Source organism: Prionailurus bengalensis, chromosome B1 (assembly GCF_016509475.1).
Source record: "Prionailurus bengalensis isolate Pbe53 chromosome B1, Fcat_Pben_1.1_paternal_pri, whole genome shotgun sequence".
NCBI classification, from domain to species: domain Eukaryota; kingdom Metazoa; phylum Chordata; class Mammalia; order Carnivora; family Felidae; genus Prionailurus; species Prionailurus bengalensis.
In genome coordinates this window covers 26,205,715-26,349,893 of record NC_057344.1, presented here as the reverse complement: position 1 = coordinate 26,349,893, position 144,179 = coordinate 26,205,715, and the positions used below count along the sequence as shown (strand labels likewise).

At 44.1% G+C, this 144,179-nt stretch overlaps 2 protein-coding genes, 2 non-coding genes and 1 pseudogene across 4 annotated transcripts; 3 read left to right on the top strand and 2 right to left on the bottom strand.

Moving 5' to 3' along the window:
* Window positions 1-17,653: 17,653 nt before the first annotated feature.
* On the bottom strand, window positions 17,654-17,760 carry LOC122479201. Its single transcript, XR_006296268.1, has one exon. It is a non-coding gene; the product is annotated as a U6 spliceosomal RNA (small nuclear RNA).
* Window positions 17,761-28,112: 10,352 nt separating this feature from the next.
* On the top strand, window positions 28,113-72,095 carry LOC122471657 (low-density lipoprotein receptor-related protein 2-like). Its single transcript, XM_043560518.1, has 33 exons — window positions 28,113-28,277; window positions 31,033-31,146; window positions 32,804-32,923; window positions 33,368-33,607; window positions 34,477-34,590; window positions 35,830-35,949; window positions 37,079-37,204; window positions 37,782-37,985; window positions 38,679-38,847; window positions 39,149-39,317; window positions 40,481-40,706; window positions 41,512-41,637; window positions 43,510-43,734; window positions 49,154-49,465; window positions 50,086-50,298; window positions 51,526-51,720; window positions 52,507-52,722; window positions 54,484-54,722; window positions 56,283-56,412; window positions 56,629-56,813; window positions 58,063-58,249; window positions 58,826-59,044; window positions 59,439-59,622; window positions 61,054-61,255; window positions 61,342-61,506; window positions 61,683-61,883; window positions 63,331-63,880; window positions 64,303-64,428; window positions 65,532-65,642; window positions 66,935-67,171; window positions 69,028-69,505; window positions 71,112-71,220; window positions 71,934-72,095. The coding sequence occupies exons 1-33, from the start codon at window positions 28,202-28,204 to the stop codon at window positions 71,958-71,960; spliced, it is 6,315 nt and encodes a 2,104-aa protein (XP_043416453.1). The 5' UTR covers window positions 28,113-28,201; the 3' UTR covers window positions 71,961-72,095.
* Window positions 72,096-79,277: 7,182 nt separating this feature from the next.
* Window positions 79,278-81,130, bottom strand: CLDN23 (claudin 23). The gene has a single exon (XM_043560506.1). The coding sequence runs from the start codon at window positions 80,997-80,999 to the stop codon at window positions 80,124-80,126; it is 876 nt and encodes a 291-aa protein (XP_043416441.1). The 5' UTR covers window positions 81,000-81,130; the 3' UTR covers window positions 79,278-80,123.
* A 17,071-nt stretch (window positions 81,131-98,201) lies between these two features.
* On the top strand, window positions 98,202-100,581 carry LOC122467592 (annotated as a pseudogene).
* A 16,322-nt stretch (window positions 100,582-116,903) lies between these two features.
* Window positions 116,904-116,976, top strand: TRNAM-CAU. The gene has a single exon. It is a non-coding gene; the product is annotated as a tRNA-Met (tRNA).
* The last annotated feature ends 27,203 nt before the right edge of the window (window positions 116,977-144,179 follow it).

Here is a 144,179-nt window from a genome sequence, read left to right as displayed (position 1 = left end):
GGTGGGGTCAGGACTCTTGTTTAGCTGGGCTCCTCTGAGGAGTAGACACCAAAATAGGATTCTGTGAGCAAGGGATTTACTGGGGGTACACTGTGAGGGGCAGACCAGGAGCATGGGGACCAGGCCGGGAGCCTGCAGACCAGAGGCCCTGACTCTGGGACCAGAGTCAAGGTGGCAGTGCTGGTGTCCACATTAGCACCTTCTGCTGAGTCTCACTGCGACTGGGCTCTGAACTTCTGTGCTTCCCAGCGCCTGGAACATAGCCATATCCATCTGGTTTCCCATGGAAAGATCTGCAGCTGATCTTACTTCAGCCTTTCTCTGCCTCAAGGCCTCTCTGGGCCACTGTGATGCCCATCAGTGCCACCATGGGGCAGGGGGACCCCAGGGGAGCTGTCTCAGCTGCCCTCACGGTGACTGCATGCTGGCTGCAGCCTCTCCTCATCTGGGGGAAGGAATCCCGGGGTCCTGCTGTTTCCCAGGATCCATCCAGGAGGAAAGATACAGGCAACTTCTGCTGTTAGCTCCTCTGGAGGTTTTGTTATCCCATGCCCCACAGGTCAGGTGGGGATGTGGGAGGCGGACCTAGAACCTCATTCTCTGGGTCACTGTGCAACATTTTCATGTTTGCCTCCATTCTGCTTCTCTCTGTCTAGCTAAGGGGATCATCTCTTCTGGGGTAGAAAATTGGGTCAGCAGTATTCTTCTAAAATCTATCACTACAGAATGGGACAAGATATTTGCAAATGGCATAAAGGGTTACTATCCAAGATCTATAAAAAACTTATCAAACTCCACACCCAAAAAACCAATAATTCAGTGAAGAAGTGGGCAAAAGACATGAACAGACACTTCTCCAAAGAAGGCATCCAGATGGCCAACCGACACATGAAAAATTGCTCCACATCACTCATCATCAGGGAAATACAAATCAAAACCACAATGAGATACCACCTCACACCCGTCAGAATGGCTAACATGAACAACTCAGGCGACAACAGATGTTGGCGAGGATACGGAGAAAGGGGGACCCTTTTTCACTTCTGGTGGGAAAGCAAACTGGTGCAGCCGCTCTGGAAAACAGTATGGAGGTTCCTCAAAAAATTAAAAATAGAACTACCCTATGACTCAGAAATTGCACTACTAGGTATTTATCCAAAGGGTACAGGCATGCTGATTCAAAGGGGCACATGCACCCCCATGTTTATAGCAGCACTACTGACAACAGCCCAAGTATGGAAAGAGCCCAAATGTCCATTGATGAATGGATAAAGAAGATGTGGTGTGTATATACAATGGAGTATTACTCGGCGATCAAAAAGAATGAAATCTTGCCATTTGCAACAACATGCATGGAACTAGAGGGTGTTCTCAGCGAAATCAGTCAGAGAAAGACAAATATCATGTGATTTCACTCATATGTGAATTTGAGAAACTCAACAGATGAATATAGGGAAGGGAAGGAAAAATAAGATAAAATCAGAGAGGGAGGCAAACCATAAGAGACTCTTAAGTACAAGAGAACAAACTGAGGGCTGCTGGAGGGGTGTTGGGTGGGGGAGAAGGGCTAAAGGGGTGCTGGGCATTAAGGAGGGCGCTTTGTAGAATGAGCACTGGGTGTTATATGTAATAGATGCATCACTAAATTTTATTCCTGAAATTATTATTACACCATATGTTAACTGACTTGGATTTAAATTTTAAAAAAATTAAAAACTAAAAAAGTAAAGAAAATAAAGTATTCCATATTTAGGAAAAAATGAAAATAAAAATAAACCTATAGACACACCTACAAAACCAATTGGAGGATTAACACAACAATCTGCACAACCTGAACCACAAAATTTAGCAGGTATGCGGCGCAGGGGGGTGAACTTGGGGAGAGAGAAGGAGCAGGAAGGGAGGTGCTTTTGCAAGCAGAGAGAGGACAGAGACTTGGGGAGGGAATACGGGAAAAGCACCCCTTCCCAAAAGCAGCTGGAGAAAATGTAGAAAATTAGAAACAGCCACAGGTGCTAAACTAAAAAGGGAGAAAGGAGAAAGGAGAGGGTTTAAATTCCATTAAGACTGTAAACAAGGGGAGGGCAAAGGCTGCAACTCCGAAGCTCCATACCTGGCGGTGCTCTGATGGGAAGGGCAAATCCCCAGGAACAGAGTAGGGTCCGGGAGGTTCTCGGGCCACACAAGGAAAAGCAGTTCCACTGCTGGAAGGACACTTGGTAAAGACCGTTGAAGCCACCGGTCCCAGCAGACCCCGGAAGGCGGCCACATTCGCTGGTGCTGGAACAAGGTCTTTAAGGGTGAAGCCTGGTGCCAGGTGTGTGTTGTGATTTTCCATCATCCCTGAAACGCTGCAGCTACACTGTCTCACGAACTTTTTCTGGGACGGGCTGGCACCTGGCCAGTCTCGGGGCACCGGCAGCAGCAGGGTCCAGCAAGCGTTCCTGGGTGCAGCCGATATTGGGCCATTGCTCATTCGGCCATTGCTCGGTGAGACCCTCCCGCAGAGGGGCGGAACAGGTCAAAGCCGCAGTCCTTCGGAAGTAAGGGGCCGGGGAAAACAGCCGCATCTGAGGCAAAACTCGGGAGAGAGGTACTGCCTGGGGCCTGGTCACGGAGAGTGGAAAAGCAGGGAGTGGACGAGAGCCGAAGACGGAGGACCTGTGCGCGACTGCTGATCCGGGAGAATAGACTGAGTGGCTGGGTGGTGCCATTTTCCACCGCTCCCGCCCATGTGCGTAGGCGCATACGCACCTTTGAGCGCTGAAACACTCCACCCCAGTAGGCTAGCAGCGCCATCTAGTGGAGAGCAGAGCCATTACACCGAGCCCCGCCCAACTGGGCCACCTTCGCTCTTCAAGAACACAAGTCTCCCCACCTGCTTCTAGGGGAAAACCAAGCAATTTCAGTCCTACTTCAATCTGTTAGCAGGTCCATCTATTCAATTTTCTTTCTTTTTTTTCTTTTTCTCTTTTACACTTTTCTTTTTCTTAAATACAGAAAGAAAAAATTCATTTTTATTTTCAATTTTTATTAAAAATAGTTTTCTTTAATTTTTATCACTATATTTTTTACTTTTGTGTAAATTTTTTCAAATTCTATTTTACTTCCATCATTTTATTTTAGTCTACTACAGTGTATTCACTTTTTCAAATTTTCAAACGATTTCTTTTTTTTCTTTTTCATTTCTTTTCTTTTTCCTTAAATACAGAAAAAGAAAAAAATCATATTTGTTTTTACTTTTCATTCAAAATATTTGTCTTTAATTTTTCTCTACTATATTCTTTACTTTTGTGTATATTTTTTCAAATTCTATTTTACCCATCATCTCATTTTAGTCTACTTCAGTGTATTCATTTTTTCAAATTCTCAAACAATATCCTTTTTTTTCTCCCCCCCCCCTTTTCCCCTCTAATCTGTCAAACCACTTTCAACACCAAGACCAAAACATACCTAAATTCTAGCATCATCTATTGAGTTTTTGTGTGGGGGTGTGTTTTTAATTCTTAATTTTAATATTTTTTAACTTCAATGTTTTTAATTTCAATTTTTTTTATTTCAATTTTTCGGGTCACCTGGGTGGCTCAGTTGGTTAGGCGACAAGCTTCAGCTCAGGTCATGATCTCACAGTTTGTGAGTTCAAGCCCCATGTCGGGCTCTGTGCTGACAGCTCAGAGCCTGGAGCCTGCTTCCAATTATGTCTCCTCCTCTCTCTGCCCCCTGCCCTGCTCACACTGTGTGTCTCTCTGTCTCTCAATAATAAATAAACGTTAAAAAATTAATTTCAATTTTTCTACCTCATTAATTCCTTTCTCCCTTCAAAATGACAAAACAAAGCAATTCACCCCAAAAGAAAGAGCATGAAGAAACGACAGCCAGGGATTTAACCAACACAGATACAAGCAAGATGTCTGAACCAGAATTTAAAATCACAACAATAATACTAGCTGGAGTCAAAAATAGATTAGAATCCCTTTCTGCAGAGACAAAAGAAGTAAAAAAAATAGCCATAATGAAATAAAAAATGCTATACCTGAGCTGCAATCACAGATATATGCTGCGGCAGCACGGATGGATGAGGCAGAACAAAGAATCAGTGAAATAGAGGACAAACTTATAGAGAATAATGAAGCAGAAAAAAAGAGGGAGATTAATACAAAAAAGCACGATTTAAGACTAAGAGAAATCAGTGACTCTAAAAAGGAACAACATCAGAATCATAGAGGTCCCAGAAGAGGAAGAGAGAGAAATAGGGATAGAAGGGTTATATGAGCAAATCATAGCAGAAAACTTTCCTAACATGGGGAAAGACACAGACATCAAAATCCAGGAAGCACAGAGGACCCCCATTAGATTCAACAAAAACCGACCATCAACAAGGCATATATATCATAGTCAAATTCACAAAATACTCAGGCAAGGAGAGAATCATGAAAGCAGCAGGGGAAAAAAAGTCCTTAACCTACAAGGGAAGACAGATCAGGTTTGCAGCAAGACCTATCCACAGAAACTTGGCAGGCCAGAAAGGAGTGGCAGGATATATTCAATGTGCTGAATCAGAAAAATATGCAGCCAAGAATTCTTTATCCAGCAAGCCTGTCATTCAAAATAGGAGAGATAAAAAGTTTCCCAGAAAAACAAAAATTAAAGGAGGTTGTGACTACTAAACCAGCCCTGCAAGAAATTTTAAGGGGGACTCTCTGAGGGGAGAAAAGATGAATATACGTATATAAATACCAAAAACAACAAAGATTAGAAAGGACCAGAGAACACCACCAGAACTCCAACTCTACAAGCATCATAATGGCAATAAATTCATATCTTTCAGTACTTACTCTAAACGTCAATGGACTCAATGGTACAATCAAAAGACATGGGGTAAGAGAATGGATAAGAAAACAAGATGCATCTATATGCTGTTTACAAGAGACCCACTTTAGACCTAAAGACACCTTCAGATTGAAAATAAAGGGATGGAGAACCATCTATCATGCTAATGGTAAACAGAGGAAAGCTGGAGTAGCCATAGTTACATCAGACAATCTAGACTTTAAAATAAAGGCTGTATCAAGAGATGCAGAAGGGCATTATATCATAATCAAGGGTCTATCCACCAAGACCTAACAATTGTAAACATTTATGCGCCAAATGTGGAAGCACCCAAATATATAAATCAATTAATCACAAACATAAAGAAACTCATCAATCGTAATACCATAATAGTAGGAGACTTCAACACCCCATTCACAGCAACGGACAGATCATCTAATCAAAAAATCAACAAAGAAACAATGGCTTTGAATGACACACTGGACCAGATGGACTTCACAGATATATTCAGAACATTTCATCCTAAAGCAGAAGAATATACATTCTTCTCCAGTGCACATGGAACGTTCTCCAGAATAGACCACATACTGGGACACAAATCAGCCCTCAGCAAGTTCAAAAAGATTGAGATCATACCGTGCATATTTTCAGACCACAACGCTATGAAACTCGAAATCAACCAAAAGAAAAAATTTGGAAAGGTAACAAATACTTGGAGACTGAAGCACATCCTACTAAAGAATGAATGGGCTAACCAAGCAATTAAAGAGGAAAATAAAAAGTATATGAAAGTCAATGAAAATGATAACACCACAACACAAAACCTCTGGGATGCAGCAAAGGCGGTCATAAGAGGAAAATATATAGCAATCCAGGCCTTCCTAAAGAAGGAAGAAAGATCTCGGATACACAACCTAACCTTACGCCTTAAGGAGCCGGAAGAAGAACAGCAAATAAAACCCCAAACCAGCAGAAGACAGGAAATGATAAGGATTAGAGCAGAAATTAATGCTGTCGAAACCAAAACAAACAAACAAACAAGCAAACAAACAAACAAACAAACAAACAAAAAAAAACAAAAAAAAACCCAGAACAGATCAATGAAACCAGAAGTTGGTTCTTTGAAAGAATTAACAAAATTGATAAACCACTAGCCAGTTTAATCAAAAAGAAAAAGGAAAGGACCCAAAGAAATAAAATCAAGAATGAAAGAGGAGAGATCACAACCAACACAGCAGAAATAAAAACAATAATAAGAGAATATTATGAGCAATTATATGCCAATAAAATGGGTAATCTGGAAGAAATGGACAAATTCCTGGAAACATATACACTACCAAAACTGAAACAGGAAGAAATAGAAAATTTGAACAGACCCATAATCAGTAAGGAAATCGAATTAGTAATAAAAAATCTGCCAAAAAACTAGAGTCCAGGGCCAGATGGCTTTCCAGGGGAATTCTACCAAACATTTAAGAAAGAGTTAACACCTATTCTCTTGAAACTATTCCAAAAAATAGAAACGGAAGGAAAACTTCCAAACTCTTTCTATGAAGCCAGCATTACCTTGATTCCAAAACCAGACAGAGACCCCACTAAAAAGGAGAACGATAGACCAATTTCCCTGATGAACGTGGATGCAAAAATCCTCAACAAGATATTAGCCAACCAGATCCAACAATACATTAAAAAAATTATTCACCATGACCAGGTGGGATTTACACCTGGGATGCAGGGCTGGTTCAATATCTTTAAAATAATTAATGTGATTCATCATAAAATAAAGGAAAAGAACCACATGATCCTCTCAACAGATGCAGAGAAAGCATTTGACAAAATACAGCATCCTTTCTTGATAAAAACCCTCAAGAAAGTAGGGATAGAAGGAGCATACCTCGAGATCATAAAAGCCATATATGAACGACCCAGCGCTAATATCCTCTTCAACGGGGAAAAACTGAGAGCTTTCCCCCTAAGGTCAGGAACGAGACAGGGATGTCCACTCTCGCCACTGTTATTCAACAGTATTGGAAGTCTTAGCCTCTGCAATCAGACAACACAAAGAAATAAAAGGCATCCAAATTGGCCAGGAGGAGGTCACACTTTGACTCTTAGCAGATGACATGATACTCTATAAGGAAAACCCAAAAGATTCCACCAAAAAACTGCTAGAATTGATTCATGAATTCAGCAAAGTTGCAGGGTATAAAATCAACGCACAGAAATCGGTTGCATTCCTATACACCAACAATGAAACGACAAAGAGAAATCAAGGAATCAATCCCATTCACAGTTGCACAAAAAAAACTTAAAATACCTAGGAATAAATCTAACCAAAGAGGTGAAAAATCTATACACTGAAAACTATAGAAAGCTTATGAAAGTAATTGAAGAAGACACAAAAAAAATGGAAAATGATTCCATGCTCCTGCATAGGAAGAACAAATATTGTTAAAATGTCGGTACTACCCAAAGCAATCTACATACTCAACGCGATCCCTATCAAAATAACACCAGCATTCTTCACAGAGCTAGAACAAATAATCCTAAAATTCGTATGGAACCAGAAAAGACCCCAAATAGCCAAAGCAATCTTGAAAAAGAAAACCAAAGCAGGAGGCATCACAATCCTGGACTTAAAGCTATACTACAAAGAATCATCAAGACAGTATGGTACTGGCAAAAGAACAGACACTCAGATCAATGGAACAGACTAGAGAACCCAGAAATGGACCCACAAACCTATGGCCAACTAATCTTTGACCAAACAGGAAAGAATATCCAATGGAATAAAGACAGTCTCTTCAGCAAGTGGTTCTGGGACAACTGGACAACAACATGCCGAAGAATGAACCTGGACCACTTGCTTACCCTATACACAAAAATAAACTCAAAATGGATGAAAGACCTCAATGTAAGACAGGAAGCCATCAAAATCCTCAAGGAGAAAGCAGGCAAAAACCTCTTTGATCTTGGCCACAGCAACTTCTTACTCAACACATCTCTGGAGGCAAGGGAAACAAAAGCAAAAATGAACTACTGGGACCTCATCAAAATAAAAAGCTTCTGCACAGTGAAGGAAACAATCAGCAAAACTAAAAGGCAACCGACAGAATGGGAGGAGATATTTGCAAATGACATCAGATAAAGGGTTAGTATCCAAAATCTATAAAGAACTCATCAAACTCAACACCCAAAAAACCAATAATCCAGTGAAGAAATGGGCAAAAGACATGAATAGACACTACTCTAAAGAAGACATCCAGATGGCCAACTGACACATGAAAAAATGCTCAACATCACTCATCATTAGGGAAATACAAATGAAAACCACCATGAGATATCACCTTACCCCTGTCAGAATGGCTAACATGAACAACTCAGACAACAACAGATGTTGGTGAGGATGAGGAGAAAAGGGATCTCTTTTGCATTGTTGGTGGGAATGCAAGCTGGGGCAGCCACTCTGGAAAACAGTATGGAGGTTCCTCAAAAAACTAAAAATAGAACTACCCTACGACCCAGCAATTGCACTACTAAACATTTGGACCCAGCAATTGCACTACTAAGCATTTATCCACAGGATACAGGTGTGCGGTTTTGAAGGGACACATGCACCCCCATGTTTATAGCAGCACTATCAACAACAGCCAAAGAATGGAAAGAGCCCAAATGTCCATCGATGGATGAATGGATAAAGAAGATGTGGTGTATATATACAATGGAGTATTACTTGGCAATCAAAAAGAACGAAATCTTGCCATTTGCAACTATGTGGATGGAACTAGAGGGTATTATGCTAAGTGAAATTAGTCAGAGAAAGGCAAAAATCATATGAGTTCATTCATATGAGGACTTTAAGAGACAAAACAGATGATCATAAGGGAAAGAAAACAAAAATAATATAAAATAGGCAGGGGGACAAAACAGAAGAGACTCATAAATGTGGAGAACAGAGGGTTACTGGAGAGGTTGTAGGAGAGGGGATGAGCAAATGGGTAAGGGGCACTAAGGAATCTACTCCTGAAATCATTGTTGCACTATATGCTAACTAATTTGGATGTAAGTTTTAAAAAATAAAAAATAAAATTAGAAAAAATAAATTAAATAAACCTATAGTTTATCAATGTGTGGTATATCCTTAGGACTTTTTAATCTTGGAATCTTATGTGGCTTACAGAATTATAACTTTAATAAACAAATAAATCATTTCCTTCAGGAAAATATAAGTACCATTGGAAAATTCCTGTTCTGCTAGTGAACAGAGACACATTAAAGTACAATTCTACCAACCCCCACCCAATAAATTAATTAATTAATTAATTAAAAAAATCTATCACTAATGACAAAGTCTTGGCTTTTGCTAAATGCTTTGCATATATCATCTCAATAATTAAAACAAAAAGTTTGTAATGTTTGCACAGAGGCGCAGAGAGGGGAACTGGCTTGCCCAATGCCACACAGCCTGCGGCTGCCGGCCTGGGGCTTGAGAGCACTTGGTGAGACTTTAGAGTCTGTTTTCTTACCATTCCTTAAATTCCCCCTGGTGTCAGTACTTACTCCTTTAGGGCAGGTTTTGTTTTCTCACGTAACTTTTAAGGATTTGAGAAAGGATTTGAGAAACAGAGTATCTAACAAATACATACTCTATAAAATGGTTTTAAATCAAGTGGGGAAAGGTGTTACTTACATGTAAGAGAACATTGTATCTGCCCCCAGAAGACAAAACGGAAATATTTTTTCATCTGCCCGGGGTCACAACTGAGCCTTTGGTCTGGAAGATCTTTAAGGGGAGAATAATCTGAGGTAGAGTCACTCATCAGGCAGGAGTTGAATCAGGTGGGTTCTGGAACCTTCCAGCTGAAAGAGTGTATGGATACTGAACGGGTGAAAGGTAACAACCAAACGATAGCTTTGAACATGTTATAGATATGCACAGAAAAAAGCTTTTTTTTTCTTGGCTTTTCTTCCCCCCCAATGCATAGGTATTTATATGTCCACACATGAATATATAAACACAGAGCAGAAATGTAATATTTGTAATATGTGTTACCCTGACAAATGGGGCCCGTCCTGAGGAGCACAGGGGAGGGAGAAGATAGGGCAAAGCCAAGCAAAGGAAAACCTGCCCTGAAAATTCCCTTGATGATGTGTGATGTGATCAAATGAACACATTTCAAGTTAGAGAATTTAAGTGGAAAAAGTTAAGAAAAATGTAAACTGAAACCAATAGCAATGAAAAGAAAGGTTTGCCTCATCCTTGGACACATTGTTTGTAGTTTGAGGAAGTCTCAGTTTTCATGAAGAAGGTATGTGAAGAAGGAAAAGCAGTAATTGACTCGAGATGAATGTGGGCAGATGATGAGTACATCATACTGTGCCCCATGTGCCCCGAGCACCCCTCTTGGTGAAACTACTACATTGTATCGTAGTTTGGTTTGTTTATGTGGCCCACACAGCTCCAGGGAGCTGTTGACATGAATGAATGGGGGGAGGAAGGAAGGAAGGAAGGAAGGAAGGAAGGAAGGAAGGGAGGGAGGGAGGAAGGAAGGGAGGAAGGAAGGGAGGTGCGGCAATCTCTTTTACCAGGTGAACAGCTCACTGAAGCTAGCGTGCTCACCTAATATGGCCATTTTACTCATTTGACTTTTCAAGAACTTAGCAATTTCATATGCTCAGTTGCTCTAGAGTTTTTGGGAATGGGGCACTCCCAAAAGATACCTGTGGGGGTGATCTTCCCGTATGCTTGAGCAAATCAAGCATGTCATAGTGTAAAGATGTTTTTAAAGTTTATTTATTTATTTTGAGAGAGAGAGAGAGAGGTGGGGAGGGGCAGAGAGAGGAGAGAGAGAGGATCCCAAGCAGGCTCCACGCTGCCAGCACAGAGCTCAATGTGGGCCTCGAATTCAAGACCCTGAGATCATAACCTGAGCCAAAATCAAGAGTCGGACGCTTAACCGACTGAGCCACCCAGGAACCCTGAGAATTGTTGACTTCGAACCACAGATTTGGGTTTAAACCTGGGGCTTACCACTTGTTAGTTCTATTAGTTGTTTGGACAAGCAACTTGATTTTTCTGAGCCTTGAGTTGTTTCCTCGTCCATAAAAAAAGGGGGGGGGGGATAAGAATGACTCTCTTATTGTATCATGAAGAATAAATGGGGTCATACACAGGCAAGGTGCCTTGGCACACAGGAAGCATGAAAGAAATGCTGGTGTTTCTTGTGAATATTATCATTCTTATTTCCACTGGAGTGACAGTGCGGGCTGGGTGGGTCCTCATCTCAACCTCCGGCTAATCCAGGAGGGGAGAAGCAGGGGTGAGCGTTGACGAAGTGGAATTTCCTGGGTGAGAATGTTAATGCTGGCATGTGTGACTCAGAGATCATCTCAGGGCCTCGCAAGGGAAGCTGTTCCTGGTACGAATTAATTGTATCATTTTTCTCCCTGACATGTAGATGTATGTCTGCAGGTCCTGGCCTGGATACAGACCATACCCATTGTGCAAGAGTCAGCAAATACAATGTTTAAGGGATCTTGTGGCAACTGTGAAAAATAGCACGAAGGGCAAAGTGCTGTGCCCAGACTGGACTGTAGGTGGCAGCAGAAACTCAGGCGTGGAGAAAGACGTTCGTCCACAAAGCCTTTCCTGGGACTGTCCGGTAGGGGGTCCACTACTCACTTTGTAGCGACTTAACAAAGAATACCTGGAAGTTTTTAGCATCCATAATGTTAGTGGATTCACCATCATTTGACGCCATCTTATCTGTTCTTCAGCGTGAATGAAGATATGACTTCACTAGTACAAACTCCCCCTAAATCAGGCATTTGTATTTCTTTCTGTTAAAAAAAAAAAAAATCCGAATGTCTTCAGGAATAGGACCTCATTAGGTTAAGTTCGACATTTAAAGAGAGAGCTTCCAAATTATGGCCTGTGACAGCCATCATTGATGTTATTCATGGCGGAGCAAGCTCTTCCTTTCAAGTGGGTTGCTAAGGAAACAATGCCATCCTTCCAAAGTGTAGACAGAAGATGGAGAGGGTTAAAATGATCCCTCATCGTTTGCAAACCCGTGTGGCTCTCCTACAGCCAATATCAAAATGATTGCTTTTGAATTTCCTTTCGCTGGAAAGTATTTGGTTTGCATATGCCTGATTTATATTTACCTGTCCCTTAATTTTCAAACTTTCCAGGAAGAATTTAAAATATGTGTTTTGTAAAGAGCATATGGCTTGATATTATTTCTTAACCCAGTCTGAGAGTCCTATCATCTGATACTGGATTTCAACCCCTTCACATCCATTCTGATAGTATGATTTCTTACCTTCCTTCTTACTTTATATTTAACCATTTATTAAATATATTGTTGTTCATGCTTTTCCTCTTTTCACATTTCATCTGGGTTAATCAAGACATTCATTTTTTAAGTTCTTTTCCCCGCCCTGCTTTGTCTCAAGCGATACACTTTTACTATATAGCTCTTATGTTTTGCCTCCTCCTTAAAGTTGGAAATCTCCATCAGTGTGCTGGAATCACAGAGTCCCCTTGACCCTCTAAAGGTTTAACAGCATTCTTGTCCTCCCTACCAACCTAACTGGGACATTAGGAATACTTTTGCTCTCTTATGTATTCATTCTCCCATTCCTGACCCTTATATCTTGTTGATAAAATTAGAATTCGTCGTTGTGGATTCTTTACGCTTTTTTTTTTAAAGCAATTATACGATTAGAAAAACAAAACTAGTACAAAGGACATCTACAATGCTCTTTGTCAGACTTACCTATTAACATTTTACCCCAATTTCCTCTAACCTCTATTTACTTTCTACACACACACACACACACACACACAGATGTAATTATATCTTTTCAGGGTAAGTTACATATATACCCTTATATCTACTTTTAAAAAATTATTTTTACATTTATTTATTTTTGAGAGTCAGAGAGAGACAGAGTGCAAGTGTGGGAGGGGCAGAGAGAGAGGGAGTCACAGAATCCAAAGCAGGCTCCAGGCTCCGAGCTGTCAGCACAGAGCCTGATGTGGGGCTCAAACTCATGAACTGTGAGATCACTACCTGAGCCAAAGTCAGACGCTTAACTGACTGAGCCACCCAGTGCCCCCCCCCCGAATAGCTACTCTTATCCCTAAACACTTTGTGTGTACTTCCTAAGAAGAGTGATATTCTCTTACAATTTCCATAGTATAATTATAATTTCAGACATTTTGTTATAATAATTTAATTTAATGTAGAGTTAATATTTTTGTCCGTTGACCTAATAATGCTTTTTATGGCAGTCCCACCCTCCAGGGAAAGGCCATGTCTAAGGCTAAGTGTCACTTTTGGTTGTGCCTCTTTAGCTTCCTTTGGTCTGGAAATCTCTACAGCCTTACTTGGTATTTTATGGCATTCACATTTTTTAAATTGAAGAGTAATTAATGTTCAGGGTTATATCAATTTCAACAATTGTGTACATTACTCAGTGCTCATCATGACAAATGTGCTAATTCCCTTCACCTATTTTATCCATCCCCCCCCCCCTTCCCCTCTGGTAACGACCAGTTTGTTCTTTGTATTTGAGTCTGGGGTTTTTTTTGTTTATGTTGTTTTACCTTTGTTCATTTGTTTTACTTCTTAAATTCCACACATGTGTGAAATTTTATGATATTTATCTTTCTCTGTCTGACTTATTTCACTCAACTATATACCTTCTAGGTCCATCCCTGTTGTTGCAAATGGCAAGATGTCATTCTTTTTCATGGCCGAGTAATATTCCTATATGTATGTATGTGTATATATATATGTGTGTGTGTGTGTGTGTGTGTGTGTATGTGTGTGTGTGTATATATATATAGCCTCTTCCTCATCCATTTACTTACAGATGGGCACTTGGGAGCTTCCATGCCTTGGCTATTGTAAATAATTCTGCAGTAAACATAGGGGTGCATATGTCTTTTGGGATTCGTGTTTTCATTTTCTTTGGGTAAACACCCAATAATGGATTACAGGATCATATTGTAATTCTATTTTTAATTTTTTGAGGAATCCTCCATACTGTTTTCCACAGTGGCTGCACTGGTTTGCATTCCCACCAACAGGGCACGAAGGTTTCCTTTGCTCCACATCCTAGCCAACACTTGTTTCTTGTGTTTTTGGTTTTAACCATTCTGACAGGTGTGAGGTGACACCTCACTGTGGTTTTGATTTGTATTTCCTTGACGACGAGTGATGTTCAGCATCTTTTCATGTGTCTGTTGGCCATCTGGGTGTCTTCTTTGGAAGAGAGTCACGTTTTATAAGAGTACAGTTTCCCCTGACATTTAAAAATATATGATGTTGTTTCTATTGTTATCATGTTGTTCTGTGCTTTTCTGATTATTCAGTCATGATTGATTCAGGTCACGCGCCCTCATCTCATTCCCAACAAGTGAGCTGTGTCTTCCTCAGTTTACCTTGTGTGCCCTCACACAACATCTACCTGCCCTCCACTGCTGATGTGAATTTTGATCACCTACGCAGGCTGTTGACTGATTCTCCACTCTATCATTATGGTTTTCCTTTCTCTCCCTTGCAACTAATAAGCAGTCTGGAGTGATATACCTTATTGTCATGCAGCCCTCCTGCTGCCCATCGAAACTCCCCCCTAGATTTATCATCCACTGGTGATTCTTGCCCGATCCAGTCATTCCTCATGCTGTTCGCAAAGTAGCGATTTTTCCAGCGCTATCACGCCCTACACATTTACCAGTGAGCACTTGACATTTAGCTGGAAGGAGAGCCCTAATTCTATCTATCTAATCTATCTATCTATCTATCTATCTACCTACCTAATCTATGGGCACAGACTGATTAATCCCTAGGTTTTCAATGGCTTGTAATTCAGTACCGTACTTAATTATTTTGATGCTTGAATCATCTCAGATTTGGCAGCGGGAGTCAGATTTGTGTGTCCTTCCTCCACCGTGAGAACTAGGCTTCCAACAATATCAGCAGGTGTAGTCATTTCCTCAGTTCCCATACAGCTACAGTAGTTTCAGAATTACTTTGTCCATGCTGCTAAAGTAAGCAAATCGCTAAAAAGCGTTCAGGATTTCTTTTCTTTTTTTAATTAATTTATTTTTCAATGTTTATGTATTTGTGAAGGAGTGAGAGACAGAGCGTGAGTGGGGGAGGGTCAGAGAGAGAGGGAGACACAGAATCCGAAGCAGGCTCCAGGCTCCGAGCTGTCGGCACAGAGCCCGATGTGGGGCTGGAACTCACAGACCGTGAGATCATGACCTGAGCCTAAATTGGAGGCTTAACTGACTAAGCCACCCAGGTACCCCTCAAGATTTATTTTCAATTGTTGACCCCCCACCAATGCCCCCAAATGAGGCAATATAGGCAAATACTGTGTTACTGAAAGGTACTTGGATTCTTTCTTGGTTCTCCCTTCCTTCCTTTCTCCCTTCCTCCCTCCCTCCTTCCTTCCTGTACACACGTAAGAACAATTTGAGCAAGAAGATTTTTTTTTTAATTTTTTTTTCAACGTTTATTTATTTCTGGGACAGAGAGAGACAGAGCATGAACGGGGGAGGGTTAGAGAGAGAGGCAGACACAGAATCAGAAACAGGCTCCGAGCCATCAGCCCAGAGCCCGACGCGGGGCTCGAACTCACGGGCCGCGAGATCGTGACCTGGCTGAAGTCGGACGCTTAACCGACTGCGCCACCCAGGCGCCCCAAGAAGATTTTTTTAAAGTAGTGTTGCATTATAACAAAAAGGGTAAAGTAAGAGTCTATCAGTTCATATTGATATAAATACATGCTTGAAGAAAAAAGAAGGAAGGAAGAGAGAGGGCACAACAAAATATATATTGTTTGTACTCATTTGCATTATGCCTTATCAATTTAAATTATACATTTTGTAGGTATATGTATGCTTGTCACAATTTTTTGGTATTTTTACTCCCCCCCCCCCCCGTTGTGAAGTCTTAGAATTGAATTAATTTTTCCTTTTATTGGAGTGTCGTGTAGTTTCCTTGGTAATGGAATGAGGGCGATATATTTCTGAATTCTTGAACAACCCAAAATACCCCTCTTTTGCCCTCACATCTGAATGTATGCCTCTGTGCACAGTTCCCAGATCACAGCCCTTTTCTACCCCAAGCCTGCAAATGAGACATTTGGTGCTAGCCTAGATTCTCTTTTTATGCAAGTACCGTTTTGTCTGTCTGAAATGTGTTTTCTCCATTCTCAGGGTTCAGAGATTTCAATGATGTATGGCCAGATATATGTCTGTTCTCATTTTGCCTGGGAATTGGCGAGCACCTTGTAACAGAAAATAGTCTCTCTCTGGCTTAGGGAAGTTTTCTTATATGCTTATACAAGCATTACTTTTTCTCCATCCAGTGCTTTTTCTCCCTCGGAAACTCTATTATTCACATAATAAATCTCTAGGCCAGGTTCATTCTTATCTCTTCATTCATATTTTCTGTTACTTTGTATTTTGCTCAATGTACTCAGCTACTTTTTCCCTTTCTTCTCCCCAAATCCCAGTTCAGCTCTCAGCATTGACCACTGTACTTCTCATGTCTGCTGTTTATATACTTTTTTCATGTTTATTTATTTATTTTGAGAGAGAGAGAGAGAGAGAGAAACAGACAGAGTATGAGTAGGGAAGGGAAAAAGAGAGAGGGAGAGAGAGAAAATCCTAAGCAAGCTCCACACTGTCAGCTCAGAGCCACATGTTGGGCTCGAACGCCCGGACCTGAGATCATGACCTGAGCTGAATCAGGAGTTGGATGCTTAACTGAGCCACCTGGATGCCCCATGTCTGCTGAATTTCTAAGTTTGTAAATCAGGGGCACCCGGCTGGCTCAGTTGGTTGAGTGTCTGACTCTTGATTTCACTTTAGGTCATGACCTCAGGGTCTTCCGATCCAGCCCCGCATCCAATCTCTGCCTCCCTCTCTCACACTTTGCGCAGAGATTGGATGGAAAGCAGGGAACCTGCTTAGGATTCTCTGTCTCCCTCTCTCTCTGCCCCTCTCTGGCTCTCTCTCCAAAATAAAAATATATTTAAATACATTTAAATTTGTAAATCAGAATTTGAACTTCTGAAAGTCTTCTTTTGGCTCCAATTACATCTCCAAAGTTATTTTTATGTACTTATTAAAATTTTCCCCGGTCTTGTCTGCTGGTTCTACTTCAAAAGAAACCACCTGTTCTTAGGCAGCCTGCCCGCCCTGCCTCCCTTCCTGCCCGCTCGTGGGCAGGACCAAAGTCAGGCTGTTAAAAACCATGGCAAGTGGTGAACTGGCAGGAAATGGTGAATGAGTTGGCGAATTAGTCTGACAGTGGAGGGGGGACTTTGCTGTTTTTGTGGTGGGAAGATCCCTGTCTTTATTTTATTTTATTTTATTTTATTTTATTTTATTTTATATGCAAGTTAGTTAACGTACAGTGTGGTATTGGCTTCAGGAGTAGAACCCAGTGATTTATCTCTTACATATGACACCCAGTACTCATCCCAACAAGTGCCCTCCTTAATGCCCATCACCCATTTAACCCACCTCCCACCCCCAGCAACCCTCAGTTTGTTCTCTGTATTTAAGTCTCTTATGGTTTGCCTTCCTCTCTGTGTTTATCTTACTTCTCCTTCCCTTCCCCTATGTTCATCTGTTTTGTTTCTCAAATTCCATATAGGAGTGAAATCATATGATATCTGTCTTCCTCTGACTTATTTTGCTTAGCAGAATACACTCTAGTCCCATCCACGTTGTTGCAAATGACAAGATTTCGTTATTTTTCATCGCTGAGCAGTATTCCATTGTATATACGTAAAAAATATGAAAGGCTTCACAAACTTGTGTGTCATCCTTGTGCAGGGTCCACTCTAATCTTCTCTGTGTCGGTCCAATTTTAGGATATGTGCTGCCGAAGTGAGCACGATCTGTCTGTATTTTAAAGCATTAAAAAGATGATGCCCCAGCCGTGGACACCTGCTGTCACGTCTTACTTTTCTCAGTTGTTGGGCGGCCTTAGCGAGGAGGTGGGAGATTGGAGGGTCTGGAAATGTACAGTTAACCTGCCATTTTTCTCAAAATCCCTTTCTTACAGGTTTGCGGGAGTGTTTTTAGATGTTTGTGACAATCTGGTTTTCAATTCATAGAATGCTGAAGTCAAGAAAGATCTGGAAGAGAATCAGTTTCCACCATCTGATTTTGTACACGAAGTCCAGAGGGGCTCCAAAGCTTAATACAAGTCATAGAGCGAATCCGTAGCATGGCCAAGGGAAGAATTCGATCCCTTCATCTCTAGACCGCTGCTTTCTTTCCCCAGTTCACTGCCCAGATCTTCCTGGGCAGTAAATTTTATTGTTGTTCTATCAACAAATGAGTGTGATCTTCAAATGTTGCCAGGACAAACCTAAGCCAGAACCAAATCAAGATAACAAAAACCACCACCGCCACAAAAGATAAAAAAGGAAAGAAGGAAAGAAAGGGAGGGAGCAGAGAAGAAAAAAAATCCAGTAAATGAAATCTCAAGCCACACTTTTCAAAAGTCTAGCGAAATCAAATCGCTTTAGCTTTCTCTTAGTCATGCTCTTGCAATATTTGGTAAAAAGAAACAGAGAAAGAAAATCTCTGATACACAAAGATCTGTTTGTAATTGCGTGGAACACCAGACTGCTCAGGGCCACGTCGGAGAGCAGCCTGCTGCGGAGACGTAACCGGCTTCCAGCACGCTGGTGCTGAGCACAGACATTGAGCACAAGCCGCTGAGAAGGGCATGTGAGAGGGCCAGGGGCTGGAGCCGGGGTGCGGACAGGGGGCATATGGAGGGGGGGGGGCACGATGTGAGAGGGACAAGCAGGTAGAATAGGAGGACTTACTTGACCTGGTGAACACCTGATTGAACCAACAAGGAAACTGTTACAACGGTACAGAGGAAATTCACTAACGAATGCTTTTCTTGTTAGAAACTTAATATGTAAACAGAACATACTGGAATAAACACTGCCCCCAAATATTCGACTGCGGCTCTGAAGTCCTGCTATATCTGTACCTTTTGTGGTCCCTGCTTGTGATGATTTCATGCTGTCATTTGCCACTATTTTTAAAATAAAGACTAATAATGCTATAAATGAAATGCCAGTAAGGTACTTACTATTTTCTCCTTCTCTGTAACTTCAAGATCTTTGACACCCTGTGTCTCCAGGTTGAGTCCCCGGGATATGCTCTTTGGAGAGACACAGCAAAAGGAGTTAAGATGATTCATTTTTACCAGTGATGATAACATTATAATGACTCTCGAGAAATGGAAAATGCCACGTTTTATTGTTTTATTTTTACCTTTTTTAGAGACAGAAGGAAAGAAAGTGAAGGGGGGAGAGGGATAGAGGGGTGAGAAAGGCTCTTAAGCAGGCTCGTGGGGCTCAGTCCCATGACCCTGCTGGGATCATGGCCTGAGCCGAAATCAAGAGTCAGCCGCTCCACCGACTGAACTACCCAGGTGCCCTGGAAAAGTGCAGCATTTTAAATTGAAATAATAAATGACACAAATTTGGGCAAGGGGTGAAGAACCCAAGAAACATGGTTACAGTCATTGGTGGAGAAGTAGGTCGTCACCTTGGATGAGACAAGCACAGCCATTTTCAAAATAGCTCCTGTCAAATCAGGTTGTATTAGCAATCTGTTACTCAGATGGCCCAGATGGACACCAGCGAGGGAGGTTCTTCGGGAAAGGTGATTCTCTGGTATTTAGACTCAGACAGATGGGTGCTTCCAAAGCGGTTCAGCTTGCAAAAGCGCCAAATCAACAGTTAGGGAAATTAACATAGATCTCACTTGCTACATAAATGATCCTCTGTAGTGTGTTTCTTTTTTTCTTTCAAATGGCTGCTTAAATTCCACCTCTTTCATGAAATCTTTCCAGGATAATATCTCTTGGCACATCATCATTCAACATTTATTCCTTTTAAGTGTTTGAGACACGCATGGACACCCACACAGTTCTCTGCTACCCAGCTTGGCAAAAAATAAGGTATTGGTGAATCAGCTCACGGATGCCGATTCACTAGGCTTAAACATACGTAAATTAGCAAATCTCGCAGTTAGAAAATAAAATACATGTGACACCAAATAAATTTTAATATCAATCATTGGCATAAAGCCTTGTAGCAATTTACCCCATTGTAATCATAATAAGAACCACAAGGACCAATCCAGGCACAGCATTCATCTGGAAGTGTCTGTGGGGGGCTGCAGGGCATAGAACAGGCCCAGGTGAGTGTCCCAGGCGTTCCTACCTGATAGCATCCCTGCTAATGGGCTGAGATCAACCCAAACCATTGGTTTAACATCTAAAAATAGATCAATATGATATATCATATTAGTAGAAAATAGGATAAAAACCACATGATCATCTCGATAGACTTAAAAAAAAGCACTTGACAAAATTCAACTCACTTTCATGATAAAAAAAAAATACTGAACAAAACAGGAATAGAAGGAACTTTCTCAACCTGTTAAAGGGCATCTATAAAAAAAAAAAACCCCATAGCGAACATCTTATATAATGGAGAAAGCCTAAATGCTTTCCCTCGAGATTGGGAATGTTGCTGGCTCCAAATTCAAAGTCCCACGGGAGATGAATCAGCCAAGTTTGGGTTACATGCCAGCTCCCTTACTGCGGAGGACAGAGAATGAATCTGACACCAGGAATTAGTGGGAGGCAGGGGCTGGGCTCCTACCAAGATGCCCCCACAGCAGGGATGACGTGATTCTCTACAAGGAGATTCAGGTGCTCTTAAGAAGGGGCTCAGGTCGTCAGTGGCACAAAAAAAAATCAACAAAATGTTGCTTTATAGTAATATTCAGGTCTGCTCACTCCAAGTCCTTTGCCTTGTCACTACATTTCTATATATCTTGGAGAATTCAAAAGGTTCTTTGAGATCCTAATTATGAACATGAATGTTACTGAAGAACCTATGGCCAACGGATTTTGAAATAAAGGTTGTTGCCCATCCTTGCCTCCAGACCATTCCTTTCCTGGCAGATTCTGTCTATGGCGGCTCTACCCTACTCCTGGGGTTAGTGAGAGGGGAGCAGGATGTGTCTGATTTCTTACTTCCCATTGCTGAACCACTACTGCTCCAACTAGTTAGAACTCCTAGAAGGGCCATACCTACAGGTCCCTTACACCCAGCCCGATATCCTCTTTACCTCTTGATGGCTCAGCCTGGGCCTAGTTTGAATCTTCATACGCCTACTTGGATGTCCAAAAGTTCCCCAGAACTTTCTTCAGCATAGCTCACCAGGCACCTCATGATTGGGACCTGCCTATCTGTCCAGCTTCCTAGCCAGCCACTGCCTCGGGAGAAGCCTTCACTCCAGCAACTCTGGATTAACGGGAATTTCTTAGAACACACCTTGGCACCTTCATATGGTCTACTCTGTCTGGCTGGAATGTCCTACACACAGATAGCACGTCTTTTAAAAATTAGCTCAATATTATGGTGCCTGGGTAGCTCAGTCAGTTAAGCATCTGACTTCGGTTCAGGTCATGATCTCATGGCTCAGAGGTTTGAGCCCCGCATCAGGCTCTGTGCTGACAGCTCAGAGCCTAGAGCCTGCTTCGGATTCTGTGTCTCCCTCTTTCTCTGCCCCTCCCCCATTAGCCCTTGCTCTCTGTCTCTGTCTCTCTCTCTCTCAAAAATAAATAAACATTAAAAAAAATTAACTCAACATCATGACCTCTCTGAAGCCTGCCCTGATTGTGTCTATCCCTGGCCAACCCCTGTCTCCTCTTTGTGTCTAAGACATACCTGTGTGTTCCTCTATTGCATTTATCATACTGTATTATAATCGTTGGTTTGCAGGTCTGTTACCACTGCTGTAAATTGTAGGACATACCTCTTACATTATTTTGAATCTTCAGTGCTTGATGCCTCATCAAATTATGGAGCTTACTGCATGGGGAACTGCGTTTCATTTCTTAACAGTTCTTTTCTTCAAATCAATCAGAGCTGAGAACAAGTGCAGTATTAATATTAGCCAACTAAATTCATAAAGCACGTTACCTTTCATAAAACAACCTTTATTTTCTAGATCTGATCAGAAGTCTGAGGCATTCATTTAGAAAGTCAAAAATAAGAAAAAAAAACCTTAACAGCAGAGCAATCATTAATAGCTGCTCAACGTGATTCAATATTTATTGTGTATCTCCTATATGCAAGACACTGGTTACTAAGATATTGGTTCATTGTCACTACATGTTGAATTTCAAAAAAAAAAAAACAGTGAAAATATGAAGTTTCAGAATGACTGGAGAATAGATCCCAATTGTAAGAGTTCAGCATTGCAAATTATATCACATAATTCTTCTGTCTTGTTTTCTTTACATGGGTTGAAATTTGGGGGTATAACCATAAATGCAAATCTCCTGGTAAGGTATGCATAAAAATATAAGATTTTTCTAGGCAGAATCTTGAAGATGCCAAAAAATTACCCGATAGAACTCTAGAGGCCCAGGAGCTGAAGTCCAGATTTCAGTTTCATGTATAAGGTTCAACTTCAGGATGACATCCATTCGTTTCATGACACTGATGGATTAGTCAAGGTTCTCCAAAGAAACAGAACCAATAGGATGTACAAATGGAGATATTGATATAGATATGTGGAAGGAAGGAAGAGAATTCACAACTTCCTCTATATTTTTGTTCTTATCCGAGTCCTCCATGGATTGGACAATGTCAGGCCACATTGACGAGGGTGGTCTTTACTCAGTCTACCGTTTCAAATGTGAGTCTCTTCCAGAAACATCCTCACGGACACACCTAGAAATACTGTTTTATCAGCTATCCGGGCTTCTCTTAGTATCTCAAATGTGACACGTAGAACCTTGAGATTGTGACGTGAGCCGAAGTCAGATGCTTAACCAACTGAGCCACCCAGCAACCCCTACTATATATTGTATTTAATATTAATAAAATCTGGTAAGTTTGTATAATCCAACATATGTCCTACGCCTTTTTTATTCTAAGTATTTTATAGATTTTATTATTAAAATTTTTTTTATATTTACATTTCAGTTGCTTTTTTGCTTTCCTAAAGAGAAGACAATGTTGTATTTTTCCACCCATGTTAGCAAATTTTCTTACTAATTTTAGTTTAACTTAGTGATTAAGTTTTCTGGATATAGCAGCATTGGTATACAAAATTTTTTCTTTCTTTTATGATATGTTTTATTGTACATTGCTTTCCTGTCTTGTAGGAATGGCTGCTGAATTTCACCGAAGGTTTTGAGCATATATTTCCAAATCATATGGATAATATAATATTAATCCTTTAATTGTTGAGGTAATTAATTATATTAAAGATTTCCTAATGATACATGAACTTTGCCTTACCAAAATAAACTGTACTTGTTATTCAGGATTATGTTTTTTGAACTGCTTGATATAATTTACCTTAATGTGTTTAGACTTTTAACCTCCACTTTCATATGCAATATGTCTGTTGTGAAGTGTTAAAATTACACAAACTTCATAAGATAAATTGGAGCTATTTCCATATTTTTCTTTGATCAGTAATAGTTTTAATAGCTCCTAAATTAGTTTTCCTTTAAAAGCAAACTAGATCTCAGTAAAAAAAAAAAAAAAGAAATGCCTGAGCTTAACACTTAAAAAGAAAAAAAAAGCATCTATTGAGCTATAGTTTACAATAAAATGTCCTCATTTTAAGAGGACGGTCTAATGAGGTCTAACAAATGAACACACCTGTAGAATGGCCGTCCCACACATGATCACCTCCAAAAGTTTCCTTTTATGCCTTTTCAGTCCCTGTCACCAGCCCCAGTCAACCAGTGGTCTGAATTCTATTGCTTAGTTTTCCTGCTCCAGACCTTCATATAAATGGAATCAAACAATATGTACTCTTCTGTGCCAGTCTTTTTTCCTTAATACAATGGTTTGAGAATTATCCGTGTTGTTGGACCTACCAGTAGTTTGTTCTTTTTTGTTGCTGAATGGTTTTCCACTGTGTGGACATACTTCACACACTGTCGATGCACTGTTGATAAATATCTGCATTAGTATAACTTGGGGCTAGAGGAAATAAAGCTGCTATAAAATTCATGTAAAAGTCTTTGTACGAACACATGTTTTCACTTCTCTTTGTTAAACAGCTAGGTGAGGGATCAGTGGGTCATATACTAAGTAGATGTTTAATTTTATAAGAAACTGCCAAATGGTTTTCCTAAACCGGTTGTTGTATTTTACACACTTCCCAGCAATGAAAGAAAGTTCTGGTTGCTCCGCATCCTGATTTGGTATTATCAAGTTGTTGTTTTTAAATTTTAGCTTGTAAAGCTGGGTCTACCTAATTTGTTCTCATTTGTATTCCTCTGACAATTTCAAGTATACAAATCTCTATAAGAAAAAAAAAAGAGAGAGAAATCTCCTTAGGTATTATCGGCCAGCCATATATCTACTTTTGTGAGGTGACTGTTCAAACACTTGACCAGTTAAAAAATCTGGTCATTTTGCTTCTTATTATTGAGTTGTAAAAGCTCTTTACATATGGTGGATACAAGACCTTTCCTTTCTAAGATGGTCTATGGATACCAGTGGGCCTCCGAGGTCAAAACTATTTTTAAAAGAATATTTGCTTTTTTTGTTTTGTTGACATTTGCCCTGAGGGTAAATAGACAAACAAAAACCAGTGGTGGTAAACCCCCTGGCTCCTTACCATGAATCAGGGTGGTGGCACCAAACCATACTAGTAGTCAGTTATTCTTCATTGCCACATACTTGTAGTTTAAAAATATGCCTTAAAAAAAAAAACTTAAAAATGTACTTTGTGCAGTAAAAATTATTAATTTTATTATTTTAGCCTTGTAGTCTATGGCTTTTAAATATTCTGTTACTAAATGGCAAGTTTGCACGAGGCCCTTCTGCTGCCCACCTGACTTAGAAGAGGCAAGCACCTATGCAGTTGCCTGAGTTGCAAGCGTAACCAGTCACGCTTCTCGCTAAACGCCATTTTGTGATGATAAACATCTATTTATTCAGACTTGGGTACTTGGCAACATGTTCCTCAGAAACGAATGGTGCATTTGTGTCACTTCAAGGAAAACAACTGACTGTATTTGTCGCCAATGATATAATTTGAGCTTTCAAGGGAGAATTACAATATTTGAAAACGTGAGTCCACCAACAGGAGCTTACTATCTTCTCAATAGTCAAAATCTTTCCAGATGATATCAGTAGTGATGTTAACAAATGTGATTTTTTTTAATGTTTATTTTATTTTTGAGAGAGACACAGAGCACGAGCAGGGGAGGGGCAGAGGGAGAGGGAGACACAGAATCCGAAACAGGCTCCAGGCTCTGAGCTGTCAGCACAGAGCCCGACATGGGGCTTGCACTCACGGACTTCGAGATCATGACCTGAGCCGAAGTCGGACGCTCAACCGACTGAGCCACCCAGGCGCCGTGACAAATGTGAGTTTTAAACTACTGTATGATAGGAACTGTCAACATTTGGACTATCAGCATAACTTAATGAGCCCATATTTTCCAAATGATTAGTGCACGGTGTTACAAAGTCATGCATGGGTGAAAGATCCATTCAAAGTATAAAATAGGCTGGTGGATTTTAATAAGAACAGTATGAAACGGTCACTCACATGGTTTCAGATTCCACACTGCAATTACCCTTTAAGAAATGGCCATTCTTAAGACCATTTTGGTCTTCGTATCTACACCAATTTCCTAGGGCTGACATAGCAAACTACCAGCAACTGGGTTGCTTGGAAGAACAGAGATTTATTGCCTCACAGTTCTGGAGTCCAGGAGTTTGCGATCAAGGGGTCCATGCTCCCTCCGAAAGCTGTAGCAGAAAGGTCCATTCCTCTTCCAGCTTCTGGTAGCTTCAGGTGCTCCTTGGCTTGAGTAGCATAATTCCTATTTCTACTGCCATCATCACATGGCCTTCTCCCTGTGTCTCTTCACACCGTCTTCTTCTCTAATGTCTGTGTCCACAGTTCTCTCTTATGAGGATTCCAGTCATATTGGATTAGGGCCCACTCTAATGCCCTCACCTGGACTTGAGTAAATCTGCATAGACCCTATTTCCAAATAAGGTCACATTCTGAGGTACTGAGAGCCAGGACCTATATTTTGTAGGAGGAAGAAAATTACAATATCAAAGAAGAATATTGGGGCGCCTGGGTGGCTCGGTTGAGCGTCCGACTTCAGCTCAGGTCATGATCTTACAGTTCATGAGTTCAAGCCCCGTCAACGAGCTCCCTGCTGTCAGCGTGGAGCCTGCTTGGGATTCTCTCTCTCCTTCTCTCTTTCAAAAATAAAAAATAAACATTAAAAAAAAAAAAAAACAGAGAAGAACGTCTACATTTAGATATCCTTTGAAAAGACTGTTACTTCTTTTGCAGGCAACACATATCTGTGTGAGGCCAGATTTTCTTCATATCCTGCAACCAAAACAACAGTAAATCACAATTTACAGGTTCTGGGAATTGGAATTTACCTTTTTCAGGTGGTGTGTGTGTGGGAGGGGGCATCATTCTGCTCACCCACAGGCTGACAGAACAGATTGAAGACGTGAAATGTGGGGAGAGACAGAGGACCGTGGGACCACACATGTCACCAAGCAAGAATGAGTCAGAATACAAAGATTTAAAGCCAAATATAAATGCTACTGAAATTCTTACTTCTGTCACCCATGTCTATGGCTTTCTCAGCCTGTATGGGTTATTAAGAGCCCACGTTGACTGTTGCCTAACAATACAGCTGCCATTTACATCCACGTATAGCCTCATTTAGCTGAGATTCGAACCCAGGTCTACCACACTGCAATTCCAGCTTCTGACCACCGGCTTCGGTGCCTCTCTGGGAGGAAAACGCGTCTATATTCTTAAAACTCTGAGCTGCTCTATTGTGTCTCCGAATGCCATTAAGCATCCGATAGAATCTGGTTCCAAAGCAACAACATTTCAGCAGAAATCATTATGATATCTTGAGAGGTTTTTGTTAAGCGCGGAAGGGTCCTTTTAAGCGGCTTATGCAATCAGAGCACCCAACGAATTTAAAGAAAACTTCAGAGCATATGGCATTCTGATATCTTCCAAGTGTGATTTGATGGGGCCAGCAGTGAACATGAAGAGAGGTATGATTTAAAAGAAAGCTGTTGGAGTACTGTGTTGCAAATAAAATCTAAGAAGGCACTTTGCAATTCAGTTTTCTGTTTCTATTTTTTTTTTCCTGGTGTTTTATTGCTGCCTTGCCCTTCCCAACGCTATAAATGTTCCTTGCTGGTTTTACATTCTAAATTCTAACTCCGCTGGCGTGTTCTCTCCAAGAATCTGACACTCACATCCCCTGGTGTACTGGAAAGAAGGAATGCCACAGCTTAGTAAGGGGAAGGGAGGGTGCTCTATGGCTTTGCTAATGTGTCACCAGCTCTCTCTCTCTCTCTCTCTCTCTCTCTTTTTTTTTTTTTATCCATCATCTCACCCCCGATGGCAGCATTTGGATAAAACGACCTCCAAATTCTCCCAGTCCTGTAAGTCTGTGACCCTACAGAGATTATGTTGGACTCTGGCTTGGAGCCACCAGATGCACGTCCCCGTCCCATTGTTTAGGAAAGTAATTCCACTCCTGCGGGGGACACACACGGAAAGCGGTATGATGTTTCTCGGGGCTTTTGTGCTGTGACTCTGACCGCCGGCCAAGACGACCCACCCCTCCGCGCTGTCAGTACAGACCCCTCGCAGGAGGGCCCGGCTCTGGCTGGGGGCGCTGGGAAGACAGGAGGCAGAGAGGAGGGAGTCCTAGCAGAGAAGGGCTCCTGAGCCCCGCGGCCGCCGTGCTGTCCTCAGTTTGCTGTTTCAAAGTGAGGTCTGAGGACCAGCAGCCAAGGCGTCACCTGAGGATCATTCTGTTAGAGGCTCTCAGGCCCCCGCCCCACACCTCCGGGATCAGAGTCTGCAGAGTAACATTTCTAGGTGATTCCTGTGCCCATAAGAGTTCTCGAACCCCGTAGTTAAGCGCGGCTGAGCAGTCCCACTTGGCCCCCGAGCGTGGCGGAGGCCAGGATCCGAGGTAGCGGAGTGGCCGCTGTCCTGCTGCCCGAGGGGAGACCCCGCGGGGAGGCGGGCGCCGTCCAGCCCGCAGCCGGGCTCGGTCCAGGGCAGCGCCTCTCCGGGGGCCGGCCGCGGCGGTGCTCCCCACGCCCCCGCCGCCGTCATCCCCAATGAGCGGCGCGAGCTGAAGAAAGCCCGCCCCGGGCGCAGCCTGCGCTCCTCCCGCCAGCGGTCTCCTCCGGCGAGCGCGACTCCGGCCCCGAGGAGCCCTGTCCCCTCCCCGTCATGGGGCTCCGGGCGCTCCTTGTGCTCCTGCCGCCGGTGCTGGCCGCGCTGGGCGGCCTCGCGGGCTCCGGGACCGGTGAGTGGGGTCGCGCGGCAGGGCGTCCTGGAAGGGACGGCAGCGTGCAGGGGTGGCGGGCTGCGAGGCGCTGTAGGGGCGGGAGGAGAGCTTGGGGCACCCTCGCTGGTGTGCGCGAAGCACCCCCCCCCCCCCGCTTCTGCAGTGACCTTCCACAGAGGAGGGTGAAGTCCGGCCTTCTGGAGGGGCCGCCGGCTGAGTCGCGGGGCCCCCTGCTTCTCTGCCCTTTCCTCCTTCCCCGCCTGCCCAGTGGGTGGAAGAGGAGGTGGGCACAGCGGTCAAACCCGGCGTCTTTCCTTCATCCCACCCCAAGCCTGTGGGAGCGAGCTCTCTGCACACTGAGTGCAGGGCGCACCTTCTTCTCCCCCGCCTCCAATACCCACCCCCCCCCCCCCCCACGCCGTGTCGTGGCCAAGTGGGATCCGCTTTGCAGCCCTGGTCTCTGATGGGACCCTCGCTCAGGGTTCCCCAGGCAGCAGATTTAGCCTGGTGGAGGCCCGGGGCCTGGGGAAGAGGTAAGTCCCTCCGGAAACAGCAGCACCCCCCCCCCCCCGGGGGCAGGGGTGGAGTGGGGGGACGGGGCTTGGGCCGGAGGTGCAGTTAGGAAGCGACTTCCTGCAGCACTTGTTGATACCTCTCGGGTTTAGGCAGACCCCAAGGCAGAGGAGAGCTGAATCCGTGTCCCAGGGTGACTGAGACACCCACAGTTCCCAGATGGTGGCTGGCTGGGCGACTGGTTGGTGGCCTAGCCAGGTGTAGGAGGTGCTCAGCGTTTGTCAAACCACCCAGCCTGCGGGCATGCTGATCTCTTGACAGGTCCTGGTTACTGGCCCTCATAGATTGAAGGCTGGTCATTTTAACTAGTGCAGACTCCTGGTCAAGGTGCTGTTAACTAGTTTGGAGGAGGTACCACTTAACTGAGTTCTCTGTCTTCCAGGAGGGATTCTCACCCACAAGATTTTTGCCTAACCTGGCAGAGCATCTCTGCAGGGATGAGAAGCCTTTGCTCTGGGTGGTCTTTTTGTACCACTCCTGGAGAACGTTTTAAGTTACTTGGGTTTTTTACCAAGCAGTGGTTACCAAGGCCCTCTGGCATGAAGACCTCTTTAGGATGTCCGTTTTAGAATAGCATGGGATCATTGTACTTTGTGTATTGACAGACTATGAGAAAGCTACCCAAAAATTAATATAGAAGTAAAAATATTAATAAGTGTCGTATTCATTCACAGCAAGCGTCTACGTAAGTGAAAAGTAATGTTTTGAGATGCATCTGTAGATGTGTAGAATCTCGATGCACACATGGTCTCAAAACTGAGAAGCACCAGAGCACCGTATTGTTCAAGGTGTGACTCACCTGGCAGTATGAGTCTCTGAGGGCTGACTGAACCCCTAACTGGGATCCTTCTGGAAGGATCTGCTGGAAGAGGCAGCAAAAGAGTTAACACTTTATGAAGATTTATATGGTGGGTATACTGTGCCAAGTGGCTTTGTGGTCGTTTCATCTCTGACTCTTCCTCTTCTGATCACTTATTTAGTAGTCTCCTTCTATAGACCCGAAAACCGAGATCCAAAGAGAGGAAGTGACTCTCCCAAGGTTCTATTGTTAGTAAGCGGTTTCACTGAAATGCCAACCTGTGTAGTCTGACAGCTGAGTCTGTGCTCCCATATTAGCGGTTGGTAACATCACTTGCTCTCAGTGGTTTGGGTTAAGCTAAGTAAGATTGCCTGGATGGTATGTGAGTCATCGGCAAAGTTGTTAGCTACTCATTAATAACCAATACTTTCTAAATATTTCATTAAAATATTTTTTGCAAGCCAGCTTAAAAAAAAAAAACATACCTTGAGTAGCTATGCTAAAATCACTATGTTAGAGGGATACAAGTAAGACTATGAAATGGTCCCTTAGCAAAGAAGCTGTGGTCTACACAACGACCTTCTGTTGTCAACTTCCATTACACAACTTTGCACCACTTTCCGTTCCATATTGAAATTGTCCCAGGGAGTAGGACTGCACAGGGTTTTCAGTGCATCTTGCAGAGTCTTCTAGTATGGGCCATGTGGCTCATCTTTTCTAGGAACCAAAGGCTGGCTCTTTCTTTTTCAAAGTTATGACAGCATAATAAACTAAGTACAATCAGGCCTTCCTGGAGCCTCCCTCTGGGGACCACATTCTATAACAGGCTGATTTTTGACCATTAATCATTCAAGGTTGACAAACACAAGTTCATAACTTGAACAAAACTGAGAGTGTAAATCAATCTCCTGCAAATAACTGAAGACTTAACAGATGCTTATAACCGGCCTATGAGAGGCATTCTTATCAAGATGGTATGTAGGGACCCACAATGCTAATCTAATTTTCAGATGTGTCTGCACATGCTTAAAAGTAAACTAGAGTGCCTTGGACTTCTAAATGTGCAACTATTCATACTGAGTGTTTAAGACGGAACCGGAGCGAAAGCAGTGCCTGTGTCTCTTTGAGCAGAGTGCACGCCAGCCCCTTATTCTAATGGGGACAGGCGATGGCAGTTCCCCAACTTTATACCACCTGAAGAACTATTTCCGATGTAGTAACGACTGCAGAAGTCATATGCGATTTTATGATACTGAATCCCCCCAAGTGTCTTCCTGAGTATGAGTTGACGGAAGGCCTTCTGAATGACCTCTTGACGGCAGCTTACCACGAAAAGGTGCTCCCTTGTAGCCAACATAGCCAGGAACTCTCACGGATTTGCTTTTTTTTCATCCAACGCAGACCAAGTGAGGTGCAACATGACTAGGCAAGCTGCCTGTGGGGAAAGGTGCATTCCCGTGGCCTGGCTCTGCAACGGAGAGCGAGAGTGCCCCGACGGAACTGATGAGCAGTGTGGTGAGCGGCCTCCCTGTGTCTGGACTCCTAGGTGGCCCCTCAGGCTGTGTGCCTGGCTGACGGTGCCAGGTTTGGTGGTTTTCCCTCTTAGGGGGTATCCGGAAATGTTGGGCCTTCTGGATTGTTGCAGGCTTTCAGTCGGTAAACCTAGGGATGTAGGTGTTGGTAGCATTATTATCGAAATGAGTGTGGAGGGCTGGTTGGGATAGAAAAACCAGCCAAAGTCTGGCTTCTCGCCTTAAATTCTGGCTGAAGCATGTGGCAGTTCCTGAAACTGCAATCATACAGATTCCTGTTTAGGAAACCTTGGCAGACCTCAGCGCACACAATTACTTGTAAATATATACAGTAAGTTAGTTCAGCTTTGCTTAGGGATTTTGTTCAACTAAAAGATATCTTTACAAATTGAGTATAAAGAAAACTACAAAACCAATAGAAGCTAAGTTAGCTACTTGGTAAATGTCTTCCTGAAATAAAGCTCAAACGGCTCCGTGCTAAGAGTGCTCCCAGCCCCAGAAGGGACACCTGAACACCTATAGATGAGGAGAGCCTCTTAACAGATGCCTCTCATCCTTGTGCGGTAAATATGGAGGGAAAAAATTCCTCATTAAAAGAGGAACCCCCCCCACCCCCCGCAAAGAACTTGGAGAGCGCTGTATTCCTTTTCTGTACCCCACATGCACATTCCTGGACTGGTCACTTACTGTAACTAATTTAATGTGAAACCTTTGGTGTGAAAACCTGTCATAGGGCAGGTTAGAATTAAATTTCATACTTGCATCAATGCCTTGTGCTCTGCTCCCCCATATACTTCACCCCACTTCTCCAGGTTTACTTGCCCAAAGGCATACTTCGAAGTATTTGAAGATCTAATTAAGCCCCAAACTAACAGTCTCCAGGTTGTCTGAGTTCTTGATGTAGTCTCAAACACCAAAGGCATTTGAAGAAGCAAACTTGTAAAACTGTACTGTCCACTACAGTGGCCATTAGCCACATGTGAAGATTTTTTTTAAGTTTGTTTATTTTGAGAGCGAGAGAGAGCATGAGAGAGTGAGTGAGTGCAGGAGGGGAAAAGGGAGAGGGAGAGAGAGAGAGAGAGAGAGAGAGAGAGAATCCCAAGCAGGTTCCACACTGTCAGTGTGGAGCCCGATGCAGGGCTTGAACTCACGAACTACAAGATCAGGACCTGAGCCAAAATCAAGAGTCGGATGCTTAACTGACTGAGCCACCCAGGTGTCCGCCACATGTGGAGATTTAAATTTATTTAAATAAATACAGTTCCTTTATCATACAAGTCACATTACAGTTGCTCCACAGCTACAGGAGACTGGTGACTACCATTTTGGGCAGCATAGGTCCAAAACACTCTTCTGTAGTCACAACAGGTTTTACGGACAACTGTGTTCTAGAAGCATGTTGGGGAGCATAAGCTTTATCGGGCTGCTAGGTGATTACCCCTGAGGCCGGGATACAATGTGTTCTTAAGGATAACCTGAAAAGGACAGGCAAGTTCAGGATTGACTCAGTGGCGAATCAGGAATTAATTATTCTTTTGCCAATGACAAGACTTAATATGAAACCCAAATTTAAAAGCTGCGTGTGGCCTGACAAACCCCTCTTCCTTTCTGCCCCCCCGGATACCGCCCCTGGCCTGCAGAGGAAGTATGCGGTGGACATCCTCAGGCCTGGCAGTGTGATGATGGGAAATGTATTTCTATTAGCTGGCTCTGTGACGGTACCGGAGACTGCTTGGATGGCTCCGATGAGGTTAACTGTGGTACGTACAACTTCGTGTATCTTCACACGTATTCTCTGTGTCTGCGGCATCGAGGAACCCCCACAGAATTGAGCGTAACACACAAGTCACTAAACAGCCTTATGCCACATGGGCTCACTCCAGATATGGTCTCTGTTATTAGAGGGGACGTTTTATCCACTTCTGCATTTTTGCAAAATTACCTAAAAGATTCTTGCCTCCGTTGCCTTTTTAAGGTCCTCTGGGATGAACTTGAGTATACAAAGTTGGGGCCACACCGCTAATCGCTACCATCCCTTTCAGTTCTGGGTTTTCTATAGACCAAATCCACGAGCAGACCATAAATACCTGAATAAACAAGCAATACCTATGGTCTGCTTACAGACCATAAATACCTGAATAAACCTGAATGAACAAGCAAGTTCAGGGGCGCTGCCCCCCTGAGCCCACTCCTGCCTTTGACAGAGATACCAACAGCATGTCCTGGCCGAAAAATCCAGTGTCCGGGAAATTCTCGGTGCCGTGATGCTTGGGAGCTCTGTGACGTGCATAAGGACTGCGGCGACGGGCTTGACGAAGCACCGTGCTCCCCGATCCGTTGCCTGGCCGGGCAGTGGCAGTGCAGGAACAAGGTGTGTGTCATGGATAGCTGGAAGTGCAACGGCGTCAATGACTGCGGTGACTCCTCCGATGAGGAAGCCTGTGGTGAGTCCCCCGCCCCGCCCACCTCCCCGGCCTTGGCCTTTCGTGTAAGGGGGAAGGCTGTACTATGCGGGCCGCTTTCTGCAAGCTGCGTTTCATTCCTGTGACCGAGACTTCCATCCTATATCTAAAAACAGGATGTTTCCTAGCAATAACCGAGATTTAGTTATCCATGGAAACCTAAAGCAGTGCTCAAATAATAGCTCTGTGGTGGCCGCTCTGAGCGTTGCCTCGAATGTTTCCACTACTCAACGTGGCCAATGCACAGAACACCCAAGCACCGGCTTATGAAGGCAGTCTCCTAACAGGTGCCTCCCGTCCTGGTGTAGTGAAGACGGGAGAGGAAAATTTCTCATTAAAAGAGGATTCCCCCCCACTGCCCTGCCTTACGAAGCACTTGATGAGTATTACGTTCCTTTTCTCTACACCCTCCCCCCCCCCGCCCCCAACAATGTGGTAGAAACTCCAAATTCTCAGTAAATCCCAATCCTACTTCAATCTTTCCAGAATTAAATCTGCAGTATTGAATATATTCAGATTCTAACATTTTTGTAATGTTTAAACTGGCTTAAGAAGAGTCTTCCTTTAGGGCGCGTGTTAACTCACTGTAACACCATTTCAATTGGAACTACTTAATGCTAATTGAATTCAAATTCAATATTCTTTCAGTCCAGTGCCCAAGTGGCATAACATCCTTGTTATCAAGTCTTAAGTCCAAGTTCCCTGAAAACCCTGCTTCAAATGACACAACGTCCTTTCCTACCTAGACTTGCTTTGGGTTCTAGAAATACTGCGGCCACCTTACTGTAATGTGTTTCTATCACCCCTTCCCCCAAGTGCTGTCAGAAAAGAATGCTTTCCTGCCTCCACAGCTTCCTGTCCAGAAGGCACTGTGAGGTGTGACGAAGGGAAATGCATCCTGGAATCCCTGATGTGTGACGGGGAAGCAGACTGCGCAGATGGTACCGATGAGCCCGCCACATGTGGTGAGGACCCCGTTGCTGGGTTGGCCTGATGCAGGGGTGGGGAGAACTGGACCAAGTAAGCCAGTGCTGCTTGGTAGTCATAAGGGTCTACACTCTGGGAATGCGTGGACTAAAACACCTATTAATCCTTCAGTGATGGCTCCATCCCAGGTGACAGGTTCCAAGCCTTGGTTTTGGTCTCCTGAGTTTGAGCCAATGTTACTTGCGCCATGAAACTTTGAGAGTTCTTCTCCTGTTGTGGCTTTAGGGAAATAGACTAGCTAAATACCCCAAGCCACATGGCTCCTAAAATTCTGGAGTAACACATACTTTGCTACTGAGAAGCACATCGTGTGTTCAGGACCATATGGTGAATTCTCTAAGGATTTAACTGAAGAAAGACTTAGGAAGACTGTTTCCTGGTGAGGATGGAAAGAACTGAGGGAAGCAACTCAAACTTTTTTTTTTTTTTGAATGTCTACTTGTTTTTGAAAGAGCAAGAGCGGGGCAGGGGCAAGGAGAGGGGGACAGAGGATCAAAACGGGTTCTACACGGACAGCAGAGAACCTGATGTGGGGCTCAGACTCATGAACTGTGAGATCGTGACCTGAAGTCAGATGCTTAACCGACTGAGCTATTCAGGCGCCTCTCAAACTTTAATACCTTGCAGTTCTCACTATAAAAATCACTGTTGATTCAAGTTGTTGTGGAGGGAGAGGGGGCACCTGACTCCAGGCACTTTGTCATCTGTCTTATTTCCTCCTCAAATCTGGTATTAGATGTGTATAATGAAGCCCCTTTAGTGCTGCTAAAGGCTGTGAAAGCAGCTTTCTACTAAAGGAACAAGTAAGATCGTAAAAGCATAAACAGTGGGACAAAGCACAGGCTTCTGGTCCTGTGTAGATAATTCACTGCAATTAATAAATTGCTATAAAGCTTCCTGAGGCAAGGGTCCTGACCACCCACATTTCTGGAGAAATTAAGGAAGAGGTTGCTGGCCGCTCTGTGGGTGGAACAATATGCCAACATTTGAAATTGTCCGGACTGTCCACCTAAAAAATTCCTTTCCCCTGCTCCAAGATTCCTAACTTTCCCTGTCTTCTGGTCTTTTCCCAAAGCCTCCACATTCCTAGGTCAGGGAGCAGGGTCAAAACAGTCATATGGCCCTTACACAGTGTGGGGGTTTGTAACACAACGGTTTATGAAATGTTTGATCTGCACCGTGTTAAGCCGTCCTGACCGCTTCCCTGTCTCTACCAGGTAAAAACTGCTCTCTGGCCAACGGGGGCTGTGAGGGGCAGTGCAGGGACACATATTGGGGAGTCCAGTGTTCGTGTGGAGCCGGGTGGCAATTACAGCCGGACGCTCAAAGCTGTGCAGGTCAGCGTTCATTTGGCTCATCTTCAAAGTTTTTATTGCAGGATGATGGATATGATATAAAATACACCATCTTAATCATTAAATATATACTCCAGTGGCCTCAGCATGTGCAAACATCACCACTGTCCATCTCCAGAACTTTGTCATCCTCCCAACAGCAACTCTCCATACCTGTGACATAATAACTCTGTCCCCAATCCCTGGAAACCTCTATCGACTTCCTGTCTCTATGAATTGGCCTGTTCTAGTCCTGCATCTAAATACGATCATGTGGTAAATGTCCTTGTGTGTCTGGCTTGTTTCACTTAGCATGTTGTTAAGGTTCATCCATGTCCTAGCATGTGTCAGAATCTCTCTCTTTTTTTTTTAAGTTTATTTTGAGAGCGAACATGAGTGGGGGAGGGGTAGAGAGCGAGAGAGAGTGTAGGGGAGAGAGAGAATCCCAAGCAGGCTCTGTGCTGTCCATGCAGAGCCCGATGTGGGGCCTGATCTCACAAATGGTGAGATCATGACATGAGCTAAAACCAAGAGTCGGGCACTTAACTGAGCCACTCAGGCCCCCCAAAATCTTAAGTCCAAATAATATTTCATTGTGTGTATATGTCTCATTTTGTTTATCCATCTGTTGATGGACACTTCCACGGTTTCTACCTTTTGGCGATTGTGGACAATGCTACGGACATTGGTGTGCAGATGTCTGAATCCCTGCTTTCAATACTCTTGGGTATATGTCAGAAGTGGAATCGTTGTATCATGTGGTCGAGTCTGTTTAACTTGAGGAACCATCCAACTATTTTCCACAGGGGTGGCCCATTTGATTTTTTCCACCAGCAGTGCACAAGTCTTTGTTTTTCCACATCTTACCATTCATTCTGAATCAGCAACACCCCAAAGAACGTTGTTAGGGCAACCTAGATCCATCTTCTGGGGTCTCTATATTGATGTTTCTGCTGAATTACACTTATGTGGATGGCAGTTCAACAGAGCAGGGACTGTCTGTCCCAGCACCCAGTGCAGTGGTTTCCACATAATACATGTCCAGTGAGCGTCTGAAAAGTAGCTCAAAGGAACAAAAATACTCAAGGGATTGCTCCTTGGTCATCTCTGACTTACGACTGTCTATCATTAGATCTAGATGAGTGCTCCAAGGCCTACAGTCCTTGTGGCCAGCTGTGTCACAACACACCAGGCTCTTACTCCTGTGAATGTATTCAAGGTCACCAGCTCTACAATGGTACCAGTTGCCGAGTTACAGGTGAGCTCTGAGACCCTAAGTAAAGCCTAGCTCTTGCTGTGCCCTTAGCAGTAATTATAGATAGAAATACTATGGGTGATTCCCTTTAGGGTCTAGTATTAGAGAAGACTTTATTCTTTCCATAAAGAAGCTGCTATGACAACATTCCTTGGCCAATTTGAGTTTCAGTTGCTATTAAGTGTCTTTAAAATGACGTATTCTCTAGGCTATACACCTAGGGGCTCCAGGGACCCCACTGATAAAATCTTAACTGGGCCTGTGTTTCTTTAAGGATGGGACAGTTCATTTATTTGGCTTCTGTGTATGAGGCATAGAGAGGACGTCTGTTTAGGGTTGGGGGAAGGGCTGAATCTGAAATCAAATGGGCCAAGAGATTCCAAAGATTAGTTTGAATGTGTTGGAGTTTAGAGGAGGAATTAAGACTTAAGGTGGTCCCCTAGATCTCCTCTGGACACTCCTGAGTCCAGACTTCAGGGTAAGTGCATTTCAGCAGGGACAGCTTCTTTGGTTAAAGAGAATGGCATGAAAGAAAGTTTCAAAGGAATGTGTCACTACTCCTTTTCCAATTCTATTACAGATGATGCTGTTAAAATTCTTATAGCAGCAGATCGAGAACTTGGTGTCCTGGATCGAAGAACAGGCATCTACGAACCTCTTGTACCTATAAAATCGAGGCCTACTTCCGTTGCATATGATCTTGAGAGAAGCATGTACTTTTGGGTGGATGGAATCTTAAATGTGTTTGTCCTTGGGAAGCCAAACTCGGTTCTTCTCTATCCAGGTATATTTCTTGACGTGAAGAACCCTATAGCTTCTTAAAGCTACATCAACAGAGTATAAGCAGCCTGTGTTACTCATCTGGACATCTTCTGTGACTTCCTTGGGAATCATGAGATTTATACAGTCCCAATTTGAGATAAGACTATCTAATTTGGCTCCATGGGAGCTTTGGTAGAGTCTACCTGGAGAATGAAGTCACTATTAAGTAGTCCAGAAAGTTTGGGGATGTGGGCTCAGGCCAAGGTTTGTCTCCACTCTATTACTAGGTATGTGACTTTGAGCAAGTTGCTAACTCCTTTGAACCACCGTCTGTAAGATGAAGGGAATAGCACTTGCTTGATTGGGTAAGTGTGGGGGTTAAACCAGAGTTGGTACATGTGCGGAAGTGCTTAGCATTGTCCCGGGTGCCCAGAAATCCTCTGCGAGCGGTTAAGGCGTACAGTTCCTAACAATGCACCTGAGACTTCCGTAATAGATAGTGCCCCAAACTGAGCTTGCAGTCTCTTCGATTTCTTGGTTATGTTTCTGCTAAGATCTTTCTCTTTCCCTGCTGCACACTGCATATTGGACATAGCACATCTCTGGCCCTCCTTCCCTGTGTCCTGTTTGCCTCATTGTGCAGCTTGAAATCAGAACATGTAGACAAGTTCGGTCCAAATCTGTGGGAACAGAACACTGTCTCCTGTATCCCCAGAACTTAAAACGGTGAACAGTGTCTCTTTGGACTGGTTCACGGGACAGTTGTATTGGGCGAGCAGCTTCGCAAGGGTCATCTGTGCTGGTTTAAGTGATGGCAGAGGCTACGTCAAAATCTTGGAAAAGGATCTGGTGCCAGAGCAGCTCATCGTGTTTCCCACAAAGAAGTAAGTAGTGTTTCTTTGAGACTATATCCCAAATCATTGGTTATCTTAGAAGTTTAAGTTGATAAGAGAACACTTCAACTTTTTCAACCTATTTGCTCCAAAAAAAAAAATAAATAAATCTTGAGTTTAAAGCCTAAATCGAATGTTATGAGGCCCAACTTTTCAGTCTATTGAGTCTGAGGGCAGAAATCTCCTGCATTCTTAGCAGTGTGGTGATCTGGGACCTGGACAAGAGAGCTAAGGGGACCTGGCTGTTCAGTGGAGGGGACTGTTAACATCTTGCCCCTTTTACTTTTCTCAGGTCCTTGTATTGGGTAAATCGTGGTGAGAAAGGCATGAGAACTATTGAGACCGCAGGGATGGATGGCTCAGATAGGAAGGTGCTCGCAGCTGTAAACATGGAGGAGCCTGTAGGACTGACACTCGACCACGTGACCGGCAGGCTCTACTGGATCAGCGACTATAAAGAGGTACTGGAAATAGGTCCGGGAGAGAAGATAAACCGTTAAACCTGGGTCTTGGTATGACTGTGGGTAACTGCGAAGTTCTCTTTGGTCTTGCATCAACACTGTGAAATATTTCTGGCTGTGAAAACGGAGAGAAGCAAGCTAGGATTGCACAGTGTCTTTAGGTAGAGTCTGACGATATCAACATAGGTTGGGAGACTTGGCGTGACTTCCTTTTTTTTTTTTTTTTTTTCTTAGGTTTATTGAAAAGAGAAAGAGGGAATGGGGAGGGGCAGAGAGAGTGGGGGAGAGAATCCCAAGCAGGCTCTATGCTCGGTGTGGTGTCTGATGCAGGGCTTGGTCCCATGACCATGAGATCACGATCTGAGCTGAAATCAAGAGTCACTTAACCAACTGAGCCACCCAGGTGCCCCTATTGTGACTTTCTTAAATACTACAGTCAAACCTGGCACTGGTAGTATAGGGCATATTCTATGTCATGCCTAGGATGTAAAACCTTTTAAGATGGCAGACCACCTCCTTGAAATAACATAGTTAAGTACTTAGTACTTACTTATATTCCTATTTCGAGGTCTTAATATTACAGTTTGTGTAATCTCATTTTTGGAAGCATCAAACTGACAGACCAATATGACACAGTAGCCAAAAGCATAGGCTTAGGAGTCATTTTTTTAAAAGACATCAATTTTTTTTTTTTTTAAGTAATCTCAACACCCAGTGTGTCGCCCAATCCTGAGATCAAGAGTTTCATGCTGTACCAACAGAGCCAGCCAGGTGCCCTGGGGAATCATATTTTTAAGCCTACCACATCAGCTGTGATTTTGGCAATTTATGGCACCTCTTTGGGCTCCCGTTGCCCTCTCTGAAAACAGCTAAAATGTTTTTCTTCAAAAGACAATCGGAAAATGTAGGGAAAGAACTTGGCACAACGTTTGGATGCAGACAATGTGTTGTACAAGTAACTATTGTAACTTATCTGTGACCCGGTTTGTGCAAGATGCAGTTGCACCACTGGGTTTGGCATTACCTTCCGTGAATCCTAAGATGATTTCATCTCTGTCAAGTTGATAGCTCATGAAGATGTTAATCAGTGTGCATGAAAGAGGTGCACTGACCTCGGCATCTCTTGCTAACGGTACACTGCTCTCATGACTCTAACCCTTTAGTCCATAGAGACGGTAAACGTGGACGGCAGTGGGAGGCACACCTTTCCTGAGATCTTCTTGGAAGGTGACAATCCAATAGGACTAGCTGTATTTGAGAACTCTTTCTTCTGGGCAAATAAAATACGGCTGTTTCGCACTTCACCCCACACCCCAAAGGAGAGAGTGGTGCTGCTGAATGCTTCCATATCTGCTTTCTCTGTCCTGCACAAATCCCAGCAGCCCAAGGGTATGTCAAGGACTTGCTTTTGAAATGCTAATGCATCAGAATGTACACTAAACAGAAATGGCCTAAATTACTACCTTGGTCTGCTCTTGGAACTTGCTACTTTTTTAGGCAGGGAAAATGTTCTGGGTATTATTCCAGAATTCTATAGGACTTCTAAATAAGAGAAAATGAACAAAATCCTTTTCTGGGAAACTCCTTCCAAGCATGTACCTTGTGCTTTGTCCAAGTCCAATGTAGTAACCAGATTCTTGAAGTCTGAAATACATGAAACGGGGTAATAAGCTATTCACATAAGGGCTACAATAGCTTACTCACAGACACGTTAATTGTCGTTGACCTTAAAGTTTTATGCTCTTGACAGAAAGTTGAAGAAAGCCCAGTATCCCATTTATAGAAGAGTAGGAGTTAAAAACTTTTGTCAATCAGCAATTATATGTCAGATTCAACTCAGATAATGGTTCTTACTGTGTCTGAGAGACTAAGCAAAGTAGAGAACTTAGACTACTATTTACTTCTAAAGGAGTCTTCCTATAAGCGAACTAGGCAGCATTTTGCCTTAACTCTGGGGGGAGAAGATGCTGGTGGTTGAAGCTTTATTGGCTTGAGCTCAACATGGATAAGTAATTGCCAGTATCTGAAAGGGGATCGTGGGAGTTTAAAGGTCGGCATGCCTAACCTAGAAGGAAACGAGGATACTGGGATTCCTCTTAAGGCAAAACTAATTTAATTCCCTTGAGTCTTCAGTTTTGAACTAGTATATGGAGAATTCTGAAATTGTATCTAACCTATTTCTCTTTTACAACAGGCAGATACCCAGAATGTGCTCCAGGCTCTTGTAGCCACTTATGTCTCCTGTCCCCCATCCATCCCAAGGGATATAAGTGTGTTTGTCCAGAAGGAATGTTTCTTTTACCTTCTGGTACATGTAGTGGTAAGTCTGCTGGGTGAAATGGGTTTGGCTCTGGGAGTCACATTCCATGGTAGGCCTGGAAATAACGTGGCTTCCATTTTGGGATCAATCACTTTTGCACTGACAACCTTACTTTGGTTAAGTTTCGCTCTCAAAGATCTTGATTAGTTTTTTCAGTTGTGTTAAAAGTCCATAACCTAGAACTTCCTATTTTAACCACTTCTAAGTGTACAGTTCAGTAGCATTAGGCACATTCATATTTTTGTGCAGCCATCACCACCATCCCATTTCCAGAACGTCTTCATCTTCCTACACTGAAATTTTGTACCTATTTAACAATAACTCCCCCTTCCTCTCCTCCTCTGCCTGCCCCTGGACGACCATTCTACCTTCGGTCCATATGAATTTGACTACTTGAGGAACCTCATTAAGTGGAATCATACAGTATTTTCCCTTTCGTTGCTGGCTTATTTCACTTAGCATAATACCTTTGAGGTTCATACATGTTGTAATAGGTGTTAGAATTAAAAAAAAAATTTTTTTTTTAGTGTTTGTTTATTTTTGAAGGAGAAAGCATGAGCAGGGTAGGGGCAGAGAGAGAGATAGAGAGAGAGAGCGCGTGAGAGAGGGAGACACAAAATCCCAAGCGGGCTCCAGGCTCGGAGCTGTTAGCACAAAGCCTGATGCAGGGCTCGAACTCACGAGCCACGAGATCATGATCCGAACCGAAGTCAGACGCTTAGCCACCCAGGTGCCCCCAGAATTTCTTTTTAAGGCTGGATAACAATCCATTTTATCTGTACTACATTTGGTTTATCCATTCATCCATCCGTGGGTATTTGGGTTTGATTGATTTTAAACTAGAAAAACATAACATCTATTTACTGGATATTGCCCACTCCAGTTTTACCAGAAAATTTAAGTTGTATAAGAAAAGTAATCCTCCATAGTTTTATAACTATTATGTGTTCTGGCTTCTGTTTGTGAGCAGAGAGTCTATGTCAATATTGTTAACGTAAAGTCTTCCTGCTGGTTTTTGTCTTTGAAATATTAAGGCTACATGCTCTATTGAACCCCTCTATCCAAGTTACTTTTTCCTAAAGAACATTGAGGCTTTAAGAACACATGGTGGGAGCGCCTGGGTGGCTCAATCGGTTGAGCATCCGACTTCAGCTCCAGGTTATGATCTCACGGTGCGTGAGTTCAGGCCCTGCATCGGGCTCTGTGCTGACAGCTCAGAGCCTGGAGCCTGCTTCGGATTCTGTGTCTCCCTCTCTCCCTGCCCTTCCCCCACTCGCGATCTCTCTCTCTCTCTCTGCCTCTCAAAAATAAAGAAAACTAATAAAAAAATTAAAAAAAATGCTATGAGTATGTTCACGTTCTAACTACCTTTAAAGAACACAATTCTCAGGGGTAGCCACTGAATGCACTCGTGGTGTATATAATACACTATTGTGCCAGACTCAGGACTTGAGCTTAAATCGTACCTTGAACATTATATATCCAGTTAAGTTCCCAAGTAACTTTTCTTTAAGTGGGCAATTGAATTTAAAATTCTTTCTACTGAGACTTGAGTGCCACGAGCAAGGATTCAAGGACATTACTGAATGAAATGGGGCACCACCCCAGCCCTAATCCTCCTGCTTCTGTGTGGACCTTTCAGCAGAAAATTCAAAGGGTTTGTGCCTTGGGAAAGCTGATCAGCACTTCATTTGCCCAAATGGCTCCCTTCTCTAAGGAAGCTAGGGCATTTGGGTTGTATGTGTGCCTCAGAAGCGAATTTGATAAGACCCCTTTCTAGGTGTACCTCAGCTGGAGGGATTGCTCAAGAAGGGAGCATTTGGGCTTACCTAGCAAATGGCCAAACAGTAAATCTCCTCTTTCCCTTGGTAGAGTTAAAGGTGGTGTTTTCTTCTGGCAAACGTCTCTACTTGTTGAAAGTTGGTTTTATGGGAACTGCTATAGAGCGAACCCTGGTTCAAGAGCATCCTAGGAACATCTATTTACTGGATATTGACTGGAAAAGAAACCTCATCTACTGGACAAATGCCCAAGGACGTCTGTTCTTCTCAACTGGCTATTCGGGAGAAAAGCGAGAGATTTGGACAGAGCATACAGGTAAGTTGGGTGGCTATTTTGGCTTTTTCCCTTTATTTTCTGGCTCTAAAATTAAGTAGAGCCAAAAAAAAAAAAAAAAAAGGTACCTATTCCTGATCTGAATCCGTCTTAATGCCAAAGAATTTTTTTATTTTTATTTTTTGTGTTGTTTTTGAGAGACAGAGCGAGAGCAGGGGAGGGGCAGAGAGAGAGAGAGAGAGAGAGAGAGGGAGACACAGAATCTGAAGCAGCCTCCAGTCTCTGAGCTGCCAGCACAGAGCCCGATGCGGGGCTCGAACCCACAAACCGTGAGATCATGACCTGAGCAAGTCAACGCTCAACCAACTGAGCCACCCAGGCACCTCCGAAAGAATGGTTTTAAACTAACTTACATATGAAGTATCAGAGTTACCCTTATGCTTAGGAGAGCTGTGCAGACTGTTAAAAGGCTACCATGATTTGGCAAATCATGGGGTCAGTGGTAAGTTTTTTGAGATTCTATTTTCCTGGCCTTAAGTTTGGGCAGGACAGAAATAGACCTCAAATCCTTCAGTTTTGCAATGCAGATTTTTTTCTTGCACTAATTTAGAAGTGATTTGCAATGCAGATTTCTGAGAACTAGCAAGATATTTTCTTACTGTGGTAATATATATTTTCTCTTCTCTCCCACTCCTGGGTGCTATACCCCAAGCTTAGTGCCCTGTGCTCTGCCTAACAGCAAACATCTACTTTATAAAAAGGAACTGAGGCTAGAGCTCTAGGGTGAATAATTTGATTTCCGGATGTTCCCTGCGTACTGTAAGTACCAACAATAAGCTTTACTACAAGCAGTGCTGTCCTGAAAGACGTGCTCCCGGGACGTCCTTCAGAGCAGTGGACTCTGCTGAGTCCTGAGGGCAAGCACAGTGCCTGGTGCCTTACAACTTCCGGTACCTGCCCTGGAGAACTTTCAGGAAAAAGTGAAGTGGCAGTGATCTTGCAATACAGCTGATGGCTGTCTGAGGAAACTTGTGGCCTTAAATTTCTTCCCATTTAATTAAAAATGCCACCTTTGCTCCACTGGCTAATCTTAGCTAATAGGTTTCAGTGTTACAATGATTATATCAAGGAATTTTAGGAGACTGGCAGTTTCACTTGAGCTGGGTTCTCGTGTGGAATACTGAGTCCTTGGGGTAGGTGGCTCTGAAATAATAGGAAAAAAATACACATATCTGACCCTGATTACTGGCACAGAGCTTTGTAACTTCCTGAGTGATAGCTCTGACACAGAGCTCCTAGGTCCTTTGGGGTTTCCTGGGCGAGAGGAATAGGTTTGGCTTGAATGAGCCAAGAATGCAAAATTGAATTTAAGGTCCATTTCCACGACTTAGGGCCAGAAAAACTTTAAAACCCTTATCACTGACCCTGGGAGGCTGTTAACCAGAAAGACCAAGCCATGACCAGAAGCTTAGACCTCTCAGCCCTACTCCCCATTCTCTGGAGAGGGGAGGGGGGGCTGGAAATGGAATCGGTGCTCAGTCATGTCTATGTGATGAAGCCTCCACCTGTGTGCCGGAAGGGAGGCAAACCTCAGGTCCATGGGAACAGAAGCTCCTGCTTGTGGGCCCTTCGGATGTGGCCCTGTGAATGTCTTCACCTGGCTGTTCATTTGTATCCTGTATGCGCTAAACCAGTAAGTGTGTTTCCCTCGGTTCTGTGAGCCATTTGGCAAATGATCAAATTCGAGGGGGTTGTGGGAACCCCGATTTAGGGCCATTGGCTCAGAGTCCGGGGACAACCTGTACTTATGGTTGGCATCAGAAGTGGGGGCAGTATTGGGAGGGAACCCTTACCCTGCAGGGTCTGATGCCAACTGCAGGTAGATGGTGTCAGAACTGAATTAAAAACATTTTTTAAGAATGTCCTACAATTTAAGTTTATTTATATTTTGAGAGAATGTGGGTGGGGGAGAGGCAGAGAAAGAGGGAGAGAAAGAGAATCTCAAGCAGGCTCCTCAACACTGTCAGCGCAGAGCCCGACACGGGACCCGAATCCACAAAACTGTGAGATCATGACCTGAGCCGAAACCGAGAGTCGGACACTCAACCGACTGAGACACCCCCAAGCGCCCCTGAATTGTAGGACGTTCTCGTGTTGCAGAATTGCTTGGCGTAGGGAAACCCCACATGTATCTGGAGAACAGGGGTGTGTTTTTCGTGTATGATGGCTGAAAGCTTGACAAAGCCAGGCAGGCCATTCACAGCAGGGAAAGGGCTGGTTACTACATCTCAAGGCCTGTTTACAGATCTCCAGGACTCCTCACGACCCAGCTTCCAGCTTATCCTCACATCAAAGTATACTAACATCAGTATATTCTCTTGAATGTGTTAATCCTGTCCTACTGAGAAGCGAAGCTGGTAAATACAGTTGAGATTGCTAATAAAAAAATGGGAGGGCTTCAATATCCTCTTTTAGGAAAGAGTGTGTGTCTTTAAGAACCTATGTAGAATCGCTCAAAGAACATTCCGTGGTCCTGGCAACTGGACACTCAACCTTGAATCTGCACGGCACCACTTGAATCTCATGCCAGAGAGAGCGCATCTTCTATGCAGACGTCAGAGCCCGACAGAGAAGACCGAAGCTGAACCGGGCGTGGCCAGTCTGTTCTTGCTAACTGGCCAACCTTAAGTCCCTTCTTTCCTGGAGTGAGACTTAAGGAACATGGGGACAATTCTATGCCAGTTTCTCCTCATGAAAACATGAGGAATAAGGGTGCCTGGGTAGCTTAGTCAGTTCAGTGTCCAACTCTTGATTTTGGCTCAGGTCATGATCTCACAGTTTGTGACTGGGAGCCCTGAGTCAGACTCTGTGCCGACAGCACAGAGCCTCCTTGGGATATTCTCTCTCTCTCTCTCTCTCTCTCTCTCTCTCTGCCCCCTCTCCCTCCCCCCTCTAAATATAAATAAATAAACTTAAGAAAAGAAAATGTGAGGGATATTAAGATATGCTCCTACCCTAACACCCAGGAAGTGGGAAAAACTAACACACGTTAAGCCTGTGGGTACTGGCTTCACCATTCTGGTACCACGCCCCAGTTCCATGCCTTGTCTGTTTCTCAACCTTCCTGGTAGTTAACATTTGAGTTCTTTTTAAAAAAAATTTTTTTAACGTTTGTTCATTTTTGAGAGACAGTGGGTGAGCAGGGAGGGGGAGAGAGAGAGGGAGACACAGCATCTGAAGCAGGTTCTAGGCTCCGAACTGTCAGCACAGAGCCTGACGTGGGGCTTGAACTCACGAACCTTGAGATCATGACCAGAGCCAAAGTTGGACGCTTAACTGACTGAGCCACCCAGGAGTCCTAACAATTGAGTTCTTAAATATATCCCAGTATACCACCGGATATTAAATTAAGAACCAGCTTTCTGGAGGTTGGGGGATATGTTCATATATACATTATATGTTTCTAATAAAGCTGGCATGAAGGATGTGACATTATTTACAAATAATAAAATAGATGACATTCTTTACTGTAAATTTCATATAGCCACACGATTTTCAGATTGGCTACAGATTCAAGAACTCAGAAATAAAAAAAGCAGTTTATAGTTGCAATTCAATCAGGATTTAACACAATCCAACTGTGAATAAATGCTTGATTGCTATCTGATTTGGCAAAGATGTCGATGCCATCGTTGAGTGAATATAGTCCTACTGAAGTGTTGTTTGCTATGTGTTTCTGTAAACAAGTGAAAAGTGTAGCAATGGAGACTAATTGGAATTAGTTTATTGACACAAAGGACTTATGTGTGGAATTGGATAATAGTTTTCAAGGACTAGAAAATTATCTTCCCAATTTTTGTGGTATTTAAAAGGTAATGGCTGTAGATGTGACACATGTAAGTCTAATTTGCAATATTAGCATCTTTCTCCGCTACTTCAGCCCAGACCAGGGGTTTTCAACCTCTTCCTCTGAAAGGCCAGTTGTATCTGAAAAGATACAACAGTAGAATGCCCAACCAGCCAAAAACATGTACTGTAGAATGACCATGGTGTGCTCCACCAAATTTTATGAAAACAGATTGCAGGCTGGAATCCGCCCAAGGGCCGTTGTTTGTCAGTCCCTGGACTAGAAAACAAAACCTAACACAAAGCCCTGATGTGCAGCGTTTGCCAATTTCTCTGCTTGAAAATACTCCCACGGTGCCAGATTTCAAGCTACCAATGTGATGTCCCTTAACGCCGGTGTGCAGTAACAAAACGCGGGAAAGTAAGTGATGAGTGTTTTAGTTTTGTTTCAAATACAAGTAGGCTTACGTAATTTAGTTTCAATAATGACCGTACTGGACAGCAAATTTGCAGCATCCCTGAATTTAACAACTGGCCGTTACAGGCTCGTGCAAACTAGCTCCGACACAGCGCTAGAAAATACCCGACACAGTGGGGCACCTGCGTGGTCCGGTTGGTTGAGTGTCTGACTTCAACTCAGGTCATGATCTCACTGTTCTTGGGTTCGAGCCCCACATTTGTCTTGCTGCTGTCAGCCTGTCAGTGCAGAGCCCGCTTCCGATCCTCTGTCTTCCTCTCTCTGCCCCTCACCTGCTTGCCCTCTCCCAAAAATAAATACCTTAAAAAAATAATAAAATACTGGACACTGTCCTAAGCTTTATGCATACTAACTCTAATCCTCAACACTGAGAGAAGCAGTGTCCCTACCATGCATTTGTGGAAACTGGGGCACAAAAATTAACGGGCACCTTATTTTGGAACGTGTTTCAAACAAGGCGATCTGACTCGCTAGCCTGATACTGCTCCTAACTTTTATGCTATACTGCAGCCCAGTAGTAGGAACTATGTAGCTTAGACCCAATTGTCCAGCTATGGTGAGCGGAATGGGAGCAGGGAGTGCTTCGTAGGGTCGTGCCCAGCTGTCATGCTTAGAAGCTAACGCTTTGTGGCTTTCATATACTTGGTGCCTATCGTGTCTGTGTCTTCTGGCTGTGGGTCACCTCCCTATGTGTCCATCCCACGAATGACCTTTGATACCACCGTTGTGGTTTCCCTTTACTCAGTCTCTGCTTTCCCGCAGCAATCTCAGTCCTAGGCACTTGACATGTAATCGATTGATTTTCATACTTAACCAATGAAGAGGGATGTGAATCCAAAGTTGCAGACCTGCATTCAAGTGTCAGCGTTGCCACGTAGATCTCCAACTCCTGAAAGGTGGTGAATCTCTCCCTTAGCAGCTGGTTGTAAGGGTCACATGAGCTGGTGCTAGAGACAAGGTGCTGGATCCAGGATAGGTATGATGGGACTCAGATGAATGAGCCATGTAGGCTTGTTAGGAACCAGTCTTTGCATCCTAATTGTTTCTAGTTGAGTCCATCCTTAACTCAAAACTTAAGACCATGCATGAGTGTATTTGAGTGTCCTTTCTAATGGAAGTTCCTTCTCCTCCTTACAGTCTGCTCAGCAAATGTGGACGTATCCACTGGGGACTTGTACTGGCTGCCCTGTGACAGAAGTGCTATTCAGAAGACCAACATTACTGGCCCAGACACACATACCCTTTACAGGACAGGCAGCATTATACTGCATCTTCTTCTCAACTGGCCAAAGAGGGTGATCTACTGGGTAGAGAGTGGGAAACATTTGCAAAGTATGACCCTTGATGGTAAAAGCAGACAGGAAGTCTGGATGGGCACCTGGACGGCCGACACCCATATGGCCTTAGACCTTGGCTCGTCTAGCATCCTCTGGACTACCAAAGGGTCAGGTAAGTGCAACACCAAGCAGCACAGTTGGAAGAAGCTTGGGATGGGAGGTGGCGGGAGAATCTTGTCTCAGCACAAGGATTCTGGCCATTCTTAGAACTGGCTAGACCCAGGCTCAGATTCTGACTCTCGTAGGCAAAGCTGGGACCCGTGTCACTTACCTCACACTTGGTTCCATTTGTAAGTCTGGATTCTTGACTTGAAAGGTAGTAAGCTTCAGAGCTAATATGCTTAATAGCTTTTTGTCCAGAATCTGTTTCTGTTCCCGTGAGTGGAAGTAACAGAACCCAACTTCCATTGCAAATGGAGCAGAGATGCTTCAGCTACACTTGACTCCAGATACGGCCTCTGCCTCGCGGCTGTTGATGGTCCTCTCACCCAGAACCCATCTCCAGCAGCTGGTGCCTGAGTGTGTTCACAGACCACATGCGAGGCAGTAAAACCACACCTGATGCTTCCACGTGGCAGATCTCACTTTCCTGGAGCTTTGAACACTTTCCTTGGACTTATTTTCAGTTGGGGTCATTGAACCTCAGTTGAGTGGTGCCCATGACCCCCCTTGCCCCTGCCATCACAGGTTGCATGTTCTCCATCAGCTGGTAAGAACTTGACTCTTCCTTAGGGTTGCAAAGTCTGAGCCTCCTCAAAAATAGAACATACGCTTTGAACAAGGCCTGGAGTGATGGCATTATAGCGGCCCACGAGCCCTACCTGGTGACCGTGCACAGAGGAGCTCTACTGCTGTGGAACAGGAGGATGCCAGAGCCCTTCTCCGTGTCAAAAGAGCCAGATGTAAGGAAAATGATCATCCTGGCAGAGAATCAGCAGGTTTCAGGCGAGTCTTCCTGTGTGGGGTCATTCTCTGAACTCCACTTTACCTGCCTCTTGTCAGTGTGTTTTCAGAGGAATCTTATATTGGCAGTTGTCCCGACCCACAGGTCAGCAGGCCTTCTCCTAACTTCCCTATCCTGGAAGAGTAAGAAGCTGACACGTTTCTTAAAATTTGCTAAATGACCCAAGACCCCGAGCAAATGCATAATAAACCTCTGGCCATAAAGAGATCCATTTAATTTGTTCTAAACCACTTTCCCAGACAGGTTTTACCAAGGAACCCCCTTCCTCCAGGCAGCAGCATCTTGCAGAGCATCGTGTGCAAAGCTGCTCTGGGGCTGTGGGTACGAGGAGAAGCGCTTCTTTCCTGCTGTTGAAGCTGTACCTGTAGTTCAGATTGCCCTGCTTAAGGCTGGCTTACCTTTCTCTTTTCACCTATGCCTTTGGCCTGGAGCCCAAAAATCTGATCCTGGATCTTGCGGCAGAAAAAGAAGAAATCCTCTCACAGGATTCAGGGGCTTTGTCAGCAAGAGTGGCCAGAAGTCCAAAGGAAGGGTAGAAACAAGGAGGGCAGACTCATTCTGTCCTCGATGTGCCCAGTCCATAGAGATCTCTCCTCTCCCTCTTCTGTCTGAACTGCCTTACCTTTTGATTCATTGGTTCGTTTAGCCTGGTTTTCAAGGCTGAGAAACATGAGGCATAGGAACCTATCTCTTAGGGAATAAAGTGTGCCAAGGAAAAGTTAACGTTTTGGTAAAAATCCAACTTTGATTATCCTACAAACTGATCTGTTAGGTTGCTGTGCTAGTTGTCAAACGTACTAACTGGTAACTTTTAGAAGTGAAACTGACACATCACAACAAGGGAGTGTCCACATTATGCTGGTCCCTGTCCCAGATCACAAGACGCTATAGCAGGGAGCCAGACAGAACAAGTCTGGCTGAAACTTTATTTTTTATTCCTAGCATATGGCATCAGGCAGTGAAAAAAAGTTGGTAGGCCTGAAAGGAGGGAACAGTTTGCCGAAATTCGAAGCCATTAGACGATGGGCCAACGCAGCACATCTAATCTAAGGATCTAGGCTTTGAGTCCATCTCCCTGCTTGTCCCGATGAGGTGGAGAAATGGCACTACCCCACCGTCACGTGGTTTTGGAGGAGGGGGACAATGGGAGCACATCTCTGTTGCTGAAACCTTAGGGACTGATTTCCTGAAGCAACTGTTTATTCTAGATCCTGAGTTGGAAGGGGCAGCCACAGACGGCCCCCCCGCCCTTCTTCCGGCGCCCCCTCTGCTTTGCCCCCAATCCTCTGTCCCCTGTCAGAACGGGGAGGAATGCGTCTCTCAGGAGTACCTCTGCGATGGCAAACGGGACTGTCAGGATGGCTCAGATGAAGGGAACTGTTCCCACTTCTGCAACAGACCAGGTTTGTCACGGTCTCCTGTCTAGTCCTTTGTGCCAGGCATATGACGCCACTCCGGCCGGGCACATGCTATGAAGTACCATGTTTATATTCTAATCACACTTTGCTTTCTTAGATAAATTGTCATCAATAAAGGTCAGAGTCTGTCAGAATGTGGATTCTACCAGTATCCGTTTTATCACATTGAAGGCAAATGTTCTACTGGCTGTAATTTAACTGGTGCTTCCTTGCTTCCTCATATTTGCATAAGTGTTCCAGGATTTGCCTTTAGAAAGGCTGAGCCATAAAGTGACCTAAATAGACCACTTGTAACAGATTTGGAGTGTCCCAACAAGTGTTTAAAGTAACCAAACCAATATGAGCGCTTATGAAACAACTTAGTTCAGCTTGTTAATATAATTGGCCTGAGTACTTTACTAAAGCTTGCTCATGGATTAGATAAGCTCTAAAGCTCACACAAATAGGATGCAAACTCCAGGATGAGGGGGAGTTCATCTAATTTTATATTATTTATTTTTTGAAATGTTGACTTATTTTGAGAGAGAGAAAGAACAAGAGCAAGGGTGGGGGGCAGAGAGAGGACAGAGAGAACCGCAAGCAGGCTCCATGCTGTCAGCGCAGAGACTGATGCCGGGCTCGAACCCGTAAACCGTGAGATCATGAGAGGAGCCGAAACTGAGAGTCTGGCGCTTAACCGACTGAGCCACCCAGGCACCCCGAGTTATTCTAATTTTAAGTCTTCAGTATGACTGAGTATATGATGAGAGCCTCCGGTCCTTTCCATTTTAGGAGTCTTCCAGTGTCTGACCAGAAACCAGTGCATTGAGGGCAAGTACCACTGCGACGGGGCTCAGCAGTGCTCTGATGGGTCCGATGAGCTGGACTGCTGGGAGCCCACTGAAGATTGTTCTTTGCGTTGTGACAACAAGACCCGCTGTATCCCTAAGAGCTGGCTGTGTGATGGCAACCCAGACTGTTCTGACAGGAAAGACGAACAAGGATGTAGTAAGTGCCATATGGCTCCCTTGGAGTGTTTGAAAAATGCATTACGGTTGATTCTCCTTATCTGTGATAGTTATATTCTATAAAGTTGCCACAAACACTGAATAAGCAGGTGTCACATCATTGCTCATAGAAAAAAATGCAGGGTGAGGTTTCGGAGAATCTATCGCGATAATATTTTTGTCAACCAATCCATGTGTAACCTTGTTTTAGGAGTATTGCTGTTTAGAGACCACTAGATAATATATTGTTGACTCATTAACACTGAAGTCAGAGCCAACAGCATTTTAACTCATGCCTGAGCAAAGCTTATCTCATACATATATTTTCTCCGTAAGGCTTCTTGCACTCATGAATGCTAGACAGCCTTTCTGCACTATACTTGGGGGCCTATTTAAACAGCAAAATCACCAAAAATACAAAAATGTGGGAAGTATGGCCCTAAACAGACTGCAGAAAGGACACTTGTTTCCAGTATAAGGACCAAAACAAGAAGGCAGAGCGCCGCCTTGTTTGATCGCAACTGGAAATGTGCGTTAACAACACAAATGTTTTGCTGCTGTATATGTGCATCTTTTTTTTTTTAAGTTTATTCACGTATTTTGAGAGAAACAGAGACCGTGTGAGTGGGGGAGGGGCGGAGAAGAGGGAGAGAGAAAATCCCAAACAGGCTCTGAGCTGTCAGTGCAGAGCCCGATGCTGGTCTTGAGCCCGTGAAACCGTGAGATCGTGACCTGAGTCTAAACCAAGAGTCGGGACATCTAACCGGCTGAACCATCCAGGTGCCCCGTGTATGTGTATCCTCAGATGACCAAAAAAGTGTGGGAGCACAGGTTTAGGAAGGGTGTTACAAATTTTGGCAAGTAGGCGAATGTGCAAATAATCTGCAAATAACAATGATGGACTGTACTTACCACAAAGTTAACAGACTAGGAAGGAAGGTTCCAAGTTGGAGGGACAAGATTCCCATTAGTGGGAAACCAGTCTACTTGACAGCACATTTCTTGAGCTAGAATCTCCCTCCTTGAAGATTTTAATTTTGATCCTAGGTCTTCTCATGTGATGGGCTATCCTCATCTATAGGTGTTACCACTTTCCCCTCTTTTTTGTGGGGTACACGATCTTTCTTTTTAGTCTTCCCAATGACTTGTTCCAAAGACCTTGATCATTTTGTGGGAATAGGGTAGAAGAGAGATTTTGGAGAAATTGAAGTGAGCAGAAGAGGGAGCTGGTCGAGGTACCATGATGGATTTAAATGTGGAGGTGACTGGGTAGCCAGATGATATGACTGTATTCGTGCTTATGAGAAGAACATTAGGAGGAAGAACCCAAGGTATCATTTACTTTTCAGTACGTATTTGTGGTTTTGCCTGGGATCTGACCTTTTTTCTTGGACCAAGCAACTTCTGTCTGTAGGAATGGAGCCCATGAACAGAACATGTAGGGTATGTTGGATGTTGTGAGAGACTTTCTCTTTTCATGGATGACATTAAGGTCCTGCAGGAGAGTCTTCCTCCCCAGCCTATCCCAGTGTCCTTCCACATGTCTCCATCCCTGTCCTCTAGCCCTTGTTCTCCAAGACAGGATTTTTCCGGGCAAGCTTAGTAGGCCTTTTCTGACCTAACACTGCTCGAACCACCTTTGAGGGCCAGGGTTTAGTTCCCAAGGTGACAGCAGGAGACTGAAGAGTCTTCAGACCATTTCTTTTGCCATCAAACTGCTTCCACCTCTGGCTGAGTTCTTACCTAAAGTTCTATTTTCCAGTTCATGCAAAATGCAGCACACCTGAATTTCGATGCAAGAGCGGCCAGTGCATATCTAATTTTCTGCGCTGTGATGGCAATCAAGACTGCCTGGACCACTCCGACGAAGAGGGCTGTCCTGTTGATTTGCCTCCGCGGTGCCCGTCAGGGGAGGTGAGGTGCCGGAGGAGTGGAGAGTGTGTGTCAGCAGAGTGGCTATGTGACCGTGACGTAGACTGTGAAGATGGAACCGACGAGAAGGTAGTGTATGTACCCTTCTTCAGAAAAAACAGACTCCTCGGGTCACCTGTGTGGCTCAGTCGGTTAAGCATCAGACTCTTAATTTTGGCTCAGATCATGATCTCACCATTAGTAAGTTTGAGCCCCATGTTGGGCTCTGTGCTGACAGCATGCAGCCTGCTTTGGACTGACTCTCTCTCTCTCTCTCTCTCTCTCTCTCTCTCTCTCTCCCCCCACCCCCCGCCACTTTCTGTCTGCCCCTCACCCACCCCAAATAAACAAACAGTAAAAAAAACTTAGGGGTGCCTGGGTGGCTCAGTCGGTTAAGTGTCTGACTTTGGCTCAAGTCAAGATCTCTTGGCTCATGAATCTGAGCCCCTCATCGGGCTCTGTGCTGACAGCTCAGAGCCTGGAGCCTGCCTTGCATTCTGTGTCTCCCTCTCTCACTGCCCCTCCCCTGCTCAATGCTCTTTCTCTCTCTCAAAAATAAATAAACATTAAAAAAGATTAAAAAAAAAAAGCAACTTAGAAGAACAGATTTCTCCTCACAACAGGAATATGTGCTTCCCTCTAGAAAGCTTGAGAAAATACAAGAACAGAGAAGGCTCTCCTCCTTACTGCTCAGAAAGTTACTTGTAACTACATTGAAGTGTCCAAAGTGAGAAGATCTCCTGTTGAAACAAAAATGTTTAAGAGGTTTTTATTGTAGGTTTTCAAATGTTCGGTCTTAATGGCTGTGGCTTAAGTGTCTCACTCAGAAGCTCTGCTCACCTGTCACCATGAGGGGCACTGAGGCTGCCACATTGTATGTGAGGTGCAGCCTGGCTAGAATCCTACGGCTTGTGTTGGACCTTAAGAAAGTACTTACTCCTGAGTGTTTTTTTCCCTCATCTGTCAAATGTGTGAAAGATGTTGCTGCTGGTACCCGAGGGGCTGAGAATGCATCTGAAGGTTCGGGGCTACAGTAGGCGTACAGATGTCCCCTCCCCTCTTGTCCCAGATCTGAGTGTCCAAGTCAGATTAGGTGCAAATTGGTGCTATAACTTTTAACATGCTAGGGTGTGGGTTTGATATGGTAAAACGATCTAAAGAAAGTTTCTAGAGCACATTCTTATGTTTCTTTCTTTTACTTAAAAATTTTTTTTGATGTTTATATTTGAGAGAGAGACAGAGCATGAGTGGGGGAGGGGCAGAGAGAGAGGGAGACACAGAATCCGAAGCAGGCTCCAGGCTCCAAGCTGTCAGCACAGAGCCCAACGAGGGGCTCAGATTCATGTACCAAGAGATCTTGACTTGAACTAAAGTCGGACACTTGACTGGCTGAGCCACCCAGGTGTTCCCATTCTTAGGTTTCTTAAACGAAGACCTTTCTTCCCACTTCCACCCAGGTTCAGTTTACCTAGAACTCCTCACCTAAACTCTGGCTACTGAGAGTGTTTCTCTCTGAGTTTTGGGGCTTTCTCTGGCCTCATTGCAGAGGGGACCTGAGCGTTGCCTCGTAACCCAGGCCTGTTCTCCCTCCGAGAACCGCTTCCTGGGCTCTGAATGCAGGTGTCGCTGACGGAGCCACTGTCTCCGCAGGACTGTGACCCCGAGGAGCTTCGCTGTGGCTCCAGGCAGTGGTCCTGTGCCAGCGGGGAGCGGTGCGTGCCTGACGCGTGGCGCTGTGACGGGCAGAGAGACTGCGGGGACGGCAGTGACGAGGCCGGGTGTAAGTGCAGGGGCTCCAGTTGAGCGGGGGAGGCCTCAGGGGCGCCGGCTGCCGGCCTCCTCTTGGCGTGAGAAGCCAGCTCCACAAGCAAGCGGTGCGGGCACTGACATCTACCCCCTTACCAGAATGGAGGCGTCTTGATGGCACGTCGTTGCTGTAGGAGGGGTGTTCGGGGGTCGGGGGCAGACTATAAAAGTAGAAAGTCCTCCTCTCCAGGCCCCCCCGAGAAGTGCCAGAGTTCTGAGTTCCAGTGCGGCTCCCGTGCCTGCCTCGACCTCCGCCTGGTGTGTGACGGGAAGGAGCACTGTCCCGATGGCTCCGACGAAGGTGGACAGTGTGCGTGGCCAGCATGCAGCCGAGCGCGGTGTTCCCACGCCTGCTACCAGTCCCCGCACGGGCCTGTGAGTTTGTCCAGCTACTCTTCTCCAGCAGCCATAGACTTGGTTTAGCGAAAGGGGGCTACGTCCTCACTCAGGCTGTCCCTGACTGCTCCGGAGGCTCTAAGTCTCATGTGGCAGAGCCGCCCCGACCCATCCTCTGATGTCCCCTGAGTCCTTGCCAGCTCCTAGGGAATCCCGTTGAGCTCCTTCCCCATGTTGTGTCTCCTGGAACCGTAGCACCCAGCCTGCAGAAACTCCACTGCCTGCGAGCTGTGAGCTCAGGGGGACACATGGGACTGAGCCAGAAGTTTTGAAGGAAGTCCCTTCCATGTGTGTATTTGGATGTGACCTGCCCTTAAACTGAGGAGAGCCACAGCCCGTGCACTGGTCTGGCATTAGTAGTTGGCCGAACATCATGAACTTGCCTGACTCTGATGGGCAAGTAGAAGAAAACGGTATTCTGATGTCCCATCATAGTAATGTCTCTCTCTGTTGGCAGACTGCTGGTCTGCCAGTTAAGTCTCCATGCCTCTTACTGATTCTACTGGGGTTCTGGGGTGTCATGGACTGAACTTGGACCCTTTTGTTGATTCAGGAACCATGGTGGTGGCAAGGGTGTGAGGTGTGCAGCAAGGTTGATAAGACAGAGAATGACTATATTAAAAAAAATTTTTTTTACACTTATTGTTTGAGAGACAGAGAGACAGAACACAAGTTGGGGAGGGGCAGAGAGAGAAGGAGACACAGAATCCGAAGCAGGCTCCAGGCTCCGAGCTGTCAGCACAGAGCCTGATGCAGGGCTCGAACTCACAAACCGTGAGATCATGACCTGAGCAGAAGTCGGATGCTCAACCAACTGAGCCACCCAGGGGCCCCGAGAATGACTATATTTAAAATGAAGTTGGTTCTGGGGCACCTGGGTGACTCAGTTAATTAAGCGTCGGACTCTTGATCTCAGCTCTGGTCACGCTCTCACAGTTTGTAAGATCGAGCCCTGCTCTGGGCTCTGTACTGATTGTGTGGAGCCTGCGTGAGATTCCCTCACTCTCTGTCCCTCCCCAGCTCATATTCTCCCTCTCCCTCCCTCTCTCTCTCTCAAGAATACATAAACATTAAAATTTTAAATGAAGCTGGTTCTAAGAACTTTTTTGTTTTCAGCTGTTGAAATTGAGTGTATCACCATGTGCTTTTAATAGCAAGGTGAGGCCTTTTCCTCAATGTTATGTATCGATGTCTTCAGGAAGTCTTCATGTTTTTGAAACTCATTCAGGTATGTGCTTGTGAGCGAGGCTTTGAGCTGGAGAGCAGCGGCCAAGTCTGCAAGGACGTGGATGAGTGCCAGAAGCCAGGTGGTCAGCCTTGCAGTCAGACCTGTGTCAACACCGAGGGCTCCTATGGCTGCACCTGTCACCCTGGCTACTCCCTGGAGCCTGATGGCCATACCTGTAAAGCAGCAGGTAAACTGGAGCCCGGATGTCTCCTCAGCCCCGGATCAGGAGCTTTGAGCTTCTAAATTTTCCAGGAATAACAAGTGCAAATCTCCTTTCTCAAGTCCTAAATGCCCCTGCCTGCTTTCTGTCTGCAGAGCAGGACTAGCACGGTCCCCAAGCCCCCTTTTTATATGTAGCCATTTAGGTTGGGTTAGAGTCTGAAGGTGTCTACAGATAAGGCATCCTTATAACAGAACCACAACTCCGGCTTCTGTCGCCACCGGTCAGCCTTACCTGAAGTTAGAATGAGTGTCAAAAGTTCCAATAGGCACTTTGTTCCTGCCCACTATGCACAAATCCTTAGTTAGAAATATTGTTTTCAGTTTATGCTAGCCATGCCTTTCTTCTGAGTATCTTTGAACTGTGGGTATTAGCTCAAGTTTAATAACATCGAGGGGAGAACTACTTACATACCAGCTGGCTGGTGTCCCAGCCCTGGCAGTGAGAAGGCAAAGACGACTTTGTTCTCTTATTCCTTAGCCCAGGCTGGGTTCAGCAATCAAACTCCTTAAGGCCGTGCTGAAAGCGGTTCTAATTTGGCAGGTACCGAACCAATCCTGCTTGTGGCAATTCAGTTCAGCCTACTCCTCTATGGCTTGAGGAGCTTGAAGGAAGATATTCTGGCAACCGTAGACAAGAACATGATGATTTTCTCTATTGACTATGACTTAGTGGGGCAGAAGGTCTTCTGGACGGATGTCGGTACGGAAAGTATTAAGTGGATAAGTATGGACACCAAGAAGAAAGGGACCATGGTGAAAGGTATGTCCCTTTGCACAGACTTCATGCTGCCCTTGTGAATTACATATAGCGTGAAAAATAAAATGAGTGGCCATTAACATTCTAAACACTGATTTCATTAAATCTTCTTCACTAAAAGAGATCAAAGCCTGCTAATTGGCTGGAAATGGAAAGATGCGTTGTCACCCCAGAAGACAGTGGGGGCCAAACTGTCAGCCAGAGGCCATTATTTCTAATGGCCGTCTTCCTCTAGGAATAGAACTTGGGAGTATTTTAAAGATTGCTCTGATGGGGATGCAGGTACTCGTAGGAAAATGAATTAACATGACATTCAAGCCTGAAGCCTAGGAGCCAAAACCCAGTAAAGGCTGTAATTTAACCTCGATTCACATGTTGAATGGCTTCCTCTCTTCAGGGATAAGGTCAGACTGTATAGTGGTCGACTGGATCGGAAGGAATCTGTACTGGGTGGATGGGACAGCTGGCCAGATTTTGGCAATTCGGCTGACTGCTGTCTGGAGAGGAAAATCTGAGCACACGATTGTCCTGGATGATGACGTGACTCAACCACAGTCTTTGGCTTTAGATCCCCTAAACGGGTGAGTCCGGGGATCACAACGCCAGTGAGGTCCTTTAGGTTTGTCATTCCTCCTTAGTTCTACCTTGGTTGTGTTCACCCAACACAGAATGAGTGAGTAAAAACCTATCTGACTTGACTTTAGATCTTATGGTGATGTGGGTCAACCATACACATGGTAATCGTAAAAGTTTCTGGTAAAAGTCCTTTATTTCAGTGAAGTGAGATATAGGTATGCTCACTTGCTGGCCCACCTACACTTTCTTCTGCTAAAATAATGCTCCATTCAGAGGTATATTATTTTATGGCTTTAAATGGCAGGAGGAAGGAGAATGGAACTAGGGATAGTGTTTAATTTATACTGATGTGCTTGGTATTAGTGGAGGAAATAATTATGTGTTGGGCTTGAATCTAGGTTCTTCCATCCAGAGTCCTTTCTCTGTGGAAAGGGCCAAGAACTTAGAGACCATGTTTTGTGTCTGTCAGAGCCAAACCTTCACTGGGATGGCCATGTATGTATCAAATGTAAGAACAAGATAGAGCAAAACTTAGGATCCAAAGGTGACCCATATCAGGGGCCTTCTGCTTTTCTCACCCTTTCAACACCTTCAACCAGGAATCTGTTAACATGGTCCTCAGGAAATTGGCAATAGTTCCTGATGCATCTAATGGCTTCAATTGTGACTAAGAATAAGGTCTAAGGCACACATCTTCCCATAGAACTAGCCTACTTTCTCGCCCAGAGAAGATCGGCAGGTTCCCTGGCTGTTTTCCAGGCCCAGAACTAAGGTATTCCATGGCTGCCTCTATAGCTGTTATGATATTTTATCTCCAAGTAATGAATAAACAAGCACTGTAAAATTTCAAGGGAAACTTTCTTTTACCACTTCATAATTTTTTTTTTAATTTTTTAAAATGTTTTTATTTATTTTTGAAGGAGAGACAGAGCATGAGGGGGGGAGGAGCAGAGAGAGAGGGAGACACAGAATCCGAAGCAGGCTCCAGGCTCTGAGCTGTCAGCACAGAGCCCGACGCGGAGCTTGAACCCACAAACTGTGAGATCATGACCTGAGCTGAAGTTGGACACTTAATCGACTGAGCCACCCAGGCGCTCCAACATTTGTTCATTTTTGAGAGACAGAGAGAGACAGAGCGTGAGCTGGGGAGGGGAAGAGAGAGAGGGAGACAGAATCCAAAGGAGGCTCCAGGCTCTGAACTGTCAGCACAGAACCCTATGTGGGCTCGAACCCACAAACTGTGAGATCGTGACCTGAGCCGAAGCCGGATGCTCAACCGACTGAGCCACCTAGGCGCCCCAACCACTTCACAATTTCACATAAGGAATAGACCAAGTTTGAGGAAAAGAAATAATTGGGCTAGAGATCAGTGTTTTAAGGAATGAATGAATATTTTCTGTGAGGTAATACTTTAAAGCTGACTTTCATCTGCATAGGTTAATGTACTGGTCTGAAATTGGAGGAGAACCTCAAATAGAACAAGCCGGGATGGATGGTAGCAGCAGAAAAGTACTCATCGATCAAGGTCTTGGCTCGCCAACCAGCATAGCGCTTGACCAGTTTAGCTGGAAGATATTCTGGTCTGATGACAAATTTCACTGTATTGGCTCTGCTAATCTAGATGGCACTGGTATTACTGTAAGTGTCCCTTGGTGTTAGGCTGTATGTAATGTCTTATGCCTTGTATAAAACTCATCCCAGAAACCTCATCACCACCATTTTAGATGCTGCAGCTAACTCGAATCAAGAGCCCCTTTTCGGTCGCTGTGTTTGAAGATGAAGTCTTCTGGTCTGAGATGAAGACGAGAACTGTACAACGCATGAAGAAGACAACAGGCAAGGACAGGGCTGTCCTCATCAAGCGTTCTGAACAGCCGTACGGACTCAAGGTCTACAGTGTACTCTTCAAAGTTTGCCCCTCAGTCTCCCTAAAAAGGCCATATGTATGAACTTCCCAAGTGCAAACTAGTGACATCCTTCTGTCATGATTAGCAAGCAAGATTTACTCATTAGCTATTTGTCAGGATTCGGTGATGCGTAGTAACATCTGGCTGCTTTCTTCCAGATCATGCATGAAGTGCTCCAGCCCAAGTCTACCAATCCTTGTCTGGACGCTGGATGTTCTCACTTGTGCCTTCTGAGCCCACGCCCCAAGGGAAGCTGTCGTTGCCCAGTTGGACTCCTGCTCGCAGACGATGGCACCACCTGCGTTCCACTCGAGGAGTCTGCATTTATGTTCCTTGTGTTGCCCACAGTTATCATGCAGGTACTGTTCCACAGCCTTACGTGTCTGGGCCTGGGCCGCAGTCCATTTCAGACCGAGTAATTTGCAAGTTATACATAGTAGGGGCCCTTGCCCTTGGAATGTTCTTTTTTTTTTTTTCTAATTTTTTCTTTTTTTATTTAGTGTTTGTTTATTTCTGAGAGAGAGCAAGAGAGAGAGAGTACAAGCAGGGGAGGGGGAGAGAGAGAGGGAGACACAGAATCGAAGCAGGCTCCAGGCTCTGAGCTGTCAGCACAGAGCCCCATTGTGGGACTCGAACTCATGAACTGCGAGATCATGTCCTGAGCCAAAGTTGGGTGCTTAACCGACTGAGTCATCCAGGCTCCCCTAAATTTTTTATTCTTTAGTCTCTGCACTTCATCTGGGGCTCAAACTCACAACCCTGAGATCAAGAGTCACATGCTCTACCAACCAAGCCAGTCAGGCACGACCCCCACCCCCTTGGGATATTCTTCAAATACAATTTAAATTCTAGCATTCACTGTGTGTTGGGAGCTATCATGACCAAAATAAAGACCAAAATAAAGAGGCTATGAAATGAAGACCACTTCTTAAGAAATAGCACATCAGAACACAGGTGAGGGATCTGAGAGTGGGATTAATCTCGTTTAGTTGTCCAAGCATCTCACTGGTGGTGTGGAATAATTCTAAATACAAGCAGCTCAGCTGGGTTCTAGCCTGGTGGGGGAGGGTGAGTGGGTGGGGGAGTACATTCTGTGAGGGAACTTTTCTTAAATCATAGGAGGTACCAACAAACAAGTCACTTCTAACTTCTGTCCTATAGAGACGATTTGTCAACTTGGGTACTTTAAAGTGACAAATGTTGAGGGGTGCCTGAGTGGCTCAGTTGGTTAAGCATCGGATTCTTGATTTCGGCTCAGGTCATGATCTCACAGTTTGTAACAAGATCGAGCCCCACAAGAAGCTCTACACTGGTAGCATGGAGCCTGCTTGGGATTCTCTCTGTCTCTCTCTGCCCCTTGTGTGTGTGTGCACACACATACTCTTTGTCTCTCTCGCAAAGAAGCTGATGAAAATGAAAAATGTTGGGGTGAAAGATTGACTTCAGTTTCAGTAAGATATTAATAGTGGAGTCTCATTTAACGGAGAGGGCCTTTCATATATAAATGTATCAAATCAACACCTTGGACACCTTAAACTTACACAAATGTCATAGGTCAATTATAGTTCAAAAATTTACAAAATAAAGGGGAGGGCATTTAATGAAGGAGTACCTCTTTAAAACCCATGGATTTAAGGGCTTTTAAGTGCTTAAAGCTCCATGAAGGGAGAAAAATAACTGCTATCAGTTTTTAGAAGATAAGTTCAAACTCTCATATGTTCCAAGCAGCGTGACGTTAATGCAAAATCAAGGTGAAGAATGACACTAGATTCAGCTGGTGCCATCCACCTAATTTTTTCCCCACAGATTTATCTGAAAAATCTAGAAGCGTTACTAGGACAGCCAACTTTACCAGAACATAGGATACTTCCCTTTGCCACTGTGAACCAGCTTGCATCCTTGGACTACCTAGTCCAAGAAAAGGCTCTCTACCTTTCAGAGTTGGATAATGGTGATATCAGGCTACTGAGGCTCAAAGAATCTGGAAAACTCTCTTGGAGGAAAATCCTATCCGTGGAGGGGACCGTGATCGACTTTGCTGTGGACTGGTTGAGTGGAAACATATATTGGATTGACAGTGAGAATCCCCACATCAATGTAGCTTCCTCAGAAGGTCAGTGTCCCACTGTCCTGTTCAGTGAAAACCTCTACCATCCTGCCTCTGTTGTGCTCCACCCACCCTCTGCAGTCATGTGCTTTGTGGACCTGGGTTCCCAGGAGGATGGTGGGCGTGGGTCCAGCATTGAATGTGCCTCCATGGACGGCAGCAGGAGGAAGGTGCTGTGGCAGAAATCCCAGGTCCCTGCAGGCCTGACCTTTTCGGATTCGGGGACCCGAGTGTACTGGGCTGACACTGGTAAGCAATTATAACCTATGCCCTAAATGTGAGTCCGAAGGACTCTTTGGCCAGAGTGAAATAGTGATGTCCTGCTTTCTGGTCTTCAGCCATGAAGACCTTCAAATAGCATTTAGGTCTGAGTTTATATATTCTGTACCACCTTCCAAACAAACACAATGATTCCCCATTCTGAGTAGAAAGTAATAAGCCCCAGAATCATGCAGTTGCCCCTTTGTGAAGGAATAAAATCAAGAACTTAACAAATGTGCACGAGCAAATCGTGGTGTATCTCTGTTGGAGTGAATGAAGGAGAGCTGTCCTTCCGAAAATGCATGGTAGATCATATCCTCCTGGAGGGGAGGCAGGACAAGACCCAAAGAGCTACAGGATAGAGTATGGTTGTTCAGGCTAAGTGAGATTAACTAAGCCTCTCTTTCTAGGGAGAGGACTCATAGAAAGTATTCAACAAGATGGCTCTAGATACAGAGTAGACCGCAGAGGAATTGAGGGCCTTAACCTCTTTACATATGGCCAAGGCATGATGTTCTGGACAACAGTTGATGATGGTGGGTGTCTTTGTGATCTGAATTTACTCCTGGATCTCTAAAGCAAATCTGTTAATGCTTAGCATTGATCTTTGGTAGGGTCTTTCTTCTGGAAGAATAGTTAAGCAACTTCTCTAATCTAACATGTATATGTAACAGAGATTCTATGACTTGGGGAAGCTTTTATGTGAAAAAATATTATTCTTTATATACGAACAGGCTTAATCCTGTTCTACCTGAAATTTCTGGCTTTCATTAAAAGCTCTCTGCCTTAGAGGACATTGTGATATGGTACAGAGAGAACTGGGCCAGGAGTTGGAACCAGGTAGTATAACTGCTGTGCTGCTTGGTAGCTATAACACCTTACCTGTAAAATGAGGACAGTACATGACTCACTTGACTAAATATGCATGGACGTACTAAGCGAATTACAGAACATTCTGTACTTGCAGGGAATTTCTAGAATTTAAAGCGATTGTCCTAAACCACAGTGTTCTAGTATGTCGTTTCTGGCTAGCATCCAGATTTGGTAAAACTGGAAAACGCTATTTAAAAGCTGTCTCTTTTATAATTTCCAAATGCTGGTCCATTGACCCCTTGGGCTGGCCACATCACAACTGCAAAAACAAGGTTTCAGATCCTACCCCAGAGATGCTAATTTATTAGGTATGTAGTGAGATCTTTGCTTTCTGTTGTAAGATCCCCTGGTGATGCTTATCGCAGAAAACCATTTTCAGAAATGTTTTAGAACAGTGTTTAAAATCATTACCCATTATTTGCATGGGCTATATTTAAATGTCTCATGTCCTAATTTTCTGTCTTTGTATATCAGGATGTATACGAATGTGCTCAACATAATTTACACCTGACTTTATTTTGGAGGAAGGCATAGAACTGTTTTTATTTATCTTAAATTTCTTCCCAGAAACAAGATTTAGAAAAACACCTGTCTCTCTGGTAAAACTCTTGTTACTCAACTGGAGTTGATGCAGATGGGTGACAGTTTCCATACTGAGCAATTTCTTTTGCACAGGAAGTTGTCTTAGAAGTAGAATGTGCTTTTCTTAAAAAAAAAAAAATTAAATTTGCTTTTCTTCATGATATTTCACTGGCTTTTGTTTCAGCCCAAATCACTAAGGTTTGGTACAGCAAGGCAGAACTTTCTGAAAACCGGTGGTTCCAAACAGACCAGAAGATTGTGGATTTAAAAGTTTCCAGCAAACTTAGTCAACAGGGTAAGCAAAAATTATGACAACACTGAAGCCTGCTGCGCTTCCCCCACGAAGGGGATCTTCCATCCCACAATATCTCCTTGAAATAACTCTGTGTTTCCCATTAAATTACTTTGGCAAATTCTTGTGGATCTGCATAACTCTCTTGTCTTTATGAAGTTCTATGCAGTATAGTTCTGGTATATAACTAGTCCTGTTACTTATTGAGGAGATAAAACACAGTGGTAAGTATATTGGGCTGGGGTTTGGTATACTTGGGTTCTATTGTGGATGGAATTACATCTGTGGTATAATGGGAATTGTCTTTTATCTCTGCAGTGGAACTGGTCTTTATTCTACTTGTTGTCACTTGTATCTACTTGTGGTGTTAACTAATCCTTGGAATACCAACCTGGGGGCGCCCAGATGTTTTCTTTCCTCCAGTGTTTGGGTAGAGTGATGATGGGCTTAGTTAAAATAGTAATAGATAAAAGTCTTTTCCTAGTTGAGATTAACACCAACAATGTGAGCTCAAATAGTTAACCACATCTACCACTGCCGTGTATATTGAGCATTTTGGTCTTAAGTGATTGCTGCCCCATTGCTTTGTTTTGGAAAGCTAAACATGACTAAAATTGGTATTAGTCATGCTTAAACTTCTGAAGGCTTTCCAGAGAGAACCTTTTCAGAATTCTTCAGTGTGGATTAATGGTCACCCAAGTGATAATAATCTGTGGCTTAGGTCTGAGAAGCAGCAGAAGGGTCCCTGTCACTCCTGAAGCAAGTTTCATCTGCACTATATACATACCTAGTCTACTATTCCTGGAATATCTCAAAATAAAACCTTACTAGAGGTTAAAGCTTAAGATCTAAGCCTTGCAAAACCATGATCAGCTATAAATGGCTGACTTCTACTCAGAATCTTACAGAGGGAGAACAGACACCACAGCCTTCATGTTTTCATCTAAAGACAGCTTTATTTCTAAGGCCCTTCTAGTGTTATTGTTGGGTGCTTGATGTGAGGGAAAAAGGAGAACTCACAAGGGGGTCTTGGATGGGCCAGAGTTCAGAGCAATTTTTCTTAAGCTTCTCACTTGTCTGAACTCTTAGCCTTCTGAAGTGATCATTATCCATGAAGAAGAATCACCAAACACTCAGCACCTGGTTGACCAAAAGGAGTTAAACTAAAAAGCTATCTACTCTGGAAAAACACATCTGGGTCCCATAACTCTGATAGTCTGTTTGTAGAACGTCTGCAGAAGACCCTTCTGAAACCATCTAAATCAATGTTTTTTTTTGGGGGGGGGTATCTACAGGTAGTAACAGCTGCTCAAAGGACAACGGAGGGTGCAGCCATATCTGTTTGCCAAACCCTGAAGGACCGACTTGTAAATGTCCCAGTGGGTACTACTTGGCTAACATAAGCAGATGTATTAAAGCTGTCCAGTGCTCTGAGCCATCACAATCCTGTCAGGATGGTCAGAAGTGCATTTCCATGAAGCAAGTTTGTGATGGTCATGCTGACTGTCTGGATGGATCTGATGAAATGGGCTGTGAGTAATTCCTATCCAGGACCCCACTGTTCATCACCATGCATGACAACTTTCAATATTTAATAAAATAATTCTTAATATCTCAATCTAATTCTTAATATCTAATTCTGTAGTATCCCTCAAGCTTTTATCCTCTAGACCATAGCCTTGTTATTACAGGCACTTTTAAACTGAACAACAACATAAAACTTCTATGGGAAATTGGATATCAAATTATATAGACACCTTCTGGAAAGCTAATGTGTCCTCCCATTCAATTTTAGAACAGGCATTATGGTAGCTACAAGGAGTCCGACAGTTTGTATGTTGTCTGAAAGAACATTCATTCAATCTAGATTTGATTCTGTGCATTTAAATTGATCACATAGTGAGCATAGCCCAGGAGGAGGAGGTTGGGCAAACGATTTGACCTGTCTTGGTTCAGCTCCCCGCTGTTAATGTGGAAAAAGCACTTTTCTATGTCAAAGAGTTAAGGAATACAAGAGCATGCAAATAAAGCCGCCATCTTAGTACATACTGTTGTCATGTTAGTTCTTAAATGCTAGCTGGTAGATGGTCGTTACAGAAATGCTGCTGCCACATAGGGCCTTCATGGAAAGTTGTTGTCCTGACCAGTCAGCTAAGCGACTGTGATATTTAATTCTGTGGCAGTCACTATCCTCAAATCTATAGCTTTGGCTCCAATGGTATTCAAGTCATGTGAGCTCTAGAATTGAATAAACAGTGGGCTCAGCACTGAAACCCGTCATAACTAGTAAGAAAACAAACTGGAAAAGGAGTCTTATAGCCAAGGGTTCTTATTGCTCAATTTAAACCTTCATCTTCCTGAAAGCTGACTAGATGGAATACCAGTTGTTATCCCTAATCAATTCATCTTAAATTGGAAAGTTAATAGGTTTTGACTCCCAGAGTTGATTCTATGGTCTAGTGAATGAGAATGGTTTTACAAAACGCCTTGTGTTACAGTGACTCAAGCACACACGTCAGTGAGTGAGAAATGCATCGCCCTCACCATCTGGGTTTAAAACTAAACCGGAAACTTAACATACACTCTCCTGTCTCCCGTCCTGATGACAAAGCATTGGCTCTACTCCTCAATCAGTATTTCACCCTGACTTTCACATGAATCTTCTTTGGAGGGGATGGTATCAGGCACATAAAGCCAGACTGGCTTCCTCTGGATATACCCAACTGTCAAAGACCCTAAACTGCCCAGGAGCGGAAACACGCCTGTAACACCAGCTAAGGTAGAGACAGCAGGTGCTGCTGTCTTCCCTCCCAGGAGTCTGGTCTTTAGCAGTTTCGTGTGGAATAATGCTTGTGCCAACAGGGATGGAGAATATGGTGAAACGTCTTCAACACAAACCCAACTTTCAGACTGTTGGTGAGAAGCGCCCTGTTGCCCACTCTCTCACGCCCACCACTGCCACCAAGTCCAGTCCAATATTTGCAGCTAGTAGATCTCGCTAAGCCAACAGTTTACTTGGGCTCAAAAAAAAAATAATGTTTACAGATAAACTTACATCTTAAAAATCTTTCTAGAGATTTACCATTTAGATCCACCACACTATTCCTTATAGAATAAAACATTTGGTAATGGAGGTGGTCTACATTGGCTAAAAATGGGCACACCGTCATTTATAAATAGATTGGTATGATAGGCTGCTCCTGAAACCAAACATTTTAAGTGCCTTACCATATGCAGGTTTTTGTATGTTTTTAATTTTCTGTCCAAAGGTTATGGTAATGATAAGTTCAGACTTCTCTGGTTAAGTCTTCTGGAATTCTTGCTCTTCTGAAATAGTTCTCAACTGACACATATGTGTATATACCCACACTCCTACCTGTTTTTGTAGGTACCTATCCAGATAAAACCCATTCAGCACCAACATCGAAAAATGCAGAGGCCGGTAAAAGGTGGACCCTAAAAGCTGAGCTACCTCTCCAAGCTACTGAGTCTCCCAAGGCTAGATATCCGGGGCCAGAAGGGATGAATTATCCTCTCAGAAAAACACCCATCCCTCCAATTTCTGCTAGAGAAAGCAAGACCTCAGAGACCAAGGGAAAAGGCGAGCCTGTTCATCCCAAGGACTCACAGAGGGCAAAACATCTGCCGTGTAGCACCGACTACTGTAATGGGCGGGGAGTCTGTACAGTGGTAGGAGAGCTGAGAAAGTGCAGCTGTCTGATGGAATATGGTGGAGAGTTCTGTGAAGAGCCAGCACGTGGACCCGCCCCTGGCCACATCGCCCTCGGCGTAACCATTGCCTTATCAGTTGTCCTGGTAGCTCTGGGAGCATTTGTCTATTTCAGAAGAGAACACAAATTAAAAAGGTGAGCAGTTATTAATGTCCTCACGGGAGAGTTTATTCCCAAGAAGGCTTATAAAATAAGATTAATGGGGTCAGAGGTATGGCTCCATCCTAGAAGCCTGTCCTCTGAGAAAGGATTTGGGTGATGAAGCAGCCCTCACCTGTTAGATGACCTACAGAAAAACAACAGAGGCGACGTCTTTGAGTCAGACCTGGGGCAAATGAGATTGTAAGGGATGTATGAGGCACTGATGGAGGTAAGACTGCCCTCAACAGCCATTAGTGGCATAATAATCTCAGGGATGAAGTGATGAGATTCTTTACCAACAAGGCAGAGTTAGTGCCAATGATTGTTTGGAGGCAAATTCAGAGGTGTGTTAGTTTGCCAGACTGGGTGTCTTAACAAATTTACTTTCTCAGTTCTGGAGGCTGGAAGTGTGAGATCCATGTGTCCGTGGAGTTGGTTTCTCCTTGAATTATGGATGCAGACTTCTCCCTGTGTCTTCACATGGTCTTCCCTCTACATGTCTGTGTCCTAATCTCTTCTTATCAGGACACCAGTCATATTGCATTGGGGCCGAAACTAATGACCTCACTTTAGCATAATTACCTCTTTGGGGGTGCTTGGGGATTAGGACTTCAACATTTGAATTTAGACAGGACGCAACTCAGCCCCTAACAGGAGGTGAAATCAACTCCAGAAAGATTTAAAGCAAACAAAAAGTTTTGCGTAAAAGCAAGAGAGTCACAGGATTAAAGAAACAAATGAGGATAACAAATTGCTGGCTAAGGGTAGAAAGGATGACGAAATCGGCTTAAGTATAGGAAGTTATAGAAACTGAAGAAACTGATTAGGTTACACATACTGGGCCAAGACATTAAGCAGCCTGTGTATCAAGAAATATGGAGAGAAGGAAAGTTTTAAAAGTTATGTCTCTGTCCAGCGTTCACACAATGAAGAGAAGGCCAGGAGAAATGGTGTATCTTTGCCCAAGGTAACACTGGTTAATAGCTTACTAATGTTAAAACAGACTCAAATTCTACCTTTGGGATACTGATGGTCACCTCAGGTCTTTCTACCACATTAATTGGCTTTTTTAAAAAAAATGTTTACTTAAAAAATTTTTTTTAATGTTTATTTTTGAGAGAGATAGGGCATGAGTGGGGGAGGGTCAGAGAGAGAGGGAGACAGAATCTGAAGCAGGCTCCAGGCTCTGAGCCATCAGCACAGAGCCCAGTGCAGGGCCACAGGCTTTGAACCCACAAGCCGTGAGATCATGACCTGAGCCAAAGTTGGATGCTTAACCCACTGAGCTACCCAGGTGCTCCATTAATCTGCTTTCTTAAGTCACCTATGTCCGATCTCTCATTGACCCCAATTACCTAGTTTCCCCCAGTTGAGAAGATGTATTATTTTGGAAATTGAGTGAATGCCTGGTAACAAATCATAATTGACTCAAGTATTGCCCATTCTAGATCATTTGATTCATTCAAAAGACAAAATAGAACATCATTTCCATAATGATAGCCTTTGTTTGATAGGGGATGAGTTGGCCCTTTCTAATCATAGCCCGATCCCAGCTTCAATCTCCAGGAACAACTCTGATGACTGTTTCTTTGATTTTTAGAAATAGTACAGCAGCATCAAGAAATATGACCCACCATAATGAAAATGGCCAAGAAGAGGAAAATCTAATGAATAGTGAGACTTTTGTCAATGAAGCCTATGATGAGCAGGTATGCCTGGGAAGTGTCTTTGGGGAAAACGGATTTTGGGGGTACAGTGAAAGAAGGTCCCTTCTGAAAAATCCGAGCTGGGCAAAACTAGGCAGTGGTAAGTTACAGAGCTTTTTGTAATTGGTGAATGATGCCATTATGTGTGTCAAATGGATGTCCAGTCCCTTGTTTATGTTTAGACTCTGTTCAATCTCTAGTTCAAACTGAAGTGAAATATGCATGAAACAGTAACCTAGACGTTCAGCTTTTGGTGAACTTCCATAAGGAGCTCAGTCATATGGTGGGGTGGGATGTCATTAGAGTTAGCTGGAGTTACCCCTACAATTTACATCCCTCTGTGAGCTGTGCTAACATCTTTGTTGTTTGACCACCTCTGTGTTTTGCTTTAACATAGTGAGTATTCTTGGGCACCTGGCTGGCTCAGTCAGTAAAGCACGTGACTCCTAATCTCAAGGTCATGAGTTCAAGCCCCACATTGGGTGTAGAACTTACTTAAAAATAATTAATTAAAAAATATATATATATTAAGGGACACCTGGCTGGCTCAATCAGTGGGGCATATGACTCTTGATCTCGGGGATGTGAGTTTGAGTCCCATGTTGGGTGCAGAGATTACTTACAAATAAAATCTTAACCCCCGTCCCCCCCAACCCCTGCCACAAAACAACTATAGTTATAGGGTATTCTCTAACCTCAAGTCTCTTTTCCAACAGGAACTGTTAACTTTACAAACTGACTAACCTGATGAATACAGGAGCTGGAACATCTCAATAAAAATGGTTTATACATTGTATTGTGTGCTGTTTTAACATCTGCAACTTACTGTAACTGCATGTGCTAAAATGGTAATTTATTAAAATAACTGCTCTTTAAAATTGGGAGAGTTCATCTGGTTTTGTTAGTGGGTGTTGGCAGACTCATCACCAGCGGGGGTGGACGTCAGTACAGGCCCCAAGTGATTTAGGTCGTGGCTTGTTCACAGAAACTTTCTAATCCCCGAGTGCCTGGCCCCAGTTCTAGTCAGAGGTTCTGAATTTGAATCTTCTCTCTGTCACTAACTTTGAGGTGTAGTTAATTGCTCTGAACCGGTTTCTCAGTCTTGCAAACGGGAATGATCTCTCTCGAATCTTTACCTTTCAGGTAAAGGTCAAGTTTCTGCAGTGTAGCAAGCGTTCAAGTATTAGTTCTTTACCACTCTCTGATACCTACAAACTTAGCACTCGCTTTTGTTGAAAATTTATAAAAACCGTTAATGCTCTCATTTGACTCTAAAACCAAGTACAGTTGACTCTTGAACAACACAGGTTTGAACTGCACTTATGCGTCCACTTAGGTGCAGATTTTTCCAATAAGTACAATATTGTGAAGGTGTTTTCTCTTATGATTTTCTTAGTAACTCTTTTTTCTAGCTTATTTTGTCAGGTTACAGCATATAAAACATACAATGTACAAAATATGTTAATTGACTGTTATGGGTAAGGCTTCTGGTCAACAAGAGGCTGTTAAGTCTTGAGGCAGCCCAGTTATATGTGGATTCTCTACTGCCGGGGGAGGGCACCCCAACCTCTGTTTGCTCAAGAATCAACTGTACAGGTGAATCTACTTCACAGATGTAGAAACTCGACCAGACGATTTGTCTAAGGCTTCCTGAAGTAAAGTGGGTGGACACTGTTCTCAACACAGAGTTAGAGGTGTGGACCAGGATGCATTTCAAACAGCTCTTGCCTGCCGGGGAAACACGTAGATGCTACTTAGATCCCAAAGTCCCTTTGGCCACTAATACTTCCGCTTGCCTTTGAGATGACATCTTCCTTCACACTTATGTAAGGAATCAAGGGCACTGTATCAGTGATGGGAGACGGGTAACTGCAGTATTGTCTAAAATTGTCTAAAATAGCAACCTTGGGCAAATCACTTAATCATGAAACTGTTTCCCCAGTGATAACAAGGGGGCTAACAGAACCTCTCTCAGGCCAATCGAACATCCCATGAAAATACAAAAATGCCTGCACACTAGAGACTGAGAACATGTTTAGTTTAGTTTCTTACAAAATGGGTTTGTATAGGCCACCGAGCATAAAGAGAAGTCCTGGGCTTCTTACTGTGAGTGCGGTACACAAAACAGACTGTGCTTTGCAGTCAAGTATAAAAATTCCCAAGTACTTGACCAAATAAACAACCACTGTGGGCTCCGCCCTTCCTGATCCTGGGAGATGCACAGAGCAGCATTACGTTGATCGGGTGCTTAGCTGTATTTGGCAAAAACCATTTCAGCACCAAAGTGCCTAAGACCTCTCTCATCCACAGAGGGAATCTTAGATTTCTCTTGCTACCTCTCCCGAGAACCATCTCACTGCCAAGTTGGCCATTGGCAAGGCTCTGCCTCTCTGTGCAAAAGTGAGTAAAAATGCTACACAAGAATCTGGCTTGAAACCATGTACGGATGACCTGTGGCAGTATTAACACTTTGCCTGGACACACTTCAGCCGTCGCCTTCACCTCCTGTGGACCTCAAGCCTCCATGGGACTTCCAAAGCTCGTGTTCTGGCCAGCTCCGTCTACTTCCTACTTCTGCAAGCTGTCCACTAGAGTGCAACTCCTGGCCGCACCTTCTAACCCGCGGGCCTCGCTTCCAGGTTAGATCCCAGATAGGACCTCCGTTTCCTCTTCCTGGGGAAAAGGGTTGCTGACTGCCGCCAAATCTGTGTGTCTGTGGATGCACCCCTTCCCTCCACCTTCTGCCCTGGCTCAGTTATGTCTTTTCTCTTTGTTCCCCTATGAATGTGTGTCTAAGTATTATGCCACTTGAATCTAGTTCAACACATCCTGTTACGCTTTCCCTATAGTTAAGAGTTTACAAGACACATCTGAATGTCCTTTTCACCGGAAAGACTTAAGTATAAATGTTAAGTACCCATTCATAAGGTGAACAATTCCTAACCATCCATATACCCAGAATTGGGTTTAATTATATCAGTTTCATAATCTTACCTGTTTGGAGCAATGGCATATTAACTCTAAGAGCTGCCTTTTGTGATGGTCTCTGTATTAGGTGTTAATTTCTTAATTTTTTCTCCACGTAAAGAGCTGGAGTAGTAAACCCCGTGGCAGATATAAAATTTGAATTTCTTTATAGGAATTCAGCATCTATAATCTGTTGGGAGGTTTGGGTTCTCTTCTGGAGAGACCAAGGAGCTTTACCAAAGTTAACTGGTTCATGCTTTAGAGTCAAGGAGCCCTATGCAAAACTTGACCTTTTATGTTTATAGCCAGCAGTTAAACACTGTATACTCTCTTTAGGAAATAAATGGGGGATCATTGATAATGGGAGGGATCCATCAAGTTCCTACTATTTTAACTGCTGAAAGCCTTCTGAAATTCAAGAGAAACCAAGAGCCAGAACATGGAGTTAGTTGCCATCAGGCAATTTACAGGTCAATGAGCTTCCTAAACCTTCACTGTTTACTTATTTTTCTCCTCTTCACTGCACCTAACTCTTACCTTTCACTCTCAAGATACTAAATTTAGAAAGGCCCTCTGATCACATCGAATCCATTCTTCCCCGTTGTACAGACAAGAAAGCCAAAGTCCAGCAAGGGCAGGTTGCTTACGTTATTAGGAAGTCCAGCAAGGGCAGGTTCCTTACGTTATTAGGAAGCATATGCCAGCCGCACCCCCCCCCCCCAAATTCTAATAAAACTGCGGGGACCCTCAGCCCTGTGATGAGTGGCAGCTCTTTGGGGGGCACTGGCACGATTGGAAGCCAAGGTGGTTGGGGGAGAGCTGTGGTGGCCATGTTGAATGGCAGAGGTGCTCCTCACCGGTGAGTTGGCCTGTCCTGCCTGGCTCTGTGCCTGGACCTCATGCTGGTTTATGAATGTGGCTATGATGAGGAAGCATAAGACAAGCGGAGGGCCAAGCACAAGCTAGCACACCCATCCCCCAGGTGGGTTATGTGGGATATTCCTCAGGGACCCCTGCCTGCCCAAGAACAAAGGAAAGGAAAGAAAGCCAATGGTTACCTGATAGAGATCACAGTCGTGCAGGATCTGAGTCTCCATCAGTTCACAAATATCTTAGTAAATTATAAGAAAAAGGCAATCTTATCCATAGCCTAATCTTCAGAAACCTACAGACTCAGCTTCCTGGAGCCCCAACATCACCCTCCCCTCCATAGTGATGGGGGGAAAAAAGGCAAGAAGGAACTGGAAGGTTAAGTTAAATTTCCTCATAACCTGCAGCCCATTGACAAATACTTGAGGCAAATACAGACTATACCATTTCTTATTAGGTCTTAATCATAATGCTTTGCTAGAGGGAAAAAAAAAACTGATCTTAGCTTGACAATAGCAAGGCCTCCAGTAATGTGAGTCTTTAGCATATGGAAATCCCTCTAAGAAACTTCCTATTGACTTTACCTCCCAACTCCATAGCATATAACCAGTCACTCTTCACAACCCCCATGTAGCTCTGTCACAGGCCCTGTCCCCGTGCTTTAATAAAATCACCTTTTTGCACCAAAGACATGTTCAAGAATTCTTTCCTGGCCATCAGCTCCAAACCCCACCGTTACCCCAAAACCCCCCAGCAGTGCCCGCCTCCCTGTCAGACGTGTTGGGCAGGCTGGTGGGACAAGAGTGCTGTAGAACTGTGTCTACCTCAAGGTTTAAGCCCTCCTCTCCACACACCAACACGGGAGAATAAACCCCCTAGTCAGCGCTGCCTCTCCCAGGGCCTACACCCACCCCCACTCCAAAACGCCTTGTCTGTATTTTCCTTGATTTGGACCAAAGCCCTTGTTTTCCTGTGTTCAGTCCTGTGTAATGGAGATTTACTGGAGGGGCTCATTTCACAGCTTGCAGTGTGGGGAGAGAGGAATGTGGGTGGAGGTCATTGGGAAGACTGGATGAGAATTGCACACACATTGTGTTTTTGTTTTTGTTTTTTCCTCCCTGGCCCCTCACACAAGCTTTTATTTGGAATAATGATGGCGAGATTGTGAGCAAGGGAGGAACAGAGAGGGAGACACAGAATCCAAAGCAGGCTCCAGGCTCTGAGCTGTCAGGACAGAGCCCAATGCAGGGCTCGAACTCATGCACCGCAAGATAATGACCTGAGCTAAAGTGAGACGCTCAACCAACTGAGCCACCCAGGCGCCCCTAACTTAATAAATTGCTAACAGGCCCTGAACAAGTGTTAGTACCCATTCTGGGACTATAAAGATGCATAGAAACCATGCCCTTACCTTCAATTTAGAGGTGAAACAGGAAAGTACCCCAAGAAAACGGCACACTTGAACATGTGGATGATGTGTTCAAATAGGACACCTTGAAGCTGATGGGGGAGAGCAGCCATTTAGGGTGCGATAGGACAGGGGAAAACTATGAAAAACCACAGGCCTTGGCCAAGCCATGAATGGCATTTAAGCTAAGAGTGGATGACACACAAGGAACATCCTGAGGCTTTTAAAGACATGATTGACAGGTCTTCATTTTAAGATACGGGGGTAAGATCCAGAACCCTGGGGATGTGATGTGGCCCTGAGATTCAAATGTCTTTCTCTGCCTGCTGCATTGTGGGCTATCTATATACATCAACAGAACAGGATGTTTCTCACCAGTTAGTCACAAACCGAATCGTATTCGATTCTGAACACATTCTGTGAGTGCAGAGGCCGACGCAGGGCTTGAGCTCACAAAACATGAGTTCTTGATTTGAGCTGAAACCAAGTGAGCCGCTTAACCAACAGAGCCTCCCAGGCGCCCCTTGATTCGGACAACGTTCTGTAAAAGACTGCGTTTGTTCCAGACTGTATTCCCTCCTAGAGAAGCAGTTAACCTGACAACAGGGAGAGGGCAGGATTTCCCAAGGCTTGCTCAAAGGTACCTCCTGCTTCTTCCTGTCCTTAGCAGATTGTTCTAGAGTGAGACAGAAGCAAACCACCCTGGTGCCTGGACTGCTGCGCCATCACCGTTCTCTCGGCCAACAAGGTTCCCCTCTCCCTTCTTTCCATTCTCCGGTCAAGCCATCACCCCCTTCCTGGCTGCCTTTCCTAAAATCCCACTCTTTTTTTCCCCCAGCCCTTGGCTCTGGTCTGTTATTCATTTTCCTTGTACACAGCTCTCCTGCTAGAGTGTGTAAGTTCCACAAACGCAGAGCCTGGAACGGTGGTTTTCCAAAGTGTCCACAAAGGTGCTGACGAGATGACAGGCATCCCCAAAACTATCAGTTGGACGATCTGTGCAGTGGAGGGTGGTTTGCAAAGCATCGCTGACGGCCCTCCTACAGCCTCCACAAAGGCTCGACAGCTTGTGTGCTAAAACCTCACCCCTCCTTAGTGAGGGCATGCTCCCAGAAGAGCCTCACTGCAGAACAGGTAGAGCCGGAAGCCTGTTAACACAGTATCTCCTCCACTTCCACGTGTTTCCCCGCCCTCCAGGCATAATTGGAGTAATCTTGAGAAGACTTCAGCCAGTAACTGGGGACACATACTTTGTATGTGATTGGGATTATTCAGAATAAGCTGTGTTGGTACATGATGGTGGGGGAGGGGGAGGCTTGAGGCAGAGCGGCTGTGCTGTTCCCCATTAGTGTCTTCCCTGCGGGGAGATCGCCTGGCTAGTCCATAGGAAGTTCAGGAGAAGTTCAGGCCCACAACAGCCACTCCTGAGGCTCCAGCCTGGTCCAGCATCTTGTGTGTCAAAGCCATTGTCCGTTTATGCTGCTGTGGCACAGAATGACCCGTGTGTCTCCAAACAGATCCCAGCCTGATGCAGGAGTGCCTTTCCAGGCTTTCTTGAATATTTTTATAGCAAAAGCCAGTTTGCATTTTTAAAAGCAGTTTTGGTTTCATTTCTGTGCTAGGGCAAAAATGGAGCTCTAATTCTTGAAAACAAAGTCTTAATCACCAGAAGGGAACTGTTTTGAATATAAGCCACAGGAGAATAATTGGGCAGGGAGGAAAAGTGAAAACATACAAAACACTAGTTTTGTTTCCACTCAGGCTTCTCTAAGAAATATTTGGAATTATTATGCAGGCAGGATTCAGTGAATTCAATACTTGCTAGAAACCCAGTATCTTTATGTTTGTTGTCTGCTAGGTCCTGATTTCCCAGGCCCTTAATCCCTGCCTTTTGAGGTGTTAGGTGAGAAAGCAGTGTTGCCTTTTCTCCATCTGGGCCCCGTTCCCTGGAGCAAGTGCCCTAGCTCTCCTAGGGGGCAAGCTCTCAAAGGTCTGATTCTGTGCTGCCAGTTGGGAAGGATTGCAATTTGAGCCAGGCACAGTCCCAATGAAAGCCTTTGCAGCCCCAAGTGGGGGCCTCCCATCAGCTCTGGCACCTCCTGGGAGCTCCTTAGGAAATCAGTTCCAGGCCTCACTCCAGACCTACTCAATGAGAATTTGCATTTGAAAGAGGTCACCAAATGATACGCCTGCACTTTAAGGTTTGATCTCAAAAAACAGGTGATTCTGGTACAAAATGGCAAAGGAAGCGAATTTATATTATCCTTTCCACTGCTAATAAGCAGCAGGTGCCGTTTAGTTACTTACGGTACAGCTCTCTGTTACCAGTTCACTACTGAACTGAACATTCCTACCTCTGAATTGGATGCCAAGGGTAAGTTTTAAAGATGAGATTCGGCTCAGTAAAAGGCACCCTTAAATCAACAGCTTGAAATGAGAGCCGGCCCTGTTGGAGATTTAGTCTCCCTCATGGAACACTTAGCAGCCTACCTGTGATTTTAGGCACCGCTGTTACAAGAGGAAAAGATTTCTAGGCTCACTTTGTGTCGGAAACTGGTGCTTCTAGTTTTTTCAACAATAGACCTGGCTTTGCCCAGAAACCAGCCCAAACCTGAAAATAAAGCAATCAGGGATTTAGTGTGTGTGTGGTGGTGGTGGGGGGGGGGGGGTTGGCTCCTTTTAGTAATCCTATGCTAAGAGGGGCAAAGATCTGAGTGCTAGATTTCAGAAACAGTGCTTAAGCAGCCAGGAAATTGTTAGCAATGAATGATTAAACTCCTAAAGGTTGTACTGGAGACAAAACAGCTTGAGGGAATATACTGAAACTCGTTTTCAGCTTGTATTCATAAATAAGAGATCTATGCCCATGTTCCTTAATCCGATGTGATTAACAGGTTCCACTTGGTGCCAAATATTTAATTTATGGTCCTCTAAGTCCAGGGTGAGGTAGCCAAGGAATAGAGCAATATAAGGTTAGTCTGTTCAATCCCACCTGGCTTCTAAAACAGAAACTCTGCAGTGACCACCAAAAAAAAAAAAAGTAATAAAGACAAATCCTATGCATACTTGAAGAAATGTAAATATGAGTTAAACAAGTTATTCCATGAAACCCACAAAAACTGCCGGTATTTGCATGGCTCTACATTTATTTTAAGAGCTTCGTTCAAACATAGCCAGTGTATTGGTCTCTTGAGAGTTTGCATAAGAATAAATTATATACAGCAGAAAAAAAATTATATTGATGTAAGGTTGACCGGTATTTCCAGGTGTTAGAACAGGGTTTTGGGGCCTCTGTTTGCTGATTTTGACGTTTTGTTATTGTCCCACGTCAACACGAGGCAAAAGCACCCTTTCTATATCTCCTTCAGCTTAAAGTATGAAAAATGCGTCACTCCATATGAGGACCCTGATCCCTCGGAGAGGAAGACTAAACTCTACAAAAAGAAAACCAAACAAACCCTGAACTAATTGTGCAAGGAGTCTAGTTTGGCCACAAGAAAGGAACATCACCCTCCAAACCGGTTGCAGGAACGTGTCCGGGTTCAGACTCTGAGCCAGGTGTTTCCGGCTACAAGGTAACAGACAAGTTCAAGGCTGGACGTGGTGGAGCGAGTCCTCTGTCCGGGCAGAGCCTGGCCAGAGCAGGTAGGGGGGCCGCCGTCTACAGGTCGGAGTCGCAGGGCAGCGAGCCTTGGCAGCACCCGGTGCTCGGCAAGGAGGCGTCGGGGGTGTCGGCCCTCTCCCCGCGGAGCACGTCCACCGGGTTGGTGTAGGCGCTGGGCCGAGGCCGCGGCATGGGGAAGCCGACCCTGGGCTTGCGGGCGGCGCCGAGGTCGGCGGGCCGCGGCAGGTGCTGGCCGTCGCTGTAGTACTTGATGGCGGGCGCGAGCGCGGGCTCGGGCCAGTCGACGTGCACGGTGCTGATGCTGCCGCGGCGCGGGCTGCCAGGGGGCGCCTTGCGGCAGCCGCGGCAGCGCTCCTCGCACCAGGGCGCGAAGCTGAGCGCCAGCGAGAAGCCGCCCAGCAGCAGCAGGCAGCTGCCCAGGTAGCCCAGCACCAGGCTGTAGCTGACGTGCACCGTGACCGGGCTGGCGTCGGCGGGCAGGACGGTGCGGTCCTCCAAGAAGTGGTTGTACCAGGAGACCGGGATGAGGCTAAGGAGGCCAGCGGCGAAGAGCACCACGCCCGAGAGGCCGGCCAGCGCGAAGCGCGGCCGCTCCTGCCAGCAGCGCACGCCGAGCGACGCCAGCAGCAGCCCCAGGGCCGTGGCGGCCAGCGACGTGACCATGAGTCCCCGCGCCACGAGCACGAGCTCGGCCTCGAAGTAGCCCCACACGTCGGGCTGGCCACACTGGCGCTCGCGGCTGGTCTGCTCGCGGCATATGTCCCACAGGCCCTGGTACAGCTCCAAGTCCACGGGCTGGTTGAGGAAGCCCTTCACCAGCCTCCAGCCGGGCGCCAGCGTGGCCGTCAGGTTGAGCAGCAGCCCGCAGGGTGCGAGCACCATGCCCAGCGTCATCACCACCGGCGTCCGCATCCCGGGGCCCGCACCTGCCTCCTTGGCCGCCCCTGCGCCCCCGGCTCCAGCCCCCAAAGTGAGCGCGGGCGCCCGGCTCCTTCCCGTGCGCCCTTTGTCTCCGGCGCCGGACCGTCCCCACTCCGCGGCTCGCTTCTGCTTCCCTCCGCGCGTCCCGGCCGCTCCGGCCTCCCGTCCCCAATCGAAACCAGCTGGCGGGCGGGTCTGACCGAAACCGAGGGCCGAGGTGCGGACGCCCGGAGGCGGCCGCCGCGGCCAAGCAGGTCCCGGTGGGAGGGGCGGAGGGGGTGCGAGCGGGAGGCGGCGGGGAACCTCGCGCGCGGCCGGCTCCGGGCGGCGCCGACACCCCGCCCCGCAGTCTCCGGGGACGGAGCAAAGGTCGCCCCGCCCCTGCTCCTCGCGCGGCTCCGCGGCCCCGCCGGGCTAGCGCGGGGGAGGGAAGAGGCGGCGCCGCCCGGACGGCCCCACCAGGCTCGGTGGCCGCGCCGCTGCCCTCGTTCACGGCTGATCTGGGTTCGCCAGAGTCTCTCCCGTTCCCGCCCGAGGGCCCTGCGCAGCTAGCCTCTCCCCGCTCCGCTCCCGGCGGGGTCCGGTGTCAGCTCCAAGTTTTGAGCCGTTGCCTTTCGGGCGCTCGAGGCCGAGTGGGCGGCGCCATCGCTCCCTGCCTTTCGGGAGATGCGCCGGCAGGTGCGCACGGAGGGTCCGGTCGAGTAGGGCGTCCGGGAAGGCACTTCATTTGCTTAATAACACTTGCTCAGTGTGCTTCGTAAAAGCTTCATGCTCCGGTTTAAGTTTGACTCAAAAGAATCAAAGGGAGTGTTTTCCTGGGATGAGGGTTTCCAAAGGAGGAGGAGGATGATGATGATGATGATGTTGTTGTTGTTGTTGTTGTTGTTTTAGCCCCTTGGAAGATTTTGAAGAGACCAACAAGGGAAGGGTGCTACTGGGTTTCCTGTCTAGCACACTTTTCAGTTGTATCTACCACAGGATCCTAATGCAAGTAAGTTTGTGTCAGTAGAACCTAAGTGATTATTGCCTAGTCGATACTGACCAATTTGTAAATTCATGTTAGCTGTTTACCTGTCAATGTAACATACTTCTTCTCTTACTAATAATAAAGTTAACAACATCTTTGACACCTGTTCATTTTATATTTGTGTGAGAGTCATGATCTTACATTTTACTCAAAATTCTTCTTAATATTTTTCTCAGTTCCCCTATTTCTTACAATGGAAGTGCACTACCTTTATACTTGGTTAAAATTAAAACCACATACTTCTAAAAATCAAAGTTAAGTGTTGATTTGAAACAATTTTGAGCATTCTAGAGTGGATAATACCAGGGAAAGGAATCACGTCTTAAAAAGTCTCATGTCTTAAAAAATTTTTTTAGGGGCACCTGGATGGCTCTGTCGGTTAAGCAGCTGATGCTTGTTTGGCTCAGGTTGTGATCTCCTGGTTGATGAGATTGAGCCCCGCGTCAGGCTCTGCACTGACAGCGAGGAGCCTGCGTGGGGTTCTCTCTCTCCCTCTCTCTTTGCTCCCCTCTGATCTCTCTCTCTCAAAATAAATAAACTTAAAGTATTTTTTAAGTTGTGGTAAAATACACATGGCATGGAATTTACCATCTTAACCATTTTTAAGTACACGGCCCGTCGGCATTAAGCTCATTCAGACTGTTATGTTGCTCTCACCACCAACCATCTCTTGAACTTTTTCATCTTCCCACACTGAAACTCTACCCATCGGCCGAAAACTCCCCATCCCACCACCGGTCCTCAGGCTTCCAGCCCTGACAACCACCATCCCACTTTCTGTCCCTGTGAATTTGAGTACGAGAGACACTTCATATGAGTGAAATCATGTAGTATTTATGATTGGCCCATTTCACTTAGGATAATGTCCTTACAATTCATCCATGTCATAGCACGTACCAGAATTTCCTTCCTTTGTATGGCTAAATAATATCGCACTGTATCCATATGCCCCATTTGGTTTATCCATTCATCCTTTGATGCACAGTTTGATTGCTCCCACCTTCTAAGTTGCTCTAACGGTGATTAGATGACATTAGAGAGCCTTGAGTCAAAGTCACACTCCAGAATATACACACTTCAGCTGTCTTCAGCTATTTACCTATGTTTGTCTCCAGTCTCCAATCAGAGACTTTGATGATGAACATAGTTCCTGTTACTAATACTCTTTCACTGGTAAAATCATTCCTGTCTGAGATTTGTGGGTCGGCTAGATATACCAACAAGGCATCCTTGCCCCTCCAGATACAGGTGTTGGAATCAGGACACCCAATACCTGCAAGAATATTGCCCCAGCCTTGATTTCAACATGTACACACACCTGTGAAACCATCACCCTAATCAAGATGGCAAACCTATCCACTACCTACAGAAGTTTCTTTCTGCCTTTGGTACTCCTCCCTCGCATCTCCGCCTGCCACCCCTATTTCCAGACAACCACTGATCTGCTTTCTGTCTCTATAGATTGGTTTGCATTTTCTAGAGTTTTGTGTAAGTGGAGTCCAATAATAAAGACCACATACAAGAGAATATCAGCATGTCTCCCATGGCCCAGCAGCTCCCTAATTTGTCTGAACTAAAGATCACCTGGGGCCATCACTTAGGGAGAACACAGATTCCCACTGAATGGGACTCCTCTGGGTAATGTGATGACATTTGTGTTTACAAGTCCCACGGAGTTCTTAGGCTTAGGGAAGTATAGGGCACAAAGTCAGTGCAGCCAAAAAGAAAACAAAAAACAAAAACCACAATTGAAATCCTTTTCAGCTCTGAGAGGATATTTTTTCTTTTGAATGCATTTCACAGTTTGCCTTTACCTTGGAACCTAACTTTTTGTTGTATAGGACGGCAAAGAGACTTCATAAAGACTTTATGGGATCTGAATCACCTTCTCATGTAGATTCCTGTGTGGATTGAATGAAGTTCAGGCTGTGTGACCTGGGAGGGCCAGAGTCGGTATGTTCTGCCTCCTATATCTGTCTCCTGCCCTTCCATTCCTCCGCCTTCCCCACTGCCTCTACCTAAGCCTGTGACGTTCTCCCATCTTCCCTTAAACTGGCTTCTAACTCGTTTCCTACACCCGTGCTTCCTCTCTCCCTTTCTCTTAGCCACACCGGCCTTCAAAGCTGAATCTTGTGCCTAAATTAACTGCTTTTAATGCCATCTACAATGCAGCCCCAGCTACCCACTCCTACCCATCTCCCTTCTCCCTATCTCCTTCTCACACCATTACCCCCCAAAACTGGATTTTTACCCCATTCTTTTCCAAAGCATTGTGTTCCCTTTTGTCCCAAGATCTTTGCCTCTTCTGTTTTCTTTTCCTAGAGTCCTGCCTGCCCTTTCCCAACCCCAAGGTACCCTTCAGACCTTTGCTTAAATGCTATTTTTCCTGGGAGGGCTTCTCAGTCTCCTGGATTGAGTTAACTTTTCCTATTGGGTCCTGCCATACACCCTTTTCTATTATAGCACCTGCCACAATTCCTCATTACTTGAATCACCTGGTTGTCTAGCTAGGTTGTAAATTCTTTGAGGGCAGGGGTCATTTTCCTCTTGTTCTGTTCTGCCCTGAAATCCATCTTAGAGCCTGGCTACCGTATCCACTTCACAAATCAATTGTATCTCCTTCTGTCCTGCATTCTTAGACATCTTATCCACAGACTGCTCTTACAGATGACTGTCTGGCCAAAACAGGTTGTCAACGCATCTCCATAAAGAAATTTGCTGGTTTGTTGCTTGAATGCTTACTAATCCTCAGCATAGAAAACAAGGAAATATAGGATAGCTCCAGATATTTAGGACGATGAAGTGGAGCCCTGTGGGGGTAACTCTCTATGATAATAAGAGAAAGAAATGATAGCACTTAATGTAGTATCTGATTATAGACCTGAGCTCTTTGTTCTGTGGGCTCCAAAGTTCACCGTAAGGCTGAGTGAGACACAAAGCACGAATCGTGGCATGGAATGAATTATTGCTAAGATTAGTACCTGTCAGTGTAAGCTGATCCCCAGACCCTATAATAGCTTTCTTTTCTGGAGACGGGCCCTATGGTAAGACAAGACTCTATTTACAGTGCCCTAGGTTTCCAGATGAATAGTGAGTTCCCAGCCATTAATTCTAAAGGGACTAAGGCTAGGTGTTCTGTCGGCCTTCACAGAGTGGCTCACAGATAACACCTAGTACAAAATCCTAGTCTTCTGCAGTGCCTTATCTTGGAAGTCACGTTACAGACTTCAGCAGGCCAAGAGGTTCCCAGAGGTGTCCTCAGAGTCCCTATACAAGGTCCTTATACTTTACTCCCACAGACGAAGGCCCTAAACACTCTCACTAGTCTTTCAACGGCCAATCCACTTCAGTAGGTTATAGAATAAAAAATAACTGATCAAAAATTAAATTATAATCATTCTGTATTGTAAAACAGCATTAAAACAGCCTGAGCTGAACTGGGTCCCTTTGATATTAGCATCAGCTTACCTTGTTGGCAACTAGCCCGACAGTGATTTTTCTAGCCTTTGTGCCCAAAGTTGTAAAAAATATATAACTTTTGGTGTCTAATTTAAAGTGGTGCCCAGTCAGCTCAGTATCACATCACCCAGATTTGTTTTCTTTGTGGAACTTACCACTACCAAAACTTTTCAAATTAATTATGTATTGACCCGTTTATAGTCTGTGTTTCTCCCATCGCATTGGAGGATCCAAACACTAGGAACCTCGCTACACTTGTCCGTGGCTGTATCTCAGCACCTAGGATACTGCCTAGCTCACAGTAGGTACTCAATAAATGTGTACTACATAGATGAAAGAAGTTTCATAAAATTCCCACACTATAACACATATGGAGGTTACAGCATTCATCACTTAAAAAAAAATCTGTGAATTTGACTACTCTGTGCACCTTAGGAATTCTACACTATTTGTCTTTTCATAACTGACTTATTTCTCTTAGCATAATGTCCTCAAGGTTCATCCATCAGGATTTTCTTTCTTTTTGTTGATTTTTACAACTTTATTTATTTATTGGGGGGGGGGGGCAGAGAGAGTGTGAGTGAGCGTGAGTGGGGGAGGGGCAGAGAGAGAGAATCCCAAGCAGGGCTTGATTTGGGGCTTGATCTCATGAACCGCCAGATCACAAGGAGAGTGGAAGTAAAGAGACAGATGCTTAACTGATGGAGTCACCCAGGTGCCTCCAGAGTTTTCTTTCTTTTTAAAAGCTGAGTTAATATTTCATTGTATGTGTATGCCACCTTTTGTGTATCTAGTCACCTGTCAATAGACATTTGGGTTGTGTCCACATTTTGGCTTTTGTGAATAAGGCTCCTATGATGGTATATCACTTCTAATCTATCATATTTCACTCTGTATGGTGACTGCCTACCTAAAGCAAGAATTGGAGGCCCTGAGTGGCTCAGATGGTTAAGTGTCTGACTTTTGATTTTGGCTCAGGTCATGATCTCATGGTCGTAAGATCAAGCCCCACGTTTGCACCCCTGCTGGGCGTGGAGTCTGCTTGGGATTCTGTCTCTCCCTTTCTCTCTGCCCCTCCCCTACTCATGCTCTCTCTCACAAAAACAAAAGCATGAATCTATTTTCCATCCTTCTCATATGTATCAGAAGGCATTCTGTGGTATCATGCCACATAGGAAAAAAAGCTTGCTTAAGTTTTATCTTCTGAGGGCTCCAAACCTTTCTTGGCTTAGCATTAGGATGCTGCTTTACAAAGATAAGGCTGCATGGTATGGGTGGGGTGTTCCCAGGACCCAGTTGCCATTCACTATCTTACACAGCCTGCTTCTCTTCTACCCTGTCCATTCCTGTCTACTGCAGAGCAAACATATTTGCCATGCCATGGACTAGATTCCTGTAGGTCTTTGACATAGTTTTCATTTTGAGATTGGGTATTTTCTTATTTACAAGTTCATGTATGTGTGCACACATGTGTGTGTGCATGTGCAAAAATTTATGCTGCATCACAACCATGGCAAACTCCTAAATGGAAAAACTGAGAACTATAATGATAGTAATGCTTTCCAAATTCATGTAAAGATTCTGTGCAAATCCAATAAAAAGTCATGCTAAGACTGAATAGGTAAATGCAAAGCTCATTTGGAAATATACATGAATGAAATACATTAAGACATTTCTGAAAGAGCAAAATGTAAAGTGCATGCATGCTGGCTATTAAATGTGCTATAAAGGTCTAATTAATAATTCAAGTGTGAATGTAGTACTAGAATAGGAAGACGGATTAATAAAAATAGTCAAGGGGTGCCTGTGTGGTTCAGTCCGTTAAGTGTCTGACTTTAGCTCAGGTCATGATCTCACAGTCTGTGAGTTCGAGCCCCACGTCGGGCTCTGTGCTGACATCTCGGAGCCTAGAGCCTGCTTTGGATTCTGTGTCTCCTTCTCTCTCTGCCCCTCACCCACCTTCACTCCATGTCTCTCTCAAAATAAAGAAGCATTAAAAATTTTTTTAAATAAAGTATAAAATATAGTAAAAACACAGATCCTACTTATATATAAACTTATAATTTGATAAGGTGGAATTTCAACTGATAGAGAAAGGCATGAAAATTCAGTTGTGTTGTGGTAACCCCTGAGTTTTGGGAGAAGAAAAAAAAACATATGTCTGCATCACAAAATACATAGAGAACCAAGGAAAACAGGTTTAGGTGGACCATATTGTTACATACAAAAAGGAATTCTGAAAGAAGTGGAAGGAAGTAGAGAGGGGGTTAGATGTATAGGCTGTGCAAAGGCTTTCTAAGCAAAACATCAAAGATGGCAATTATAGAGAAAAGGCTTGGCAGACTTAACTGTATGGAAGCTTAACATTTTAACTTTAGTAATACCTCTAAATTTGGACACATTTTTTTTCAGTTTTTGTAGCAGAAGAGTAGTCGATATTTTACGTCTATATGGCAAGTCAATAGGAACACTTAATACCCCTGTGAAAACTGGGCAAAGAAAATGCACAGTCATAGAAGTAAATAAACACCTATAAGTATAGTCAAAAGTGTTCAGTTAGGGGCACCTGAATGGCTCAGTCGTTTGGGCGTCTGACTCTTGATTTCGACTCCAGGTCATGATCTCATGGTTGTGGCATCGGTCTCTGCGCTGAGTGTGGAGTGCTCAGGATTCTCTCTCTCTGCCCCTCTCCCCCATTCACACTTTCTGTCTCTCTCTAAAAAAGAAAATAAAATAAGAATTAAAAAGTGATCAATTAAATGACTCTTTTATTCACATAAATCGAAAACCAAACATGGGTAAGCCAGTTTTCTCTTCTTTTTTTAAAAAAAATTTTTTAATGTTTATTTTGAAGGAGAGAGAGACAGAGAATGAGCGGGAGAGGGGCAGAGAGAGAGAGGGAGGGAGACACAGAATCTGAAGCAGGCTCCAGGCTCTGAGCTGTTGGCACAGAGCCTGACGTGGGGCTCGAACTCAAGAACCTTGAGACCATGACCTGAGCTGAAGTCAGATGCTTAACCAACTGAGCCACCCAGGTGTCCCCAGTTTTCTCTTCTTGAACTGGAAATGTTAAGGGGAAAAATACTACCCAATCTTGGCTAGAGTTGGGGAAAAAGTCATTACCGGAGGGAAAGTAAACAGTGAATTTTTGCAGAGGTGATGTTGCAGTTTGTTTTTTTAAAGACTTAGATATGTGCTGTCTCAATGATTTATCAATTAACATTCTAGGTATTTGCTTCAAGGAAATAAACTAAGGATGTGGGAAGATGTAGCTATAAGGATGTCCACTGTAGTACCCTTTATAATAAACACATTATAAAATCAAATTGCAATATGAAACCAATTAGGTTAAAAAGATATATACGTGTATTGGAGAACAGTAGAAGGAGATACACTAAAATATTAACTGTTCTTGAAAAGGTGTGATTTACTATTGCTTTTTATTTTCTTTGAGATTTTATCCATTTTCAATTTTTCCTTTCTGTAGAATTTATTTTACTTATTTTATTTTTTAGAGTTTAAAAAAGTTTACTTATTTATTTTGAGAGAGGGCACAAGCAGGAGAGAGGCAGAGCAAGGGAGAGAAAGGACCCCAGGCAGGCTCCAACTGCCTGCACAAAGCCCAACAAGAGGCTAGAACCCATGAACCATGAGGTCATGACCTAAGCAGAAACCAAGAGTTGGATGCTCAACCAACTGAGCCACCCAGGCACCCCAACCCAATTTGAAAAACTCAACTTTTGCAAGTTTATAGTCAGTTAAGTTTCTCCATTTTTCGGACTTTCAAAGTCAAGTTGCGTATTCTTCTGACACACACATCTCTTCCATAATTGTGAATGCACCATCTTTTAAAATGGCCACAACTAGACCTACTCTTAGATGAAAAATAAAGCTGAATTCTATTGTGACGTGATGTTTAGTTGTTCCCAGAAATGCACACACAAGAAATGATATGCACTTATTTCAGGAAGAAAATTGGGTGCTATTTTTCTATATTTCCAAGTGTTTTTCATGTTTATGCATGATATAGAAGCACTCTTTACATAGTGACAAACAGCAAGGGCAAAATTCAACACTTAAATCAGTCATGAGCCTCAAAATTTACATTCGAACTTCACTTTGAACTTCCAGAATATATTTGGTAACTATAGTGTAGATTGGTAAACAGATGACCTTATATCCCATTTTCCTATTTTTACATTATTTCTTCTTTTGGAAGGTCATTTTTAATAATATCATGGCTGTAACTGTAGTCAATGTTGTATGCTTACAAATAGTAAGAAACACATTCTCTCTTTTTCTTCCTGGATCTCTGAATACACTTTCTTATGGTTGCTAAGCAGATAGTACAAGTCTATGAATGACTCAATGTTTTGTTTACCATATTATTTTATGTCTAAATACGTGTGGGAAATCCCTTAAACCCAGTAACAGGCAAAAACTGTATACTGCTAGACATTAAGCTTCAATTAGGAAGTTTAAATTAAAGGGGAAGTTTTAAAAATTTTTTTTAAAAAATCTTTTTTTTAACATTTATTCATTTTTGAGAGACAGAGAGGCAGACTGTGAGCAGGGGAGGGGCAGAGAGAGAAGGAGACACAGAATCTGAAGCAAGCTCCAGGCTCCGAAGTGTCAGCACCGAGCCTGACGTGGGGCTTAGACCCACAAACCGTGAGATCATGACCTGAGCCGAAGTCGGAAGCTCAACCGACCGAGGCACCCAGGCGCCCCTAGATTCAAGGGGAAGTTTTAGCCTAAAGATATCAAAGCTATAGTGCTTTAAAAGGAACTGTTGCCCCATTCCATAGGATTCAATTTATATGCATAAAGTAAAAGTTAATAAATTTGGCAAACTCTCTTGTCTGTATTTCTGTTCTCTGCCACTCATTGCTAAAAGGAGAAAACACTCTAGACCGCCCTGGAAAGTTCTGTGTCCTATCTTGCTCCTTTTCACAGTTATGTTTCACATCAACAGACGGAGATGGGGTGAATTTCACTGAGGCAACTTGAGTATGAGGAACAGAGAGGTTATGTATCACTGACATGTGGATAGTGATTTCACATGCACATCATTGAGAAAGGTGCAGAAATGTGTATTGCTCACCTCCGGGTTGCATGGGATTTGGTTAGCCCAGGAGCTAGAAAATGAATGCTGTAACACAGAACAATTTCTGAGCATGAGCTTTTGAGAAAAAGTTCATTTTCCCATCAGGCCAACATTCTTCTCCACCTCCATTTGGTAGAAGCCATTCAAAACAGAACCTGTTAAACTTGTAAAACTTGTCAGTTGTCTGTGAAGTTGGATGCCATCGGTCAGGCATTTTAATCAGCTTTTCGGTTCACCTGGATCAATAACAACACATCATGTTAACAACAGAGCAGGTACACTTCAGTTCTTGACCCGGACAAAACCCAACAAGGGGGAAATGGACGAGCCTACCATGGTGTGTCCAAAGAAACACTTGTTGGGGCTGGAAGGGCCATGAGAAGGTGGGCTCCAATCTTCTTATTTTCCTGATGTGGATTCAGAGGTGTGGAGAGGAGAAGCGACTTTCAGACCTATACAGTGAAGACAGTCAGTGCCAGCTCTGACACTGAACAGACTTGAGTGTAAGCCTGGCTCGGCCATGCTTTGTTTGCCTTTGGGCACATTCGGCTCTCAGGGTCTTAACTTTTTTCTCCAAGTATAAAATGGAGCGATTAGCTCCTACTCAACCGGAGTGTTATAAAGATAATGAGTTAACGAACCTTCATAATATATGTAACATATACTAGGCAGTTTAAAATAATATTTTTTATTAACATCGATGAGACTAGATTCATCTGTATCTGGGTGATCATAGAGATTGAACCCCATGATACTCCTTCCCTAGCATTTCGAAAATATAATAAAGAAGGGAACCTGTAAGTCTCCAGAGCGTAACAGAGAGGAAGTAGTGTGCTCACAGTGATGACGTGGTAGTGACTCGAAACAAAAGGCGGCATTTAGGTGCATCTAGTTCTCTAGGTATATCTATCTCTCTAATTCCAGCTACGGAATATAAGGTCAAGAGCCAACACATGAGGCAGTGGCATTAAAACAAGTGTGTTTAGGGGCTCCTGGGTGGCTCAGTCGGCTGAGCGTCCGACTTCAGTTGGGGTCATGATCTTGCAGCTCATGAGTTCAAGCCCCGATCGGGCTCCGTGCTGACAGCTCAGAGCCTGGAGCCTGCTTCGGATTCTGTGTCTCCTTCTCTCTCTGCCCCTCCCCTGCTCACACACACTCTCTCTCTCAAAAATAAATAAACATTTAAAAAAAAGTGTGTCCAGTCCACAAACCAATGTAGCATTAACGATAACCCAAATCCTTAGCCCCTGCTCCATTTGTCTTTAAACTTGAGTTAGTCATTCTGTAAGTCAAATGCAAGTGTTGAAAACGTAGACACTTTTAAAATTCAGTTAGTTTTGCAGAAGGAGTTACATAAAAAATCTTAGAAGTTGCTTCAGGCTAATTTTGATACAGAACTCTAAAGCTGATTAAAAATATTTTTTTCTCAGGGCACCTGGGTGGCTCACTAGGTTAAGTGTCTGACTTTGGCTCAGGTCACAATCTCATGGCTCGAAGGTTTGAGCCCCACATTGGGCTCTGTGTTGACAGCTCAGAGCCTAGAGCCTGCTTCAGATTCTGTGTCTCCTTCTGTCTCTGCCTCTCCCTGCTCAAGATCTCTCTAAAATGAATAAATGTTTTTTAAAAAAATTTAAAAATAATAATAAAAATATTTTTTCTTGGTCACTGAAAATGTAATAGAGCATTTCTAAAGTAAAATGTTGCTATATAATTGGAGACTACAAATGTAAATTCTAAATGGGAATAGCACTTTGTTGAGGATACATGAGATACAGTCGGTAGAATGAGGGAGGCAGTGAATCAAAAGAAAATGACCCCATCAGAATTGGAATCTTTCTGCATGATCGTTAGAAAGATGGTCAGTTGATGCCCTATGCTATTATCAAGCCCCAGCCACATGTTGTTTGTGTTTTGATTTAAATGTATTTAAAATTTCTTGGGCATTTGATTTTACTAGAGTGCAATTCATGAACAATACTCATCACGATATTCCGAATGGCTTCTGGCTGTGTGGTAAATAACAGTCTTAATTAACTGGAAAAGGTGCCCCCACTTTGGCTGGGGGAACACGCACTGATCCCTTTGAGAGGGGGCTGACTGGGGATTGGTCAGCTGGAAGATTCCCAGGGGAAGCAATGACACAGGATTTAGAAGCCCCGGCTGTGCCACTTGTTAGTCACATCGCCTGTAAAACGTTGCTTATTGCTTATCGTGGGGGCAATAAAACTCACCTCCTGGAGGCAAGAGTTCTTATCTATAAATGGTTAGGAGAAGAGGAAGTTCCTTAAGGGAGACCTATAAAGTATTTGAATTTTGAACTGCATGATAAGGCAGGTAAAAGTAAGGGAGGACATTGGTAAGAAATGACATCCTGGTGAGAGATTTGGCTACTTTAAAATCCATTTGTAGGCTTTAGAGAATCTGACAATGTGTTTTCCATTCACATATAATTGAATTATGACTAATCCGCACTTACGTACAGCATGATTTCTATCTTCAAGCCTGAAAGTACTGAATCAGTGGGCCTTGGCTGCATAAAGGGTATATCAAGAATCCATGGCTTACAACAATAACTTACTATTTCTCTTCATTCTGTGGCTTGGCTGGGTGACGCTTCTGCTGGCCTTACCCTCTGACATGGGGGCTGGGGGCTGCTGGGGCAGCTGAGGTGTCCACACAGCCTGGCCTGGCCTTAGGGTCTCTCGGCATCTTGGAGGCTGCCGGCGGCACTTTGTGTGTGGTTCTGGGGTTCCGGCAGCAAGAGGGGGCCGCTCTAATGCACCAGTACTCTGCAAGTCTCTGCTCGCTTTTGTCAAGTCACACGGCCAAGGCCAGAGTGAGTGTGGGAAGGGATTGCCCAGGGCATGGATAGAGAGAGATGAGAACAAACTGGGGCTATTACCTGCTTGTTGCGGGCCTCGTTCTTCCAACCCACTTTGGATTGACTTCCCCCGAAGAATCCTACTTGCAGCTACCTCTTCACCATCCCTTTGGCAAAAAGTTCCAGCCAGGGCCTGTAAAGTTAAAAGGACAACTCTTGTAATATTTTGTTAGGGGTTCAGGATTTACACTTGGTCTCTTTTCTGCTGTTCTCTCTTCAATAAGACATAAATTTCACTGCTGATTAACTTTGTCCTAAGGGACACGTGAACATAATTCCCAGCATGACTTTTGGAGATGATGTGCCCTTGGGAAATGAACAGATGGATTTCTTTCCGGGCAGAAGAGGAGAATCTTATAAATTCGCCCCCTATCTGCTTCAGCACATTCCTCTTTGTCATCAAAGCATGCCCTTGAACTTCCTTGCAGTGCGTCTGAACATCACTGTTTGGAATGTGGCCCAGTGTCAAGGGTTTCTCATTGTCTAGATATGTAACTAAGGAAATGTGTTTCCTGGGAGTTTTAAAATTCCAATCTATAGTCTAGCTAATCTGTTTATTCCTGCAGATAAAAGGAAAAAATGTATCAAACATTGTTTTTATTTTTACTCAACCCACATCCTCATTCAGAAGTTGAACTGTTGGCCGTATCAAGGGAATCAGGTTCTTTTCTGAGCACCGGACCAATTACCAGTTCCTGGTGAATATGGAAATAAATGGCTCTTTTTTTTTTTTTAAAGGATATGTTGTACTATTCCAGTGCTTAAAGTCAAATTGGACAGAATGTCATGTCAAGCCACTTGAAAACAATGAAGGACGTGACACCATCTCGTCTCATTTGGTGAGCTGAACGTATGTGCCCATTGTCCCACATACTTCTTTCTTCTCATTTCAGTGACTCTTTCCTTATTCATTTAGTTTGCTTCCGTGCTTGTCACTTGAAAACGATGTTCTCTTGTTTCTTGGACTTTCTTTAGTGGCATAATCCACCCCAGGCCACCACCATCCCAAGGCGCACACACTGATTCTGTCTGGTACCGCGTGGGGTCCTCAGGAGGAACAATGCCTACCTGTCACGCAGGGCCGTGAGCCCCCTTCCTAGAGGGGAGGGGGCAGGGGGTGGCCTGAGGGAAGCCAGTGAGAGGACACACGGTGAACCGGTCCTTGGAAGATGAGACTTCGGGCAGGTAAAGGGGAAAGGGTGTCAGGCAGAGGAACCGGCAGGCCCAAGACCATGGAGTGGTTCTTGAGAATCAGTGAGTATGTGTTGGTGTGAATGTGTGCACGTGTGATCTCATGAGCAGCAGCAACTAAGGTGTCTTCTGAAAGAAGCTGCCATCTGAGGGGCGTAGTCTTCATTCTGCAGGCAAGAAAAGTACCGCGGCTGGAAAGGGAATGCCTGACTTGGTTTTGAGCCATCTCTCCAGCAGGACAGAGGGAACACGGCAGGGAGACTGGCTAGGAGGCTGATTTTGTAATGCTGCAGGTGATAGGTGTCAGACTTGGGACAGAAGCGATCGTACTGGAGAAGAGAAAAGCAAAATTAACGTGGTGGGGGAAGGGTGAGGGTGATGCTTAGCCTGGCGTCTGGGTGAATGGTGAAAGCCACGTCCAAGAGTTAAGATGGGGACTCGACGCTGGGGTGTTGGTGAAGGAAGACGGCCAGGGCTTGAGATGTGGGTGTGGGTAAATTTGCCTTTGGAGACTTTGGAGGTTAAAAAAAAAAAGATTCTATATGCTCAACATCATTCATCATTAGGGAAATGCAAGCCAAACTATAGTGAGCTATCACCTCACACCTGTCAGAATGGCTAAAATAAAAAAATATGGGGGCGTCTGGGTGGCTCAGTCGGTTAAGCGTCCAACTGCAACTCAGGTCACGATCTTGAGGTTGGTGGGTTTGAGCCCCGTGTTGGGCTCTGTGCTGACAGCTCAGAGCCCGGAGCCTGCTTCAGATTCTGTGTTTCCCTCTCTCTCTGCCCCTTCCCTGCTCTCTCGCTCTCTCTCTCTCTCTCTCTCTCTCTCTCAAAAATAAACATTAAAAAAATAATAAAATAAAAAACACAAAGAAAAACCAAGTGTTGGTGAAGATGTGGAGAAAAAAGAACCCTCTTGCACTCTTGTTGGGAATGCAAACTGGTGCAGCCGCTGTGGAAAATGGTATGGAGATTTCTCAAAATGTTAAAAAATAGAGGTACCCAATAATCCAGTATTGCATTGCTGGGTATTGAGCAAAAAATACAAAAACACTAATTCAAAAGGCTACACACACCCCTATGTTTATAGCAACATTATTTACAAGTCCCAAATTACGGAAGCAGCCCAAGTGACCACTGATAAATGAATGGATAAAGACGAGGTGGCATATATACGTAAGGGAATATTATTCAACCAAAAAAACAATGAAACCTTGCCACTCGCAATAACGTGGATGGAGCCAGAGAGTAAAATGCTAGGTGAAATAATCAGTCAGAGAAAGACAAATACCATATGACTTCACTCACAGGCAGAATTTAAGGAACAAAACAAGCAAAGAAAAAAGAGACGAAATAAGTGAAAGGGATTCAGGGTACACCTCCCAGATGAGCAGAGAGTCACGTAGAGAATTCTTGGAGCCTGCATTTTACACCTGAAACTAATATAACACTGTAGGTTAAGTGTATTGGAGTTAAAATTTTTAAAAAATGAATTAAAAAAGAAAAAGATTCCATAGATGACTCAGAGATCTGACAGGGATCAAGCTGAGGTGTGATGCCTTTGGTTCCAGCCAGCTCAGTACCCCTTAGGTCTGCCAACCTCTTCAGACTTTCCTTCACCCGTTCGGGTGATCTCACTGTCAACTTATAGTCCCCTAGATTTTTAGTGTTGCTTTCTGTATACAACAATAAAATTACACGTTTTTTTTAATGTTTATTTATTTTTTAGAGAGACAGAGACAGAATGTGAGTGGGTTAGGGGCAGAAAGAGAGGGAGACACAGAATCAGAAGCAGGCTCTGGGCTCTGAGCTGTCAGCACAGAGACCGATGCGGGGCTCAAACTCATGAGCTGTGAGATCATGACCTGAGCTGAAGTCGGTCACTCAACTGACTGAGCCACCCAGGCGCCCCTAAAATTTAAAGTGAAATGGAAAAAATATCAGGTCACTTCACTTGAAAATAAAAGTGACTAACTATATATATATATATAAACTATATATATATATATATATAAACTATATATATATATAAACTATATATATATAAACTATAAACTATATACATATAAACTATATATATATAAACTATATACATATAAACTATATATATATAAACTATATATAAACTATATATATATATACATATATATGTATTTTGAAGAGTATAGAGCTGTCAGTTTTCCTATCTCCCTTGCTCTGTTTTTACCTTTACACCCATAGCTCGTATGTATCCACTTCTTTTCCCTCTCTCGATATTCTTTTCCAATCTTCCACTTAGAGGGTAAGAGTATGGGACATCTTTCCCATCTGTGTTCTGCAGGGTTGGTCAACTACCACCTCTGGGAGGCAGTGGGACAGAAAAACTTAACTCTCCTCTTCTTTAGGTGTCTCCTTGAAGCATTGGGAGCTCAGATTGATAGCATTTTCATCCCCATTCGTTGACCCCTGAAACAAAAAGATACACCAAAACTTTATTATTCAGGCAGTAGAATTGCAGATTATAGGCACGGTTAAAGAGTTTGGTGAATTTCGGCAACGATTCTGCCTCTTATAAAATTGAGATTATATATCTTTCATGAAGAAAGAACAGTGGCTCCCATTTTCTGGGTGCCTACCCGTGTGCCAGTCCGGCGCAAAATCCTTAGCTCACACCCACTCATTCTATGCCTTTGTAACAGGATGTTAAATGTGACTTCTCTATGTATTTGGCAGAGGCTTCAAAGCTTGGGAACAAGGGATGCCAGACATTTCTGTAGAACCTGTTCTGCCACTGTCACCCATCACCCACCTGCAAGACAAAGTGAAAAAATCCACTGAGAAAAATCACGGCTTGAGTTTGTCATTCAGCAATTTTATGCCGTGATAGAGAGCCATGTTCTCTATAAGCGTGTCAGACTTGATCTGTTGTATGGTTCGGTTTAGCTCAAGTTTTATTTCTTAGGAAAACCAAAGCCCCTCAGACTCTACACGAGTCCTTTTTGGTTCCCAGAGTTTGGAGCAAAGGCTCAGGTGACCCCACAACTGCAAAAGTCCATTTTCCCATCTGAATTGGTAAATAGACCCAGTGAAGAAAAGTGGCAAAGTAGTATATTCTTAACATTTCCCTAGAATAAGAAATACAAGGATAGCGTGACGCTAGCTTATGAACACCCCCTACCCCCCAGATTTTTTTAAAAATTATTTTTAAGGTTTATTCATTTTTCAGAGACAGAGAGAGACACAGCGTGAGTGGGGGAGGAGCAGAGAGCGAGGGAGACACAGAATCTAAAACAGGCTCAAGGCTCTGAGCTGTCAGCCCAGAGCCCTGGGACTCGAACTCATGAGCCATGAAATCATGACCTGAGCTGAAGTTGGACGCTTAATCTACTGAGCCATGCAGGTCTCCCCGCTGTCCCAACAGCTTTTTTATTTCTTGTAGTGCTCTTGTGTAATGTTGGCATTTGGAGTTTGTTAATTTTCAGTTAACTCTTACATTAGTTTCCTACGGCTGCCGTGACAAAGTAACACAAACCGGGCGGCTTAAAACAACAGAAATCTATTCTCTCATAGTTCTGGAGGCCAGAAGTCTGCAGTCAATGTGTAGGCAGGGCTGTGCCTTCTCTGAAGCAGAGGGAAGGATCCTTCCTTGCATCTTCCAGCTTCTGGTGGCCCCACGTGTTCCTTGGCTTCTGACAGCATGACTCCAGTCTCTACGTCCATCATCACGTGGCTTTCTCCCTGTGTGTCTGTGCACAAATTTCCCACCTTTTATAAGGGCACCGGTCATATTGCATTAAGGGCCAATCCTTCTCTGGTATGACTTCATCTTAACGCAGTTAATTACACCTGCAAGGACCCTATTTTTAAAGAAGGTCACATTTTGAGATACTGAGGGTTAAGACTTCAACATATCTTTTTTTGTCGGGCGAGGAGGGGACACAATTCAACCCATAGCAATAATCAATCACGTTTCCAGTCCACTTGGAAGCAGAATTTCTTCTTTGCGAAGAAATCTAAGATTGCCTCTGAAGCCTGCCTTCTCCTGGGGGCCGGTTCTGTCTGCTCTACCGCTGGGCGTCAGATCCCCCACCAAGACACAAGGGATTTCATCCACTGCTGGCCCTGAATTATGTAGGGTATCCCTCCTAGAATCTTTACTTTATAAATGTCAACCATTTGACTTGAGCTGGAAGAAAAACACTTCAGGATACAGCAGAGGCAGAGAAAGGAGCAGGGGAGTGAGAAAGTCCCCAGGGTGCCAGAGCAGCACGGGAATGCCTCAGAAACACATTGCCAACCAACCCGGCCCTCTGTATGCTGCTTTGGACGGAGTTGGCAAAATGGACGTGGGTTGAAATCGGTCTCAGGAAAGTCACTCCTGGCAATCACACCCTATCTCTGCTGAGTATGACCGAGACGCATGCTAGCGGGTTGAATGGAGCAATCGGGGCTGTGCACCGACCAGAGGACAGCAGCAGAGAGGGACCCCATCTGGGAGCCACGGTCAGGTGGCATTCCAGCACTGACAGTTTGTGGCATTTTCCCAAGAAGGACCGATTACGTTTGTTATCCAAAATTAAAACCATTTATCCCTTCCTTCCACCGCCTCCTTCTAACCTCTTCTCCAGCCAGTGGCCCTCAGTGATGCTGATGTGCAGAAGCAGATTAAGCATGTGATGGCTTTTATTGAACAAGAAGCTGATGAGAAAGCAGAAGAAACTGATGCAAAGGAAGAGCTCAACATTGAGAAAGGTCGTCTTGTGCAAACCCAAAGACTGAAAAGGATGGACTACTGTGAGAAGAAAGAAAAGCAGACTGAGCAGCAGACGAAAATTCAGATGTCTAATTTAATGAATCAAGCTAGGCTCAAAGTCCTCAGAGTGAGAGGTGACCTAATTACAGACCTGCTGAATGGAGCAAAACAGAGACTCGGCAAAGTGGTAAAGGATACAACCAGGCACCGGGTGATCCTGGATGGCCCGGTCCTCCAGGTTTGTACCAATTGTCGGCGCTCCGAATGATCGTTCGCTGCAGGAAACAGGATTTCCCTCCGGTAAAGGCCGCAGTGCAGAAAGCGATTCCTATGTACAGAATCGCTGCCAGAAAGAGATGTTGATGTCCACATTGATCAGGAGGCTGCCCTGCCTGAGGAAATAGCTGGCGGAGTTGAGATCTACAAAGGGGATCGTAAAATAAAAGTTTCCAGTCCCCTAGAAAGCCAGCTGGATCTCATAGCCCAGAAAGCAGATGATGCCAGAAGTACCGGGTGCTTTATGTGGTGCAAATGCCAACAGGAACTTTTTGGGCTTAGCTTTTGGGAGCGGTGGACGTGATCCACAGCTCTTTGGGAAGGAGGTGTTCCGATCTGTGCCACTGAAGCCTTGGCAGACTCTCTGGCTCGTTCTCAGAGGTGCTCCTGAGGCACCTCCTTCCCACTTCTGCAGGAGCACTGTGAACTTGTGTCTACCTCCCGCTGCATCTAACACCGTGCCTGCTATACAGAGGCTGCTATATAAACACACGAGTAAATAACTCTTAAGGCAACATTTGACTGTGTGAGCCTTGAAATCTTGAGTGGAATGAAGATCACTACTTTTACGAATTAAAACAGCAATGGAGCCCAGTGTGGGGCTTGAACCCATGACCCTGAGATCAAGACCTGAGCTGAGATCAAGAGTCAGATGCGTAACCGGCTGGGACACCCAGGTGGACTTCAACAAGAAATTTCTGATGCCTTAAAAACTTGTGTTGTTTCCTATAAAAGATTTGAGAGGTAAAGCTAGAGGTGTGTGGGGGGGGGAGGGGGACTGCCAGCTTGTAAACCAAACACGGGGTAGTGATTAAAATGTGACAAAAACCTTTCTGTATTTAATAAATGGTTCCACGTCAACAAATAACAGGAATATTAAAAATACAGCCATTTACACTGCTTGGCATTCAACCGTGTCATTGTGCTAAACAGGAAAACAAAGGTACTTAACCTTTGTTTTTTTGTATTTTGATGGGAGGTGACTGAGTCTAGTGGAAATAATTTGGGTCTTGTATAATACTAGCATTTGCTGTTTGTTCATTTAAAAATTTTGGTGGGTAGGGGCGCCTGGGTGGCTCAGTTGGTTGAGTGTCCGACTTCGGCTCAGGTCATGATCTCGCGATCTGTGAGTTCGAGCCCCGCGTTGGGCTCTGTGCTGACAGCTCAGAGCCTGGAGCCTGCTTTGGATTCTGTGTCTCCCTGTCTCTCTGCCCCTCCTGGGGCATGAGCCCGCTCATGCTCTGTCTCTCTCTCTCTGTGTCAAAAATAAACAAGCATTAATTAAAAAAAAAATTTTGGCGGGTAGGAAATAAACTTTCCTGCTTTGAGTTTTCTCATGCATTAAATGAAGACAATGACATCGGCATTACGGATATATGCACTACGTGATGGCAACTGTGCTAGAACGATACACACCGCCATCTTTTTTTCATCCTCTGATCCCACCCACCTCTCCTTTCAGAGACTGGCCCAGGACTTGGCCTCCTACCAGGGTAAGTCTCAAAAGAGTTGCCACCGCACCTGCGCTCTCACCCGGGTCCTTTCCCACCCTACTCCAGTCAGTTCTCTGTCTCTGGAATTCTGCAGGTACGGCCCCCGTCAAGTTCACCAGTGACGTCCATCTGCTACCTCATGCTCAGCCTTCTGTCCTCAGAGCAACATTTCCCAGCTGAGCACTCTGCCCTTCTGACAACACATTTCTCCAGGCTTCTAGGACTTCACAGTTGTCTGGAATTCCTCTCACTGCACAGTCCTTTTTCGTGTCTCTGTAGTTTTCTTCTCCTTGTGGACTTCTAAGTGGGAGAGTACTCCAGGCCCCCGCTCGGGGACAGCCTTCTCCTGTCCTCCCCTCCCTGCCTAGGCCATCAGGTCATCTCACACATATGCCAACGACTCTTGGTCCATCGCCTTACCCTGGGAATTACATGTGGCCACGTCCACCCGGAGGTCAATAGGATACTTCAACCTTAACATAACCCAGAGCCCCACTGAACCTCCGCCAGTCTTCATCGCCCTCCACGAGTCTTCCTCTTCTGACTCCACTGGTGTCCCTTCCATCGAGTTGCTGGGGAAAGAACCTAGAAGCCATCCTGGACTCCATTCTGTCCCTTTCCATGTCCGACCCATCAAAGTTGTATCAGGGTTGCCTCCAGAATGTATCTTGAATCCAACCACTTCCCATCATCTCCGTGGCTAAAACTGTAATGCCAAACACCATCATGACTCCACCTGGTGTCTGCCTGGTGGCTGGTCACCCGAGAGTCCATTATCCACACAGAAAGCGAGAATCAGATGACGTCACTCTCCTGCTTGAAGCCTCCCAGTAGCTCTTACTGCCGCCAGAACGGAATACGAAGTCCTTGGCCTGGCCTGTAGTTCTGACACGACCCGACACCCGTCTTGTTCTCCACCTGAATCTTTAACATTTCCTCCTCATCCATCCAGACCCAGCTTCAGTGGCCACCTGTCTGTCTCCCTCATGTGTCATGCTTCTTCCTTCCTTAGCACCTCTGCACTTCTCTTCTCTGCCAGGAACTCTCTCCCTGAGACTGTCGTGTGCTCTCTCCTCATGATGTAGGTCTTCGATGGTTCCTGCTCAGAGACTGTCCTGACGTGCCTGGCAGGAAGGGCCTTCCACCCCATTTCAACGCTTTCCATTACCTCATTTTACCCTCCTCTCAGAACACAGCTCCATCTGACACTATACCTGGTACTTCTCTCTTTATGTGACAGTGTGACAATGGTATGTTTCCGATCCATGGAACGGACAGAGAAATCCATATTCTACATGATACACAGAGGACAGGCTCATGACATTTGTGTGGGATGAGTGAAACTTTTAAAATGCCGATAAACAGTAAGCATTCAGTAGATTTGTCTCCTCCTGTCCTTTACTTTGGGGGAATAAACTTAAAACCTCTGACTTCTCTTTGTATATTTTTATTATGCTGCCCTTTATTGTGGTCTCCACGTGTTAGGGTCTAGGCTAGGGGGTGAGGATCTCAAAATGAGTGAAATCTGGTCCTTTGGGAAGGTGTAATCTAGTAGGTGAGGTAGGCACATAAACAGACGTTTTTAAAAATTGTGTAAATATATATATATGTTTATTATACATAATATGATATTGATCATTTTAACCATTCATAAGTGTACAATTCAGGGGCATTAAGTACATTCGCAATGTTGTTCAACCGCTGTCTCTCCAGAGTTCTCGTCATCCTGCCACAACTCCGTACCAATTAAATAATTCCCCCCACCCCGATCTTCTACTTTTCTACTCTTACCTCTCTTCTACCTCTCTTCTACTTCCTGTCTCTATGAGGTTGCCTATTCCAGGTACCTCCTATAAGTGAAGTCATATAATATTCGTTCTCTGTGTCTAGCTTATTTCACGGAACATAACATTTGCAAGGTTCACCCATGTTGTAGCACTTATCACAATTTCATTCCTTTTTATGAATAGTATTCCACTGTATGTATATAGCTCATTTTGCTTATCCATTCATCTGTGGATGGCATGTGAAAATGCCTGAAATATAGCAGGTACTCAAGAAACATTAGTTTCTTTCTTTGATTGAGTGATTGACTCTGTCAGGTCACCACGGTTGAGGTAGAAGTAGCATCTACGAGGTGGAATATTTTGGTATTTTGATACCATGATTTGCCAATTTTAGGGCTGAGATTAGAGAGAGATGTACTTGGTGAGAATAACCAGGAGGGAGGCAAGGCGTGGGTGGTCCGCACTCCCATCTATATACAGGGGGTGACTTGGTGGAGGCGTAAGTTATGCCTAAAAGGATGATCGATGTGGGGCGCCTACAAATGAGGATGGATATGGGCTTCGTAAAACCCTGTTCACTGATCCCACCAAATATGATTGTTGCTGGAAAATACTTGTCAAGGCCCAAGATATGCTTCGACTGATCTTCTGGCTCCACCTAATGGAGCGAAGTGGTATTTCATTGTCTTAAAAGCCAGACGTAGTGGTTGTCTTTAGACCCAGTTGTAAATGGGGTGGTGTTTGTATGTTTATGTCTATGGTTGTTCTTAATCTAAACGTGCCTTGTATCATTAAGAATTTAGTTAGGATAACTCTAGAATGTGTCTCATATGCGTGCTACAGGAAAGCAGAGGCAAGGGACTGCAGTAATTTGCCCAGGGTTACTCAGTGAGTTTAATACTTGTCTTGTAAGAAACTAATCATCTATTCCATGCTGCCCAGGACACAGAAACCCCGAGACGCCGCGTCAGACCATCCCACAGGTAATACAGTGTTTATCTGGCACAACTGGGAGTCCTGTGGCTCTAACTGCTTGGCCTGAGACCAGTGGGCGGGCTCAGAGCTCCTGGTGACTTTTCTAGTGCTCTCTGCTTTTATCTTCATTGTCTTCTTCGGTGAAGTTTACGTCCACCTCTGGCCTCTGGCTTTGCACAGCTGCTCGGTCGCCTTTTCACAAAACCTTCTTTACCCTATGCTATTCTTCCACTTGTCAGCAGGTGTCGGCAAATCTCAGGGTTAAGTAAAATGCACTGTACCAAGATGCAGTCTTTTGTCACAAAATTGGGGAGGAGACGGATGAAGAAAATGGGCAGTGATGTACCAATTGTGCCTATATCGGAGTGAGCTTCCTTAAAAGGGACAGAGTGTCGTCCTTGAGACATGGCTTGAGATTGGTGTCTAAATACCAGCGCAAGCCTTTTAGGGGCCTCGTCACTTTTGTTACTTAAGTGACTTAAACTCTGAGCCACCACTACCCCGCCAACCTCTCAGGATAAGATGCCATAGAATGTGTTAGCTTCCTATACTTCCCTATTGCACCCTGGAAGTAGAGTGTTGGTAAAAAAAAAAAAAAATGGCGGGGAGAAACATCAGTGACTGCCTCCTCTCATTCATTGAGCTGACAACAGATCAATTTACATTAAAAACGTAATCTATAGTCTCTGCACAGATAAGTCATAGAAGGGTTTATTAATCCCCTGTAGTGGCCACAACCAATTACCACAGAGGTTTATTGCCTTACAGTCTGAAAGCTGGAAGCCTGAAATCTGGCAGGGCTGTTCTCCATTCTTTGGCTGGTGGCAACACCACTCCAGGCCACTCTGCCTCAGGGTCACGTTGCCTTTTTCTCCTCTGTGTGCAGACTCGCTCTCTGCCTCTAATACAGAAATGTGTGTTTGTATGTAGGACCACCCAGATAATCCCTCCATGAGATCTCTCCATCTCATGGTCCTTAATCACATCTGCAAAGACTTGCCATATAAGGTGACCTTTGTGGGTTCCAGAGATGAGGACCTGACATCTTTGGGAAACCAGCTGTCAGCCCACCGCAAAGGGGATTAGTGAGTGCACTCTTTGCGGCCCGGGCATGACCCCCAGGATGCAGGAAGTGAGGTTACCTGAGCAGAGATTGTGCAGTAATCTCTCTCTTCCTCCATTCCAAGATAGGGGGTGTTCGGGGAGTTGCAAGAAACTTTCCGGCTTGGCAAATGTGGGAATGGAAGAAATGTTAGGGGCATGGAATATTTCTGTGAAGAAATGGAATGCCTTGCACAGAGGCCCTCAAAGTCTGCAATCTGGGCCAATGCACGGAGTGGAAGAGGGTTCGACAAACATTGCCTCCAATTACTCAACCGTGCCACTAGAGTGGTGAAGGAGCTACAGACAATACGTAAAGAAAGGACTATACCTCTGCTCTGATTTTTGTAAAATAAATTCACACTTACCCTCAGAGAATGGCTGAAGGAAGTTCTCCAAACATGAAAGAAATGACAAAATGATAAAACTTGGGAAATCAGAAGGAAGGAAACAATGAAGCAAGAATGTTCGCTTTCATGACTTACTCAACGTGGTGCTAGAACACCTCGCATAGAAAATCTCCCCACATCTAAAAAATACTCCTAGAACTTATGAGTGTACTTAGCAAGGCTACAAGATATAAGATCACAATACAAAAAGCAATTTTATCTCTGTGTACTAAAGATGAACAAGGGGGCACTGACATTAAAAACACGCTACTTGCTCAAGTACACACTACCATTTGCTAAAAAGGAGGGAGAGAGAGAGAGACAGAAAAACAGGTAGAAATCTAGCAAAGTATGTACAAGACTTGTATGTGAAAAGCAACAGGTACTAATAAAAAAGGCAAAGAAGGTAGAAATAAATGGAGAGATCTGTGTTCACAAATTCGAAGATGGAATTTGGTAAAGGTGTGAATATCTCCAAATTGATTTACAGGTTCAACATAATTCCTAACAAACTCCTAGCAAGATACTTTTGTAGATGACAAAATTATTCTAAAATTCACACAGAAAAGGAATGAAAATATTGAAAACAACTTTGAAAAAGGATAAAGTGGGAGGAATCAGCCTACCTAAATTTGAGACACGCTTTATAGCTACAGTAAGCAAAACTGTAGTAAGGGCAGGGGATAGACGTATAGATCACTGCAAGAGGAGAGAGAATGCAGAAACTGATACACACGAATATACCCCACTGATTTTCAACAAAAGTGCAGCATCAATAGAAGATCTACAAGTAGCCTTTTGAAAAGATGGCTCCAGAGCGACTGGACCTCCATAGGCAAATACATACATACATACATACATATGCCGGGTGGCTTAGTCGGTTAAGCATCCGACTTTGGCTCCCCTCTTACCTCGTAGTTCATGAGTTCAAGCCCCACATTGGGCTCCCTGCTATCAGCAGAGAGCCTGCTTCGGCTCCTCTGTCTGTCTGTCTCCCTCTCTCTCTCTCTCTCTGCTCCAACCCTGCTCATGCTCTCTCTCTCTCTCTCTCTCTCTCTCTCAAAAATTAAAAACAAAAACCATATAGAAGTGCAGGGGATCAAAGACGTGGCAGGTGCAGACTCTGCACCCACAACACTCCTGGCACTAAGTGCTTTCAAAGGTCCCCATGAGTGACACACCTCCCTGGTGACTACCCTCAGTATTTTCAAATAATACCTATTGTCTTTAGTAAAGTTAACATAGCCGCTAAGCAATTTACTTTACAGCCATAACAGAAAGCTCTACAAATCACTAATAACTAAGCAGCTTTTGCCAAGGAGTCAGGAATAGAAGAAAGAGCAGCAAGTTAGATGCCAGGATAACTGGGCTGTAGTCCCCACACTGTCACAGTGCCATGCATGGGCGAGTCCCTTGAACTTTTGGAGACCTGTTTTTTCCTTGCACAAAATGCTAATAATACCTGTTTTCCTTTTAGAATTTTTTTTTAAGTTTTATTTATTTATTTTGAGAGAGACAGAGACAGCACGAACAGGGGAGGGGCAGAGAGAGAGAGAAGCCCATGCAGGCTCTGAGGTGTCAGAGCAGAGCCCGATGCAGGGCTCGACCTCACAAACCACGAGATCATGACCTGAGCCAAAGCCAAGAGTCAGAGGTTTAACCAACTGAGCCACCCAGGCACCCCACCTGTTAGAGTTTTCAAAGTAGAGTCAGAAGCCTGAGGTTCTAATCCCAGTTCTGCTATTTACCAGCAGGGCAATTGTGGACCCATTTTCCTCATCTCTGCCATGGAAAGGACAGTATCACCCCAAACTTCAGAATTCCAGCTCATGCCACATCTCCCCAGGGAATTCTGCGAGACTCGGTGAGATGATAAAACACACTACCAGCTATTAAAGAAAAAATACAAACTAGTGGATATAAAAATTACTTGAAAGGCTAAGGTGTCAAATGTCATTTTTGTCATTGGTTGGAGGGTCCTTCGCAGCCCTGGAGCCCACAGCTACAGCCGCGTGCAGACAGGATGGCTCATGCCCAGCAGCACCCCAGGGACCTCAGGCCCTCCCTTCCCCCAGCCAGGTTCAGAGGGCTTAAAAGTTTCTTGGTGTCCTTAATTCTCTCAGATTTCCAGCTCCATTATCCCTGTTCTGCTGACTGCTAGTTCCCCCTCACTGAGGGCAATGCCTTTATTTTAAATTAAAAAAAAAATTTTTTAAGTTTATTTTCATTTATTTTGAGAGGGGGGAGGGGCAGAAAGAGAAGGAGAGAGAGAGAATCCCAAGCAGGCTCTGCACTGTCTGCGAACCGCAAGATCATGACCTGAGCCGAAGTCAAGAGTCGGAGGCTTGACTGACTCAGCCGCCCCTTTATGTTAATTTCTTACATGCCCCTGGAGAAGCATTCCTTGCCACCTTTAATCGAATCTAAAATGCCCTCCATTTTAAGTCGTATCATTCCTTTATGTACCCCAAAGAGAGAAAAAAACTGCCGAGGCTGTGACACTGTGTCTTCATGACAGCCCTGCCTGTGAGCGAAATGGTCACGTGGGCCTCTCGTGTTGAAATTTCTTTCATCGATTCTGCACCACCTGACAGTCTCCCCGTCTTCAGCTGCGCTGCTTGGCTTTCGATGAGCATTGCTTTGCATGCATCTCAATAATTCAGTGTAATTTAGCTTCACATTATGTCCTTTAAAGCAGTTCTCAAACTCTGACGCGCAGTCACCTGGGGATTTTGCTAAAACCCAGCTCCCGATTCAGGAGGTTTAAGGTAGAGCCAAAGATTCGGCATTTCTAACGACCTCCCAGGTGATGCTGCTCGATCGTGGACCACAGTCTCCGTAGCAAGTGTAAAGCACTCGGTTGGTTTTGCAAGAAATAACGGAACTGCAAGCATTTCTTCTGTAATGAACATTCACTTCACAAATAACAAACATATGCCTCACTGCTCTGTCGCCTCGTAAGTTTTCCTTTCGGGACCGAATCGTGGTGTAATCTTTCTGAAGACATTTTACACGGCAATTAAGCCCTGCACATGTAGTACCAACAATACACATAATCCCACTGACGTGATGACAACAGCAACAGCTGTGAACGAGTTGGCACATGCAAGTCACGTTGACACCGGAGGACAGCAATTGTAAGATGTTTTGGATCAGAAGATACATTCCAATGTCAAGCTGTAGAGATGTTAATGTATGAAAAAAATGCGCATCTTGGAATCAATGCAAAATGGAAAGTAATTTATTCTTTCCGTTCTCTCTTTCCTATTCTTTTTTTTTCCCCCTCTTAATTTGAAGAAATTTCCTTCAGGGGTTGGTGTAACCTAGTATCTGCCATAAGTTGGCTTTGCTCTTTGGGCACGAGTTCTCTATCCCACCCAGTCCCATCCAAGGCCCTGTTTGGGCAGTCAGGGCAGCTCTCACCCCACTATCTTGCTTGAGGTTCTCTGTACTGGGGCTGAATGTCACCTTCAAGCCTGGCTGCTCATTTTCTTTCCCCCAAAAGCCTCTGGGGGCTGAGTTACAGCTACATCTTCTGTGAACTTGCAAAGCCAACGTGCTGCTGGCATGCCAGTAAATGCACTGAGCCTAGCACAAAGTAGGTGCTGAACCGATGTCTGTTGGATTTGGTGTGATAAGTCACGACTGATCAGGGATGCCTGAAATTTCTGAGTCACAGAGGATGCATTTTATCTCAGGAGCATTTAGTGCTTTACATCAGCTTGAGGTGAGGTTGGGGCGGCAATTTCTATTTGAGAGTAGTTATGCTGGGAATTTTTCTCATCAATTCACATGTTATCAACACTTGGCCTAGTGTGGAATATCATCAGAAAGAGGGGACAGGATAAATAAACACACAATTAAATTAAATCTGTAGATCCACATTTCCCGTGCAAAAAAGTTTGAATTTCTAGGGATTAATAGGTGTGCCAAAGAAATGATTCTGTCTGCCATGGGAATGAAACACGCACCCGTTTGCCCCCCAGCGAACTCAACTACAAAACCTGGACAGGATACATAGCTAATAAGTTTGGGAAATTCTGGCATAAACCAACTTAAATAGGTTTCTTTACTGTACAAACCTGGATTGACTTTATTAAGTGTTGTGAATCTCTAAGAGGGGCTTGTTTGTATTTAGTGTTTTTCAAATATGTGAGTAGAGGTTTTTCGTTTTTTGGTTTTTCTCAAAAGATATGCTCTCTTGCTTCTATGTGTCCCATGTCCCCATATGTGGATTAGATGGGTATGACATGACTCATCTCTCACCAGGAGATCATGCTTTCTTTTGACAACTGTCAAATTTGGGGAGCGGGGGATCCTGTCAGTTCATGGTGACTTTCACTTGGCCTATCTGATGGGTGGCTATAAACGGTTACTTCTTCTAGGTTACTAATTATATCAGGCTCGCTATTTGTCCCTGTTGGGTGATTCATGTAATAATTAATAAAGTCATACAGTAAGATTAACTTTTCTTGCCTAAAACTCAGTGAACGTGATGAACCGAGAGGTGCCAAGGAAACAAAAGTAATAAAGCAGCTTATGATTGCACAGAGATGAGTTGCTACATAGAACTCTGCCAGAAAGAGCTGAAATGTAGAGATATCCCTCTTATACCGGGAATTCAGAGAAAGGAAAATCCAACAAACAGCTTTGTTAAAAAAAAAAACAAAAACCATATTGAGAAATAATCAGCACTTTTAGAATAACATTTGTACCTACACTTCGTTTCCAACGCTGTTCCAGGTAAGAGAAAGTATATTAGATATTTGCAGTGTAACAATGATGGCAAACACAGAGGCTTAAAGCAAACTATGGACTGTGTCACAGTTTCTGTAAGTCACAAATCCAAGCAGGGCTCAACTGAGTTCTCTGTTCAGGGTCTCACAAGACTGCAATTAAAGTTTCGGCTGGGGTTGAGGTCTCATCTGAGGCTTGAAGTCTTCTTTCAAGTTCATATGGCTGTTGGCAGAATTCATATCCTTGCAGCTGCAGAATTCAGCCACATTCTACCTGCATCTTCAAGGTTAGCCAGAGAATTGATCTGGCTTTGAATCTCTTTGACAACTTTTAAGTTCTCTTCTAATTAGATCAGGAACATCCTGATCTAATCGTCTCTTTTGATTCATTTAAAGTCAACTGATTAGGGACCTTAATTACATTTGCAAGATCCCTACTGCCATAAAGTAACATAATCTGAGACCCTGGATAGCTCAGTCAGTAGAGCATGTGACTCTTGATCTTGGGGTTGTGAGTTCAAGCCCCATGTTGGGCCCAGAGTTTACTTAAAAAAGAAATACAAAGAATTATGGGACTACACCAAAATTCAAAAAATCATAAAATATTACTCATGGGAGTGATATTCCATCATATTTATGAATCCTGCTCATAGTCAAGGGGCGGGGGAGATTATAAAGGGCATCTACATTAGGGTAGGAATCTTGGGACCTATTATAGAAGTCTATGGATCATGTGAAATTAACACACATCTCCCTTTATTTTCTACTAAACTCAACTATAAAACCTGGACAGAATACAAGAACAGCTATTTGGGAACTCTGAAAAATAAGTCAGCAGGCACATTAGCGAGGAGCCCAGAATTCTAAGTATTGTCAAACTATCAGATATCAATAAGATCACCTCATAGCATAATACTTAAAACGTTCAGAATGAGAAACAAAATTACCTGACAAATGAAGAACTACAAAAACCTCTACCCATATGAAAAAAGACAAGACACCAAGATACAGGAAGCACACATACAAAAAAATCAATCCAAAAGATGGCAAAAAAATAGGAATAAAGACATTGGTTCACAAGTTTAATTTAATCGAGAATATTTTTGGTCTTATTTCTTCAAATATTTGTCCCATCATCTCTCTTTCTGTCTGCTTTCCTTTGGCAACTCCAATTACACATACCTTAAGCCACTTGATACTCTTAATTTTTTTTTCAGATTTTTTTCGTTTTGGGTTTTATTTTGCATAGTTGCTATTGCCATGTTTCCAACCTTACTAATGTCTTCTTATGCAATGTTTTATCTATTAATTCCATCAGTTCGCCATTTCAGATATTGCAGTTTTCATCTGTAGTTCAATTTGGGTGTGCTTTTCTGAAAACATTCTTTATGTCTGTACTTAACTTTGTTAATATCTGAATCACAGTTATAATAACTGTTCTAATATTCTTGTCTAATAGCTAATCTAATATCTATGTCAGTTCTGTGTCAGTTTTGACGGATTATTCCCATTATGGGTTACATTTTCCTTATACTTTGAATGTCTGGCAGTTTTTGATTGGATGCCAGCCATTGTGTTATTACTTTCTTTGGATGCGAGATATTTTGTTTTCCTATAGCCCTTTTTGAGCTTTGCTCTGGGATGCCATTAAATTACTTAGAAACAGTTTGAGCTCTTCAGATCTACTTTCTGATTTATGAGGTGGATCTGAGTCAGTGTTTGGTCGGGGTCTAAATATTTCTCACTACTGAGGCACAACCTTCAGGGGTACTCTGCCCAGTGTCCTGAAACGTCTGATTTTTTTCTTGGCCGACTGCAGGAACAGGCTATGTTCTTGGCCCTTTGGGGATGCCAGGTGCCTTTACCTGATCCTATCATATTCTTTTTTCCTCTGGCATCGGGTAGTATGTTCGCATGTGTGTAATGGTGATAACTCTGCTGAATCTTCGAGGGACCCCCTCCAGATCTCCAGCATTCTCTCTTGGTGCCACAGTCTCCTGTCTGGTATTCTGTACGTTCTAGCTGCCTGGTCTCCCTGGATTCTCGTCTGCATCTTTTCATCTCCAGGAATCCACCAGGCTCTGCCTTCCTTTGGGCTCCCCCTCCTAGGCTGAAGCTTAAAAGCTCTCTCAAGGTAGTAAGCTGGGGCAATAGCAGAGCTCTCTGAATGCATTTCCTGTCTTTCAGAGATCACCGTCCTCCATTGCCTGATAGCCAGCATCTTGGCTGGTTGCGCCATATATTTGCTTTGTGTGTGTGTGTGTGTGTGTGTGTGTGTGTGTGTGTGTGTGTGTCTTTCAGGCAGCAGGCAAAAATCTGTCCTTTTGACTCCATCTTGAGTGGAATTTCTCAACCAGTACTCTTTTCCAGGGCATACTGAATAATCACAGTGTTTTGCTGATGAGAAAGTGGGAAATGGAGAGGTTAAAGGTCACAAACCGACCCATCCCCTAATCATGATGCTGCCTCCTGGTGGAGAACATGTGCTTCTCATGTCTTCATGAGAGAAATTTCAGTGGAATCTTTCCAACTCAGCCCAATGCTTAGCTCTAATCATATTTATAAATGCTAATAGTTGCAATCGCAATTATGCTAATCTCTTTGTTTAGGGCCAACTGTTGCAAGCCATTATGGTCAATGAGTTCAATTTGTAAACTGGAATTTATTAAATCTAGCCACTTAAATATACCTCTGTTTTAGGCAGATTGCCTGTAACATTTATAACTAAAGCTATTTACTTTAAAAATATCCTAATGAGACATAAGCATTTATAAAAAGTCTTCATCTCTATTTTCCTTTGATGGAACAAAAAAGGAAAACGTGCCTGCAGTCAGATTTTTGGCCTATTTACTAGATAACAAAGATTCTGTGAAGCTCTTCAGACATATTTCAGAGGATGTTTTCTGAAGAACCCACCCAGCTCCGGCCCAGAGCCTATATAGGAACTGCAGACTCATGGATAGGAGAAACCTTGTATCCTGGACAGTGGCAAACAGGAGAGTTGGTGGCATGGGTAGGCAGTGGGAGACAATTAGGACAAGAAATTAAACACACAGCAGATTTCTTCATATATGCGGGGCACCTGTCTGGCTCAGTCGGTAGAGCATGTGACTCTTAATCTCAGGATTGTAAATTCCAGCCCCATGTTAGGTGTGGAGATTACTTAAAAATTAAAAAAAAAATTCTTTATATTTGCTTTTAGTACCTTCACTTGGGCATTCATAAAATGTAGCTATGTTAAGTGGATTTAGAACTAGACGTAAGCAAGATTCTGAAGTATAAATTATTCTCACTGGTAAACTGAGATCTATAACTGAGATGGTCTCAAAGGCAATTGCTTTTCCCAAGAGTTTATGATTCTCTGATGCTCAAGCCACACCTTTTGAGAGGAATTCCACTCAAGATGGAGTCAAAAGGACAGATTTTGCCTGCTGCCTGAAAGACACACACACACACACACACACACACACACACACACAGACACAGACACACACACACAGACAAAAAGCAAATATATGGCACAACCAGCCAAGACACTGGCTATCAGGCAATGGAGGACAGTGATCTCCTTTTGCTGGTGGGGGCCACCCAGAACCCCGCTTGTGGTGCCCGGCAAGACCCTACCAGTGTTTGATCTTCTCTCCCAGTTGTCAATGTTGACCTTTCTCGTGACCTATTTCCTCAAGGTCCCATCTCCCCCAGCTAATCTGATCAACCAATACAAGAAAGTTATCCCTCGTGTTAAGGGTGCAGTGGGTGGTGTCAGATCCTGACTAGGGTGAGGGAAGAAAATAAGAGAATTCTTATGTATATTCATTTTTCTTTCACCCTGTCTGATTTATACTTTCTTCCATAATGTGCATAATATATTAGTTACAATATACATAAACAATTAAAAAATATATATATACAATAGTACATATCTAACATACATATATTTAATCTTAAACTTTCCCTAATTGTGTAAATCTCCCCTCTCTATATTCTGTCAGTTAATCATGAGGACATCACTGTACGCTAGCTCTCTAGGCTTGCTGCATACCTGTCACCTTAAGCTTCTTCTTGGCTGCCATCTTGGGACTTACCATTGCTTTTTTCTTCCATTGGTGCATCTATTTCCTGGATTTCTTGTATCCCTTTTCCTGGGCATATTTCTGGTGTATCTAGCTTCTGAGAGCTTCTGGTTGCTTGCCTGAAAAAAAGGTAAAAGGAAGGTAAATCTTTAAAGACCCTGTATGTTCGAAAATATCTTTAGTGTGACTTCACAATTAATTGATAACTTAGCAGGATACGGAGGTCACTTTCCTTCAGAAATTTGAGGGCATCGCTTTATTATCTTCTACCTTTCAGTCGCTGTTGAGAAATTCAGCATCAATGTGATTCCCCATCCTTTGTATAAAACCTGTTTTATTTTTATTTTTGTATTAGAAACTGAAAAGACTTTCTCCACACCTTCTCTCTAAAGAGTAACCATCATGCTGGCTTTTATCACTGTAGACTTTTTTGGTGAACATTATATAGGTGGAATCACAGAATATACACTTTTTTGTGTGTCTGGCTTCTTTTATTCAACATCATGTTTGTGAGATTCATCACAATACACAGTAATAATTATTCAGTCTCATTGCCTTATATAACTCTATTATATGAATGAAACCAATTATGTGTCCCAAATGCTCATTTTGTATATCATCCATTCTTTCTTTATGGATCCAATATATTGTCTTATCTCTCTGAGAATATTCATATTAATTAAATACTTTTTTCTTACCCCCATCTAAACTTTGCTTCCTCTAAGTTCCTTTAAAATACAGGTGTGTGGGATGCCTGGGTGGCTCAGTTGGTTAAGTGTCTGACTTCCGTTCAGGCCATGATCTCATGGTTTGTGAGTTCGAGCCCCATGTCAGGCTCTGTGCTGACAGCTCAGAACCTGGAGCCTGCTTGGAATTCTGTGTCTCCCTCTCTCTCTGCCCCTTCCCAGCTTGTGCTCTGTCTCTCAAAAATAAATAAACATTTAAAAAGTTTAAAAAATACAGATTTAAATCTTTGTATTTTATATGATTTCCTCAAATGTCTAGTGATCCCTGCATTCTGCTCATGTTTATGCATGAGGTACTAAACAGCTGTTTGCTAGAGCTCTGTGTTCACGGGTGGTCTTCCTTGTAGGATGATCTTGCTGCACTATTTTCTTGGAGGAGACTCCTGATGCTAGTACCCTTAGTTTTGCCCTCCTTGTCTGAAGCTGGTCAGACTCCACACACAGTGAACTTTTAGGCTGAGGTCCAATCCTGACTCCCAGTATTTTGGGAGCCAACTAGGGGAAAGGCTAGAGAAGCTTTACATGGGACATTGGTATGTGGCCCCATTTTCAGTGTGGCTCCCCACCTTCAGTGGACGTGATGTTTCTTGTCCAGAGACCTTCTTCTGTTTTACCTTTTAGAGAAGACACCTCCAGGCATCTCCCGGTGAGGGGAGGAGAATATGCCTCGTGCTTAGATTTAGGGAGGCCACCTAAGGGTCTCACTAATTTTTCAGCAAACTAACTAGACCAATTTTCTGTCTTCAGCTCCATCTTCACCTCTACTTTCAGAAGTATCTGGCGCCACCAGCTCTTGAGTTTCTGGAAGGTTCCACAAAGACAGGGTTTCCATGACATTGCTTTCCAGCTTCCAGATTTGTTGCTATTTGTCCTCTCTCCTCTCCCTGTGTCTTTTGCACTTACGTCATTTTTTTTTAAGTTTATTTATTTTGGGAGAGACAGAGACAGTGTGAGTGGGGGAGGGGCAGAGAGAGTGGGAGAGACAGGACCCCAAGCAGGCTCTGCGCTGGCAGCAGAGCCTGACCCAGAGCTCGAACCTATGAAACCACGAGACCTTGGGGCACCTGGGTGGCTCAGTCAGTTAAGCATCCGACTTCAGCTCAGGTCAAGATCTTGCGGTTCGTGAGTTCAAGCCCCGCGTCAGGCTCTGTGCTGATGGCTTGGAGCCTGGAGCCTGTTTCAGATTCTGTGTCTCCCTCTCTCTCTCTGACCCTTCCCCGTTCATGCTCTGTCTCTCTCTGTCTCAAAAATAAATAAACGTTAAAAAAAAATTTATAAAAAAAAAAAAAAAGAAAGAAAGAAACCACGAGACCTTGACCTGAGCTGAAAGCTGAAACTAAGAGCCGAACGCTTAACTGAATAAGCCCCCCCGGGGGCTCTGCACTTATGTCTTTCAAAATCCTTTCACTGTTATATCGTGAGGCTTCGGACGAGCGGCCACAGGTAGGTATGCTCATTGCTCTAGTTTCAGTCAGAAGTTTTGTTTGATAATTTCTGAACTGCACTGTCTAGCACCTTGACTCTGGTTTTTCCAGAATGAAAAAGCTTTCGATACCCAAGGAAGAAGGGATTCTGGTGCCAAAGTTGACAAGTACTTAATTTCTGTTAATATTTATAGGCTTATACACCCCTTCTTTTAGACAAGCCTAATACATTTTGGTTCCTCTGCTTATGGGCTACAATGAACATAATGAGGTCTTTTCATTTTTCCAAAGTACATGTATCATTTGCTGAGTTACCTTCTAGATTACTTAGGAATCTACTGCTGTGGGAGGAGATGTGGGAAAAGAACATTTTTGATGCTATTCCAAATCCACTCGATCATTGGCTTGACCTACGAAGATGAGCTGACACCTTTCTCTTTAAGGAGCTTACCACTTCAGGAGGCATCATTACTCATGCTGAGAAATTATACTGCAGCCCTCTTAGCGCAGTGGGCAGCGTGTCAGTCTCATAATCTGAAGGTCCTGAGTTCGAGCCTCAGAGAGGGCACAGCTGTTTTGCTGTGCTATAAAGCGGCATTTCAAGAAAATAATGAAAACTTTCAGCAAAGGTGCTTAGAGGCCCTGTATGTGACCAAGCAGATACAGGGATGCCCCCCACAGAGGGAAGGGTAACTGCACACCATTCAATCTCATTCATAATAAAAGGAACACAAGCCACCCCCAAAAGGAAGTTGTCCACTTTCCTGAGAATGAAAGAAGGGGCATGTGGGCGGTTCAGTCAGTTGAGTGTCCGACTCTTGATTTCAGCTCAGATCATGATGCCAGGGTCCTGGGATCAAGCCCAGCAGTGGGAAAACAAAGAAAAGTGGGAGCCTTGAGCTTAGAAGAACAGCTCCAAATCTCAGGTCTGCCACTTCTTACCAGTGACCTGGGACAAAGGTTTGGTTTTGGGTTTTTTTTTTTTAACTTTTAAGGGCTCATTCCTTATTTGTGAAATGGGAATAATAACACCTAACTGGCAAGGTTGATTGAACATATTAAAAGATATTGATATATTACAGTAAATGGAAGAATCTTATCCCATATTTTGGCAAGGAGTAAACAGTCCAATAATTGATGCTCTTAATGTAAGGAGAGGGACTACAGAGGTGTGCGCTCACTGGTGGATTTTTCTCTTAGAAGAGCATCACCTGCACTGTCCAGAGATGACAGGGTGTGGCATCGCTGTCCAGGAGCCGCAAGTCTCTTCCAAAAGAGAATGATGGGTGCCTGGGTGGCTCAGTCAGTTAAGCGTCTGACTTCGGCTCACATCATGATCTCAGGGCTCTTGAGTTGGAGCCCCGCACCAGGTTCTCTGTGCTGACAGCTCAGAGCCTGGAGCCTGCTTCAGATTCTGTGTCTCCCTCTCTCTCTGCCCCTCCTCCACTTGCACTCTGTGCCTCTCAAAAATAAACATTAAAAAGATTTTTTTAATTAAAAAAAAAGAGAGAGAATGATGACCCAGACACTGTAGGATCCCTGCGAAGCACCTGCTCACTGACACAGGCACATTGGCATCAGAAGGTTTCACTGAACACAAACGTGCATGATCCCTTGCCAGGCGGTATGTGAAGAGTCCCCTCTACTACACGGTGGTTTCAGTACCAGAACAAAGAAGGCAATGCCAAGGTGAAATAAATAAACATTAAGGACTCCAAGTGGGGGCAATTCTCTAAGCACGAGCCCCAAAACCTGCCATTTCACCTTCCTCCCCAGGGCCTCTTGGGGTGCCGTTTCTGGTAATGTCCCTACACGCTCCTAAACCCTCTTCTTGACTCGTCCTACATTTCTTTCCATGTGTACCCTACACCCCACAGCTCCACCTGAACAGGTTCCAAAGGAACACTTTTGCATAGTTATTTCCACAGATATTTACAAAGAATGGTCACTTTCGGTCTGGAAACAGAAAAAATGCATAGGACAGATGATCTTGATATAGATCTTTTAAGGAGATAGAAATAGTGAGATAACAGATGAGCTGCTCATCTTTTTAAAAAATAAAAAAAAATGTTTTGTCATCAAGGTGATGCGCACTTTCTCTTTCCCTCTTTTTTTTTTTTTTTTAACTTTTTGGGCCACATTGGGTCATTCTGTCTACAGAGTTTTCTCCAAGTTCAATTTGATGACTTTTCCCTGACCCTGCTCGTAAGTATTCCACTGGAATACACAGAGCGGAATATTATTCAGTCACGAGAAAGCAGGAAATGCTACCATTTGCCCCAGCATGGATGGGCCCTGAGGGTATCATGCTGAGATAAGTCAGCCAGAGAAAGACAAATACTGGATTATATCACTTATATGTGGAATTTTCAAAAGGTAAACTTGGTAAAAATAGAGAATAGAACGGTGGTCAGCAGGGGCTGGGGCTGGGAGGGATGTCACTTAAGGATATAAACCCGCATTTAGTAGATAAATAGTTACTGGAGATCTAATGCATGGCATGGAGGTTACAGTAATCAGTACTGTATTATAAACTTCAAAGTTGCTAAGACACTAGATCTTAACTGTTCTCACCACAAAAGAGAATAGTGATGTGATATATGGAGGTATAGTTAATGCTATGGTGGTAATCATATTGCAGTATATAAATGTGTAAAGCCAGGATGTTGTACACCTTAAATTTCCACAATGGTATATGTCACTTATATCTCAGTAACAGCAATAATAAAAAAGGAGTAGGACAGGGAAAGAAAAGCTGGGCACTCGGGGGTTAACTCCAGTCCTCCGACATCAGGGATGGTCAATAATCTCACTGACCTGATTGGGCTGGTTTTCTTCCCAACCTAGGTGGCCAAAAGTGAGGGCAAGAATGGCTCCAGCTGGGAGCATTAGAGCAACCCATAATCAGAGATGTTCTAGGAGAACATCATGAGGAAACAGCAGCGTTATGACCTAACCAAATAAAGTTAGGAATGTCCAGGCAGTGCGAGCGGAATCCGATTTCCTACTGTTACATTAACACTTGCGGCAAACCTGGGTTCCCATTTCCAAAGGCTGGGAGCTGGCCAGGGTCATCAAGTCAGGTACAGAATACTTTGTACTTTTTGCAGATCAAGCGCCCGTTTTAGAATCTGAAAGCTTCTGGCACCTTTTAGGGTCAAGCAGACACTCCTGGCTGATTCACATACCAGAAGACTGAAGTCAAGTTGTCCTTTTTGCCTGAGCACACAACCAGGAGAACAATTCCGAGCAACTGAAGGCATAATGAATGTGACCCAGCTCTCTTGTGTGGAAGGAAGGAAGGAAGGAAGGAAGGAAGGAAGGAAAGAAAGAAAGGAAGAAGAAAGTAGGAAAGAAAGGAAGAAAGGAAGAAAAAAGAAGGAAAGAAGGAAAGAAAGGAAGGAAGGAAAGAAAGAAGGAAAGAAGGAAAGAAAGGAAGGAAGGAAGGAAGGAAGGAAGACAAAAGAAAGAAAGAAGGAAAGAAAGAAAAAAAGAAGGAAGGAAAGAAAGAAAGAAGGAAAGAAGACAGAAAGACAAAAGGAAAGAAAGAAAGAAGGAAAGAAAAAAAGAAGGAAGGAAAGAAAGAAGGAAAGAAGGAAGAAAGTAGGAAAGAAAGGAAGAAAGGAAGAAAGAAAGAAGGAAAGAAGGAAAGGAAGGAAGGAAGGAAGGAAGACAAAAGAAAGAAAGAAGGAAAGAAAGAAAAAAAGAAGGAAAGAAAGAAAGAAGGAAAGAAAGAAGGAAAGAAGACAAAAAAAAAGAAAGAAAAAAAGGAAGGAAAGAAAGAAAGAAGGAAAGAAGAAAGAAAGACAAAAGGAAAGAAAGAAAGAAGGAAAGAAAGAAAAAAGAAGGAAGGAAAGAAAGAAGGAAAGAAGGAAAGAAAGAAAAAAGAAGAAGAATTGAATCTGGGCCAGTTAATAACGCAGTCCACTGGTTTGTGCCCAGGACACTGAATCTGCGTGTGGCGGCCCTTTCCAAAAGACGATCTGTGCCTGAAGGGAATGCTTAACCCTTCCCCGATTTGTCTTTTAAGGCTCCGTTACCCTGGAGTCCCCTCTTTATACCAGCAGCAACACCCCAAATTAGTTTCCATTCACAAATTACCTCTGATGCGGCCTCCCTGGGAAAATGAAAAGCCTACTTAACTAAAGGAGCGCTCGCTGCCAAGAAGTTGGCTTGGGAGAATGGCAGTAATTAAATGATGATAATATTTAGGATCACACAGGTATAACAAAGCCTCCTTTCTTTGTCTCAGGTGGGGACACGTTAACACATTGCGTCTGTCTGGGAAGGGAGGTAGGCAAGGGAGGAAGGCAGCCATGGTGGGGGCGTGAGAACGGGGAATTGGAGAGCCTCCGCAGGGGCGGGGGGTGCTGACTTCTCAGGTCCGGAGGAGAGGCTGGTGCTGGGAATGAGAGCAGTTTAATATTAATTTTCATCAGAGGTGGGCCCTGTGGCATTTCAGCCTAAGATGTATCAGAACAGGCGAGAGAGGAAACAAAGCCACCTTCTCTGTTAAATGGTTTATTGTCTGTGGGAGGAAAGGCGGGGAGGGGAGCACAGGGTTTGGGGAGAAAGGAAAGAAGAGTACAAAGAACTTCCTTTGGGTTGGTTCACTTTAACGAGTCTCAGTCTCACACTGCCCTGAGGACCCTGAAGCTCTCCCCAGAGCCTCCAGTCCCCGGCTGCCCCCCCTCCCCACCTCATCTCACAGTGGTGGCCAGATGGGAAGTTGGGTCCCAGTGACCAGCCTTCCCTCTCTCCAATTGGGGGACCTCGTGGGCATTGCCAACCCACCCACCATACATCTAGGAAGGGGAGTGGCCCAGCCCACCAGCCCGCTGACCCCACCCGCGTGCACCGATAGGGGTCTCGCTGCACCCTGTTGGCCTGGAGGCACGAGCACCATGCTAGCGTTTGCCTGCTGAATGCGTACCTGTCTCACGATTCGAGCCGACCCGAAGGTCTGTATGATGGATGCATCCTGCAGATCTGATACATCAGTAAATCCATACCACTTCCTTCAGCTAAAGCAATTTCATCAGTCCAGCCCACAAAGAGGATAAATGGAATGCTCAGCTCAGGGCTCGGGGCCAGAGTTCCAAACACGTGGGAAGGAATGGGTCTGTGTTCCTCATCCATCCTGCCTGGATTGGACAAATTCCATCCGGGAAGGCAGAATGCCAGATCAGTCTATTTCTATCCCCCACCCCCTTTGTCTCTGTCTCTGTCTGTCGGTCTCTCCCTGTCTCTGTCTCCCTCCTTTGCTTGTTCTCTTTGGTGAAACTTAACTCTGGCTAGGACAAACTGAACCACGCAGGGCCATGGTGAAAAGACTAGGGTGCTGTTTGCTGAGTTTGGGAGGATTCTCTGTGTTGGGAGTCAAGGGTAGTGGGAGGAGAGATGAGGAGAGGAATTTAGCCAGAGCGACTTCTCTTAGTGAAGACAAGCGGGGCTGGCCTGGGCTAGGTATCAGATTCAGCACCGTTTACCTCTTAGGTGGCCAGAGGTAGAAGAAATGCAGAAATTCCTGCACAAGAGGCCTAGGGTCCAGGCGGAAGATGTAAGGAAAAGAATGAAACGTGGGCTCTTTCTTATACTTTCCATTACTGGTGCTTTTTTTTCCCTGTTTATAAATATAACATATTCGCATTATTGAAAAGCTAGAAAATACAGAAAAGCCTAAAGAAGGAAACTAAAATACTCATCTACTAAAACTGAAGGATAAATACCACCAGCTTTTTGGAGAATGTTATTTTCGTATAGACTCATAGCCTACTTTTTTTCTTTTAGTAATTATTTTGTGGGCATTTTCCAAAGACATTGCAACATCTGCAAGGATACGTTTGTAAGGGGTGCCTGGGGGGCTCAATCGGTTAAGCATCTGACTCCTGATTTCAGCTCAGGTCATGATCTCATGGTTCACGAGACTGAGCCCCACATCAAACTCTGCACTGACAGCAAGGAGCCTGCTTGGGATTCTCTCCCTCTCTCTCTGGCCTCTCTCTCTCTCAAATAAATACACATTAAAAAAAAAGAATATGTTTTAAAATCAGCTGAATTGTATTTCCTTGTATGGATAGAACATACATTTTAAAATCATTTCCTAATGCTAGCACTGAGGCTTTTTTTTTTTAATGTTTATTTTTGAGAGAGAGAGAGCACGAGCAGGGGAGGAGCAGAGAGAGAGGGAGACACAGAATCCGAAACAGGCTCAAGGCTCTGAGCTGTCAGCACAGAGCCCTACGCGGGGCTGGAACTCACAGACTGAGAGATCGTGACCTGAGTTGAAGCCGGACGCTCAACCGACTGAGCCACCCAGGTGCCCCAGCACTTAGGTTTTTAATTTTTTCTACTATAAAAGAAAGGCTCCTTGGGGCACCTGGGTGAAGTCGGTTAAGCATCCAACTTCAGCTCAGGTTACGATCTCACAGTCAGTGGGTTCGAGCCCCGCGTCGGGCTCTGTGCTGACAGCTCAGAGTCTGGAGGCTGCTTCGGATTCTGTGTCTCCCTGTCTCTCTGCCCCTCCCCTGCTTGTGTTCACTCTCTGTCTCTTGAAAATAAATAAATGTTAAAAAACTTTAAAAAGGAAAGGCTCCAGTGAACATGTGTGTGTGTGTGTGTGTGTGTGTGTGTGTGTGTGTGTGCACGTGTAGTGTGGGTATGTGGAATTATTTTAAGTATGTTCTTAGGAGTAGAATTACCAAATTAATTCTTGATGTTCTTCCAAATCCTGGCCGGCAGAAAGTTCTAGGAGAATGGGCTTAGCGCTGCATTACACATAGGGGGCTCCAGCAGCTCAGCTCAGCTTTGCAAAAGAGGGCGGCTCATACTGCCGGTCTTCTTTGGAGTCCAGAAGAGAAAGAGACAGAGAGATTGAGAAAGTGTGTGTGTGTTAGGAGGGGAGAAGAGAGTGCATCTGAACTGTTGTACCCTTATTTCAGGCGGTCCCTAGAGCTGCTCTGACCTCTGACCTGCCCGGATCCTGGATCCACAGCTCCCAGGCAACTGTGTTCATCCTCAGGAGCATGGCCCATAGATTTCCTGAAAGAACCTGAGATTACTGGGGGCTGGAGAAGGTGGGGAGCACTTGGGAGTTTTCTCCATTTAATCCGTGGAGACTAGAAATGCCCACCATTCCCCCTTCCCTCCCTCGGCTCCCTTGGGGACATTTGGATGAACCCTCACAAGACTCCCCTGCAGCCTCTGTGGAGCCAGACCATGGGAACAGAAGGGAGCCGCCAGCCTGGGGTGCGGAGAAAGGACGGCATGAAGCAGGGCTTGGTAGTGCTCCCCCGGAATGTCCAGGGCAGAGAGGCCCCCCCCCCCACCTGGGTCCCCCACTAGAAAGGCCTTGACCATGGTGGGCCAGGTGAGGATAATGCGTCAGGTCTCACCTGCCTTCACTCCAAGCTCATTCAGCCTCCTTCTGATTAATGTTAGGATGTTAAGCTTCTGGGCCTTTGACAGGAATTGGAGCATTTTTGTTACTGGAAAGAAATAACCTTCAGCAGAAATGAAACACTGGCATTTCAGTGTGCGTGCTTGGGTGTTAGGTGAGTCAGCCTCCGGGAATCTGTCTAAAGGGCACCGTCGGGCTGAGGGGCAGCCCCTGAGCAGGGCAAAGGCAGGGAGCTAAGGCCATCTGCCCGAGTCCTCAGAAGCTTTGTGTAACATTCTCGTCGTGACCCTGCAAACCTCATGGTGTCACACTCTGCCCTCCCACTGCTGCGGCCACCAGCCGGCAAAGCCGACTGTCTTGTAAGGCCACACACGGCATTTGGTCACTTCCCCTGGGTTACTTGCAACTAGACAGCTGTTCTCGAACTCCGCGTACGTACAAGCTATGTGCCGGTGCGAGTTGTTGGTTTTTTTCTTCCCTGAATACTGAACGTGAATTACTGATCAGCATTACGGATAACAGACGTGGGCATGTAAATACAGGACTGCCCTCCACGGTCAGCTATATGATCACTTACGGTTATGGATTGAATTGTATCCCCCTCAAATTCATACGTGGAAGTCCTGATCCCCAGCACCTCAGAATAGGACCTTATTTGGAAAACAGGGTCCTTGCAGACGTAATTGGTTAAGATGAGGTCCCCCTAGGGTAGGGCCTGCTTCTCATCCAGGATGACCCGTGTCCTTATAAAAAGGATGCCATGCAAAGAGACAGGCACACACACACACACACACACACACACACAGGCACACACACACACACACAGAACACCGCACGAAGACTGGAGTGATGTTGCCACAAGCCAAGGAACTAGAGAAGCCTGGAACAGATCCTTCCCTAGTGCTGTCAGAGGGAGCACGGTCTTGCGGATAACCTGGGTCTCTAATTCTAGCCTAGAGAACTGTGAAACAATACATTTCTATTGCTTAAGCCACTCAGTTTGTGGTCTTTCATAGGGACAGCTCTAGGACACGAATGCACTCACCGCCACTGAGGAGCCTTCTAACCTTGGAAGACCTCTTGGCCTTCCTTACACCTCTGCTTTTTACAGAAAGGCCAGCCAGGTCATGCCTATTTTATAGACGGAGAAACTATATCCGAGAGAGATGAAACAATTTATTTGAAATTGCTTTCTGCTGAAACCCTTGGGAGAAAAAAAAAAACAACAACAACGAACCTGGGAAAAGTTAACTGTGGCCACATGCTAATTGTCTGCCTACTGTTAACCTCCCATTCAGTGCTCCGTGCCATCTTAGGGTTTGGGCCTTTGGGATGCCCTGTTCTTGGCGATGGAGTACAAATGAGTAGCAAATCCGGGAGTGTTGAAGAGTAATGCTGAGCCAAGTCTCACAAGAATGTTGAAGGACCCCTTTATGTAAAATCTGCCAATAGAGAAGGGTGTGGACCCCAAAGTATTTGTTTTCATTCTACGCAATGCCAAAGAATGTTTTAAATTATTTAAATCATTTAAGGGGTGCCTGGGTGGCTCAGGCGGTTAAGCGTCCGACTTAGCTCAGGTCATGATCTCACAGTCTGTGAGTTTGAGCCCCGCATTGGGCTCTGTGCTGACAGCTCAGGGCCTAGAGCCTGTTTCCGATTCTGTATCTCCCTCTCTCTGACCCTCCCCCGTTTATGCTCTGTCTCAAAAATAAATATTAAAAAAATAAAATAGAATAAATCATTTAATTAAACATGTATTTTCCAATCAAATCAAATGGAATCGAACTGAATAAATAATTTAATGTTTAAATTAAAAGTGGGGGGGATTTTTCACTCTGACTGGGGAACTGCCTGGGTTACCAAATTCTTGGGCAAATATCTGGATCATAATCTCATTTTTCAGTGCCCAGTCATGAGGGATTAAACATCCATATCCCTACAAACGAGCTGCAAGTAATAGACACAGTTGGGAGCTCCAGCTCTCTCTCACGAGGGGTACAACCTCCGGCAAGATGCATTCATGCCCCTGGGTCTCATCTCTACATGGGATGGCAAACCACACCATGTTCCAGAGGGTTCTAAGGGAATAAAGTATATGGCAGTGCTTTATAAAGGGCAAAGTCACCAAGCAGCGCAAACGGTTGTGTCTGAGGTATGGAGAGAGAGTTCAGATTTCTGAGGCAGCACTGTACCCAGGGAACATTCTGGTGTCTCCTGCCGAGGTCACGCAAAGACGGGGCAAGATGGCAGCTCCTCTCGGGAGCTCTGAGGTGGAGTTCTGACTTGAAGAAGTACACCATGGGAAGAATTGGGGGAGAGCCAATTCTCAAGTTGTTTTGCAAACATGTCACCCGTATGTTCATTTTCTGGGGGAGAGAACGCCTGGCTATAAGGGCTGGTGACTACTGGGTCTTTCCTCCCAAAGACTTCCTCCACTCTTTAGGAAGGGTGTGTGTGTGTGTGTGTGTGTGTGTGTGTGTGTGTGTGGTGGGGGAGTCAGGAAGAATGGTAGGGAGGAGAGGAGCTGGGGCAACTTGAAAGAAATGCAGACCACAAACCTGAAGACATGTATTCTCCATTCAAATCGAATGGAATCAAACTGAATCAATGACTCCTTCTTCCAGCCTTGCCCACCTTACTGAACACCCCACCACGTCCTTCTCTCCAGCAGGCTGCCTTTCTCCCAGTGACTCCTTTTTAACCACCTTAAGGTTTCATCTGTTTTAAGGGGAGGTGACTTTAGAGTATGTAGTGCCATTTGCTCCCTAGCTACCCCCCCTTACTGGAGCCGGGTGTTCTCTGCACGCACAGAAGAGCCTCTGGTGTCAGAGTGGCAGTGTGTGGGAGTCAGCGTGCTACCCGTGCTACCCTCGTTCCAGCCCGTTCCCCCAAGGAAGATGTGGGAAAAAGAGCCTGAACACAAAGGGCTGATCCTGCCAGGCTTTGTGTGTTTGCAAGAGTTAGAGGGTGCAGGCTGGAGGTGGAGTGGGCAGTGGGAGGGAGGGGAGAAGGAAGGTGAGAAGGCTGCCTGTGACTCACTCCGAAAGAATTGGGCTGTCTGATTTTCTACATTCTCAGGGGCTGGGAAAGCAAACGCAAATGACCTCAAATTTAGCTAATAGAGAACATTGATTTCCTTTATGCGGCGCAGCCAAATGCATCCAGCTTCCACTTAAATACTGCCAGCAAGTATTTTTCAGGTCTTATAATCAAACCCTCTTTTTAGGTCACCTTTAAAATTTCCCTAGCTGTCCCTTTGAGGAGCTGCATTCAGGGATGAGGTCTCAATTCAGAAAAGGCGGCAGACTGTTAATTATGCTGCCGATATGCATTTCTTCCTTCCTTTTGTGGAAAGTAGAGAGAAACAGACAGCCATTCCTTCTCCTCTAGAGCAGTCATTGTCCTGGGTTTACAGCACTACTGTATATACGTGACCCCTCTCTGGCAGTCTGCTTCTAGCTTTCCTTGTCCACCAACCTTTCAGCCAAGCCCAAGGATGGCATTTATCAGAAGCAGGAGAGCAGCAGATTAATTCCAGCACCAGAACGAGCTGGAAGAGAGCGTACTCTTTTTTGTTAGTTTCCCTGGCCAACTACATCCGTAATTACTTCCTATGGCGTCTGTGCTCCTTTAACCTGACTTCAGGTGAGAGTACAGAAAGCAAATGATGCTTTCACTGTCGCATGCCTCCATGTGAACATGTATATAGAGTCTGTGAACTGACCATATCAAGAACCACAGAACATTTTATTATCTAAACTGGGTACATTGTTGTATTTAGTTTCACAAGAGGAAATTTTCAACATCCCTCCTCCTCCGGGAGGCTGTCTAGGAAACACATCTCAGCAGTTTGAGAAATTCTCCTGCCCTGGGTGTTCCTGGCTTCCTGCTGTGTTTTCACTCCTGCTCCCCTCCCCTCCCCTCCCACCCCCCCCCCATCCTAATGAATATTCAGCCTGCATCCTTCAGCCAGGATTTTGAATAGGATGCTTCCTGTTTTCCTATTAGAGATTAACTGTTGTCCTGGGTAAAAGGGATTGTTTGGTAAGAACTTGCAGCTGGGAATTCCTGTTTATTTTCCATTCTGACCCCGGTTTTGGGGATAACATACATCTCATAGTTTCAAATAAAGCCTTGTATATTCCAACGCGTGTTAGGCCTGACTCTGTATTACAAATACCTATGTATTTTAAACCTGCCTACTTCTTCTGTCTCACTGTGAGCAACTCAAAGGCAGGGATTAGGTTTTATTAATTTCTCTTTTCTGGTGCCCAACACAGTGCCCAGAACAGAGCAGAAACTCAATAAAATTTGGTGAATGGATGAATAGGCATCGTGATTATAAGTTCCAGAGAGGGATGATCATAATCATCCATCATTGTCCTGAGGCTAGGAAGGGATAAAGAAAGATGAAGATTCGTGTGTACCTATTGTGTGTCCTTGTTGTCAGAGTAGTGATTACCTAAGCACGTTGTGGCATGACCCATTGGGTCCTGGACTGGGGTTTTTAGTCTTCTGCCTTTAACAACCGTGGATTTTCCACTTTTCTCTCAAGTGCTTTGTCGTTTACCTGGTTACAGGGGCTACATGGATCAGGGCTGTGGTTCCTTGCTTGCTGTGTGCCTCAGAAGCCAGTCACTGAGGGTGGTTTGTGAACCCTCGGTGGCTACCTGGGTAGACTCGAGGTGTTCCAGAAGAATTAACTCACAGGCAGGTGATGGTTTTGTCACTTTACAGAGAAAGTGACAAAAGCATGTTTGGAAGTGTAGTTCTACCAGAGCCGTTTATAAATGTGTAGAGATTTGCCATGTGGATTTTTGATCTGTGACTAGGGTTTCTTGGGATTTGCCCTGAGGAAATGGTCTAGGAACCCTTTCACAATTAAAAGGAAATCATGGGTGCCTTTCCTGAAGACTTTATGGATGATGTGTGTGGAAGGGCACTTACCATCTCAAGTAAGAAATATAAACACCTTGTCTTTCTTTCATACTCCTTTAAAAAAATTTTTTTTAATGTTTATTTATTTTGAAGAGAGACAGAGACAGAATGCGAGTGGGTTAAGGCAGAGAGACAGGGAGGCACAGAATCCGGGCTCTGAGCCGTCAGCACAGAGCCTGACGTGGGGCTCAAACTCACAAGCTGTGAGATCATGACCTGAGTCGAAGTCGGTCGCTCAACCAACCGAGCCACCCAGGCACCCCTCCTTCATACTCCGTTTTAAAGGCTGCAAATGTACTTTTCAAACATGATTTCATGATTCCTTTGAACCAAGCCTGAGAAAAATAATGGATACACTTAACATTTGCTGAAACCTCCCAATAGCTTCCTCTTGCCCTGGAGATAAAGTTCCCCTGCAGCTACCTCTCCCTCCACTCTCCACACCCTTTCTCAAACACTAACCTCCAGTCGCACCTCAGGATGGAAGCTTCTAACCTGCAAGGTCTTGCCTTCAGCCTTCGTGTCATTGTGCCTTTCACCAGGAATCCCTCTCTCACACTCTGCACCAGGTCCGGTCCCCTTGCTATTCGCTCCCACAGAGGGACCTGAAAAGAGAAATGAAGGGCCCACGGTGCATACACTTTTAAAGAGTGATCACAACTTTTTGGTTATTTGAGATGTAAATAGGAACTCTCTGAGCTCAGGGTTGTCCTCTTTGTAATAATCCACGTCCTTCTGTTTATGTATTTGAATTGATGTCCTTTCAAAAGTTGCTGCCAGAATTGTATTTCAGAGAAGCCAGGAAGAGCTTGTCAAGCCTCTTGACTTGTAGTTTGGATGGTTTTGTTTTGTCAGATTACCTTGGCTGTCCAAGGAAAGAGTAAGTCACACCCCAATCCTTGACTTCTTCCTCTGGATAGTTTAACATATTATTAGTAGTTTGACCATCATTCAAATTCCATTATTAGGAAGCTCTGAAGATTACCCGACTTTTCTGATTATATTAGAATATCCTTTTATTTAATGTTACTTAAAATAGAGGTATGCAGAGGCTTAGAAGCCTTTTGGTTATATAAGATACTTTGTGACACTATTATTTTAATCATGTTAGGTAATCGTTATTATTAATAATATGCACAGCAGCAGGAGGGCCTAGAGAGCAGATTTTGAAGAAGACCATACCAATCGTGATATGTAAATTAACATTCTGTGGCCCAGCAATGGAAATGACAATAATACCTACCTTGTAGGATTACAATGGGGGCTAAATAAAATAATGCGTAGAAAGGGTTTAGGATTATACGTAGCACAAGGTAAAGTCTCACTTAAGCGCTACCATAGGAGTACTGACTACACTGACTCCATCTTTGGTCCCTCATCTTGTTCTTGCCCGTGCAGTGACCTCCCTCAGGGCCACATATTCCAAGCCTCGAGGAGGTTAGTGTATGCCCTGACTGGAATATGGGAAGGCTTTTTCTGATTTTCCCTAAAGTGGTGCACAGAAGGCCCCACTTGAGGTAACCTGAGAGGACTGATGCACAGACATTGCCACTTTAGGTAACTACCCTGTGACCTTACCACCATGCCCCTTGCTCCATAAAAGCTGTGCCTTGAGGTCCTGGTGGGGTGGAGAAGCAGCTGCCATAGATCTTCTGTCCACCTGACAGTAAGTTATACTGAATAAGACTCTGTTAATGGTATGGAGTGCCTTGCTTCATTTTTTGGCCTCAAAGTGCCTTCTCAGTTGGAGATACATTATTGTACATCTCAGGAGGATATATTAAGGACTCTCCTCCACTTCTAATAGCTACCTATTTTATTATAAAATACATACTAGCAAGTGCCCCTTTACATTTCCTGATGAGGGAGTTTAGCCATTTCCTTTCTCAAATTCACAACCTGTAGGTGCCATAAAACTTACAGCCATTGCGGGACAGCAAGTTCCAGACTTAGATCTTGTTTTCCCTTCCTGTGGTGCTAGGAAGTGGACCTAAACTCTCTCAGGCCACGTAAGTCCCACAAGCCACTTGACACTTCCTCATGGAGAAACCCTGCAGCCCCATAGCTCACTGTGGAACAAGACTGTCTCTGCCATTTGCCTCCATCATGGCGTCTTTGTTCTGTCTCTCGTCACTACTTGGTTGGCCAGCTCTTTCCCACACTGGGCCTTGACATGATTCATCTAATGGCCTAAGGCCAGCTATCTCCTGCCCATAGTCACTCAATAAAAGTTCACTGTGAGGGGCACATACATGGCAAATATCCCTTCTCAAGGTGAATAGATGAGAAAATAACTGCCTTATTTTAATCTCAATTTACTTTTCTTCATTTTACTGGTTTAGTGAAAAAGTATGAGGAGAATTGACTACAATTTTCTTAACTAATCAGCCAACAAATCCTTCAGGATATGAAGAGGCATCCAGCTCCTATTTCAAAGGACAGCTTAAATTTTGTGGTCATTATTTTATTGAGTTACTGGCTAGCAAATGTATCAGCCTGGTATTCAAGGTGGGCCTACTAAATGGAATTATAATCAGAAAGATGTTTTTAATATTCTTTTTTTTTTTTAAGTTTATTTATTTTGAGAGTCAGTGGGGGGGGGGGCAGAGAGAGAGAGAGAGAGAGAGAGAGGGAAAGAATATCAGGCAGGATCCACGCTGTCAACGCAGAGCCCTACTCGGGGCTCCATCTCATGAACTGTGAGATCAAGAAGTGAGCCGAAATCAAGAGTCATGCTTAACCAACTGAGCCACGCAGGTACCCTGATGTTTCCAAAGTTCCATTAGGATTTCTCAAATAGATTTTATTGGACATTTTTGGTTTTTATTGATATGGTATGGTAGACACATTTTTAAAGACTTTCTTGTGTATAAAGGTGAGAGAAGAAGCCCTCACTGACACATGTGGGTTTTATTATTCTTTATCCATTCTTCAAGAACACATACCCTGTGGGGGCACCTGGGTGGCTCAGTCGGTTAAGTGTCCGACTTCAGTTTAGGTTATGATCTCACGGTTCGTGGGTTCGAGCCCCACGTCGGGCTCTGTGCTGACAGCTCAGAGCCTGGAGCCTGCTTCAGATTCTGTGTCTCCCTCTCTCTCTGCCCTTCCCCTACTCATGCTCTCTCTCTCTCTCTCTCTCTCAAAAATAAAATAAAAACATTAAGAAATTTTTTAAAAAGAACATATACCTTGTAAAAAACAAAAAAATAAGATCAGTATCTTTTTTTTTTCCACTTGGCCATCAAAATGGCTTCTGGTTTTGAATAGATAACTGTTTTGAAGCTCTTCTCAGGCCCAGGTTTGAAGACTCCACACCCCCTTTCCATGTTCCATCTCCCACGAGTTTGTGTGGTATCACAGAGAGACATTGCTCTGGGAGTAAGGGATTCTGATTCTCCTTTGTCAATTAGGAGACATTGGAGACATTCTTCCTTGAAGCATGGAAGAAGGAAGGAAGAAGCAAAGGAAGAAGCAAAGCTGATCAGCTGTTCATTCCATAGCAGCCTGACTCTTACAGTCCGGAACTCAGTTTCCCATCTGGCTGTTGAACTTGCACTTGACTGGATAAGGTTTACTCATCCTTAGAGCTATACTATTTTTTCATCTATCTGAAGGAAAAACTGGAGGAGGTCTCAAGGGTTTATAATACTCTGAAGACAAGGACAGAATGTAAAAATTCCATTCTGCTAGAAGTATTAAAATCCATCCCATAGAAATACTTGACTTGGATACATTATCTATTTAGATGATAAAGTTGCGGGTATAATAATTTATGATATGATAGCTGTTTCCTGTGCTAAATTCTGAGTTTGTTTATTCATCCTGGAAACCATTATAGTCAAGTTAATAGGAAGAAGGAGATCCCCGGACTCTGTGTACCTGGCAGTTCCTGAAAACAGCCCAGAGTTAGTTACTGGATGGTCTCCAGGTAAAATTCATGTACACAGGAGTGTGGGAACCCTCTGGAAAGCCCTCTACCTCCTCTTTCACTTATTTAAACAATTTCAAGTCACTTCCTTAGAACTATGTCCTTTAAAGATAGATCATTGTAACAGTATTTTGATTACAGTGCACTGGAGGCAGAATATCTTATTATAAGTATATAAAGATGCAATATTAATTTGTCCCTAGTCTAAGCTCTGTTATATTTGCCATGTGTAGGTGCTAGTGCATTCTGATAATCTGAGGAGAATCCATAATGTTTACAGAGAAGATTGGAGCTTACTTGCAATGGAATCACTTCTTTAGAAGCTGCCTGTTACAGGATGTCTGGTTTTGTTTACTGCAGATAGCAAACGGCTAATGAAAACAGTTAACACGAATGGAATTTTCACAATTAGCCATTGGTAAAATGAGGATTAGGAAGACCTTTCTGCCTTGCGGGGTTGGCATAATGGTTAATGGAGGCAATTTGGGTAAAGAATTTTGAAGAGTGCCTGGCATTCAGATAATTCTTTAAAAAATGTTAGGTAGTGTTGTTTCATCGCTAGTAAGTGAGCATGAGTCTATGATGAGTGCTAGAGACATTTTGTAGTCAGTAGAAACTCTGGTCTCAAGAGGTTGTGACAGTCTGCTAACCTCTAGTGTTGGAGAGAATCTGCAGAAACACTGTTTTCCACCCTTCTCTCTCCTAGGCCCTTAACTTAAGGAAGCCATTTGGTTTAATTAAATATCTAATAGGGGCCTGACGTTTCTGTGGGCCATTTTTATCTCAAAAAGATCAGGTGTTTTATAGCCATTTAAGAATATGCATTGAAGCAGACACCTGGGTGGCTCAGTGGCTTAAGCGTCTGACTTCGGCTCAGGTCATGATCTCACAGTTAGTGAGTTCGAGCCCCATGTCGGGCTCTGTGCTGACAGTTCAGAGCCTGGAGCCCGCTTCAGATTCTGTGTCTCCTTCTCTTTCTCTCTCTCTCTCTCTGCTCCTCCCCAGCTTGTGTTGTCTCTCTCAAATAAATAAACAAACATTAATAATAAAAAAGAATATGAAACTTAGAGGGTTACTAGAAGAGAAGCAAAGATTGTAAAAAAGCATGTTGCTGGTGAGATGACATGAAAATACAAAAACATACGTATTACAAAATGCAAAATGTCTAGAATGTCTGCATGAGGGAACTCTGGGATGCTGGAGAAACCCATTTCCTGACCAGTGGTTTCTGGAGGGGGAGCCAGGCCCTTCCTCTGCTAGAGTTGACCTATGTCCCAGACTTGCCTTCTCTCCCTCCGCCTTGGAAGGTCAGGCAGAAGGGCCTTTGCTTTAATCCCACAGTTACAGTTCAGTCAGCCCTTCCTGTGTCCCTCACCTCTGACCTGGATGTGATCACCCCTCCTTTGTGCCCCCCACAAGTGTCTGTCAGCACCTATAACACTACTGTCCTTGCATAAGTTCAAATCTCCTTATAGCTTCCTTCATGGTAAAGACTCTTTGTTATTCATCCTTATATTCCTGTGCTTAAACCAGTGTCCCGTATTTAGCAGGTGCTCAAAAAAACATTTCAAATGAATACAATAAAACTAAAATTAAATTAAATGACTGTAGTGCAAATTTGGTTGCCCCGGCATCCATTTCCAAGACACCCACCCTGAATAAACATATTATCTACCTGGCAACTAGCAAAACATCTAGATAATTAACCAGAACCATCCCCTCAACCCTGAAGCTCCCCTGTTAGAAAGCCCTGGGTGACCTGGGTACCTGGCCACCTGAGGGACTCCACTTCTCCCCATTCCCTAATTCCGGCTCTTAGGTTTTAAATTCACAAATAAAGAGTGAAACCCTAGGCACCTCACCATTGGCCCTGCTAAAGGCAGAGTGTCGGTCTACATTCCCTTCCACCCATGACCTCGTTTTGTGGCCCTTGGGTGTGCCATGTGCCCTCCAGGAGCTGCGTGTAACAAATCTTGTTCTTCCAAGTTCCCTGATGGTTATTGCCAAGCTTGTCTTGTGATCACGGTAAGAACCACCAGAGACAATCCAGTCACAACCCTGGCTCTGGTCGGAAAGGTCTGTCGGGACTGCTACAAGTGGTAGGGGCCCAGGGCAGTGTCTCAGGCTGAGAGCATCGCTATCAATAGGCTGAGACCCACACACCAATGGTACAAAACGTTATCTTAGCACCTGAGATAAATGAGGTACTCGATAAAGGGTAGTTTGATTATGATGATAGGTAACAAATGATGTCACATCATGTATGACATTTCTCAACTAGTATCTGAAATACTACCTTAGGTGGAAAAGTTACAGTCCATATTTTTAAAAAGTTACTAAACAACGAAAGCCTGAATGTACAGTTGAATTTCTCTTGTGTGTTAAACTCTCCTGAACATATTTCTTTTACAAAATAAATTTTATGTTTCCGGGTTATGGAAATATTAGGTGTTAATTACAATAACTTTTTTAAACATTGCAATAACTTTAAAATACAGAAAAAAGGGGGCACCTGGGTGGCTCAGTTGGTTAAGCGTCTGACTTCGGCTCAGGTCATGATCTCAGAGTTCGTGGGTTTGAGCCCCACGTCAGGCTCTGTGCTGACAGTTCAGAGCCTGGAGCCTGCTTCGGATTCTGTGTCTCCCCCTCTCTCTCTCTCTGCCCCTCCCCTACTCATGCTCTGTCTCTCTCTGTCTCAAAAATAAACATAAAAAAAAATACAGAAAAAGAATCATGCCTAGCTCCATCATTTAGAGATAATCATATCAACATATAAATATTGCTTCAGTCTCTTTTTCTACGCAAGAATCTTTTCTGTTTAACATAATTGTGATTCATTCCTTTATTCATTTCATAAATATTTATGAAATGCTTATTATGTGCCAGGACTGTGTATATTATGATTATTTAGAAAATATAATTTTGTATCCAGCTTCGAGTTAATAGACTAACAGACATTTGCCAATATTATTAAAAACCCTTTGTAAATATGATCATGCTTTATTTAATTAGCACCCTCCTGTTGAACATTTGGGTCCTTTTCAACAGTATAATGCTGTGATAAAGTTTTGTGTAGCATGCTTTAATCCTACAATTTTAGCGTGCTTTCTTTAGGAAAGATTCCCATGCATGAATTCATTCACTGGGGAGGAAAGCTATGAACCCTTTAGGACTTTTGACACATTTACCAACTTGCTTTCCAAAATGGGTTATCAACTAATTGAATAATATATATAACTACAGAAATGTGTATAAACACACAGAAAATGTTTTCTCTGTTTTTATAAAATCGCGAAAAATAGAGTGGAAAAAAAAGGCAAGCCTCACAATCGAGGCTTGAGCAACAGAACAGTGAAGAGATGGCGATCCACCCATCTTAGTTTCTCAAATACTTGAAATTCATTCAGAGTAGACGGCTTGTCTGGAGGTTGTGACCACGCTCGGAGGGAGCAGGGAGAGTCTGGCGGAGGCGCCTTGTTCCTAATCCCATGTCTCCTAAAAGCACCAAACCTTGGTAATTTAAGCGAGACGTCTCTTTGGTATGCCTAGAAGCGCCTACAACCAGGACAAAGTGAGGACAAATATAGCCAATGATCATACACACACAAGAGTTTCATGTAACCAGTAAAATCAAGATTTCTTTAAAGGCTTAGGATTTCTTTCATGTTCAATGTGCTTATTTATTTTTAGATAGGAGGGGCTCCAGGCAGAAGCAAGCAGTGTAATATCATCTTGTATTGTCTTGTCTTGGAGGAAATTAGCCAGGAATTTGATTCGTTTTTAGCCGTGACATTCCAGGAAGGCTTTAAGCTGACTACAGGGAGCTAATATTTTCTAAAAGTAATTTGGGCCAAAAGAGACACAGACTTCTGAGGCAGAAGATGCAAACATTGCATGCATGCTTCAGTTTTGTTACGTTCTCTTCTCTTCTCTCCTATCTGATATACGATATATACGTTTAGGAAATTAAGGGGATTGCAGTGATATTTTAAGATTTTCCTTACAACTGATAGTGAGTATAAAGCTCAGAAATTTGGCCCTAAGTAAAAAGTTAAGAGTATTTACCTGTCAGTTCTTAGGGCCCTTTCCCAAAGCATGCTCATTAAAGCTGAACATTTTTTTTTTCACATTGTTCCCATTATTTAATTGGTGAAAACATTTCAGATCTAAACTCTTAACAACTTTCAAGTATAAAATAAGCATTGTTAGCTATAGTCATCACTTTGTACATTAGATCTCCGGAATTTAGTCAACTTCCAACTGAAAGTTTTTACCTTTGACCAAATCTCCCAATTTCCCCCACTCCCAGCCCCTGGGAGCCACCAATATTCTCCATTTTTCCATTCCTTTACCTGCCTCCCCTCTGTAACCATCAGTTTGTTCTCTATAGTTAAGAGTCTGTTTCTTGGTTTGCCTCTCCCCCCCTTTTTCCCTTTGCTCATTTGTTTTATTTTTTAAAATTATATTTAATTTAAAAAATTTTTTAATATTTACTTATTTGGGGGGACAGCACAAGTAGAGGGGGGGCAGAGAGAGGGGGACAGAGGATCTGAATCAGGCTCTGCACTGACAGGCTGATAGACTGATGTCAGGCTCGAACTCACAAAAACAAACCATGAGATCATGACCTGAGCTCAAGTCAGATGCTCAACCGAGTGAGCCACCCAGGTGCCCCGTCGTCTGTTTTGTTTCTTAAATTCCACGTATGAGTGAAATCATATGGTATTTGTCTTTCTCTGACTTACTTCACTTAGCAATACACTCCCTAGCTCCATCTACGTCATTGCAAATGGCAAGTTTTCATTCATTTTGATGTCTGAGTAATATTCCACATTTTCTTTATCCATTCATTAGTCGCTGGACACTTGGACTGTTACCATAGTTTGGCTATTGGATGGAAATTTAGCTAACTCTTATAAACACAAAGGTTCATCATGTCTTCAACTGGTTACAAGTGTTATACACATGAGGTCCTGATTTCAACCCTCATTATGACACAGTTAATTGCATTCGGCTTTGTTACCAGGCTACCCTGTCCTCCATTGAATTGGTATGTGTAAGGACAGTGAGGGTACAAGGTGTAAGGAGACCTTGGGAAGGAGGAAGAATGCAGGTAGAAGCTTTTATTATTGGCCCACTAGTATGTACCATTCGTTTTACAAGGAGGACCAGACGAAAGAGTAATGGTAGATCACTCACTACAAATTCATCCCCAGCACGGGGATGGAAAGAAATGCATTTAATACTGGAGCAGTGATATTTATGTGTCTGAAGGACAGTCCATTTCAAATTACACTATATCAAAGCACGATATACATATAAAGACATGATCATTAACCACTATCAGCCTAGGTCCCTCATTTCTTATCTAGCTCATTCGCTCATTCAATAAATAGTTATGAAAGGCCCATTCCATTGTGTGCCAAAGTTCATACATGAAAGGTTATTCCTCTTATACAAGACAGGGGCTAGATGACACAACCTTTAGCATGCCATAAAACCAACCTAAACTCTGGTAGATCATCTGATCTAGGAGTGACTTGGCAAAGTCAATAGATGGGTCTCCTTTCTGGGGAGGAACTACATTGGTACATGAGCTGTCCATGAGGTAACTGATTTCCTGGGAACAGATAAGGCCAACTAAAATGAGACAGTCAAAAGAAAAGAGGTCTGGATGAGGGAACTTGGAGAACTTAACATTCCAGGGATGTCAGAGGAGAAGCCATTGAAGATGGTTTAGGGAGGAATGATGGAAACATAACCACTTTTTCCCCTTAAGTGAAACCAAGATTTTGCCATATTAAATATGGAAAAGGGCAGCTTGAGCAAAGCCGAGGTTCACCCTTTCTCTGTCTCCAGAAATCAGTACCTCTCTTCCACTGTTGTAGGCAGACTTTTCTCCTCTTACAGAACTTTGGTTCAAATGGGGACATCTGACACAATAGTCCCCACAGCCTGACTGAGGCAAGGCTACTGTATTTCCACATGACCCTTCTAATCTCAAAGGCAGTTTCTCTCAACCTCTCCTTCCAGCTAAAGCAATAGACACGGTGGGTGACGTTCGCCAGGGCGTCTGGGTAAAATGCAATTGCAAGTATATGGGATGAAAGAAATGGTAAACCTGTGTGACATGTTAAACTCTATCATATACATAAAGAAAAAAATTTTTTGAGAGAGAGAGAGAATGCGCACAGGTGAGCAGAGGAGGGGTAGAGCGGGGGAGGGGCAGAGAAGTAACGTGAAACCAGAAACTGTGGGAATGTCGGTGCATGGACATCACAGCTTGTGTCAGGACATGATGACACCCATGACTGGGCACATCCAAAGACACTGCATGGAAGCCAATGTGCCAGGACGAAGGAAACTGAGGTCCATCCTGGGGAAGAGAGAAGAAGACGGGGAGGCCAATCTTTAATATTCAATGGTCTGAGTTTACATCTTGAATTGACCTTACTTTAAACCAAAAGTGACAGAGATCCTGAGTTGAAATAGCTAATATGCTAAATTAGGTTCTATGACACACATGGAGATAAAGTTACACTTCTAAACACCTGAGGCATAAGTTTTACTTTTTATTTTTTGAAAGATTGAAAGAGAGAGAGGGAAAGAGAGAAGTGGCGGGCTCGTGTTCCTGAAGGGAGGCTCAAGCTCACCAGAAGTGCAGAACTGGAGTTCACCCGAAGCAGGGCTCGAACTCATGAACTGTGAGATCATGACCTGAGCTTACGTCAGATGCTTAACCGACTTAGTCACCCAGGCACCCTTGAGGTATAAGTTTTAAACCTGTTCTATCTTAAACACAGTGTCTCCTCTTGCCTGTTTTGGGACAATATTTTACCCCTTTCTCTCTGGTACAGCTAATCTGTCTGCTAGCTGCTCTGAGTTAGTCACGCTTCTGCAATTTATTACTCTGCTCACACACACACACACACACACACACAAAGAAAAAGAAAAAGAAAAGAAAAAGAAAAAGAAAAAGAAAAAGAAAAAGAAAAAGAAAAAGAAAAAAAACCCTTTTCTTGACCTCTCCTGCCCCTTAAGCTACATCTGCATTTCTTATCTCTCCTACCTCAACTTCCTATAAACACACAATCTTTACTCACTCAATTCCTGCTCATTTCTAAAGTGACTGTCATTTGGTGTCCATCACCATTATTCTACTGCCAGTGAGCTTGCAAAGTTCACAAAAAGCAATCGCTTCTTTTGAGGTCCCCTGATCTCCGGTGTCCCTGAAATATTTGCCAATGTTGACCAAGCTCTCATCTCCTTTTCCCAACTCTTCCTTTGAAAATTCTTCCTTATTCTACTTCATCTTAAGTTAAAATGTGCTCACTTTCTGCAGGCCTGGTTAATTCCAGACACTGAAGTCCCTTTGTGGATTCACTTATTCAAGGTGGATGTTAGATCGATGTGCCTGTTTAGTTTTTGAAGGTAAAGAAACAAATTACCGGGTGGAAACCTAGTTGGTGACCCAGGTACACGGACACCAAACTAAAGAACTGGTGTCTGGAACTCTCTCGTTGCCCAGTGGGAAAATAGTAAATCACCCCAGCGATTTGTGCTATCTGGCAGACACAATCTGATTTATGTGGCATGCATTTACATAAATTAGCCTCATTTTCCTTCTTCCTGCTTAACTGTCTCACAAGAAAGACCTCCCAGCCTTTGGGAAGATGGGAGCCATAAGGCTGAGCTGTGGTGACCATCTGACACTGGGGAGAGTTGGCCTGTAATTAACCATGGCAATGACTGCAGGGGGACTATTGACACAGAGAAGGCTAACCTCTTGTTGGCTCCGCAGAGGGGACATATTTCAGGATTCTCACTCCCTCTTGCAGGGACAGCACATATTTGGGAATCAACTGTGGCCTTCTGCTCTCTGATGTGGAAAGGGCATTAGATATAATGTTATTTTTGCTTGCTTTTTGGTTTTGTTTTTAACTACATTTTATAGTCAAATAGAAACACATGCATGGTGTTTCTGAAGTGACTTCAGATGATGTTTTCTTGAAACACTGGTGAAGCTTGAGGATATCCTGCACAAATGTGGCTTATCAAATGCAAGCACATGGTGTTAGGGGGCCAAACCCCTCCAAGGCATGCTTCTTTGGTGGACCCAGAAGTTGTTTCTATCCATCGCTGAGAATTTTGAAATGCGACGTTTTCTCCAGGCTCTTTTGTGGTTTATGCAAATCCCCTTGAACTCAACTTGTAATGTTTTCTTTCTGAGATTGAAAGGCCAAACACCTATTGAAGAACAAGGTACTAAGAGAAAGATTTAAGTTGTAGAGGATCCAAAAGGATCTCAGAACGTCTATCTCATATGTACCACCTTCTCTGTCACTTTGTGTTTTATTATCAGAAGTAGTTGGTGATAGGGGCGCCTGGGTGGCGCAGTCGGTTAAGCGTCCGACTTCAGCCAGGTCACGATCTCGCGGTCCGTGAGTTCGAGCCCCGCGTCGGGCTCTGGGCTGATGGCTCAGAGCCTGGAGCCTCTTTCCGTTTCTGTGTCTCCCTCTCTCTCTGCCCCTCGCCCGTTCATGTTCTGTCTCTCTCTGTCCCAAAAATAAATAAACATTGAAAAAAAAAAATTTAAAAAAGAAGTAGTTGGTGATAATATCAGTTAGGTTTCACCATGCAATAAACTGTACAACATCTCAGCAACCTAAAACAAGACACATTCATCTTTACTCACCGGTTAATTGGGCAATTCTATTGATCTGCACTGGGCTCCCTCATATATCTGTGGTTAGTGAACAGGGTGCGTTCGGACCGGATTGGTTAGGATGGCTTTAGCTACACGTGTGGCTATTGGCTGGCTGTGAACTGGGGCAACAAGGTGATAGAAACCACTTGTTTCTCATTACCAGGCAGGCTAGACCAGGCTTGTTTTCATTGTCTCTGGACAGGATTCCAAGAAGGAGGGCAGAAATGAGGCTCAGACCTGGCCCAACAGTCTCCACTTCTTTCCACTAATCAAAGCAAATGACAAGGCCAGTGCAGACTCAGGGAATGGAAAAGCAGACTTTCTTTCTTTTCTTTTTCTTTCTTTCTTTCTTTCTTTCTTTCTTTCTTTCTTTCTTTCTTTCTTTCCTCTCTCTCTCTTTCTTTCTCTCTCTCTTTCTCTCTCTCTCTTTCTCTCTCTCTCTCTCTTTCTCTCTCTTTCTTTCTCTCTCTCTCTCTTTCTCTCTCTCTCTTTCTTACTTTCTTTTCTTTCTTTCTTTCTTTTTCTTTTTTTCTTTCTTTGTCCCTCCCTCCCTCCTTCCCTCCCCTCCCCTCCCCTCCCTTCCCCTCCTTCCTTCCTTTCTTTCTTTCTTTCTCTTTCTTTCTTTCCTTTCAGAGAGAGCGAGCAAGCACACAGCGAGCATGCATTTGCACTTGTGAGTGGGGGAGGGGCAGAGGGAGAGGGCGAAAGAGAATCTTAAGCAGGCTCTACACCCATTGTGGAACATGACCAGGGGCTCAATCTCAGCACCTGAGCTGAAATCAAGAGTTGGACACTTAGGCGCTCTAAGCAGACCCTCTTCTTTTTTAAAAAAAAAAATTTTTTTCAACGTTTATTTATTTTTGGGACAGAGAGAGACAGAGCATGAACGGGGGAGGGGCAGAGAGAGAGGGAGACACAGAATCGGAAACAGGCTCCAGGCTCTGAGCCATCAGCCCAGAGCCCGACGCGGGGCTCGAACTCACAGACCGCAAGATCATGACCTGGCTGAAGTCGGACGCTTAACCGACTGTGCCACCCAGGCGCCCCTAAGCAGACCCTCTTCTTAACGGGAGGAACCACAAAGTCACATTGCAAAGTGAGAGGGATGGATATAGGGAAGGGAGATGAAATTAAGGAAAATTTGCAATTAATGTGGTACAGGGATATTTCTAGTAGCATATTACTTTTTTAAACACTTTGCAAACAGACGTGCCCAAGCACTGCACTCCAAAGGCCACGATGAGCATTCAGATTCACTACAAGAATGGAAATACATGAATAAGTTAAAACCTTCAAAGAGTCAATAAAATATTGTATAAATCGGGCCTACACGTGAAACTAAAAGGTCTTCCCGGAAGGAAGTGAACATCACAGCAACGTCTCTGAAAGTAAGTATTGGTGGAAGTTCCCTTACTCTAAATAGCTTTTCCTTTATGCAAATGGAACTTTGGAAGTTTTTCACATACACATAGCCTGTTACCTGAGAGATAACCTGGAGGTGTCCCAGGGGCCACCTCCTGCTGGAGGGAGGCACAAGGGGGAGGGAGGGGACAGAGTTGGGATGAAGAAGCCCCTGGGAAGGTCTGGCCAGAGCTCTAAGCCCTCCACATGAATCCAATTCTACCAGAGGAACGTTGCCTCTTCCCATGTTGTGTATTGGGCTTGGGTAAACAATTTCATCAAAGGTAGTAGTTTCCACAGATTTTTAAAAGGCTGGAATTCAATAATCCAAGAACAAACAACCCAATTAAAATATGGATAAAGGACTTGAACAGACATTTCCCCAAAGAGGATCTACAAATTGCCAACAAGCACATGAAAGGATGCTGAACATCAGTAATCACTGGGGAGATGCATATCAAAACCACAATAAAAGCTCACTTCACGTCCATTAGAATGGCTATTAAAAAAAAAAAAAACAGAAATAAGTATCAGCAAGGACAGGGAGGAACTGGAACCCTCCTGCACTGTTGCTGGGAATGTAAACTGGTGCGGCCACTGTGGAAAACCGTACGGAGGTTCCTCCAAAAGTGAAAAATAGATTTACTTTATGATCCAATGATTGTGTGCAACCAAAATAGCTGGACTCAGGGACTTAAAGAGATTTTTGCATGCCCAAGTTCATAAGGGCATCATTCACAATAGCCAATAGGTAGAAGCAACCCCAAGTATTGACAGAGGATGAGATATTATGTGGTGCGTGGGCACAACAGAATATTATTCAGCCTTAAAAATTCCTTAAAAAGGGATAAAATTACGACACACGCTACAACCGTGAATGGGCCTTGAGGACATTATGCTGAGTGAAATAAGCCAGTCACAGAAGGACAGATACTGTATGATCCCACTTAGGTGAGGTACGTAGAGTAGGCAAATTCATAGAGACAGAAACTAGAATAGTGGCTGCTGGGGGCTGCGATGCGGGGGGGAGGGGGGTGCGGCAAATGAGGTGTTAATGTTTAATGGGCTCAAAGTTTCAGTTTGGGGAGATGAAAACAGCTCTGGAGATAGACAGCGATGATGGCTGCCCGATGTGGGAATATACTTACCACCAGTGAACTGGACACTTAAAAGTAGTTCACCTGGTAAATTTTATGTTACATGTATTTCATCGTATTTTTTAAAAAAGTTTATTGACTTATTTTGAGAGAGACAGAGACAGTGCAAGTGGGGAAGGGCAGAGAGAGAAGAAGAGAGAGAATCCCAAGCAGGCTCCACACTGTCAGCGCAGAGCCCGATGCGGGGCTTGAACCCACGAAACCATGAGATCATGACCTGAGCGGAAACCAAGAGTCGGAC

Bases quoted from the DNA above. Each gene is read 5' to 3' on its own strand.
- CLDN23 (XM_043560506.1), bottom strand. From the start codon at position 80,999: ATGCGGACGCCGGTGGTGATGACGCTGGGCATGGTGCTCGCACCCTGC.
- LOC122471657 (XM_043560518.1), top strand. From the start codon at position 28,202: ATGGGGCTCCGGGCGCTCCTTGTGCTCCTGCCGCCGGTGCTGGCCGCG. The intron at 39,318-40,480 runs GTACTGGAAATA...CTAACCCTTTAG, and splicing joins GGATCAGCGACTATAAAGAG to TCCATAGAGACGGTAAACGT. The intron at 61,256-61,341 runs GTAAGTGTCCCT...CCACCATTTTAG, and splicing joins TAGATGGCACTGGTATTACT to ATGCTGCAGCTAACTCGAAT.